Consider the following 144,179-nt stretch of genomic DNA (forward strand, 5'->3'; position numbering starts at 1 on the left):
TAAGCCGCGAACTCCGGCTCTGAGGGTCGCGTGTTCAATCCCAGTGCTAAGAATAGTTTTTTTTTCTTAAATCCCAGTGCTAGGAATAGTTTTATTTTCTTCAATCCCAGTGCTAGGCACTCTTTTTTTTCTTTTCTTTTTTTTTTTCTATCCCAAACCTTAACCCTTAACCGTTATGAATGAATGCCTAAACGTAACTTTCGAAAATTGATGTTTATGGACAAAAGTCGGATTCTGCAGTGAGTCTTTGAGAGCTTGTTGAACACAGAGACACATACAGTACATACGTGCACACACACAAATGTGCACGCACACTCAAACACACACCATATTCCTAAATGCATTCCGGCATACTCTCCGTAAGGATTAAATTCTAATGATTGGTTTCTATTTCATTTCACACTTTCTAAATATACACATTTTGTCAAGGGTGGTTGCCGTGCTGCCATAGCAACCTCCTCCTTGCAGATATAGCTATTTTAAAAACCCTATTAGCACTGTCTTAGGTCTCACTAACAGTTAGGACTATTCTCACTGTATTATCATCTCAATTACAGTATAATTTCTCTCCTGTATAATTTTTCTCCTGTCATCATTTCAACATAAGGGTCATTTCAGTTTATGAGCTGATATACAGTAGATGTACAACAAGCTCTCACAATCTCACTGCAGATTCCAATGTTTATCCATAAACATCACATTTTCAAGGTTAAGTTTAGGCATTAATTCCGAATGTTAAAGTGGAACTGACAGCATTTTAGCAAAATGAAATCGTATTAAAATCTGTTCATATACTCCCCCAGGAAGAAAATGACGCTTTTAAAAACGTTTTCTGACAAGCGAGCATTCTTTGAATGTTTGGGAATTACGTATACTAATTCTATAGCAATATAGAGTGGGAAAGTGGCCATGCATTTGTACAATTAATAGACACTGTAGTAAATAAAACCTAATAAAAACATCTGTCTAATCCAGGACAGGAGTATGCACAGATTGGTGCACCATAGCCAATCAGAGCTACAGTAGGCCTTTCTGCAAACAAGCCATATCCCACACAGGCCTGTCATCATTCACTTTGAACTGAACTGTGTGTTTACAGGCGGTTGAAACAGCGCGACTTTAGATCATTAGAACGCATCTGCCAAAAGCCACAAAATACACCTGAATGAATTTCTGCAAATACTGTATGTAAACACCACGGAAAAGGTAGGCTCTCTCTCCCCCAGTTATGTACATCAACAACAACAAGATCAACAACTAATGCTAGTGTGGGGATCTATTTTCTCATAATTGGATCTGTATGTGATGAATAGCTTAGAAGGAATGCATTAATGATAAGCATAGGTTTGTACTATACTGATATAAATTGTTTCACATAACAGGCTGTGATTCATGTAAGGAACATTAGGGGGTAGGACAGATAAGACTTGTATTTCTTACAGATACGAACACTGCCTCTTTGTTGTCTGTGAACCGTTGTCTGTGAACCGTCCTTGAACTAGGTACTCACAGTACAGTGGAATGGTGTCTTTTGGGTGCTAACTCCACAGGTTGTTATGATAAAAACGTATGCCTGGCAACAGTGTGCAACAAGTGGAGCGCCAAGGGTCTGGGACCAGCCGGTGCGCCAACGGATAGGTTGGGCAAGTCTAAACCACGCCCAACCTCTACCCTGATAGGCCCAGCAGAGAGCGGGAACTAAAACTGTCAGGGTATTTACGGAAGGATTTGTGATGAGGAAGTCAGTTCTCTGTCTGCCCTGCGTGGTATTTCAGTGAGCCCGTATACGAACCAACATACTTATCATACATACATTTTGCATATAATAAATTTAGCTTGGATTGAATATCTCTTGATTATGTTTTCTCTTATTCCAATACCAGATTTGAATTACGCAATTTCTAACACTAGCCAGAGCAAGATGAGCTAAAATATAAGAAGGAACATTAGATAAACCCTCTCAAATGTTTTCAGCTAGTTCACCCTCAAAATTGCACTGATAAATCATGGGGAATTGTTGCCTACTCGTCCTTCTGCAGCTTGCCTGCCAATGCATGTTTGTTCCAACCAAGCACCCAAGCTAACTGGCTAACGTTGGCTAGCTTGCAAGCTAGCTACTTCCAGACACAAGTGAGAAAACACCTCACTCTGACCATTTTACTCGCCCTAGCAGAGCTGGTTAGCTAGGCTGTGTGCATGTTATCTAGAGTGCTCGTGACTAACTATTGCTTTTTTTTGCATACGTTTACTGACACCGGTCATATTCAGCGGGTGTTGCACACTCTCAGGCGAGAGTGCTCTGAAATCGGAGTAGATAGCCAGAGTGAATTTGCGAACGCAAGAGATATGCTAACTGAATAACATTCGTTCAAGTTCTTGCTAGGTAAGCAAATGACACCTGCATCTCTAGCTGTGTATAGCCACCGAAAAACGATTTGAGGGGAAATAGTCAGTCACTCACCCACTCCTCCAATGACATGACATCCTCCTAGCAGCTAGCTAGCTAACGTTTGGTTTTTAGCTTGTTACACAAATAGATACGCTAGCCTATTAGCCACGTTATGACTGACTTGTGATCATTGTCCTTTCTAGTTTGATTGTATTGACATTCCCAGCCTTAGTTGCATTCATCCGTTTTTGTCCAAAATATTGAGTCATTGAAACTGAAACAGTGCATCCCGAATAGAGGCAGCAAACAATGTACCAGGCCAGCTGTGATTTACAACCTGATAGCAATATTTTTTGGACTACCAAGAAATGTATTGGTGAATTATATTAATCATGCTTTGAACTGCCTCAATCTATTCTGCCAACAATGCCTTAGTGTACGTGATGGAATGTTGAGTCAAATATAACCTATTTTTAAAACCTCTTATGAAGTTGGTTTTGTAGCATAAACTGGGAATTTGACATTTTTTTTTACTGATATTATGATTGTCTGTTCGTTTTATATCTGCAAAGTAGTTAAAACGCTGTCAGTTCCACTTTAAGGGTTAGGGTTTGGTAAGAGTTGAAACAAAACAATTAAAACTAGTGCCTAGCACTGGGATTGAAAACTCAACCCTCAGAGCCAAAGCTTGCGTCTTACGCCCAATGGATAGCAAACCCCAAGCCTACTTGATAGTAATAGCGCTCACCGTTGCCCCTAGTGGCCAGTTTTGAAGTCATCTCCCGACGTCCTGCTTACCTGGACGGATGTCGAATTTCGCAGTGGATCTTGAGTGACCTGGTAGAAATGTAAAGACATGGAGAGTTGAGACATACAGAGATTGACAGGACCTGCCATCTTCTGTTGCTCTCTATCTCTGCCCCCACCCCTTGCCTCAACCCCCCCTCCCTACTCTGTCTCTCTGTCTATTTCTCTGTTTCTCTCTCTCTATCTCTCGCTCCCTCTCTCTCTCTGCTGGTATGTGGGCTCTCAGTTCTTGTGACTACCATGGTTGGTGTCTGGTTGACATTCAGGCAGGCCTGTCACCCGGCATCACTGTCCCACAGCGTGCACAGCAAGGCCAAGGAGGCGAGGGGACAGAGGCACAGTGGGCCAGTCTGCTCCAGTCTGCTCCATGTCTCTAGGACTCTCATCTCTTTAATGTAGTGAGCAGCAACAAATATGTGGTGGCTGGGCTCTTCAAACAGGCACAAGTACAAACAGACCTGTGCAAGAAACAAAGTGACTGCATGTTGTGAAACTAGTATTTTGTGTCATTCACCGGCCCTCTGTCTCTGGACATAAAGAGTGTGTGTGTGTGTGTGTGTGTGTGTGTGTGTGTGTGTGTGTGTGTGTGTGTGTGTGTGTGTGTGTGTGTGTGTGTGTGTGTGTGTGTGTGACTGTGTGACTGTGTGTGTATGAAGCAGCTATTCGGCTACAATCTGAGCCTCTTAGTGTGTGCTACCCTGAAGTGCATCATATTAATAGAAAGGTACTGTATATTTACCGGACACTACCCTATGTTTATCCCCTACAGTACTTTACTCTCAATATTAGGAAGGTGTTCCTAATGTTTGGTATACTCAGTGTATGTTGTTGATGTAATGTAGCTTTCACAGTAGGCCTAATGATGCTGTGTACTGTAACTGTGCTGCCTGTTGGTTAATAGCTGGTGAACCAGAGAGGGGAGAGGGAGTACATGCTCACGCTGTGCAGGAGAATGTCTGACATGATAGTATGAGAGAATGTGTTGACATTAAACCTAAGGAAGGAGCTATTCTATTACATCAACATCATATGGTTCCTTTGTGGTAGTACTGGCAGTAACCTAGTCTTTGTTGTTGTAGTAACATTATAGTCATTCAGTGGTGGACTCAGACTACAAATGCTGTTGTTTACAACTAGTCATAAAATAAGGATGCACTAACATACCCTCCCCCTCCTCGTTATATTAGCTCAATCTCACAAACATACTGCATTTACCAAATCAAATATAAAAAAAGATATATATATATATATCTAACCAAATGGATAGAGGAAGGCTGTTCCTTTGAAATGGAAATGTAGTGTTTTGATTTTGGTGTGTCAAGCATGTTTACAGTGGGGGAAAAAAGTATTTAGTCAGCCACCAATTGTGCAAGTTCTCCCACTTAAAAAGATGAGAGAGGCCTGTAATTTTCATCATAGGTACACGTAAACTATGACAGACAAAATGAGAAAAAAATTATCCAGAAAATCACATTGTAGGATTTGTAATGAATTTATTTGCAAATTATGGTGGAAAATAAGTATTTGGTCAATAACAAAAGTTTCTCAATACTTTGTTATATACCCTTTGTTGGCAATGACACAGGTCAAACGTTTTCTGTAAGTCTTCACAAGGTTTTCACACACTATTGTTGGTATTTTGGCCCATTCCTCCATGCAGATCTCCTCTAGAGCAGTGATGTTTTGGGGCTGTCGCTGGGCAACACAGACTTTCAACTCCCTCCAAAGATTTTCTATGGGGTTGAGATCTGGAGACTGGCTAGGCCACTCCAGGACCTTGAAATGCTTCTTACGAAGCCACTCCTTCGTTGCCCGGGCGGTGTGTTTGGGATCATTGTCATGCTGAAAGACCCAGCCACGTTTCATCTTCAATGCCCTTGCTGATGGAAGGAGGTTTTCACTCAAAATCTCACGATACATGGCCCCATTCATTCTTTCCTTTACACGGATCAGTCGTCCTGGTCCCTTTGCAGAAAAACAGCCCCAAAGCATGATGTTTCCACCCCATGCTTCACAGTAGGTATGGTGTTCTTTGGATGCAACTCAGCATTCTTTGTCCTCCAAACACGACGAGTTGAGTTTTTACCAAAAAGTTCTATTTTGGTTTCATCTGACCATATGACATTCTCCCAATCCTCTTCTGGATCATCCAAATGCACTCTAGCAAACTTCAGACGGGCCTGGACATGTACTGGCTTAAGCAGGGGGACACGTCTGGCACTGCAGGATTTGAGTCCCTGGCGGCGTAGTGTGTTACTGATGGTAGGCTTTGTTACTTTGGTCCCAGCTCTCTGCAGGTCATTCACTAGGACCCCCGTGTGGTTCTGGGATTTTTGCTCACCGTTCTTGTGATCCTTTTGACCCCACGGGTGAGATCTTGCGTGGAGCCCTAGATCGAGGGAGATTATCAGTGGTCTTGTATGTCTTCCATTTCCTAATAATTGCTCCCACAGTTGATTTCTTCAAACCAAGCTGCTTACCTATTGCAGATTCAGTCTTCCCAGCCTGGTGCAGGTCTACAATTTTGTTTCTGGTGTCCTTTGACAGCTCTTTGGTATTGGCCATAGTGGAGTTTGGAGTGTGACTGTTTGAGGTTGTGGACAGGTGTCTTTTATACTGATAACAAGTTCAAATAGGTGCCATTAATACAGGTAACGAGTGGAGGACAGAGGAGCCTCTTAAAGAAGAAGTTACAGGTCTGTGAGAGCCAGAAATCTTGCTTGTTTGTAGGTGACCAAATACTTATTTTCCACCATAATTTGCAAATAAATTCATAAAAAATCCTACAATGTGTTTTTCTGGATTTTTTTTCTCAATTTGTCTGTCATAGTTGACGTGTACCTATGATGAAAATTACAGGCCTCTCTCATCTTTTTAAGTGGGAGAACTTGCACAATTGGTGGCTGACTAAATACTTTTCCCCCCCACTGTATATGGTGAGAGGCATTCCCGTCAGCTACTTCAAATCAAATAAAAGCATTTTGCCAACAGCCTGGCTTGGTTCAAACTGAGGAAGCAAGTTTTATGGGGGAGGGGGAGTTTAGATAGAATACTGAAACCCATCTCTCTCTGTCACTCACACCGGTAGATGAAGTGGGAGTCAGTAGAGGCCTAAAATAGCTCTGCTGTTGTGTTATCTCTATGGGAAAATACACTCCTGCTAGATATGTGTTGCTCAGAGCATGCTCCAAACATGTAGGACTGATCTATTACTAGAACCAAGATACAGGAGAGTATTTGTACAGTATCTGTTAAAGGGGTATAGTAAACATGGATGGTCATAGTGTGACAAAAAAGTAATTCCGGCCTGACCAAACTCACAACCCTCCCCAGCATAACACAAAGTCCGAAAGTACCGTCAATACCACTACCCCAAAAAGATTTAGGGCGACCTGTATTTGGGGCGACCAAGGTCCCATGAAGGCAGTAATGATGCAATAAGTCATCCGCAACAATTGATCACTTCACTGTATTAGTAGTGGTTGTATTCTAAAGCACTAGTTCTGTTACTGTGTTGAGAAAAGACCCCTGGCTGTATGTGTTCATTGATTGATATTTCTAGGTGAGAGTGTTTAGGTGTTTAAGGGCTGTGTGTGATTGAGAAGAGGCTGGATTGCACAAGCACACATCCCTATACAGGTCTCTGATTTCTTTATTTGGGTAGAGGTGTGCTGCCAACTGTGTTTGGCAGGTGCTGAGAGAGAGAGAGTACATGAGTGCCTGCATACTTGTGTGTGTGTGCGTGCACACGTTTGTGTTGACATTGAAGTAAATCCCCGGTGCTCCTTGTTGACCTTCAGAGGTTTTTTTATTTGGAGCGAGGGGAGGATACAGGTTAACTGACTGTGAAAACTCATCTCCTTACGACGAGTGAGGGAGATGAGAGGAGAGAGAAAAGGAGAGGAACAGAAAGACCGAGAGGGATAAAGACAATGAGAGAATCTGTATTCTGTATGATACAAGAGAGGTGAGGTAGAGCTTTTGAGAGGGGGAGAGTTTGCATGAGAGAGCAACACAGTTTGCATAAGAGGATTGGAGTGTGTGTGTGAGTGCACACGTGTGTGTGTATGTGTGTGTGTGCACCTACGTATGTATGTTTTTAAGAGAGAGTGAGCTGTTTGTATGACTCAGCCCTGGGGTAAACAGCTCATGTTTCTCCTCCTCTGCGGGTAGGCAGCAGCAGAGACTGACCTGACCATTTATCAGCCCTGAGGCGGGACCTGGGCCAACCTACACACCAGCAGGACTTAAAAATCTGTGTTTACAAACACTAAACCAGCACCTGATTGGTTTGATTAGGTGGCAATAGACAGATCACCATGGTAATGCATGGCACGCTCTTATCAAGGCTGTGTGAGAGCTTGCCTCTTCTATTTAGCTCAGTGCGGAGGAGTGTCAGCAGTCAGCACAGAGCTTATAGGCTGAATTGTGTGTGTGTGTGTGTGTGTGTGTGTGCGCGTGTGTCCATCAGTACCATGCTGAGGCTAAACACTCATCCTTCATTCTGAGTCACTACTCCACCCCCAAATGCCCTTTGAGTTTGAGTAAACCAACAGCTCACCCACACTGTAAAGGGGTTGCCGTGAATTTGACAGTAATTTACAGGCAGCTCAGTGGCGAGTAAAATTCTGTATTCTTACAGTACACCTAGTGTAATCTTGATACAGTATCAAAGCAAGTACTGTGTAATGATACACAGTACAATATTGTAAGACTGACTGTATTATACTGTAAAAAATGTAATGCTACATTTTATTTGTCACCTGCTTGGTAAACAACAGTGTAGACTAACAGTGAAATGCTTACTTATGGGTCCTTTTCCAACAATGCAGAGTTAAAGTTCAAAATTGAAATAGTGACACAAGGAATAAATACACAATGAATAACGAATAAGAATAACGAGTAAAAATAACATGGCTATATACAGGGCGTACCGGTACCGAGTCCATGTGCAGGGATACGAGTTAATTGAGGTAGCTATGTACATATAGGTAGGGGTAAAGTGACTAGGCAATAGGAAAGATAATAGACAGTAGCAGCAGCATATGTGGTGAGAGTGAAAGTGTGTGTGTGTGTGGCGTCAGTATGCATGTGTGTGTGTGTGTTATGTGTGAGGGCGTATGTAGTGTGAGTGTGAGTGTGTATGTGTGTATGTGTGTGTTGGGGTATGAGTAGTGTCCAGTGTGTGAGCATAGAGTCATTGCAAGAGTATTAGTGCAAAAAAGGGTCAATGCAGGTAGTCCGGGTAGCCATTTGATTAGCTATTTAGCAGTCTTGTTTAGCAGTCTAATGGCTTGGGGGTAGAAGCTGATCAGGGTCCTGTTGACTTGGTGCACTGGTACCGCTTGCCATGCGGTAGCACAGAGAACAGGATGGATGAATGAATGAAATTCATTGAGGGGAGGGGTTTGTATTTCACAGTATTTTACTGTAATTACAAGTGTTTGGTGCAAGCAGGTTGGCTGTTTGGTAAAGTGTTTACACATTACAGCATATTAATGAATATTTGGTGTTTTATATCCCTTGCACTTCTGGCAGCGAAGTCAAAACAGACCAAATGACATGCCAAAATGCTCAACCATTTAAGTTTTAAGACTTGCTGCCACTCCAATCTGTCCCCTATATATTTTAATTTGATGGGGCAGTATAACCACATAGGTCAGGAGTTAAATTGGTACAGCATTCTCACTCACGGATGCAACAATATAGCCACTTACAAGGCACACCTCAAAATATGTTAATGAGCCAGATACAACAATACCATGCACCCACTAGTGGTCAAAAGGTTTTTAGTGATCCAAAGATACGGTACGGTACTGTATTCTGTGGGGTGAAATAATAGTACCATTTGAAATACAGCAATTATTTCCTCGCACACAACAGTTTCCCACAATGCACCATCATTTACAGTATGAGGCAGTAAAACAAGTATTTTACTGTTGATAATACCCCAAATTAAAGTTTTACGTTTCATTGCTCGACTCTGTAAACAAGCGTGTATTGGATACAGGCTCCTGTTTCCTGGCGACCATGCTCTCGGGTATCCTCTACTTCTGGTATCAGAAAGTAGTAATGAAGCCACCCAAATGTGCTCTCTCTCCATAGATACAGAGCACACACACAGTCAGAATACATGCATAAACATGCTTTCATTCCACATCCGATGCTTTCATTCCATGTCACCGGCCTCCGCCCAGTACCCTGCCCTGAACATTAGTCACTGTTACTAGCCGGCTACCACCCAGTACTCAACTCTGCACCTTTTCAATCATGTTTACATACTGTTTTACCTACTTCATATGTACAGTGGGGAGAACAAGTGTTTGATACACTGCCGATTTTGCAGGTTTTCCTACTTACAAAGCATGTAGAGGTCTGTAATTTTTTTCATAGGTACACTTCAACTGTGAGAGACGGAATCTAAAACAAAAATCCAGAAAATCACATTGTATGATTTTTAAGTAATTAATTTGCATTTTATTGCATGACATAAGTATTTGATCACCTACCAACCAGTAAGAATTCCGGCTCTCACAGACCTGTTAGTTTTTCTTTAAGAAGCCCTCCTGTTCTCCACCCATTACCTTTATTAACTGTACCTGTTTGAACTCGTTACCTGTATAAAAGACACCTGTCCACACACTCAATCAAACAGACTCCAATCTCTCCACAATGGCCAAGACCAGAGAGCTGTGTAAGGACATCAGGGATAAAATTGTACCTGCACAAGGCTGGGATGGGCTACAGGACAATAGGCAAGCAGCTTGGTGAGAAGACAACAACTGTTGGCGCAATTATTAGAAAATGGAAGAAGTTCAAGATGACGGTCAATCACCCTCGGTCTGGGGCTCCATGCAAGATCTCACAAAATATGTGTACGTGACCAATACAATTTGATTTGATTAATCCCTTTGATCCCAACTGCGTAATCATTGCATTAGCACCTAGATCAACAATATGGAAACACATAGAATACTGAGAGCTTCTGAGAATAGCATTCATCCACAAAGTGAATATAGTAGTTGAGTGGTGTGCCCACCCACTGCTAATATGCTACAGTTGCTGTTGATCTGGTGTTTGGTGCACCACTGGTTTATGAGTCATCTATCTTGTCAATCTGGTTCCTCTTTCTCCTTTATTGTCTGTATTTCCTGGTGTGACCTGGTGTCTACATGATGTTGATAATTTTCATGACAGTGTATTGGGTAAGTTACTCCCCTGCATTTCCTCACTCATGATATTCCTGACTGTGTAATAAGCGTCTCTGATTCACCTGTGTTTTCTCCTACATGTCCTACCAAAACAAAAACTCCTTTGAGCGTATGTGACCGTGACGCTATGTTCCTGGGGTAGATAGTATCTGTTTCTTATTATTGCCTAACTGACAGAGTAACAGCAGGCAGGACTGTACCTGTATACTGTGTGTCACTCATGATGATATACACTGAGTATACCAAACAGGAACTCCTTCCTAATATTGAGTTGCACCCAGTGCTTGACTTGGGCAGGAGCTCACCGGAGCTGAGTACCGGCACCTCAAATGTTCTACTGCTTGAGCTCCTGTTCCTCTTATAGAATGTTAGCTCAAAAGTATTGTGAAGCTCCTGCACCTAAATATAAACATGGACTCTACAAGGTGTCGAAAGCGTTCCACAGGGATGCTGGCCCATGTTGATGCTTCCCACAGTCGTGTCAAGTTGGCTGGATGTCCTTTGGGTGGTGGACCATTCTTGATACACACGGGAATCTGATGAGCGTGAAAAACCCAACAGCTTTGCAGTTCTTGACACAAACCAGTGCGCCTGGCACCTACTACCATACACCGTTCCAAGGCACTTAAATCTTCTGTCTTGCCCATTCACCTTCTGAATGGCACACATACAACCCATGTCTCAATTTTCTCAAGGCTTAAAAATCCTTATTTAACCTTACTCCTCCCCTTCATCTACACTGATTGGAGTGGATTTAACAAGTGACATCGGTAAGGGATCATAGCTTTCACCTGGATTCACCTGGTCAGTCTATGTCATGGAAAGAGCAGGTGTTCTTAATGTTTTGTACACTCAATGTATGTATGTTGTCTATTAAGGACTATGTGTTTGTAGACATGTTGCCAAACGCACCGTCCCACAGGTTCTATTGTGCACTGAGATCACCTCTATATTCTAATCAGACGTTACTTCTTTGTACTGGTAATATACATGATTTGCACGTGTTTGTTCATGCATGTTAAGGTGTGTTTCTATGTGTGTTTGGGGATACGAGGTGTGTGTCATGGTGATGGGGACACTGCTGAGGAATAATGTATGCGTTACACCTGTGTTTGTACAGAGGGTGACACCCACATAATCAAGTCCAGAGAGAGAGAGAGAGAGAGAGAGAGAGAGAGAGAGAGAGAGAGAGAGAGAGAGAGAGAGAGAGAGAGAGAAAGAGAAAGCGAGAGAGAGAGAAAGAGAAAGCGAGAGAGAGAGAGAGAAAGAGAAAGATAGACAGAGAGAGAGAGAGCGAGAGAGAAACAGAAAGACAGAATGAGACAGACAGAGAGCGAGAGACAGAGAGAGAGAGACAGAGAGAGAGAACAAGTGTGAACTATATAATCTGTTTGATAAAGCTCCTGGAAAATGTATTCTGCCTGGTGTCTAATAATATCACTGACAGACAGTGCACACACCTGTCTCTGTTCATGATACTGTGATGATGAGGGACAAAGAGTAGGTGCAATATCTGCCATTTGCTGCTATGATAGCAATTAGTTTGTGTCAATGAGTCCATGTGTTAAAGTACTGTATATGCGTACAGTGTACATCAGTGGCGGTCAGTACCGTTTATGATGAGGGAGGACGATTTAATTTTCATGAGCATGGCCTTATTTCTATTACAGCATGTTGGATGACTGTCATTCATATTCCATTCACCCAGTACAATGTAACATTGATAGGTTTAGGCTACTACATGATCCTCAAATTTTCCATATACTCATGAGGTTGCTACAACCTAGCCTATGAATGAAAGTTTACAACTGACAGACAGTGACACATGGACAGACAGTGACACATTCAATACCGCTTTGCACACTCTTGCCTGCATCTAGCTTATCTAGGGTGTAATCATTAGTTCAACAGTTGCAAAAAAAGTGTTTCTATTGGACAAATTCAGGTATTTCTATCCCCGTTTTGTTTTCTTCCGTTTAAGAAACCTTTTTCAACAGAATCGGCAGAATGAATACAGCCCTGATCACGAATAAACACAGTTCACTTCCATAGTAGCCACTTTGTATTCCTTCTCGCCTCAATTTACTCTACTCCTCTCACCTTTTCCCTTCGTTTGTGGACTTCAATGAACAACACATCAGCTGTATGTGACCAGGTGAAAAAACCTTTCCACGCCAAACCATCTCATAACCGCTACACACAGCCTACATCGTTGTCCCCATATTAGCTAAAGTAACATCCTAGTCAACATAGCTAATAGAACTAATGTGTTAGTAAACCCACTACAATCATGCAGTAACGTTAGTGTATAGTCAGTAAGCAGTTATACCGGCGGTCCCCGGTGGCAATAAATTAATAAACCCAAAAGCTTACCTTGACTTGGAAGAGTTCCAGTGCTGTGTTGGATAGTCATAGCCAGCTAGCTAACATAGCATCCCTCTGTTTGAGCCAGATGTTTGAGTAACTAAACTAGCCAGGTGCATTTGCTAGCTAAGTAAGTGAGAAAAAAAAATATGAATCTCTCTCTCTCTCTCGCTTCTCCGTCATTTCTGAATAAATTAATTTGTTGAAAACTGTTCAACTATTGTCTTTCTCTCTCTTTGAGTCAACTACTCACCACATTTTATTCACTGCAGTGCTAGCTAGCTGTAGCTTATATCAACATGTCAGTTCGTGCTGCAAGACCTCTGATAGGTTGGAGGACGTCCTCCGGAAGTTGTTATAATTACTGTGTAAGTCTATAGAAGGGGGTGAGAACAAGAGCCTCCTAGGCTTTGTATTGAAGTCAATGTACCAAGAGGAGGACGGAAGCTAGCTGTCCTCTGGCTACACCATGGTGCTACCCTACAGAGTGCTGTTGAGGCTACTGTAGACCTTAATTGCAAAACAGTGTGTTTTAATCAATCATTTGGTGACATTAATATATTTAGTATAGTTTAATCTAAAAAGGATAACTTCTTTTAATGTTTCACTATTTTTCTTTTTATTAAATTCACTGAGGAGGATGGTCCTCCCCTTCCTCCTCTGAGGAGCCTCCACTGAGCCAGGCCCAGGTGACAACAGCTTTATAGGGGCTATGCTCCACTGCAGGTGGAAGAGAACAGACACGCATAAACACGCACATGCACACACTCACTCACACACACGCGCACGCACAGGTGCACACACGCACACAAACACACTCACACTCACACTCACACTCAGTTACTCACACACATACACATCCAGAATCATCTTGTATCCTGTAATTATGTCTCTCATTCTTGGCATACAAGTGGAAATGAAAAATGAATGACGTGTTTGTGTGTGTGTGTGTGTGTGTGTAATTGTGTGTGTGTAATTGTGTATGTGAGGAGAAAGGGATAAATACAGAAAGGGAGAGCGATTGAGAGATATAGGAGAAAGGAAGAGATGGGGAAGAGAGAGAAAGGGTAGAAAGATTGATAGCAGATCTAAAAGAAGTGATGCTCAGACAGTCATATATTAATATTTTGCATTAAGAGCCTCTCTAATGGATAATTGATCTACAGGAAAATGTAGCGATTTGAGCTCCTGGCGGGCTAATGCAATGTTAAATCAAGCTGTGTGGGTGTCAGTGTAAGAGTGTGTACATATCTGTGTGTGTTAGCAGGTGTGTGTGTAAGTGTTCGGCTGTACATGCTTGTAGGGTAATTCAATGTTAAATCAAGTTGCTACCCCGCAGACAGTGTGTGTGTGTGTGTGTGTGTGTGTGTGTGTGTGTGTGTGTGTGTGTGTGTGTGTGTGTGTGTGTGTGTGTGTGTGTGTGTGTCTAGACGTGTTTAACCAGAAGTCCCCACAAGAATAGTAAACCAAGAAAATGTTGACCAACTGGGGACATTTTGTTGGTCCCCACAAGGTAAAATGCTATTTCTAGGGGGTTTAGGGTTAAGGTTAGAATTAGTGTTAGGGTTAGAATTAGGGTTAGGGTTAGGGTTAGGAGTCAGGGTTAGGTTTAGGGTTAGGGTTAAGGTTAGGTTTTTGGGTTAAGGTTAGGGTACGGGTTAGGTTTGGGGTTAGGGGTTAGGGGTTAGGGAAAATAGGATTTTGAATGGGACTGAATTGTATGTCCCCACAAGGTTAGCTGCGCAAGACTGTGTGCGTGCGTGTGCGCACCTGAGAGCGTGCATGCAACAGGAGGCTACAGAACATTCTGCCTCTTACCTATAGTGTGAGAACATCTTGACTATGACAGGCTGTATCTGACGGAAAGGGAAAATTACATCCTTGACTTGACCAGCTTTAGCTGCATTTAATCACAGGTTATCATCTGAAGCAGCATATAATCACCCAGCCCTGTGTAGAGGAGGGTGGCATGGGAAACATAATGTTCTGTTGTTCCGTTGTTCCATTGTCCAAATGAAGATGGCAGCCTGGCTGTAGGTGACCCTCGATGTCGGTCGGCAGTAGGGATCGTGCTCCTTCTGGTATCTGAGGCTCCATGAATTGTCATAGCCTTTCACTCACTCCCACACCAAGCTCATTAGAAAACCAGGCCTTGTTAAATTTCCCCTTCTGAGTGTCATGCCTTTCTCTATATCTATGGCTAAATTAGCAGTGAGGATATAGGAATAGATGGTGTAAATTATGAAGTTCATGTAAATGTCATTGTAGATATGCTCAGATTAGATCCTATAACTGTCATGCCTTTGTCTATTTGTCTATGGCAGATTAGCCGTGAAGGTATGAGAATATATAGTGTAATCTATGTAATGCAGTTAATGTAATTATACGTAGATACAGTGGGGAAAAAAGTATTTAGTCAGCCACCAATTGTGCAAGTTCTCCCACTTAAAAAGATGAGAGAGGCCTGTAATTTTTTATCATAGGTACACGTCAATTATGACAGACAAAATGAGAAAGAAAAATCCAGAAAATCACATTGTAGGATTTTTAATGAAGTTATTTGCAAATTATGGTGGAAAATAAGTATTTGGTCAATAACAAAAGTTTCTCAATACTTTGTTATATACCCTTTGTTGGCAATGACACAGGTCAAACGTTTTCTGTAAGTCTTCACAAGGTTTTCACACACTGTTGCTGGTATTTTGGCCCATTCCTCCATGCAGATCTCCTCTAGAGCAGTTATGTTTTGGGGCTGTCGCTGGGCAACACAAACTTTCAACTCCCTCCAAAGATTTTCTATGGGGTTGAGATCTGGAGACTGGCTAGGCCACTCCAGGACCTTGAAATGCTTCTTACGAAGCCACTCCTTCGTTGCCCGGGCGGTGTGATTGGGATCATTGTCATGCTGAAAGACCCAGCCACGTTTCATCTTCAATGCCCTTGCTGATGGAAGGAGATTTTCACTCAAAATCTCACAATACATGGCCCCATTCATTCTTTCCTTTACACGGATCAGTCGTCCTGGTCCCTTTGCAGAAAAACAGCCCCAAAGCATGATGTTTCCACCCCCATGCTTCACAGTAGGTATGGTGTTCGTTGGATGCAACTCAGCATTCTTTGTCCTCCAAACACGACGAGTTGAGTTTTTACCAAAAAGTTATATTTTGGTTTCATCTGACCATATGACATTTTACCAATCCTCTTCTGGATCATCCAAATGCACTCTGGTAAACTTCAGACGGGCCTGGACATGTACTGGCTTAAGCAGGGGGACACGCCTGCACTGCAGGATTTGAGTCCCTGGCGGCGTAGTGTGTTACTGATGGTAGGCTTTGTTACTTTGGTCCCAGCTCACTGCAGGTCATTCACTAGGTCCCCCCGTGTGGTTCTGGGATTTTTGCTCACCGTTCTTGTGATCATTTCGACCCCACGGGGTGAGATCTTGTGTGGAGCCTCAGATCGAGGGAGATTATCAGTGGTCTTGTATGTCTTCCATTTCCTAATAATTGCTCCCACAGTTGATTTCTTCAAACCAAGCTGCTTACCTATTGCAGATTCAGTCTTCCCAGCCTGGTGCAGGTCTACAATTTTGTTTCTGGTGTCCTTTGACAGCTCTTTGGTCTTGGCCATAATGGAGTTTGGAGTGTGACTGTTTGAGGTTGTGGACAGGTGTCATTTATACTGATAACAAGTTCAAACAGGTGCCATTAATACAGGTAACGAGTGGAGGACAGAGGAGCCTCTTAAAGAAGAAGTTACAGGTCTGTGAGAGCCAGAAATCTTGCTTGTTTGTAGGTGACCACATACTTATTTTCCACCATAATTTGCAAATAAATTCATAAAAAATCCTACAATGTAATTTTCTGGAATTTTTTTCCTCAATTTGTCTGTCATAGTTGACGTGTACCTATGATGAAAATTACAGGCCTCTCTCATCTTTTTAAGTGGGAGAACTTGCACAATTGGTGGCTGACTAAATACTTTTTTTCCCCACTGTATGTGTAGATTAGATCATATCATCAAATCATAATAGACAATAATTTAGCATGTACAGTGAATGGGAAGGACTGATGTACACTGCTCAAAAAAATAAAGGGAAAACTAAAATAACACATCCTAGATCTGAATGAATGAAATAATCTTATTAAATACTTTTTTCGTTACATAGTTGAATGTGCTGACAACAAAATCACACAAAAATTATCAATGGAAATCAAATGTATCAACCCATGGAGGTCCGGATTTGGAGTCACCCTCAAAATTAAAGTGGAAAACCACACTACAGGCTGATCCAACTTTGATGTAATGTCCTTAAAACAAGTCAAAATGAGGCTCAGTAGTGTGTGTGGCCTCCACGTGCCTGTATGACCCCCCTACAACGCCTGGGCATGCTCCTGATGAGGTGGCGGATAGTCTCCTGAGGGATCTCCTCCCAGACCTGGACTAAAGCATCCGCCAACTCCTGGACAGTCTGTGGTGCAACGTGGCGTTGGTGGATGGAGCGAGACATGATGTCCCAGATGTGCTCAATTGGATTCAGGTCTGGGGAACGGGCGGGCCAGTCCATAGCATCAATGCCTTCCTCTTGCAGGAACTGCTGACACACTCCAGCCACATGAGGTCTAGCATCGTCTTGCATTAGGAGGAACCCAGGGCCAACCGCACCAGCATATGGTCTCACAAGGGGTCTGAGGATCTCATCTCGGTACCTAATGGCAGTCAGGCTACCTCTGGCGAGCACATGGAGGGCTGTGCGGCCCCCAAAGAAATGCCACCCCACACCATGACTGACCCACCGCCAAACCGGTCATGCTGGAGGATGTTGCAGGCAGCAGAACGTTCTCCACGGCGTCTCCAGACTCTGTCACGTCTGTCACATGTGCTCAATGTGAACCTGCTTTCATCTGTGAAGAGCACAGGGCGCCAGTGGCGAATTTGCCAATCTTGGTGTTCTCTGGCAAATGCCAAACGTCCTGCACGGTGTTGGGCTGTAAGCACAACCCCCACCTGTGGACGTCGGGCCCTCATACCACCCTCATGGAGTCTGTTTCTGACCGTTTGAGCAGACACGTGCACATTTGTGGCCTGCTGGAGGTCATTTTGCAGGGCTCTGGCAGTACTCCTCCTGCTCCTCCTTGCACAAAGGCGGAGGTAGCAGTCCTGCTGCTGGGTTGTTTCCCTCCATGGCCTCCTCCACGTCTCCTGATGTACTGGCCTGTCTCCTGGTAGCGCCTCCATGCTCTGGACACTACGCTGACAGACACAGCAAACCTTCTTGCCACAGCTCGCATTGATGTGCCATCCTGGATGAGCTGCACTACCTGAGCCACTTGTGTGGGTTGTAGACTCCGTCTCATGCTACCACTAGAGTGAAAGCACCGCCAGCATTCAAAAGTGACCAAAACATCAGCCAGGAAGCATAGGAACTGAGAAGTGGTCTGTGATCACCACCTGCAAAACCAGTCCTTTATTGGGGGTGTCTTGCTAATTGCCTATAATTTCCACATGTTGTCTATTCCATTTGCACAACAGCATGTGAAATGTATTGTCAATCAGTGTTGCTTCCTAAGTGGACAGTTTGATTTCACAGAAGTGTGATTGACTTGGAGTTACATTGTGTTGTTTAAGTGTTCCCTTTATTTTTTTGAGCAGTGTATATTACAGCCCCTCCCCTCACAGCCTCGCTGGAGCTCATGCTTAATTCATAGAGGAACTCCCAGCTACAACACAACTTTAGTTCAACAATGAAATATTAAGCTCTTTTTCTATTCTGTCTTCATCTATTTTTCTCTCTCTTCCCTTCTCCCCCTTTCTCTCTATCGCTGTGACATTTATTGAATTCACTCTCTATCTCTCACTCTCTTCGTCTGAATGAAGTATCTTACTGTGCTTGTGTTGTTTTGTATGTTTGTGTGGGACTAGGGTATGGTGATGCCACAGAGGACAGAGTGCTCAGGGCTGTGAGTAATGGGTTTTTCTTTAACCATGTGTATGGTGAGTGGACAGACTAGTGATCTGGCTCTCTGAGCAGCCCATGTCCAGTCAGACCACTGACAATGCAGAAGTATTCACAACGCCTCTGAGGCTCAGACAATCGGATGACAGTATTCATGGTGAGATGACAGACCTATGCTCAGGTATGGGGTGTGTGTGAATGTTCCAGTGGCGTTAAAGACTTGTAAGGGTGAAAATTAGTTATTGTCTTTGTGTGTGAGGTTGGAGAGGGACAGGATGTGTGTGTGCGTCACAGGCGGCTGGTGGCACCTTAGTTGGGGAGGACGGGCTCATAGAATGGCTGCAATGGAATAAATGGAATGGTATCAAACACATGGTTTCCATGTGTTTGATACCACTCCATTCACTTCATTCCAGCCATTATTATGAGCCATCCTCCCCTCAGCAGCCTCCTGTGGTGTGCATGTGCGCTTTCGTTTGTGTGTGTGTGTGTGTGTGTGTGTGTGTGTGTGTGTGTGTGTGTGTGTGTGTGTGTGTGTGTGTGTGTGTGTGTGTGTGTGTGTGTGAAGACACTACTTTCACACATCCTGCTCTGTAACACTAGCAAACTCCTGTGAAGCCCGAGAGAGACGCACCAAAAGAAAACAAATGAATAATTGATTTACTTCTGGATGCACTGTGAAAATATGTGAACGTCAGAAGAAATATGTGAACAAATCTCTCTCCCTAAAGTGATACCAGCGCAGTGTTTCTCCCTAACTAACCTTGTTCATGATCGCCATGAGGATTCAATTCAAGTTCATTAAAAGATCAAAACAGCAAAACAATGTAGTCTAAATTGGAATTACTAATGACTGGACTCATGCTATTACTGTAATAATTGCTATTGAACTAATCTAAAGGAATATAGTCTATTCTGAATACTCATCATCAGTCATACCAGGGCTGGATGACATATTATGGGATGAGACCAGCAGGGAATCTAGCAGTTCCTCTGTTTCCATGGAGACTGCTATTTCTCTGATCAGAGTACCTCATTTCAGGACACCTATACCTGTCAACGCTGGTCTCACCTTTAACGACACAGGTCACAAACTCTGATGACACGTCAAAGACATACTCTGTCTCTAAATTGCAAGTCTGTGTAGTTTTGATGCTAGATAGAAGCACATACTGGACACAGAGGATAACAACCAGTCAAATTATATTTATAGAGACCATTATTTATGAGATAGGATGTGTAAATTTTTGCATCATAGGTGCTTTGTATGCACCTAGGCCTACATGTACACAGCAAATTGGCCAGTGTTGATTTTTCAGTGTTGCATTTCTAGTGTTGATTGAGGAGTTAAATTCCCTCTGTAAGAGTGGAATTAACACTCAGTGGTGTAAAATAACTCCCAGTGTTGGTGTTAATAACCAGAGTTATTGTTTTACACTGTGGAGCGTGAAAACAGTCCCATCAAAACCACGGTCACCATTATCATATTTCCCAGCATGCTCTACTGGAGGTTGTTTTTTTAGGATTGTTTTTCATATCTGTGTTTTGATTGATTGATTGATTCATGTTATGCTACACAAAGATAAATAACACATTTTTCTAAACTAATCCAATCAGGTAGTTAGATGTATTGCACCCATTAGTGAAATGGTTGTTCCAGTTTAAATGGTTTAGGTAGTCTCCTTTATCAATTTCCATTAACCTGAAAGTCATTCTGAATGTGGGTTGAGGGTGTTGGATGTCCTTATTCTGTTGGATGTCCTAACTCTGTCTTGATTCCAATAGGAATTACACATCACTTTGCAAGCCAGCCCAATGTGACTTGTATGCCTGATGTGGCCTGTAAACCAGGAGTTTCTTAACACTATTGAGTTATGATAAAACTAGGCCATCAAAGTAAGGCCTTATGATATACAGTGCCTTCAGAAAGTAGTCATACCCATTGACTTATTCCACATTTTGTTGTGTTACAGCCTGATTTTGTCACCCATCTACACACAATACCCCATAATGACAAAGTGGAAACATGTTTTTAGAAATGTTTGCAAATGTATTGCAAATGAAATCAGAAATATCTCATTTACATACACTACCGGTCAAGAGTTTTAGAACACCTACTCATTCAAGGGTTTTTCTATATTTTTACTATTTTCTACAGTGTAGAATAATAATAACAAAACTATGAAATAACACATATGGAATCATGTAGTAACCAAAAAAGTGTTAAATAAATGAAAATATATTTCATATTTGAGATTCTTCAAATAGCCACCCTTTGCATTGATGACAGCTTTGCACTCTCTTGGCATTCTCTCAACCAACTTCACCTGGAATGCTTTTCCAAGAGTCTTGAAGGAGTTCTCACATATGCTGAGCACTTGTTGGCTGCATTTCCTTCACTCTGCAGTCCGACTCATCCCAAACCATCTCAATTTGGTTGAGGTCGGGGAATTGTGGAGGCCAGGTCATCTGATGCAGCACTCCGTCACTCTCCTTCTTGGTCAAATAGCCCTTACACAGCCTGGAGGTGTGTTGTGTCATTGTCCTGTTGAAAAACAAATCATAGTCCCACTAAGCCTAAACCAGATGGGATGGCATATCGCTGCAGAATGCTGTGGTAACCATGCTGGTTAAGTATGCCTTGAATTCTAAATAAATCACAGACAGTGTCACCAGCAAAACACCCCCACACCATAACACCTCCTCCTCCATGCTTTACGGTGGGAAATATACATGCGGATATCATCCGTTCACCCACACCGCGTCTCACAAAGACACGGCAGTTGGAACCAAAAATATCAAATTTGGACTCCAGACCAAAGGACAAATTTCCACCGGTCTAATGTCCATTGCTCGTGTTTCTTGGCCCAAGCAGGTCTCTTCTTCTTATTGGTGTCCTTTAGTAGTGATTTCTTTGCAGTAATTCGACCATAAAGGCCTGGTTCACACAATCTCCTCTGAACAGTTGATGTTGAGATGTGTCTGTTACTTGAACTCTGTGAAGCATTTATTTGGGCTGCAATTTCTGAGGCTGGTAACTCTAATGAACTTATCCTCTGCAGCAGAGGTTACTCTGGTCTTCCATTCCTGTGGCGGTCCTCATGAGAGCCAGTTTCATCATAGCGCTTGATGGTTTTTGTGACTGCACTTGAATAAACTTTCTACGTTTTTGAAATGTTCCATATTGACTGACCTTCATGTCTTAAGGTAATGATGGACTGTCATTTCTCTTTGCTTATTTTAGCTGTTCTTGCCATAATATGGACTATCTTCTGTATACCCCCCCACCTTGTCACAACACGACTGATTGGCTGAACCGCATTAAGAAGGAATGAAGTTCCACAAATTAACTTTTAAGAAGGCACACCTGTTAATTGAAATGCATTCCAGGTGACTAAGTCATGAAGCTGGTTGAGAGAATGCCAAGAGTGTGCCATATGTGTTATTTCATAGTTTGATGTCGTCACTATTATTCTACAAAGTAGAAAATAGTAAAAATGAAGAAAAACACAAGTTTTATTTTACTAGGCAAGTCAGTTAAGAACAAATTCTTATTTACAATGACGGCCTACACTGGCCAAACCCGTACGACGTTGGGCCAATTGTGCGCTGCCCTATGGGACTCCAAATCACGGCCGGTTGTGATACAGCCTGGAATCGAACCAGGGAGTCTGTAGTGATGCCTCAAGCACTGAGATGCAGTGCCTTAGACCGCTGCGCCACTCGGGAGTATTCACATCTTTGAGTCAATACTTTGTAGAAGCACCTTTGGCAGCGATTATAGTTGTGAGTCTTTCTGGGTAAGTCTTTAAGAGCTTTCCACACCTGAATTGTGCAACACTTGCCCATTATTATTTTCTAAATTCTTCAAGCTCTGTCAAATTGGTTATTGACAACCATTTTCAGGTCTTGCCATAGCTTTTCAAGTAGATTTAAGTTAAAACTGTAACTCAGCCACTCAGGAACATTCACTGTCTTCATGGTAAGCAACTCCAGTGTAGATTTGGCCTTGTGTTTTAGGTTATTGTCCTGCTGAAAGGTGAATTCATCTCCCAATGTCTGGTGGAAAGCAGAATGAACCAGGTTTTCCTCTATGATTTTGCCTGTGCTTAGCTTCATTCTGTTTCTTTTTTATCCCGAAAAACTCCCCAGTCCTTAACGATTACAAGCATACGCATAACATGATGCAGCCACCACTATGCTTGAAAATATGGAGAGTGGTACTCAGTAATGTTTTGTATTGGATTTGTCCAAAACTTAACACTTTGTATTCAGGACAAAAAGTTAATTTCTTTGCCACATTTTTTGCAGTATTACTTTAGTGCCTTGTTGCAAACTTGTCCTATAGTTGCCCTTCTTTGCAAGCCATTGGAAAACCTCCCTGTCGTCCAAAAATGCAAATGTAATCAATTTTACATTCAGGCTGTAACACAACAAAATGTGGAAAATGTCAAGGGGTGTAAATACTTTCTGAAGGCATGACAATGTATTTTGTCATATAATTTTATTTTAATGATAACATTTGCCTAAGAACTCACTTGGTGAAAGCCACTGGCGTTTTAAAGGAAAGAATTAAACAACAAATACTCTCATGGGTGGTAACTCTACAATTCACTCAAAAAGAAAAGGCACCCTGGGAAAAATTGCATACTGGCCCCCTGTGGGAACTGAACCACAACCATGGCGTTGCAAGCGCCATGCTCTGCCACCTAAGCTACACGGGACCTTGTGTGATTTTTCACCTCACAGTAGTGAGTGCTTGTTTTAGAAATATTTAGGGGGAAGACATTATAAGGACTTGGCCCTATGGCAGGAGTAGCCTACATTCCATCACATCACTATCTAATCTGTGACTGAATTACTATGGCTCTGCAGCCATCCACTAAAGCCTTTGTTTTTTCCTGTTAAAACACAGAGATTACTACTCAAAGCTGTCTATCTTTTACATTTACACCACAACTTATGTTTTTACATTGGAGAGTTTTCAATACAGATATTCAGCTGTATTTTCATCATTGTTTATTTATAGCGTTTATTTATGGTCCTCTGTAGCTCAATTGGTAGAGCATGGTGCTTGTAACACCAGGGTAGTGGGTTCAATCCCGGGACCACCCATACGTAAAAATGTATGCACACATGACTGTAAGTCGCTTTGGACAAAAGCATCTGCTAAATGGCATATTATATTATAATAGTGTAAACACAGCCAAACAGTGCTCAGGTATACCATGCCAAACCAAAATATTTGGGCAGCCCTCTTGATTTCAAGTTAGCTCTAGCTGAAGTGCTGAATCCCATATATGTTATAAACTGCTTATAGGAATCATAAGGCTTTGTGTTTATTCTCAGCTCATAGGATTAATCTATGGCCCTGTATATTTTGGAGATATATGGAGAGAGAAATTGAAAAGCAAAAACACATGCTATTAAATCAATGTCAAGACTATTATTATTGGTATCATATAATTCAAGACCTAATATTTCAGTCAATAAAAACGGGCATGTAATATCCCATGCCCATAACAAGTTTATGCTCTATCCGATTTACTGCATATGAATACGTTTGGAAATTGTAAAAAAATAATCGATTTAGCCACGCCTTTTGACCAATTGGAGTGGGACTTCAAGTCGGTGTCAGTCCTTATTGGGTGAATTGTAGAAAGTAGCCCGTCCACGGGGCGTGGTTTCTGCTGGGGGTGGGGTTGTGTGGCATGCAAATTAGTCTTTCAAATGGCAGGGAATACAAAATTACAGCGCTCAAAGGGTATTCTTCCAACAAGGAAATGACATACAAGTAATAAACCTAGTGAATATTCAAAAAATACTTTCCTTTCAATTGAACTTGCAGAAGAAGGACTTGACTCTCGAAGCCGTTGAAGAACAGCAACTGATCCTTTTTACGAAGTTATTGATCAGAAACACATCTGAAATGTAAGGTTATTCTCGCGGGTGTGGATTTATCAGTAGATTTGTGTGCCCGAACAATGCTTTGTGTAGGCTATGAACAACACTCAATTCTGATCAAAGGGAATTGACGTTTCTGATACTTTTATAAGCAAATAATATAATAAGTAGGCTACTGTGGTTCATTTGCGGTGGACTCGATCCATTGACGAATTCGCTCCGAAGTCCATCCTATGGTACGCTAATATTGTATTGTTCTCTGCGGCTAGAGCGCCCGCCCATCGACTCCGAGTGTTTTTTTGTTGTTGTAGCGGAGCAGTGAAAGGAGATTGATTTTACGGGACCAGCGTGCGTTTGGATAGCGCTATCTCCCCGGAGGAAGAGGACGCTCCCGGAAATTAAGTATTTTATTTACTTTCTCAGCAGAAGGACTTAACAGATTTATTTTACGTATTGATTCGGACATCTTGGTGTCGGCAAAATTCTAAATAACAAAGCAAGACATCCACACACAACGCTGGACTTTTCCTGCTGAGGTGGTTTGTCATTCTACAGCGAAGCGCCTCCGCACAATCTCCGTCCGATGAGAAGGAAAGGAAGAATGGGCAGGGTCGCCTAGGCGTATTTTATGGGTGCATATCGTCATTGATAATAGGATAGATAGCTGAAGGTGATACAGAGAGAAACGACACCCGAGTCTACCAAGCCCCGCATCTCTGAGCAGGATACGGGAGATAGGTGAGGGTATCCCAGAGGCAGTGAGCGACATTCCGCTATAGCGGAGGGGATCTCAGTCTCAAGCCAGTACGGCAGGTTCGATCCCCGGGGGGCACCAGACCTGCCCGTCCGTCGCCCGCACAGGTGGTCGGCTATAGATCCCCTAATTTCAGCCACAAAACAGACTGAAGTTTTGCATCTCCAGACGGATTATAGGAACGGTGTCTGCGGGGAGAGAGAGACGGAAGACAATGGGCATCCGCACGCTCCTTATTGCGTGTGCCCTGCTTGGTAAGTCACGCCTGTACCCCATTACTTACATTGGACACATAGTCATCTTTTTCTTTATTTTCTATTTAATTACATGAGAGAAAAAATAAGAAACCCGCATGTTATTCAATTCTTACCATGCACCTGCAAAAAGATAGCTCTGATGTGCAAGTGCCTTTTGAATTTTGTCTATTTAATTAAAAAGAACAGTTCGTCGCCAGACTTCCACACCTGAGTCATAGCACACCTGCATGCCAACACATCTGCATGACGACACACCTGAATGATAAATCCAGACACTGAGTGTGTGTGTGCCAGTGCCACGTCAGTAGGAGTCACTGGTCAAGGGATGGGGCATTGTCTTAGTCACTACCAATGATGTATATAAATCCATCACTACTCACTTACAGATGCCTTTGGACAGCTGTGTCTGCGTGTTTATCTGTTGTGTTTCACAGCTCTATTATAGCTGTGAACGAGTTATTGTTTTTCTATCATTGTGTGTGTGTGGTGAACTAGGTTAATGTGATATTTGGATGTAAGTCTCAGATTAACCACCGCAGACTCAAGCCCATCTTTCTCTGGATGAGTTGGATAACAGCAACCACATCCCCTTATTAGTGCCTGTAATCAATACACACACAGAGACACCTTACATTTTTCACTTTATATAACACCTTGGGACACTCCGCTATTCTCTCTCTGTCATGCACATTACATACACTTTCACTGACACATTAAGTATAACCTACACAGTACACACTGTGTCCCTGTAGCTCAGTTGATAGAGCATGGCACTTGCAACGCCAGGGTTGTGGGTTTGTTTCCCACGGGGGGGCCAGTATGAAAATGTATGCACTCACTAACTGTAAGTCGCTCTGGATAAGAGCGTCTGCTAAATGACGTAAATGTACACACATACACATACACACAGTGTCCTGTCCCAAACAAACACCAGATGGCTGCTCTGTTCCTGGACGGGAGGCATGTTATTGCTGCCGGGGGGTGAGTGTGGTGAGAATGGACCCCTGCCAATGGGTTAGAGGATTAACAGTATTCTTGTTAGTTCACTTACCGTTTCAGCTGGTCAACTTAATGTATGAGATATCGATTGATTGATCAATTTGAATAATTTTACATTTCCCAAGGTGAAATTCAGGTGTAGAATGAAGACACACACAATACATCATAGAAATGCTATGGTTTTCCATGAGATGGACAGCAGAAAAACAGAGTACAATATGTTGACTGTCTAATTTTCTACTTTTCAGAAAGCTCTTACACATGGACAACGGTGTGTAAACTGTACTGTATAAATGATGTGTTTATTACCCTGTAGTCATGACCGAGGCAGAGAAAGAGAGCCCTGAATCCCCGAGCCGTTCTGGCTTATATAACTAATAGAAAGTGTAATGTGATGTTCAGCAGGAGGCTGGCTGGTTAAACAGTAATGGAGAGATGCTTCAGTTGGCTATACTGGCTCAGCTGACTGCAAAATAGTTAGTATAGGCTCTCTATGCCTGTCTGCTGCCACAGCCTCTGTATACCCTGATCTCAGGCCAGTTTCACCGTCTAGTTCAAGTCCACCAGTTGAGTCTCATGGAAACCAATAGTTATGACGTAGTCTAACATGCAAATGTAGTCTAGCTGACTCGTCCCTGCCAATCCATTATCATAATTTATGTCAGTTATTAATTTTACTGGCATTGAATTCACTCAACTTTGTCAATATTCTTTAGCCCAGTCTAAATGAGGTTTCCTTCTGACTCTCCAATGCCACCCACAGAATGACAGCTGTGTGTCACACACACACACACACACACACTTTTAGCATGAGAGGAATCTCACGTCTTGGTCAAGGAAGGGTCAGCGTTGTTTAAACATTGCTGTGAGTTTGAGTGGATCCATCGTGTCTTTGTGAATGTTACTGTGATGCTAACACTACATTAATGGTGGTGTATGACATGCTTTAGGTTCCTAACATATCTTCCAGCTGTTTGGCCAACAGATGACCTGGGTCTGTGTGCGAGTGCCTATGTATACATACAGAGCAAGCATGTCTAGACAGTGCTCATAATGCAATCACTCACCCTGTCTCTGGCAGTACATCTGTGTGCATTCTACAGAGACCTGGCTGGGATGTGTGTTTCTCCTGTGTGTGTGTTTTTTAGGATGTTTCTGTTTGTAAAGGTCTTTGACTTTGCTTTTATGTTTTATTTTGCTAATATGTGACTAGTTTCAGGAAACTAGTCGTATGTCACACGTCACTACTTCACAGGAGAGGCATTTAAAACGTAAACATACTTTTTTTTAAATCAAAATGCATTTTTTGGCACAAATGCCTTCTGGAACGTGTGAATGTTCATGTGCTTTAATAACAAACTTGTGTGCCATCTGTAAATACTAATAAAATGGTTAAATTACAAGCCTAGTTGGTTTAGCCACAGAAAAATACAGGAACTTTCCCGCTAGCCATGATTGGCTGAGATAACGGATGGGCAGGACATGCTGAGAGATGAGTTCGGATTGGACTGCCATGTGTAGATAATCCTTTCTACTGCGGCTTTTTTGAAAGATATCATGAAGAACTGCAAAAGTGTTGCTACTGCTCTCCACTTTCTGGAGGACAATCGTGCCATGCTGACTCTCTCTGACTCTGAAAATGAATCAGACGATGAGGAAATCCCTGATTTAGGTCAGAAAATGTTCATTGAACCAGACATTGTAGAGTCTTCTGATGACCGTGATGGGGAAGATATGGTGATCAACCGTGTTCTTGTCACAGAAGAAGTGGACCGAGTTTTGAAATCAGTGGAATGCCCGGTGGAAGCAGAGTATGATAGCCAAGGAGAAAATTCTGGCGTTTGATTGCAAATATGTGGTAGGAGTCGAAAAGAGAACACAGAAGGCTGTTGTATAAAACACCTCTCTCCGGATTACATCTTCAAACTAAGGGCAACCATGGCAGAAAGGGAGAAGCGTTCATCCATGTATATGGGTAAGAGTCTAGCTAGCTACATTTTCAGATATTCTACGTTTCTAATTTTGTCAGAAAGTCGTTATTGCAAGTTAAAGTGTACTATTAGCTAGCTAGCTAACTTTAGTTGGCTCACTAGCTAACGATGCGTGTTTGATCTGTGTAGTAATATTATTAATATCTCAGAAATCCATTTGCATTGATAGTTATAGCCTAATGTTAGCTAGCAAGCTAACATTGAACCTAGTTGGTTATCTTTAGCTACCTGCAGATTCATGCATGGTGGCTAGCTATGACAATCAGTTTGTATTGCTATTAGTATGGGTTGGGATTATTGCCACGTTCAAATCAACTGGGAACTCGAAACTGCGAACTCTGAAATCTCCGACTTCCGACATCAGTGCGTTCAAGACAACTGAGAAAAATATTTTTGAACAGTCATCCAATTTGGAATTCAAACTCGGGAACTCGGGCCTCTTTCTAGAGCCCCGACTTTCCGACCTGAAGATCACTAACATCATGATTTGACCTCGTATTTTTCCAAGCTCCCAGTTGTCTTGAAAGCACCATTAGGTTAATTGTTTAGCTAGCTTCATGTCTAAACAAAAGACTCCACTTCACCAGATGATTACTTGACCCATCAAGTTAGCCAGGTGTGTCTGGGGGTGATTACGGTCATCTACTGTATTTCATGAATGTGTACATTTCTAGACAATAGTGAACCATTCACTTAGCTAGATGTGGCTTGCGGGTTGGTTATAGCATTTCTTTCACATGACCCCTCAATTTAGACAAGTGTGTCTGGGTAAGAATCATCTAATAATTATAAAATATTTATCTGGAAACTTTTTGATATTGCTACTATGCAGATATGCAAGCTCTGAGTCTATACTTTATCCAATGTAAAAAACACTATTTCAAATTTTGCTACACAGGCTCGAGCTGGTAGGTCACATATTTTGAGGCTTTTCTGTGTGTTTGTTCAGAGTTCTGAAAGTGTGTGTTTGTAGTGTACCCATAACATCATGGTGCTTCATCACATTGTTTCCCTCTATCTGGAGGCTTATTTACCTGACAACAGCAAGACAACTGCAAACTTCAGTCACTCAACTCCTCATTAATATTCAGAGATACGTGTCATTGATAGGTCATTGTCCGCTTCGGGCTGAGAGAGAGCACAACTTTGTGATTGGTCAAGTTATCAGTAGACCGGAAAGATAAAATAAGTCTGGACATCAGACCCAGACCTGCCGTAGTAAGTATTTGAGTAGTTTGTTTCCTTTGCTGATAAGTCTTTAGAGAACAGTGTGTGCACACGCTGCCAGAGCAGGAGTTACAGTTGCCCTCAGGGCTAGAGTGGACCCTGTAATGCTGAGTTAACAGTAAGGTAGGGAAATTCACACCCAACTGTCACTGCTGCTAACTACCGCCCCAACACACGCTCCTCACAGACTGGAGAGTTTTAACAGTTCATTTTACCAAAGCACTGCGATCTGCTGTTATACTCAGTAAAAACCTTGTGCTGCTCTCTCCACATAGTTTAGGATACATTATCTGGACATTAAAGACAAGTTGGAAAATGGCCTGCTGTTTTATTTTTAACCTCCTTCCTGCTTAAATGAATCAGAAGCCTGTCTGCAGCATCTGGTTTGTGTCTAAATGGAGTAACTCTGTAGTGTCTGCTTTGTTTCTTTCTGTAGTGATGAACTCTGTATAGCAGCACCTCCTGTTGGAGGCCATGACCTCTGACCTCAGAGCTGATCACCAGAGTTCCAACAGCTGTTGATGATTTTACAGTTGTGATTGCAGGCCTAAATAATTTACAGTAACCATTTTTTAGTGGGTTTTTCTGTGTGTGTGTGTGTGTATGTCTGAGGTACCTTCTCTCAGATAAGATATAAGGCAGTTTAACTGGTCTGTTGGGTTTGGGTGGTTAGCTCCATGACATCCCACCCCCCTCTTCACTTTAAATACCACCATAACCTACCATCCACTTTGAATACCTCCCTTCTCCCCTCCCTGGTTTAGAAAGGTGAGTAGGATAAGGGTGTCCCCCTAGACACTGGTCAAATATCAGTTTTGCCTAATGGGTAGGGTTAGAATTTATAGGGGGTAAGCTGATGTTAGATATGTGCCTAGGGGTAACTTCTACTCAGAGCTCTTAGATAACAGTGTAGCCCAGATTCCACTCCTCCAGATCCACCCACAATGCTTGGGTTTACATACCGAGACTCCTCACTGGATTCTCCGCCCAAACACAGCCTCAGTGGGATGCACATGAGACAGCAGCGTTACTATGGAGACAGCTCCCCTGCTGCACAGCACATCCACAGACTCTGTGACACACACACACACACTTACATAATAATGCACACCACCCCACACACCACCTTATAGTGTCACCCCTCCCTCTTACACACACACGCACAAACCCCCATGGCTGTTTTTAGATTGAAAACAAAAGGTGAATAGGATACAGTCAGCATGGGACTGAGCTAAGATAACCCACAGGGACATTGGAGGCATCTGATCTGATCTGATTCTCAAATCAAATCCCTGGAACTCAAGAGGAAAACACTGTGTGTGTTTGTGAGAGAGACTGTCTTTGTGTACGAGCTTGTGAGTGTGTGTGTGGCTTTGCTTCACTCAGCATCCTGAATGCCAAATTGACTGACAATGGTAGAGAAGTCTGTTTGAAGAGTCTAATGATTAGTTAATTAGTTTCCTTTCCAATCTGTGGCTTAATACACAAACCTAGGGAGCGATGGAGAGCAAGCTGTCAATCTCTAACACACACACTGCCAGATCTACAGCTGTCATACAGAGCTATTAACATGTGGGTTTGGATAATTATAGAAGATTGAAAGTTGGATTTATAGTGTTACATCAACTTTAGCAGCTGTCTGGAGTTTGTACTTACATGTGTGTGTGTGTTCCTGGCTTGCAAATCTGTGCAGATGTGTGTGTCTCATTTAAAGGATAGGTGTTTGTAAAACCTTAAACTGTTTTTGTTGATGATGATGTTCTGTATGTGTGTTTGTGAATGTATGGGGATATTTCTAAGTCCATCTCTTTGTCATGCTGTTGTGTTGTGGTGTTGGTTGGTCTGATAGGGTTTAGGGCCCTGGGGGGGAGGGAGGGCTTTTGGACAGGGAAGCAGGTGGCTATATGGAGTTAATGGACTGGGGGAAGGGGGACACTTCAGATGGGACAGGACAGTGGGCAGAGTACGGTGTGTGTGTGGGAGAGAGAGAGACTGTGAGACACCATCTGTGTGCTACAGTAGTTTTATTATATGGATGAGTGAGTTGGTCACAAACACTAAATTTTTAACCATGTCCATTATGGACAGAGGCGAGAGAGGAGATGGGCGACTTAAGCCTTCCCCGCCATCAACCTCAATTATTAATTCATTATGGGTCGGGATGGGTAGGGACACACACTCACAGAGTGGTAGCTACCCCCTGGTGTTCTCGGCCTGGTCTCAGCAGCTGTGATGGGCAGGCACACAGGTGGGGTCATGCGTATGGTGGCTCAGTAGGGCCAGGAATTAGAGCTAGTTGACATGAAGAGACCACGACCATACATGAAACTGCACTGACACGAGAGGAGACTCCCCAGAGTGTAAGAATGAGGCAGCTCTGCATCTGCGTGTGTATGTGACTGACTGACTGACTGAGCAGTGCTTGATGTTCTTTGTACAGTCGTGGTCAAAAGTTTGAGAATGACACAAATACTAATTTTCACAAAGTCTGCTGCCTCAGTTTTGATGATGGCAATTTGTATATACTCCAGAATGTCATGAAGAGTGATCCGATGAATTGCAAAGTCCCTCTTTGCCATGAAAATGAACTTAATACCCCAAAAACATTTCCACTGCATTTCAGCCCTGCCACAAAAGGACCAGCTGCCATCATGTCAGTGATTCTCTCGTTAACACAGGTGAGAGTGTTGACGAGGACAAGGCTGGAGATCACTCTGTCATGCTGATTGAGTTAGAAAAACAGACTGGAAGCTTTTAAAAGGAGGGTGGTGCTTGAAATCATTGTTCTTCCTTTGTTAACCATGGTTACCTGCAAGGAAACACGTGCCATCATCATTGCTTTGCACAAAAAGGGCTTCACAGGCAAGGATATTGCTGCTAGTAAGATTGCACCTAAATCAACCATTTATCGGATCATCAAGAACTTCAAGGAGAGAGGTTCCATTTTTGTGAAGAAGGTGTCAGGGCGCCCAATAAAGTCCAGCAAGTGCCAGGACCGTCTCCTAAAGTTCATTCAGCTGCGGGATCGGGGCACCACCAGTGCAGAGCTTGCTCTGGAATGGCAGCAGGCAGATGTGAGTGCATCTGCACGCACAGTGAGGTGAAGACTTTTGGAGGATGGCCTGGTGTCAAGAAGGGCAGCAAAGAAGCCACTTCTCTCCAGGAAAAACATCAGGGACAGACTGATATTCTGCAAAAGGTACAGGGATTGGACTGCTGAGGACTGGGGTAAAGTCATTTTCTCTGATGAATCCCCTATCCGATTGTTTGAGGCATCCGGAAAACACCTTGTCCGGAGAAGACAAGGTGAGCGCTACCATCAGTCCTGTGTCATGCCAACAGTAAAGCATCCTGAGACCATTTATGTGTGGGGTTGTTCTCAGCTAATGGAGTGGGCTCACTCACAATTTTGCCTAAGAACACAGCCATGAATAAAGAATGGTACCAACACATCCTCCGAGAGCAACTTCTCCCAACCATCCAAGAACAGTTTGGTGACGACCAATGCCTTTTCCAGCATGATGGAGCACCTTGCCATAAGGCAAAAGTGATAACTAAGTGGCTCGGGGAACAAAACATCAACATTTTGGGTCCATTGCCAGGAAACTCCCCAGACCTTAATCCCATTGAGAACTTGTGGTCGATCCTCAAGAGGCAGGTGGACAAACAAAAACCCACAAATTCTGACAAACTCCAAGTATTGATTATGCAAGAATGGGCTGCCATCAGTCAGGATGTGGCCCAGAAGTTAATTGACAGCATGCCAGGGCGGATTGCAGAGGTCTTGAAAAGAAGGGTCAACACTGCAAATATTGACTCTTTGCATAAACTTAATGGAATGCTTGTAATTATACTTCAGTATACCATAGTAACATCTGACAAAAATATCTCATAACACTGAAGCAGCGAACTTTGTGAAGACCAATACTTGTGTCATTCTCAAAACCTTTGACCACGACTGTAGACTCAGGCTGCGGTCTCTGTTCTTGCTCAGAGGTTGGACCTCAGCCACAACACAACTGCTTAACAAAACTCACCTTCTGAGCCTCTCTCCCTCCCTCTCTCCCTTTCTTTCTCTTGCCCCCCTCTCTCTATACCCTTCTGTCTTCCCCCCTTTCCCTCTCTGTGCCCCATGTTGAGATGAGGTGATAGCAGACATGATGGTCTGGTCTCTCTCTCCCTCAGCCTGGCCTTGTTGGTGGCTGCAGGGCTCATTTTGACCTGAGAGAAGCAGGGCAGGACTGAGGATTGCTTAAGGGACGGAAATTACTGCGCTGAAACACAAAGGCCTTTTTCCCCTCAGTCTCTTTCCAGCCATTTCTCTTTCTGCCTTTATATTTCTCCTTCTTTCGCTCTTTCTTTCCTCTTTCTCCTTTTCCCTCTCTCTCCTCCCCTCCTCTCCATCCATTTCCTGTCTGCTCCCCCCTTCCCCTCCCCCTTCTCCATTAGCCCAGGAACAGGCTGTAATGGTTAGTGGTGAGGGCTGGTGGTCAGTCATCACAGTGCTCTGCCGGCTTGTCTTTAACTGCTGTGTGATGGTGGGTAAATTACACAGAGGCTGTGCTGCTGGACTACTCTGCTGTGGGCCTTAAGTGCTTTGAAGCTGCCTGTAAAAACATCCTCTCAGTCCAACACTGACTGTCTACTGACTGGGCTGATGAAGGCTGAGGGCAGGGATGGAGTCTGTTGAATTGTGATTGTTTGGCCTCATAAACGCACAGAATGCCCATGTACAGTTTTGCCATAACTAAAGCTTATGTCTCTCTTCCCAATCTTTGAAAACAGATGTCAGTTAGGCTAGGATAGTGTTTTGATAGGGGTAAAGTGGTATGAAAAAAAAGGGTACCGTTTTTTAATACAGGTGCATTTATATACATTTTGGCCAAAGCTGTTAGCTGTCTGTCACACATGGGACAGTTTCTTTGGCAAGTAGGGAACATTCCCTGGCAGGCAGACATTAGTGCCAGACCCTGATAGACATTATTATTACCATCTGATGGATAGTAAATTATTTCACATTTGAGTCATTCAGCAGACGCTCTTATCTAGAGCGACTTACAGTAGTGAGCGCATACAGTTTCATACTGGTCCCCTGTGGGAATCGAACCCACAACCCTGGCATGCTCTACCAACTGAGCCACACAGGACCAGTTCAGTTATGAGTCATATAAAGGCTAAAGATGAGATCTCTCCCTTACTCTCACTCCTCTACTGTACTGTATGTAGTGTCTGTCTGTCTGTTATACTGGCTCTGAGAGAGAGGTCTGTCTGTCTACATTACAGCTTCTCACAGAAAACCGCTGGTGAAAGGATCCCATCCAATTTATAATAAAATAGATGTAATGTAAGAGCAGCCTTAATATGGACCCAGGCCCATATGAATGTAATATGAAGAGAAATAGGCCTTACGTCTGCAGGCCTCTGAAATGAATTGATGGCTAACATGGTCCATTTCTTTCAAATGAAAAGTATAGTTTTCTCTCTCCTTTCCCTTTTTATCTTTCTCTCCCCCTATTTCCTTCACTCTCTCTCTCTCTCTTTCTGTGGTAATGGGTGTTAATAAAGGGGCATGATGTTGAGGGGTTCCATAGGGAGAGAGAGAGGCAGATTGATTTTGGAGAAAGTTTAACTCGAGTCTAGAGCGGGAAATCACACACACACACACACACACACACACACACACACACACACACACACACACACACACACACACACACACACACACAGTGAAGTATACTCATTGTGTTTCAGTGTGCCTCGTCATTAGCACCGGTTTTTCACGCTCAACAGTTTCCCATGTGTATCAAAAATGGTCCACCACCCAAAGGACATCCAGCCAACTTGTCACAAATGTGGGAAGCATTGGGGTCAACATGCTATCAACACCTTTTAGAGTCCTTCCCCCGACGAATTCTGGCTGTACCTAATGTTTGGTATACTCATTGTAGGTCTACAATTGGTCTTTCTCAAAAAATGAACACTCACTCAAGTAATCGAATACTAATACAGATATTCTATTCCCATGCCTAAGTCTTCGTTCTTTCTTTCGTTCTTTCTTTCTTTCGTTCTTTCTTTATTTCGTTCTTTCTTTATTTCGTTCTTTCGTTCGTTCTTTCTAAAAGTTGTGTGTTTGGTGGAGGAGTTGAGAGAGGACTGGGATTGTGTCCTCCTCTACTCTGTAGTATGGCCCATATGGAGGAGCCAGCTGTGTGTGTGTGACAGAAATAGATCCACCTGGGCGTTGGACCAGCCAGGCAGCGTAGGCATGTATAGTGATCAGCCCTTACCATCCTGGGTATAATGAGGGAGAGGTAACAGGACCGTCTTATGTCTCCCCTGATGCCAGCAGGATGACAAAAGATGGATGGCTTCAAATGTGTCACCTTAGCAGGTGTGTGTAATTATCCTGTGAGGGTTGGAGTAAGCTGGTGGTGTGTGAGTGCCAACAGTACAGTGCTGTGAGATGATGCTGTTTTCACTGTGGATAAGACACCAGCCACAAATGATTGGATTAGTGTTTCCCCCCCCCACTTAGCATAATCCTGTTTACAGCTTCCTCTTATGTGTGTATGTGTGTGTGCATAAGTTGTTGTTCATGCCAAAAGCTTCCAAGTCCATTCCTCTATGACCGGCGCTGAACAGCAGTTTAATATTTTTAGTGACATTGACTGACATTGACTGCCTGCCTTTGCCTGACCCGAAGGGCTGAGGTGGCGACGATGTTACAGTGAGAGACAGACAGTGGGCTGTCAAAGTGGTAGAGAAAGAGCTATATAGGGCTTGTAGATGAACGCTACCAGTTCTAGGGTCAGGGAGTGATAAAGACAGTGCAGCCAGAGGTGAAGAGGCAGCCAGATGGCAGGTGTAGAGGGATTAGGTTGTAGGGTTAGAGTGATCAGTTAGAGGTCTGGAGGGTTTGGTATGTTATTGTCAGCCTCTCAAAACAGCCTGCAGAGTGCCGGGCTGCTTTGAAGTCTCACAGAGCCTCTTAAATCCTGCCTGAAAAGATGCAGAGAACCACGAGGCACAGAGGAGAGACAGGAATTTACTCAGAGAGAGAGAGAGAGGGGAGGGGGGGGGGGGCTGGTTGTATGAGGAGAGGGGGAGAGTGATGAGAGAGAGAGACGGGAGAAGGAGAGAGAGCCTGACAGAAAGAAACAGAGAGAATGAGGGGTGGGGGAGATGAACAATGGTTTCGGTGCTCATACAATATGAGCAGTACCAGCCTAATCATGATGTGGTGAGTAATGTATTGTTGGCAGTAATACTGGACCAGGGCAGCAGTAACATGAGCATCAGGGAATACAGCATCATGACTCTGAGCTCTATGTGGTCAGACTCAATGGCGCCCTGGTCACTAATGGTCTGGTATTATGTTAATATCTTCTCTTACTGACCAGACAACACAGCCACGGAGAGTAGAAGAGAGAGCACAGAAAGAGAGAGGAAGGGAACTGATAAATGTAGGACGATGACAACAACCTCCCAATATCAAACCAGTGAGGTATTCCACACATTAAATATCACACATTTAGTGCAGATAAAAACATCAGTATTTTGGCAAGATTCCTATTTCCTGGAGCTCTTCTCTTCTCTTCTCCATCCCCCTGAGACGTTTTAGTGTGTTTAACTCTTCTGCCTGTGAGTTCATGGCCAGATCTATCTTATTGTGGTCCATTGGAGAATTGAAGCCTTGGAGTGATTCATTTTTAGATTTTTTTTTCTTCTGAAAGGCTGTTCTTATTGAATTGAAATCCCTTTCAACTGAGGCGGCCAAAAACAAATCAGAGATTTGTAACGCTTTTATGAGCTCATGAGAAAAATATGCCTCAAAATGCAAAAAAAGACAAAGGACCACAAAACAAAACCAAGAAGGATGGAAATAATATGAGGAAAAACAGAAGCTTACTCACACACTGTAACACATACATACACACACACAAATAAATGTGCTCCGTTTTCTCTCATTTTGCCGACTCGCTGAGCACAGTTTGCATGGGTTTGTTTATTTTTCAACTAGATAATATTTTACGCACGCATGAGACAGCCAATAGGGAGGTCAGAGACCTGGCAGTGTGGTGCCTGGACAATAACCTCTCCCTCAAAGGAGCTGATCGTGGACTACAGGAAAAGGCGGGCCGAACAGGCCCCCATTAACATCGACGGGGCTGTTGTGGAGCGGGTCGAGAGTTTCAAGTTCGTTGGTGTCCACATCACCAACAAACTATCATGGTCCAAACACACCAAGACAGTCGTGAAGAGGGCACGACAACACCTTTTCCCCCCCAGGAGACTGAAAATATTTGGCATGGGTCCCCAGATCCTCAAAAAGTTATACAGCTGCACCATCGAGAGCATCCTGGCCTGTTTCATCACCGCCTGGTATGGCAACTGCTCGGCATCTGACCGTAAGGCGCTACAGAGGGTAGTGCGTACGGCCCAGTGCATCACTGGTACCTCCTGTATATAGCCTCATAATTGTTATTTTATTGTGTTATTTTATTGTGTTACTTTAGTTTATTTAGTAAATATTTTTTTAAACTCTATTTCTTGAACTGCATTGTTGGTTAAGGGCTTGTAAGTAAGCATTTCACGGTAAGGTTGTATATGGCGCATGTGACAAATAAAATTTGATTTGATTTTGACACGCGCACACACACACACAGTCAGTCATAACAGTAAATGAAAAATGGGGAATGGGAGAGAAAGTTACTGCGAGAGAGTGGAAGGGTGAACGAGGAAGAGAGGATGTTGGAAGTTTAAAAAGCTGATCTGTTGAAATATTAACATACTTTATTGTGCCTACAGACACACAGCCTCTCAGAGACCCTCATCCACTCTCTGTGAAAGACACACACACACTCACACGTATACACACATGTACACACACACACACATATACAGTGGGGAGAACAAGTATTTGATACACTGCCGATTTTGCAGGTTTTCCTACTTACAAAGCATGTAGAGGTCTGTAATTTTTATCATAGGTACACTTCAACTGTGAGAGACGGAATCTAAAACAAAAATCCAGAAAATCACATTGTATGATTTTTAAGTAATACATTTGCATTTTATTGCATGACATAAGTATTTGATACATCAGAAAAGCAGAACTTAATATTTGGTACAGAAACCTTTGTTTGCAATTGCAGAGATCATATATTTCCTGTAGGACTTGACCAGGTTTGCACACACTGCAGCAGGGATTTTGGCCCACTCCTCCATACAGACCTTCTCCAGATCCTTCAGGTTTCGGGGTTGTCGCCGGACTTTCAGCTCCCTCCAAAGATTTTCTATTGGGTTCATGTCTGGAGACTGGCTAGGCCACTCCAGGACCTTGAGATGCTTCTTACGGAGCCACTCCTTAGTTGCCCTGGCTGTGTGTTTCGGGTCGTTGTCATGCTGGAAGACCCAGCCACGACCCATCTTCAATGCTCTTACTGAGGGAAGGAGGTTGTTGGCCAAGATCTCGCGATACATGGCCCCATCCATACGGTGCAGTCGTCCTGTCCCCTTTGCAGAAAAGCATCCCCAAAGAATGATGTTTCCACCTCCATGCTTCACGGTTGGGATGGTGTTCTTGGGGTTGTACTCATCCTTCTTCTTCCTCCAAACACGGCGAGTGGAGTATAGACCAAAAAGCTCTATTTTTGTCTCATCAGACCACATGACCTTCTCCCATTCCTCCTCTGGATCATCCAGATGGACATTGGCAAACTTCAAACGGGCCTGGACATGCCCTGGCTTGAGCAGGGGGACCTTGCGTGCGCTGCAGGATTTTAATCCATGACTGCGTAGTGTGTTACTATTGGTTTTCTTTGAGACTGTGGTCCCAGCTCTCTTCAGGTCATTGACCAGGTCCTGCCGTGTAGTTCTGGGCTGATCCCTCACCTTCCTCATGATCATTGATGCCCCACGAGGTGAGATCTTGCATGGAGCCCCAGACCGAGGGTGATTGACCGTCATCTTGAACTTCTTCCATTTTCTAATAATTGCGCCAACAGTTGTTGCCTTCTCACCAAGCTGCTTGCCTATTGTCCTGTAGCCCATCCCAGTCTTGTGCAGGTCTACAATTTTATCCCTGATGTCCTTACACAGCTCTCTGGTCTTGGCCATTGTGGAGAGGTTGGAGTCTGTTTGATTGAGTGTGTGGACAGGTGTCTTTTATACAGGTAACGAGTTCAAACAGGTGCAGTTAATACAGGTAATGAGTGGAGAACAGGAGGGCTTCTTAAAGAAAAACTAACCGGTCTGTGAGAGCCGGAATTCTTACTGGTTGGTAGGTGATCAAATACTTATGTCATGCAATAAAATGCAAATTAATTACTTAAAAATCTATTTTTGTTTTAGATTCCGTCTCTCACAGTTGTACCTATGATAAAAATTACAGACCTCTACATGCTTCGTAAGTAGGAAAACCTGCAAAATCGGCAGTGTATCAAACACTTGTTCTCCCCACTGTATGTATGTATGTATGTATGTGTGTATATATATATACATATATATATATATATATATATACATACACACACACACACACACACACACACACACACACACAGCTGTGTTCCGCAGTTGGTCATGTAGACAGGAATCAGTTTCTAGTCCCCTTCTGTTTGGGATTGGTGTATGCCTGCATATGTTTCTGTGTATTGTCTGCTCTTCTTTCAATTGTATGGTTTTACTGTGATCTCCCTCAGCTGAAACTGACCACAGATGTCCTCCACCAAGAACTAAAATAACAACCTTGTATTACACAGCATGACCTTGTCCCTCGTGTGTGTGTGTGCATGTGCGTGTGTGTGTGTGTGGTGTGCATGACCTCCTCAGGTTCATGGCTACTGGTCACAGTGTTTTTACAGCCTGACACTGACCTCATATTTCATAATTCCCCACTGTCTCGCTCTCTGTAGTGTGTGTGTGTGTGTGTGTGTGTGTGTGTGTGTGTGTGTGTGTGTGTGTGTGTGTGTGTGTGTGTGTGTGTGTGTGTGTGTGTGTGTGTGTGTGTGTGTGTGTGTGGCACTACAGGGCTGTTTCTTCGGGGCACTGAGTGGACATGTCATGTTGATTCTGTTACTCTTGGGAGAGTGCTGGAGCTAAAGCTCACAGGATGCTAAATGTTTTAACATCAGTTTTGTAACCAATGTTCTTTGCGTCTCTCCTTCTTCCCCCTTTTCTCTCTCTCCCCTCCTCCCTACCTCTCTCCCCTCCTCCCAACCTCTTTACCCCGGCAGGCGTGAGCGTGGCCCAGAGGGTAGTGACCGTTCAGAGCGGACCGCTGGTACGGACGGAGGGCAGTCACGTGACCATCTGGTGCAACGTGACCGGCTACAAGGAGGGTGTGGAGCAGGACTTTGAGTGGTCCATGTACCTGACCTCGGTGCCCGACCGCGAGATCCGCATCGTGAGCACGGCCCAGACCAACTATGCTTACGCGGTGTATGCCCAGAGGGTCAACAGTAAGGAGATCTGGGTAGAGAGGCTGACCAGGGACTCAGCCCTGCTCCACATCACCAAGGTCCAGGCCAGAGACCAGGGGCTGTTTGAGTGTTACACCCCCAACACAGACGGACAGTACCTCGGCTCCTACAGTGCCCGCACCAACCTCACTGGTGAGTCCATGTTACAACACCGGACACCAAGGCTGTGTGCCAAATGGCACCCTTTTCCCTGTATAGTGTACCACTTTTAACCAGGGTCCACATGGGGCATGAACACTAGCTGTTAGGATGTCTACAGAGGATACAGTGGTCTCCAACCCTGGTCTTTGAAAGCTACATGGTGTGGATGTTTTTGTTCTAGCCAAGCACCAACACATCTTATTCAACTAATCAATGTCTTGATTAGAAGACTGTATTGTTGAACAGAAGCCTGCGCACCCTGTGGCTCTCCAGGACCAGGGTAGATGCGTACATACAGGGTAGATGAGGGTAGATCCGTACATACAGGGTAGATGAGGGTAGATCCGTACATAGAGGGTAGATGCGTACATACAGGGTAGATTGAGGGTAGATCCGTACATTGAGGGTAGATCCGTACATACAGGGTAGATGAGGGTAGATGTGTATTTACAGGGTAGATGAGGGTGGATGCGTACATACAGGGTAGACGAGGGAAGATGCGTACATTGCTCAGGTGCAGTTAACACAAGGTGTACACTGTGAGAAGTTATTGCTTTGGCAATGGGGTCATATGGGAGGATAGGCCTAGTCATTGAGAATGTATGTGACCGGAACAGAGAGACGGAAGGAAGTGTTCAGTGTCACACAGAGTGCCACCTGTCTTGGGTCAGGTTAAGTCGTGCCCCATCCTTCTCTCACCCCTCACCCCATCCCCCTCTCTTCCCCCGTGTCTGTCTGTCACCAGCATCTGTTCCTCTGTGACACACACACACACACACAGAAATCCACTCAAACATTCCCAGAGTTCTCAAGGCACAGCTGGTATGGTTGGGAATTCCACTCCCAGGTCAGAATCTGGTTCCTGTCATGTCTTCATCTCTGAGGCTGGTGACCTTGCTCTGAGAGAAAGGTCAGAGGTCACGCCAAGTGCTCATGGGAGGAACCTACAGTGGGGAAAAAAAGTATTTAGTCAGCCACCAATTGTGCAAGTTCTCCCACTTAAAAAGATGAGAGAGGCCTGTAATTTTCATCATAGGTACACGTCAACTATGACAGACAAAATGAGAAAATAAATTCCAGAAAATCACATTGTAGGATTTTTAATGAATTTATTGGCATATGATGGTGGAAAATAAGTATTTGGTCAATAACAAAAGTTTCTCAATACTTTGTTATATACCCTTTGTTGGCAATGACACAGGTCAAACGTTTTCTGTAAGTCTTCACAAGGTTTTCACACACTGTTGCTGGTATTTTGGCCCATTCCTCCATGCAGATCTCCTCTAGAGCAGTGATGTTTTGGGGCTGTCGCTGGGCAACACAGACTTTCAACTCCCTCCAAAGATTTTCTATGGGGTTGAGATCTGGAGACTGGCTAGGCCACTCCAGGACCTTGAAATGCTTCTTACGAAGCCACTCCTTCGTTGCCCGGGCGGTGTGTTTGGGATCATTGTCATGCTGAAAGACCCAGCCACGTTTCATCTTCAATGCCCTTGCTGATGGAAGGAGGGTTTCACTCAAAATCTCACGATACATGGCCCCATTCATTCTTTCCTTTACACGGATCAGTCGTCCTGGTCCCTTTGCAGAAAAACAGCCCCAAAGCATGATGTTTCCAACCCCATGCTTCACAGTATCCAAAGAACACAGGTATGGTGTTCTTTGGATGCAACTCAGCATTCTTTGTCCTCCAAACATGACGAGTTGAGTTTTTACCAAAAAGTTATATTTTGGTTTCATCTGACCATATGACATTCTCCCAATCCTCTTCTGGATCATCCAAATGCACTTCAGACGGGCCTGGACATGTACTGGCTTAAGCAGGGGGACACGTCTCGCACTGCAGGATTTGAGTCCCTGGCGGCGTAGTGTGTTACTGATGGTAGGCTTTGTTACTTTGGTCCCAGCTCTCTGCAGGTCATTCACTAGGTCCCCCCCGTGTGGTTCTGGGATTTTTGCTCACCGTTCTTGTGATCATTTTGACCCCACGGGGTGAGATCTTGCGTGGAGCCCCAGATCGAGGGAGATTATCAGTGGTCTTGTATGTCTTCCATTTCCTAATAATTGCTCCCACAGTTGATTTCTTCAAACCAAGCTGCTTACCTATTGCAGATTCAGTCTTCCCAGCCTGGTGCAGGTCTACAATTTTGTTTCTGGTGTCCTTTGACAGCTCTTTGGTCTTGGCCATTGTGGAGTTTGGAGTGTGACTGTTTGAGGTTGTGGACAGGTGTCTTTTATACTGATAACAAGTTCAAACAGGTGCCATTAATACAGGTAACGAGTGGAGGACAGAGGAGCCTCTTAAAGAAGAAGTAACAGGTCTGTGAGAGCCAGAAATCTTGCTTGTTTGTAGGTGACCAAATACTTATTTTCCACCATAATTTGCAAATAAATTCATTAAAAATCCTACAATGGGATTTTCTGGAATTTTTTTTCTCAATTTGTCTGTCATAGTTGACGTGTACCTATGATGAAAATTACAGGCCTCTCTCATCTTTTTAAGTGGGAGAACTTGCACAATTGGTGGCTGACTAAATACTTTTTTTCCCCACTGTATGTTAACCTACAGTATGTTAATAGTAGGGCAATGTTTATCGGCGTACATTTTATATATATATATATATATATATATATATATATACACACACTACCGGTCAACATTTTTAGAACACCTACTCATTCAAGGGTTTTTCTTTATTTTTACTATTTTCTACAGTGTAGAATAATAGTGAAGACTTCAAAACTATGAAATAACATATGGAATCATGTAGTAACCAAAAAAGTGTTAAACAAATCAAAATATATTTTATATTTGAGATTCTTCAAATAGCCATCCTTTGCCTTGATGACAGCTTAGTACACTCTTGGCATTCTCTCAACCAGCTTCACCTGGAATGCTTTCCCAACAGTCTTGAAGGAGTTCCCACATATGCTGAGCACTTGTTGGCTGCTTTTCCTTCACTCTGCGGTCCGACTCATCCCAAACCATCTCAATTGGTTGAGGTCGGGGGATATATATACAGCTGAAGTCTGAAGTTTACATACACTTTAGCCAAATACATTTAAACTCAGTTTTTCACAATTCCTGACATTTAATCCTAGTAAAAATTCCCTGTCTTAGGTCAGTTAGGATCACCACTTTATTTTAAGAATGTGAAATGTCAGAATAATAGTAGAGAGAATTATCTATTTCAGCTTTTATTTCTTTCATCACATTCCCAGTGGGTCAGAAGTTTATATACACTCAATTAGTATTTGGTAGCATTGCCTTTAAATTGTTTAACTTGGGTCAAACGTTTCGGGTAGCCTTCCACAAGCTTCCCACAATAAGTTGGGTGAATTTTGGCCCATTCCTCCTGACAGAGCTGGTGTAACTGAGTCAGGTTTGTAGGCCTCCTTGCACGCACACGCTTTTTCAGTTCTGCCCACACATTTCCTAAAGGATTGAGGTCAGGGCTTTGTGATGGCCACTCCAATACCTTGACTTTGTTGTCCTTTAGCCATTTTGCCACAACTTTGGAAGTATGCTTGGGGTCATTGTCCATTTGGAAGACCCATTTGCGACCAAGCTTTAATTTCCTGACTAATGTCTTGAGATGTTGCTTCAATATATCCACATAATTTTCCTTCCTCATGATGCCATCTATTTTGTGAAGCGCACCAGTCCCTCCTGCAGTAAAGCACCCCCACAGCATGATGCTGCCACCCCCGTGCTTCACGGTTGGGATGGTGTTCTTCGGCTTGCAAGCTTCCCCCTTTTTCCTCCAAACATAACGATTGTCATTATGGCCAAACGGTTCTATTTTTGTTTCATCAGACCAGAGGACATTTCTCCAAAAAGTATAATCTTTGTCCCCATGTGCAGTTGCAAACCGTAGTCTGGCTTTTTTATGTCGGTTTTGGCGCAGTGGCTTCTTCCTTGCTGAGCGGCCTTTCAGGTTATGTCGAGATAGGACTCATTTTACTGTGCACGATTCGCACCAAAGTACGTTAATCTCTAGGAGACAGAACGCGTCTCCTTCCTGATCGGTATGACGGCTGCGTGGTCCCATGGTGTTTATACTTCCGTACTATTGTTTGTACAGATGAATGTGGTACCTTCAGGCGTTTGGAAATTGCTCCCATCAGACTTGTGGAGGTCTACAATGTTTCTTCTGAGGACTTGGCTGATTTCTTTAGATTTTCCCATGATGTCAAGCAAAGAGGCACTGAGTTTGAAGGTAGGCCTTGAAATACATCCACAGGTACACCTCCAATTGACTCAAATGATGTCAATTAGCCTATCAGAAGCTTCTAAAGCCATGACATCATTTTCTGGAATTATCCAAGCTGTAAAGGCACAGTCAACTTAGTGTATGTAAACTTCTGACCCACTTGAATTGTGATACAGTGAATTAAAAGTGAAATAATCTGTCTGTAAACAATTGTTGGAAAAATTACTTGTGTCCTAACCGACTTGCCAAAACTATAGTTTGTTAACAAGAAATTTGTGGAGTGGTTTAGAGTACTCCTGAGTGGCGCAGTGGTCTTAAGGCACTGCATCGCAGTGCTAACTGTGCCACTAGAGATCCTGGTTCGAATCCAGGCTCTGTCGCCGCCGGCCGCGACCGGGAGACTCATGGGCGGCGCACAATTGGCCCAGCGTCGTCCAGGGTAGGGGAGGGAATGGCCGGCAGGGATGTAGCTCAGTTGATAGAGCATGGCGTTTGCAACGCCAGGGTTGTGGGTTCGATTCCCACGGGGGGCCAGTATAAAAAAAAAATGTATTCACTAACTGTAAGTCGCTCTGGATAAGAGCGTCTGCTAAATGACTAAAATGTAAATGTAAATGTAAATGGTTGAAAAACGAGTTTTAATGACTCCAACCTAAGTGTATGTAAACTTTCTACTTCAACTGTATATATATATATAAATATATATATATATATGGGGGATTGGAAATGATGCCGACTAATACATTAATAGAAGCCACAATCTAGTTGCAATAGTAAAGCTGATCCACCCCCTAAAAAACTTAAATAAAAAATTAAATTATGCCCAATATTACCGGAGCTGTGTTCTTTCTGTTGTGGATTCGTGCACATATGGCGGGCCGTTTTTAAACTACTCGCCGCTATTTTTTGGTTTGATAATAAACAACATTGTTTAGCTAGTCATGTTACCTAGCTAGCTAGCTAACAACCATATAACTTGACCACTGACTAGGCTATGCATACATTTGGATGGAACTGGAAGAACTGAAATGAATAGGCTACTTAAAGAGATGGTTCAAATGTAGACTGCATATGCAAGAGTGGGGTTTGTGTGTGTGTGTGTGTGTGTGTGTGTGTGTGTGTGTGTGTATGTGCGTGTGTGTGTGAGAGAGGATGTGTGTGAGAGCGGGAGTAAGTGAGAGAGGGTGTGGGAGGGAGGGAGAATGTGTAGGCCTATGTTTGTAAAGTTATCTGAACAGTACAGATAGTTACAGTTTTTTCATAACATTGTTGGACAAGTTTTAAAAGCTATTTGTTCTATGGTCACACGCATTTAAAATGCCTGAAGCTTTAACAGTACCTAAAAGTGTGTGTGTGTGAAAGAGAGAGTGTGTGTGCTGTGCACAAATGTTATACTTCAAGAACATTGATAAGAGGGAGTAGGCCTACTGAAACATTGGGAGCATTACAGTGATTGTATGTGTTGTTTATGGTGAAAAAGCTATTAAAACATTCTGATGTAGATCATTTTGTGTTTCCTCCCTTACAATCAAAGCATAGTATGCCTGAAACTCAATGCAATGCCTTTTAAATTGAAAAATCTTTCTTTAGGGCCAAATTTGAGCAAATTATAAAATTGCGATTAATCACGATTAACTAATGCCATTAACTCGATAAATGATTTGAATAGTTTGACAGCCCTAGTTATTAGTCATACAGTATGGCAGTGCGAGAGTTGATAGATTGACCAGTGAAGTGTTGTCAGTGTGCCGTTCTAGTTTTTAGTTTGTCACTCTGTTAGTGTGGTGTAATAGACAGACTTGTATTTAATCAGGATTTCAATCATTTCTGAGGGAAAGAGATATGTTTGGTGGGGCCGGGGCACAAAGGCCCCTGTAGTATCTGTAGTATCTATAGTATATTGTTGGCCTTATAACAGAATGCACGCTATGTTTTGAATGTGGGGCAAGGCTCAGGCGTAAAGCACTGCAAAATGGTGTTGCTGATGGCATACTGTATTTATAGACTATTTGTGTATGTGTGTCTAGGTGTTGAGGGACTGTGTTATATGAGCCCATCTCTGTCTCTAACCTCTTAACCCAGTTCCCCACGGTCAGGGGGACGTTACAGGGGTCTTCTCTGCTCTCTCTGTCTCTAACCTCTTCACCCAGTTCCCCACGGTCAGGGGGACGTTACAGGGGTCTTCTCTGCTCTCTCTGTCTCTAACCTCTTCACCCAGTTCCCCACGGTCAGGGGGACGTTACAGGGGTCTTCTCTGCTCTCTCTGTCTCTAACCTCTTAACCCAGTCGCCCACGGTCAGGGGGACATTACAGGGGTCTTCTCTGCTCTCTCTGTCTCTAACCTCCATCCCCTCATCCACCTCTCTCAGCAGCTGAGAGAGGTGGACCCTGTCCTTCCCCCACTCCCTCCTCCTCCTTCAATTTCTCACACACGCCTTAATTCTCTCTCTCTCTCTCTCTCTCTCAATTCAATTTCAATTCAATTCAATTTAAGGGCTTTATTGGCATGGGAAACGTGTGTTGACATTGCCAAAGCAAGTGAAGTAGATAGTAAACAAAAGTGAAATAAACAATAAATATTAACAGTAAACATTACACTCAGAAGTTTCAAAAGAATAAAGACATTTCAAATGTCATATTATGTATATATACAGTGTTGTAACAATGTGCAAATAGTTAAAGTACAAATGGGAAAATAAATAAACATAAATATGGGTTGTATTTACAATGGTGTTTGTTCTTCACTGGTTGCCCTTTTCTTGTGGCAACAGGTCACAAATCTTGCAGCTGTGATGGCACACTGTGGTTTTTCACCCAGTAGATAAGGGAGTTTATCAAAATTGGGTTTGTTTTCAAATTCTTTGTGGATCGCTGTAATCTGAGGGAAATATGTGTCTCTAATATGGTCATACATTTGGCAGGAGGTTAGGAAGTGCAGCTCAGTTTCCACCTCATTTTGTGGGCAGTGTGCACATAGCCTGTCTTCTCTTGAGAGCCAGGTCTGCCTACGGCGGCCTTTCTCAATAGCAAGGCTATGCTCACTGAGTCTGTACATAGTCAAAACTTTCCTTAAGTTTGGGTCAGTCACAGTGGTCAGGTATTCTGCCACTGTGTACTCTCTGTTTAGGGCCAAATAGCATTCTAGTTTGCTCTGTTTTTTTGTTTGTTCTTTCCAATGTGTCAAGTAATTCTCTTTTTGTTTTCTCATGATTTGGTTGGGTCTAGTTGTGTTGTTGTTGTTGTCCTGGGGCTGTGTGGGGTCTGTTTGTGTTTGTGAACCGAGCCCCAGGACAAGCTTACTTAGGGGACTCTTCTCCAAGTTCATCTCTCTGTAGGTGATGGCTTTGTTATGGAAGGTTTGGGAATCGCTTCCTTTTAAGTGGTTATAGAATTTAACGGCTCTTTTCTGGATTTTGATAATTAGCGGGTATTGGCCTAATTCTGCTCTGCATGCATTATTTGGTGTTTTACGTTGTACACGGAGGATGTTTTTGCAGAATTCTGCATGCAGAGTCTCAATTTGGTGTTTGTCCCATTTTGTGAATTCTTGGTTGGTGAGCGGACCCCAGACCTCAGAACCATAAAGGGCAATGGATTCTATAACTGATTCAAGTATTTTTAGCCGGATCCTAATTGGTATGTCAAATTTTATGTTCCTTTTGATGGCATAGAAGGCCCTTCTTGCCTTGTCTCTCAGATCGTTCACAGCTTTGTGGAAGTTACCTGTGGTGCTGATGTTTAGGCCGAGGTATGTATAGTTTTTTGTGTGCTCTAGGGCAACGGTGTCTAGATGGAATTTGTATTTGTGGTCCTGGCAACTGGACCTTTTTTGGAACACCATTATTTTTGTCTTACTGAGATTTACTGTCAGGGCCCAGCTCTGACAGAATCTGTGCAGAAGATCTAGGTGCTGCTGTAGGCCCTCCTTGGTTGGTGACAGAAGCACCAGATCATCAGCAAACAGAAGACATTTGACTTCAGATTCTAGTAGGGTGAGGCCGGGTGCTGCAGACTGTTCTAGTGCCCTCGCCAATTCGTTGATATGTTGAAGAGGGTGGGGCTTACACTGCATCCCTGTCTCACCCCACGGCCCTGTGGAAAGAAATGTGTGTGTTTTTTGCCAATTTTAACCGCACACTTGTTGTTTGTGTACATGGATTTTATAATGTCGTATGTTTTTCCCCCAACCCCACTTTCCATCAATTTGTATAGCAGGCCCTCATGCCAAATTGAGTCAAAAGCTTTTTTGAAATCAACAAAGCATGAGAAGACTTTGCCTTTGTTTTGGTTTGTTTGTTTGTCAATTAGGGTGTGCAGGGTGAATACGTGGTCTGTCGTACGGTAATTTGGTAAAAAGCCAATTTGACATTTGCTCAGTACATTGTTTTCACTGAGGAAATGAACTAGTCTGCTGTTAATGATAATGCAGAGGATTTTCCCAAGGTTGCTGTTGACGCATATCCCACGGTAGTTATTGGGGTCAAATTTGTCTCCACTTTTGTGGATTGGGGTGATCAGTCCTTGGTTCCAAATATTGGGGAAGATGCCAGAGCTAAGGATGATGTTAAAGAGTTTAAGTATAGCTAATTGAAATATGTGGTCTGTATATTTTATCATTTCATTGAGGATACCATCAACACCACAGGACTCTCTCTCTCTCTCTCTCTCTCTCTCTCTCTCTCTCTCTCTCTCTCTCTCTCTCTCTCTCTCTCTCTCTCTCTCTCTCTCTCTCTCTCTCTCTCTCTCTTTCTCTCTCTCTCTCTCTTCAATTTAAGGGCTTTATTGGCATGGGAAACGTATGTTAACATTGCCAAAGCTAGTGAAGTAGATAGGAAACAAAAGTGAAATAAACAATCAATATTAACAGTAAACATTAGTTCTAAAAGAATAAAGACATTTCTAAATGTCATATTATGTATATATACAATGTGCAAATAGTTAAAGTACAAATGGGAAAATAAATAAACATAAATATGGGATGTATTTATAATGGTGTTTGTTCTTCACAGGTTGCCCTTTTCTTGTGGCAACAGGTCACAAATCTTGCTGCTGTGATGGCACACTGTGGTTTTTTACCCAGTAGATAAGGGAGTTTATCAAAATTGGGTTTGTTTTCTCTCTGTAATCTGAGGGAAATATGTGTCTCTAATATGGTCATACATTTGGCAGGAGGTCTCTCTCTCTCTCTCTCTCTCTTGCTCTCTCTGTGTGTGTATATCAGCTCTCTATTTTGGATCAAAGGATGTTCTTGTCGCAAAGCAGGAAGTGTGTATCTCACCAGTGATGTCACAGCACAGGAGGGAAGCTGGCTATCTAATCAGAGAAGAGGAGGAAGTAGTGTGAGATGGGGAGAGAGAGAGAGGGAGAGGGGTTGAGTGAGAGTGGATTAGTGGGGGATGGAAATAGATAGGAGGAGAAACTGGGAGTAATCAGTGTGCTGAGTAACAGACGGTGACACACAGGGATCAATCTCCCCTCTGTCAATGGGTTCTGTGAGAGTGATTTTATAGATTTGGAACAGTATACCCTCTCTGTCCCCCGGGGAAGGTTTTCAGTAGCACACCTGGCTTTGTTCCTGCCTGCCCGATACTGTCTCATCGTTGTTTGTGAGAGTGAGGTGTGTTTATTGTGTGTGGCAGTAGAATATGACTCCTGGGCCGTGTGTATGGCTGATTGTTCAGAAAGATGATACCACCACACTGTGTATCTGTCACCCCTTTTATAATGAGACAACAGTCTACAAGTGTCTGGCTGACGTGGGCCAACTGGAAAAACTGCCGCCCTATTACAAAACAACTCCTAAAAGCACTAACAAGCTCTTGAAAATCAATCTTAAAAATAATAATAACTTTGCAGACCATTTTTGAGTGTGGACTGTACAATATATTGCGTGGTATCTACAGTATGTCCTTTTTGGTTGTACAAAGCAACTAAAGACTTCCCACTCACAAGGCCTGGAGAGAGTGATGTTTTCTGATTGATCAGTGTTGTAACACGGATGCCTTGCCTGGTTAAAGGTGAAAGGCTAACATCACCATGTGTAACTGTTTGTACAGAAGTAGTTCCAGGTCAGGGGTCAACCGCAGTCTGTTTTCACCCACATGATGACCCACAGGAGCCATGGTTCCAAGACGGGGGGATCCCTGGAGACAGGCTTAGCATCCTACCCACCAGCCTGTGTGTGTTCCATGCACCAGTGCGTGTCTCCTAAGCATTAACTTGTGAGATAAAATTACAACAGCATGAAATGGTCTTACTGTGTGTGTGTTCCCATGCATGTCCTACGCACCAGCTTGTGTTTGAGTGTGTCCAAGGCACCAGCTTGTATGAGAACAGGGACCAACAGCAGACTGCAATTCTCTTACTCAGCCATGTGGCTCAAAAACACAGTCAGGTCCAAGACCATTTAGTAACTCTGTGGCAAAAATACAGTACATCAAGTGCTCTTTAAAGTAGAGCATTGTTAGTCACTATCACTGCAGAGTATGACGGCGCTACTTCGCTCCATGACAGCTTCCATACTGCTGGACACGTGTATCATATTCTCTCACACTCATGTCTGTTTTATCTTATCAAGCTATTGGCTTAAGGGGCTAGTTATAGTACAGAGTGTGACTGATGGAGAGAAAGAGAAACAGAGTGTGTGACTGAGAAATTATGAGCCGTTTCTCCTGACTCCAGTCTGGTTGGTTAAGTCTCCCCGGGCACTACCCACAATGCAGCTATTTCTCTCACTCTCTTTTTAGAAGAGAATCAGCATTTAGCAAACGCACTTCTCCTGAGCGACTTACAGGAGCAATTAGGGTTAAGTGATTTTACACCTAGTCTGCTTCGAACCAGCGACCATTTCGGCTACTATTCCAACGCTCTTAACCGCTAGGCTACCTGCCACACTGAGGTAGGTAGACAATTTGTCTGTCATTCCACCAATGATGGATTCACCCTGCAACACTATGGTATATGCTGCACTGATAGTAGCACTCATCTAACCCCACTCCCCTCTTTCTTTTCCTCTCTCTCTCCCTCTCTACTTCACTCTCTCTCCACCTGTCCTCTCCCCTCTTCGTCTTTGGCTGTCTAAGAAGCAGGTCTATGGTTTTGTCAATAGAAGTCTTGCCTCTCCAGCCCTGTCAGATTGAAGGAGGAGAAGGAGGAGGGGGGTGATTGAGGGAGGAAAAGGAGGGATTGAGAGGAGTACTAGATGGAAGAATGGAGAGAAATGGAGGAACAAGGTAGATTTACCAAGGGATGGCGTGATGGAAAGAGATGACGATAGGGATAACGTCTTGGGCTGATGAAGAGATAGAGAGGGAGAGTTACTGGAGGTGAGAGGATGGGAGAGGAAGGCTGTATCAGTCTGCTGTCTGTTGGTATTGATTGGGAGTGCTAGGCTGTGTGACTGGAACACTTTATCTCACACAGACTCACAGTGGCATTAGCTCTCTTTCCTTGTCCTCTCTCTCGCTCTCTCTGACCTCACCATCTCATTTTCTCCATGTCATTTACAATCGCTCTTCTCTCTTTCCCATTTGGCTCTGAGGGAATGAGTGTGTGTGCTCTCTGAGCTGGTGAATAGGCACGGGTCCAAACGGAATGAGAGATTTTATCACTCCGTCTACTCTGCCATTTCCCTGCCAATGTCATATCCTCCAAGTGACAGGGGTTCCTGCTCAATGACATTACTGCCACTCTGACCGCGCACACACACACACACACACTCCGCCCTGGCACTGTCCTGTCAGTCTGAACAAATGTTCTGGTGGTAATTGACTCTGTGAGAGGCGCATCTGAAGTGGCCCAGTGGAAATGGGAACAGCACCGCAAAACATTACAGAACGCCTCTTACGGAACACAACCCCACAGTACACACAGAGGCACAATAGAACCACAGAATAGAACATAGAGCACCAGGAATATAACACTGCAAAGCAGAGTGGAACAAGATGGTAGATGGAAAAGGAAGAGAGGAGAGGAAGTAAACAGGACACAGTGTGACAGGGAGGGCATAGGGGCCATCTCAATACTCTGAACAGGACACAGTGTAGGGGCCATCTCAATAAATGCAGAAAATTGCCAATCAAAATAAACATTCTACCACAGTGACCATGTTACTTTTGGGAAGCATGTTTGATTCTGAGTTTGGACATATAAAGTTTGTATGGGAACTACTTCTCAGTTGTTCCGAGTTCACGTCACTCGCACTAAAGAGGGAGGCTCGCTCGGCTGGTGCTAGCACATGCACAGATCAAATACACAGCTGGAACGCCCTTTAAGGTGTTTACATGTCCTAATAATTCGAGAGATTGCTCAGAAACCAGGTGTTTTAATCGTTGTATGCTTACTTCGATGTTTTTTTTTGTTTTTTTTGTGATCCAATTTACATTTTAGTCATTTAGCAGACGCTCTTATCCAGAGCGACTTACAATTAGTGAGTGCATACATTTTTCATACTGGCCCCCTGTGACTTACTCCGATTTAAAATGAGCAGGTGTTTACATGACTATTGTATAATCTGCCTACTGCCATAATCAGTTTATAATCGATTTACTACTGTGCATGTAAACGTACTCAACGTGACAGGAATATCATAGGGGCCATCTCAATACTCTGAATAGGACACTGTGATAGGGTGGGCATAGAGGCCATCTCAATACTCTGAAGTGGCTGCCTGCCCTCATCTCCCACCTCTCCTCCCTCATTTGCACTTATGCAATGGCATGAAGTATTTGTTGGAGTCACTATCTCAAGGCTGAAGCTCTTTGTCATTCACCGTACACACAAACATCTACACACGCTGGCAATCTTGGCTATTACCCATACAATAATATAACATATTTCAGCACGCAGGAGAGTGCGGTCTTTAGCTTAGCGTCCACGCTAACGAGCTAGGCTAATGAGAGAGAGTTTAACGTGTTAGCGTTATGAGGGTGTTAACAGGGAACGTGTGTGTGTGTGTGTGTAAATGGGGAATGGGCCAAAAAAGCGCCACTTGCTCCTCCATTTTGATTTGATTAGCTTAGCTAAGCGCTAACCCTCAGGGGTGCTCTGCCTCTTCTCTGTGTGAGATTAATGAAACGTAGTGGCTAGGCTACATGAATGTCACGTTCTTTCATCGACGGGTCAGACCAAGGCGCAGCGTGATAAGCGTACATGTTTATTAAATATTAAACACAACAACAAACGAAACGTGACGTCCAAGGCAGCACAACACAACATACCTTAACTGGAACAAGATCCCACAACCCACTAGTGCCAATAGGCTGCCTAAGTATGGTCCCCAATCAGAGACAACGAGTGACAGCTGCCTCTGATTGGGAACCACACCGGCCAACATAGATCTAGATCTAAACCTAGAAAATACAACATAGAACATACCACACAGAAAATACACACAAATACGAGTCCCCAGAGTCAGGGCGTGACAATGAATATGAATGCTACAAGAATATGTATATTAATAGGAGAATGCTAATGCTACAAATGTATGCATGTTAGTAAGCTGGTTCTCATAAAACAGGCTGAAGACAAATGTGAGGATAAAGCCAGTATTGGAGCCCGGGACGTGTGTGTGTGCACTCACGTCCTCTGTAGCTCAACTGGTAGAGCACGGCGCTTGTAACGCCAAGGTAGTGGGTTCGATCCCCGGGACCACCCATACACAAAAATGTATGCACGCATGACTGTAAGTCGCTTTGGATAAAAGCGTCTGCTAAATGGCATATTATTATTATTGTTATTATTATTATTATTATTATTATTATTATAAGTCTTATCTCAACAGAAAATAAACTCAAGGTGCTTGTAGGTCTACTTTTTCACAGGAACTGCTGATAACACTGCTCTGTCTACCGCAAACGTGCACACAAACACATGCGCAACCGTGCTTTATTGTACGTAACATAATAAAAAAATCCCCATCAAAATCCGTCAATTAAAGCTAGAGATACAGTATCTGTTTTTTTGCATGGGCTGCGTCGGCCTTCTGCGGTGGAAGGTGGCCGAGCTACAGTGGTGTTTGTCATATCACAAGAAAATCAGTCTTCTCACAATAACGTCTGTAGCATCCGAACGGTTTGGCCTATAAATCATATGACCACTCTATGTTAAGATGAGACTCTCACGAACACGACGGTGTTCTCCGTTTTGCTCTAGGACCCCCACAAGTGTCACAGGACTCGTCTGAAGTTGGTACCGCTGATGTGCCAACTTCTGTCTGTAGCGTCCGAACCGTTTGGGCTATGAACTGTATTCTCATGAACACAATGGTGTTGTCCATTTCGCTCTACGACCCCTACACGTGTCACGGGACACGTCTGAAGGTAACCAGTACCGGTTATAATTTTTTTATTGAAATATGGAGGTAGTTTTGTGCTAAATATGTGTCAATTTTTTCTCTTCTATTTTTCCTTTGCTTTCTTAGATCTCCTCTCTCTCTCTCTCTCTCTCTATTATATATATATATATATATATATATATATATATATATATATATATATATATATATAAGGAAATATGCTTCAAAACCTTAATCCTTCTGATTTATTTTTTGACTGTCTGTTTTGCCATTTATGAATGTGCTATTCAATGCATTTCTATGGGCTATAGTAGTAAAGGTCAAATTCTATATTTGATCAAATAATAAAAAATAAAACAATAAATCTAATAGCTAAATGATCCATTGTATGACCAACTTAAAACAATTATATATGTTATCTTAGTAGAACCCCCCCAAAGGCTTAGACCTTCAGAGGTTAAAGATTACTGCATGCATAACATGCATTAGGCTAATACAGTGGTGTAAGTGAGAGAAAGCATTATTAAACCAGTCAATCCTCCTGCTTGTTCGTTCTCTCTCTCTCTCTCTCTCTCTCTCTCTGCCTGTCTCTCTGTGTGTGGAGGTAGTGCTTGTATCAGTTTAAAGAGATTAACATCGTGCCCGCCTCGTTAGCATGCTAATCAGACCCTCATTATTTGGAATGAGAAATAGTGATTTAGTTAAAATGTCTACTGTAATAGGTTTCAGTGTGGGCTCTACAGCCCCAGGCTGTCTGTCTGAGCCACTGTGGAAGTGGAGGAAAACTAACTCCGCCTGCAGTCTGAACACACTACACTGTAACACAGTAACACACTACACAGTAACACACTACACACTACACTAACACACTACACAGTAACACACTACACACTACACAGTAACACACTACACTGTAACACAGTAACACACTACACAGTACACACTACACACTACACTAACACACTACACAGTAACACACTACACACTACACAGTAACACACTACACTGTAACACAGTAACACACTACACAGTAACACACTACACACTACACTAACACACTACACAGTAACACACTACACACTACACAGTAACACACTACACACTACACTAACACACTACACAGTAACACAGTAGCACACTACACAGTAACACACTACATACTACACAGTAACACACTACACAGTAACACACTACACACTACACAGTAACACACTACACTAACACACTACACAGTAACACAGTAGCACACTACACACTACACTAACACACTACACAGTAACACAGTAGCACACTACACAGTAACACACTACACACTACACAGTAACACACTACACACTACACTAACACACTACACAGTAACACAGTAGCAAGGCAATGTGAAGGCCTGATGGAGCCCTGGAGAGTAGGCTCTAAACATGTCTCTCTGTAACAAAGACTTCCACTCTGAAGATAACTACGTCCTCAACCCCCCCACACACACACACACACACACACACTCTCTTTCTCCCTCCGTCTTTCGCTCCAAACAGGCGGGTGCAGACATATGCTTCCACCTGTGCCCCTGTGCCAGGGTTGAGCTCTGCCATAGGGGACAGTGTGGGTGCTGGCTCTAGCTCTGCTGGACTGGTCCCTAGTGGTTCTACTCTACCCACTCTCACCCCAGACTTCACATGCATGTCTCTGGCCCTCATTCACAGTATTTCCCCACCCCACACTACCCTCCTGGGAAGCTCCAGATTGCACATCCCCGCCCCACACAGACACACACCAGGTTTAGCATATTCCAGCCCCTCCTACACACACCGGCATGCATTATCCCTTTCCTCACACACATGCACAGTCCACACACAACCCTCAGCCTCCCTATCCCCCTCCCCCATCAGCACCACACACACACTGGCCACCGGCCAGACACCACTCCCTGAATCCACCCCTGTCTCTGTCCTGGTCTCCATATAGTTGATGGCTGCATTGCTCTTTGTTGGTGCATGGGGGTTGCTCTGCACGTGCTTCTGGAGATTGGGTTATTTTCCAGTTATTCACAAAACGTACATACATACAATCCTCCAAAAGCAAGCAGCACCACCTGGAAGTGGCAATGAGACAAAGCATGCAGTGATCTAAACACACACACACCACACAGTAGTGGTGGTCAGATGGCTGAGGCTATAACTGGCGCTGTCCCTGGGGTTGTCTTGAATTGGTCACAGTACTTGACCATCTGGGGCTGGAGAGAGGGGGGGTGTGAAGCCCTGTAACAAAAACAGTAACTATGTTGCATACAGTATGAAAAAAATTTATGCACTCACTAACTGTAAGTCGCTCTGGATAAGAGCGTCTGCTAAATGACTAAAATGTAATGCATACAGTAGATGACTGCTTTTATTCTGGTTACATTGTGTTTGCACTGTTTGGGAATGTAACTATTCTTAGACAATATACAGCATGGTTAAGTACAGTAGAATGTTTACAGTTACAGTACACTAGTCAGTACAGTTAGAGGAGTGATGGAGGGAGTGAGACAAGGGGAGAGAGGGAGAAATGGGGGGAGAGGTGGAGAAACGGGGGCCAAGGGAGATGGACAGGAGGGAAATACTTAGGGTGAGAGTGAGTCATAGAAAGAGAAACAGAGGTAGAGAACAAGGGAATGAGATAGAAAGCGAGTGATAGCAGGAAACGGATATGTTCTCTTGTGTTTTAAAAGCAATGTGTGTATGTATTTGATGCTCCCAAGGATATTAATCATTGACAGCTTTGCCTGAACACTTCTCAAACGCTCTTCTTAGGAAGATTTGTCTTTCATACACCCACCTCTCTTTCCAAACTACCCCTCCTCTCACGCCTCTCTCTCTCTTTTTAATCTCTCTCTTTTCTCTTTCTTCCCTAAATCTCTCTCTCTCTCAAGCTCCTTTCCTGGCTGGGCTGCTAGGAGGATAGGAATCGTGTCAGAGAGAAAGTGAGAGTGTGTGTGTTTTTAAAATGTTCAACCTGCTTCCATGCTCTCGTGTGTGTGTGAGGTGTGTGTGAAGGGAGTGTGTGCATGTGTGTGCGTGTTTGCATGGGCGTGCGTGCGTGTGTGTGTGTGTGGTGTGTGTGTGTGTGTGTGTGTGTGTGTGTGTGTGTGTGTGTGTGTTAAATCCGTCCTCCTGTCTTTGTGTAAACAGCTCCACATGCTAAATCCTCTCTCCATGAATCAGCCTACTACCTCCACCTCACTATTCAGCTACTACAATAACAAAATCCACTGATTCGCTGGCACGCACACACACAGGCCTGCAGTTCGCTGTGTGTCCATTTGACTGCAGTGCTCCCTCCCTCTGTCTGTGTTGCAGTGAAGAGGGGAGGGGAATTGGTTAGTGGAGGGGTGAAGTGAGAGAGGGGTGACTCCTCTGTGTGTCAGAGAGCAGCTGTCCCCTCATGGCTCTCAGACTGGCATGTGTGTGTGTTGCTGTGTCGCTCTGTGTGTGTGGTTCTGTAGTTATTTTTGTGAGTGTGTGTTAGGTGTGTGTGGCACACAGATTTTCATCTTGGTTCCTCCATCTGCCTTCAGGTATAATGAGCAGTAATATTCATATACAGTTGAAGTCGGAAGTTTACATACACCTTAGCCAAATACATTTAAACTCTGGTTTGTAGGCCTCCTTGCTCGCACACGCTTTTTCAGTTCTGCCCACATATTTTCTATAGGATTGAGGTCAGGGCTTTGTGATGGCCACTCCAATACCTTGACTTTGTTGTTCTTCGGCTTGCAAGCCACCCCCTTTTTCCTCCAAACATAACGATGGTCATTATGGCCAAACAATTATATTTTAGTTTAATCAGACCAGAGGACATTTCGCAAAAAAGTACGATCTTTGTACCCATGTGCAGTTGCAAACCGTAGTCTGGCTTTTTTATGGCGGTTTTGGAGCAGTGGCTTCTTCCTTGCTGAGCGGCCTTTCAGATTATGTTGATATAGGACTCGTTTTTACTGTGGATATAGATACTTTTGTACCTGTTTCCTCCAGCATCTTCACAAGGTCCTTTGCTGTTGTTCTGGGATTGATTTGCACAATTCGCACCAAAGTACGTTCATCTCTAGGAGACAGAACGCGTCTCCTTCCTGAGCGGTATGACGGCTGCGTGGTCCCATGGTGTTTATACTTGCGTACTATTGTTTGTACAGATGAACGTAATACCTTCAGGCATTTGGAAATTGCTCCCAAGGATGAACCAGGTCTACAATTTTTTCTGAGGTCTTGGCTGATTTCTTTCGATTTTCCCATGATGTCAAGCAAAGAGGCACTGAGTTTGAAGGTAGGCCTTGAAATGCATCCACAGGTACACTTCCAATTGACTCAAATTATGTTAATTAGCCTATCAGAAGCTTCTAAAGCCATGACATCATTTTCTGGAATTTCCCGAGCTGTTTAAAGGCACAGTCAACTTAGTGTATGTAAACCTCTGTCACACTGGAATTGTGATACAGTGAATTATAAGTGAAATAAGCTGTCTGTAAAGAATTGTTGGAAAAATTACTTGTGTCATGCACAAAGTAGATGTCCTAACCGTGGTTGAAAAACGAGTTTTAATGACTCCAACCTAAGTGTATGTAAACTTCCGACTTCAACTGTACATACATACAGTAGCAGTCAAAAGTTTGGACACACCTACTCATTCAAGGGTTTTACTTTATTTTTTACTCTTTTCTACATTGTAGAATAATAGTGAAGACATCCTCTGTGGTCCTCTGTAGCTCAGATGGTAGAGCACGGCGCTTGTAACGCCAAGGTAGTGGGTTCGATCCCCGGGACCACCCATACACAAAACAAATGTATGCACGCATGACTGTAAGTCGCTTTGGATAAAAGCGTCTGCTAAATGGCATATTATTATTATTATTATTATTAAAACTATGAAATAACCCATATGGAATCATGTAGTAACCAAAAAAGTGTTAAACAAATCAAACAATATTTTAGATTTTAGATTATTCAAAGTAGCCACCATTTGCATTGATGACAGCTTTGCACACTCTTGGTATTTTCTCAACCAGCTTCATGAGGAATGATTTTCCAACAGTCTTGAAGGAGTTCCCACATATGCTGAGCACTTGTTGGCTGCTTTTCCTTCACTCTGTGGCCCAACTCATCCCAAACCATCTCAATTGGGTTGAGGTTGGGTGATTGTGGAGGCCAGATCATCTGATACCGCCCTCCATCACTCTCCTTGGTCAAATAGCCCTTACACAGCCTGGAGGTGTGTTTTGGGTCATTGTCTTGTTGAAAAACGAATTATAGTCCCACTAAGCGCAAACCAAATGGTTTGGAACCAAAAGTCTCAAATTTGGACTCATCAGACCAAAGGACAGATTTCCACCGGTCTAATGTCCATTGCTCATGTTTCTTGGCCCAAGCAAGTCTCTTCTTCTTATTGGTGTCCTTTAGTAGTGGTTTGTTTGCAGCAATTCGACCATAAAGACCTGATTCACGCAGTCTCCTCTGAACAGTTGATGTGGAGATGTGTCTGTTACTTGAACTCTGTGAAGCATTTATTTGGGCTGCAATCTGAGGTGCAGTTAACTCTAATGAACTTATCCTCTGCAGCAGAGGAAACTCTGGGTCTTCCTTTCCTGTGGCGATCCTCATGAGAGCCAGTTTCATCATAGCGCTTGATGGTTTTTGCGACTGCACTTGAAGAAACTTTCAAAGTTATTGACTGACCTTCATGTCTTAAAGTAATGATGGACTGTCGTTTTTCTTTGCTTATTTGAGCTTTTCTTGCCATAATATGGACTTGGTCTTTTACCAAATAGGGATATCTTCTGTATACCACCCCTACCTTGTCACAACACAACTGATTGGCTCAAACGCATTAAGAAGGAAAGAAATTCCACAAATTAACTTTTAAGAAGGCACACCTGTTAATTTCAATGTATTCCAGGTGACTACCTCATGAAGCTGGTTGTGAGAATGCCAAGAGTGTGCAAAGCTGTCATCAAGGCGAAGGGTGGCTACTTTGAAGAATCTCAAATATAAAATATATTTTGATTTGTGTAACACTTTTTTTTTGGTTACTACATGATTCCATATGTGTTATTTCATAGTTTTGATGTCTTCACTATTATTATACAATGTAGAAAATAGTAAAAATAAAGAAAAACCCTTGAATGAGTAGGTGTGTCCAAACTTTTGACTGGTACTGTACATACACACACACACACATCTGGATTCACCAGAGGTCTGTGATTGTATAACCTACATATGAAATCATCTATGTTCAGAGAGCGGTTAGCAGCTTGCATGTACAGCCCAGTCAGCAAGGTAGTGTGAGAGAACAGCTCACTATCAGTATCAGCCAGTCTGTGTGTTGTGTGATTGACAAGAGGATAGAGTGAGAAGGAGGAGAGTGATAAAAACAAAAATAGATAATTGGGTGCTGACAAACAGCTTAGCTAAAGAAAGAGAAAACCACGAGACTGTGAGAGTGTAGAGAGCGTGAAGAAGTAAATTGTTGTCACGATCATCATAAACAGCGGACCAAGGCGCAGCGTGATAAGCGTACATTCTTTATTATTTGTGTACACACAACGAACCAAAACAATAACAAACGATACGTGAAGTCCTAGGGTTAAACACAAACCTTACGGATCAAGATCCCACAAATGACAAGTGCAAAACAGGCTGCCTAAGTATGGTTCCCAATCAGAGACAACGAGCCACAGCTCTCTCTAATTGGGAACCACCCTGGCCAACATAGAAATAAACGATCTAGAAAGAAACACATAGAAAACCAAACATAGACACTACACACCCTGGCTCAACATTTAGGAGTCCCCAGAGCCAGGGCGTGACAATTGTGAGTAAAAAAGGCAGGGAATAGAAGAGTGGGAGTGTGAAAAAGAAGGAGAGTGAGAGGAAAGGATGATTCAGTGGCTCTTATTTAACAGTAGAGCCTCCACTTCATGTGGGCTGCAGTCACAGTGACACACACCACCTGTATATGGTTACGCCATTAGCTGGACGCGAGATGTCTGATGTTGAATAGCTCAAAACTATTTTCTGCAGACACACTTGAGTGTCTTGTCATCCCTTCTCCCCCTCCCTCCCTCCCCTCTGTCTCCTCTGTTCAAATTTGAGGTGGTTGGACACGGTGTGTTTTTATAGCACTGTGTGGGAGACTGAGAGATTGCTTGGGATATGTTCGTGAGAGTGTACACACGTACACAGACAATGTTTAATAGGCAGTATGGCTCATTGTCTGTATGTGTTGTATTATGAATATCCCCCCTGCTGTGGCCCTAGATCCAACTGTAGCTGTCCTCTTTCTCTCCTCTCCTCTCCTCTCTTCTCCTCTCCTCTCTTCGCCTCTCCTGCTGTTTCAGGTTGTTTCTCTTCACAGCTCTAGTGATGGGGGTTTCTTATTGTTCTAGGTGTGTTGTGTGTTAATATCTTTTTGCTCTCTAGTCTCCTGTGAGAGGTCTTTATATAACAGACTCTGTGTGAGAGAAAGTGTGTGTTTTTGCACTCAGAATATGTTCACTCAACATCTAAAGTGAGGCTCAAAATGTGTGTGTATGTTAGAGCATCGGGCCTAGCGGGAACACTCATTGTCCTCTTCCTCAATCATCCTCATCCTACTCCTCCCTCTTGCTAATCCTCAGAATGTATTCATCCCTCTCTCTGACTCACTACTAGCTCTAAGCCTTTGAGAGAGGAAGACAGAGGAAAAGAAATAGTACACATATGCCCATTCCTCTAATCATCACTGGATTCGTATGCATCTCCTGTACACACACACACACACACACACACACCCACCTTCTCCATTTTCCTCTGAGCAGCACTCTCTCTTTCTCACAGAGCAATTACTGCTAATTATCTTACCTCGTCCTCACCATTCTCTGCTTTCTCTTATAGTGTTATTATGTTCTATAATGTCTGTTTTCACTAGTCTGGCTAACACCTAACTCTCAAAGTCCTCCGTTGATTATGAAGTGGGCTGTGCTTTTACTGGTTGGCTCTCCTCTGTGTCTTTCGCACTCAAACACCCACAGCCACACACAGCCCCCTAGCTCCGCCCCCTTGTTTGGATTTTCAAATCCAAACAACGAGAGGTCTCAACCCCCGAAAAAATTAAATAAAGATTTGAGAGAACCAATCAAACCCAGTCGCACAATTTCTGAGCAAATATTGCATTAAAAAACGGCCTCCTTTCCAGACAAGTGTGGTCACAGTCACAGCTCTCCCTGCGCTGAGTCACGTGGGTCGTGACTATGTTTGCCCCTCTTCACATTTTTATTTCTATTGAGGGTAACTCAATGCTTGGATTATTACTAGTAGTTGTGTGTCAGTGGGCACTTCTAAGTGACTCAGCGCTGCCATTAGAATTTGTTCAGTGTAACTTTCATGGTTACATAAAGGTTAGATGTTAGTTAGGACAGGGTTTTGAAGTCTACATTGCAGATCAAACTGCACACGTTATCGTCTTTACCCCTCTTTCTCTGTCTCTTTTCCTTCCTCGTTTATCCGGCCATGCCATCCCTCTCTCAGATGTTGTGGGACTCTACATGAAATGCCGACCAGAGAGAAAGAGAGAGGGGGATGAGAGGGAGAGAAGGGGGGAGGGAGGGAAAGAGGGAGAGAGAGACCCACTGTTATTTAATAACTAAGGCAGAGTTATTCAACTGGCAGATCTGGCCTGTTTGTAAATGTTAGAATGGCCCTTTGATCAATTCTGAACATTAATAAAAAAAATCAGCAAAAAATATCTGACGTTTAGTGCGAAAAGGAGCCCTCGTTCAATATTCTACAATGGGAGAATCTGTTTTCCTGTTGTCCCGCCTATTAAATGCTGTCAATCAATATCACCCAACATACCAGTTACAGCCAATCAGAGCTGCTAACAGGGGTACAGTGTCTGTCTGCCAGCCTATCGGCTCTTTCACCGCAGATGAGATCACTACACTGGCCTGATACATCAGAGAATGCTTTGCACTTAACTCAGCGGTGAGTTAAAAAACACCATGGACTCAGTTATGATTATCATAAACTTTATCCGATCAACATCTAGCCTGCAACATCACTTGTTTCGTAGTCTGCTGAGCATCATGATCTACTTTTACATGATGATGTTCGGTGGCTAAGCAAGGTTAATAATGTCAAGAGAGCAGCCTACGTGAGGTTAGGGAGGAGATAGTTGCATTTCTTCACAATTGCTGCCACAAGAAAGCCACCACCTATCTAGCAACAATGCTTAATGAGGACTTCATATCAGATGTTTGTTTTTTAGTGACATCTTCAATCAATTGAATGGACTTCATTTAGGACTAAGGGGAGGGATAAAACCGTTATTGACATGACTGATTTTAGCCCAAACAAAACATTCAATTTCCCTACACTGTGCAACTATATTCAGTCATCATTAGTACAGATCACTCCCCGTGACGTCGAGTTTTTAGATAAACTGAAAGCTAACTTTGAAACAGGATTTGATGAGTTTAAGTCTCCACGGAGGTGGTGCAGTTTGTTATAGGGACCCATTCTCTACTGATGCGGGGGGACAGAGACTTCTCTGCAAAAGCTAGTCAACTGAGATATGCCATGCATAAAAGGTTTCTATGTGTAAAAAAAAACAGTAAAACAAGACAGAGAAAATGTGATAGTGATAAAGAAATAGAAAAAGAAATAGAAAATAGAACAGAATGTGATGCTGGTCAATTGAGATATGCCATGCATAAAAGGTTTCCTATGTGTAAATAAAAACAAAAGATGAAGCTATAACGGACAGGAAAGTAGAAATGACAGGAAAGTAGAAATTAATGTGATGCAGGTCAACTGTGTTATAAGTACAAATGTGTTCCATTATTTAAACAATTTGATGCACTGAATTAGGCTAATCTTAAAGCACTTAAAATGAACTTTTAGCAACATTTAATTATCAGATTATAATTGTGTTTGTGCATTGTTTTGTATACCGGCTTTAGGAAGAGTAATCCCATGTAGAAGGTATCTGGCCCCCGTAAGAATATACTTGAATAGCCCTGGCTGGGTTTCTACTAAGCTAACATATGGAATTGTTTTAAGATGGTCATACCAAGGATAATTTAGCTATTTGATTTTGAATTTTAGGACCCCTGTAAGTATAAAACAATTGTAATAAAAAAAATATTTGATCGAACATTGAATTTGGCCATAATGCTATTAGCCCATAGAAACGCATTGAATAACATCAAAGGATGTTAAGTTTCTGTCCTATATCTGAGGGAAATAAAAAAATTTGACCTATATTTAACCACTTTTTTGGGGGCACCAAGGTACTTCCATAGTGCATTCGGAAAGTATTCAGACCTTGACTTTTTCCACATTTTGTTACGTTACAGCCTTATTCTAACATTGATTAAATTGTTTTATTTGATCTCTCATCAATCTACACACAATAACCCATAATGACAAAGCAAAAACGTTAGCAAATGTTAGCAAATTATATAGAAAAATGAAATAACATTTACATAAGTATTCAGACCCTTTGTTCAGTATTTTGTTGAGGTACCTTTGGCAGTGATTACAGCCTCGAGTCTTCGTGGGTATGACGCTACAAGCTCCCATTTCTTATCTGCAGATCTTCTCAAGCTCTGTCAAGTTGGATGGGGAGCGTCGCTGCACAACTATTTTCAGGGCTCTCCAGAGATGTTTGATCGGGTTAAATTCCGGGCTCTGGCTGGGCCACTCAAGGACATTCAGAGACTTGTCCCGAAGCCACTCCTGCATTGTCTTAGCTGTGTGCTTAGGGTTGTTGTCCTGTTGGAAGGTGAACCATCGTCTCAGTCTGAGGTCCTGAGCGCTCTGGAGTAGGTTTTCATCAAGGATCTCTCTGTACTTGACGTGACGCTTGGCATTCAGGCCAAAGACTTCAATCTTGGTTTAATCAGACCAGATAATATTTTACTGAGGAGTGGCTTCCGTCTGGCCACTCTATAATAAAGGCCTCATTGGTGGAGTGCTGCAGAGATGGTTGTCCTTCTTCAAGGTTCTCCCATCTCCACAGAGGAACTCTGGAGGTCTGTCAGAGTGACCATCAGGTTCTTGGTCACCTCCCTGACCAAGGCCCATTTCCCCTGATTGCTCAGTTTGTCTGGGCGGCCAGCTCTAGGAAGAGTCTTGGTGGTTCCAAACTTCTTCCATTTAAGAATGATGGAGGCCTCTGTGTTCTTGGGGACCTTCAATGCTTCAATGGTACCCTTCCCCAGATCTGTGCCTCAACACAATCCTGTCTCGGAGCTCTACGGACAATTCATTCGACCTCATGGCTTGGTTTTTGCTCTGACATGCACTGTCAACTGTGGGACCTTATGTAGACAGGTGTGTGCCTTTCCAAATCATGTCCAATCAATAGAATGTATCACAGGTGGACTCCAATCAAGTTGTAGAAAAATCTGAAGGATGATCAATGGAAACCGGATGCACCTGAGCTCAATTTCGAGTCTCATAGCAAAGGGTCTGAATGCTTATGTAAATAAGGTATTTCTGTTTTTTATTTTAAACACATTTGCAAAAATTTCATTATGTGATATTTTGTGTAGATTGATGAAGTCTCTCCCAGATTTAGGCGAAGTCCACACTCCTGCAGTGTGTGTGCGGGCTTGCATGTGTGCTTCGCCTCATCCTTAATCCTGCTCAGATTGAGGTCAAGGGGCGATTGGGAGAATCTCAAGGAGATCACATCTATGTGTTTACCAACCGGGCTCTGACCCCACAACCCCAATGGGTCATGTCTGATTGGTTGAATGCATTCTAGACAGCATTTGATTGGCCTTGGGGGACAGTACAGTAGGTGGAGGTATTTTTTGTGTGTGTGTCAGGTCAACCCAGCTGTTTTGTGGACCTGTGTCAACCCAGGGATGTAGAGAAGAGAAGCATGTTTTTATTTTGCAGTTATCCAGAGTCTTTGGGTGGTTCAGGCGGGGGGCGGGGCGGGGGGGGACCAGGGGGACCAGGGGAAATATATATGGAAGTGGAGATGTTGTTATGGCAACTCCAGGCTGTTTTAGGGGGAACCTCAGTAGTGTAGAGTAGGTGGGTTGTTATGGCAACAGGAGGCTGTAGCGTAGGAGGGTTGTTGTGGAATGAGTAGGCTCTCCCTCTCCTTTTTTCTCTCTCTTTCTCCCTCTCTATCATGTGTTGGAAATCCCTCCCTCCCTCTATCTCTCCTGTTGATCGGGGTGGTATAGTGTGGTCTCTCAGTGTGAGAGGTGCTCTCTACTATGCTTTTCACACACCAAGTAAGGCCTCTGTCACGCCTCCGAACATTCTCTCCCTACGTAGCCTTCAGACATAATCTGAAATGCTCTATGTATCACAGGCAGCATCAGGAGACTTCCATACAGAGCCTCCCTCCTTCAGCCATCTCATGGAACATTTTCAAGCTACCCTATCAAGGAACAGCACCATGTGCCAGTTGGCTTACTCCAGTGCCAACACAGAATTTTATAAGACACAAACATGAATTCCCTCACATTTATTCTCCATCCATATATTTGAGGAAGACATCAAAAACATCCAAGGCAGAACACATTGGCGAGGAGTGGTACCGTGGCTAACCTGCTACTTGTTGACAATCAATTGATAGTACAGTTGTGGTCGCTAAGTGACAGACATTTGGTGGTCGTGTCGACATGGAGAAAACCACGTAGACACTTCAAGCAACTTTACCCTTAGTGACAGAGATTGCCTATAACACATTCAACCCTCGTCAACTCATGTCAACTCCAACCTATTTCAGTTGAATTCAAAGTAATTTCAGCTTAATACAACCCAAATCTGTATACTGACATGCCAAATATTCTATTCCATTTCCGGAGTGTACATGAGCACTATTTCAGTGGGGATTGAGGACAAATGTAATTATTCCCTATCGTTTTTCATCCCTCTCCTCTCATGTTGTTGTGTTATTCTCCCCGGTGCCTTGATAAACTGCAGGAACCCTCTTCTTCTATCTTGTCTCTGATCTCTCTGTCTTTGTTCCCTTGTTTCATTAATGGTGTCTGTCTCTCTGTTGTTCCTGCTCTATCTCTCAATCTGTCTCCTGTTCACGTGTGCGGGCACAAACACACACACACACACACACACACACACACACACACACACAGCTGGACGATATGGACAAATCCATATCGCGATAAATTGCCTGAATTGATGTGATAATGAAAAATGGAACATTAATGTGCACCGCAGTTTTTTGTAATTATTATATTTTAAACTACTACTGGTTTGATGATTGTAGCCAACAATTGTCCCATTAACAATCACCCATATTAGAAAACGTATTTCATTTCAAACTTCAAATTTCTGTAGTATAGGCTACATATTGTAATGAATGATATACAGTGCGTTCGGAAAGTATTCAGACCACTTGACTTTTTCCACGTTACAGCTTTATTCGAAAATTGAGTAAATATTATTTTTTTCTCATCAATCTACCCACAATACCTCATAATGACAAAGCGAAAACAGGTTTTTAGAATTGTTGCAAATTTATAAAAAACATATTACAAAAATACCTTATTTACAAAAGTATTCAGATCCTTTGGTATGAGACTCCAAATTGAGCTCATGTGTATCCTGTTTCCATTGATTATCCTTGAGATGTTTCTACAACTTGATTGGAGTCTACCTGTGGTAAATTCAATAGATTGGATATGATTTGGAAAGACACACACCTGTCTATATAAGGTCCCACAGTTGACAGTGCATATCAGAGAAAAAACCAAGCCATGAGGTCGAAGGAATTGTCCTTAGAGCTCCGAGACAGGATTGTGTCGAGGCACAGATCTGGGGAAGGGTACCAAAAACTTCTGCAGCATTGAAGGTCCCCTAGAACACAGTGGCCTCGATCATTCTTAAATGGAAGAAGTTTGGAACCACCAAGACTATTCCTAGAGCTGGCCGCCAGGCCAAACTGAGCAATTGGGGGAGAAGGGCCTTGGTCAGGGAGGTGACCAAGAACCTGATGGTCACTTTGACAGAGCTCCAGAGATCCTCTTTGGAGATGGGAGAACCTTCCTGAAGGACAAAAATCTCTGCAGCACTCCACTAATCAGGCCTTTATGGTAGAGTGGTCAGACGGAAGCCACTCCTCAGTAAAAGGCACATGACAGCCCACTTGGAGCTTGCCAAAAGGCACCTAAAGGACTCTCAGACCATGAGAAACAAGATTCTCTGGTCTGATGAAACCAAGATTGAACTCTTTGGCCTGAATGCCAAGCATCACGTCTGAAGGAAACCTTGCACCATCCCTACGGTGAAGCATGGTGGTGGCAGCATCATGCTGTGGGGATGTTTTTCAGTGGCAGGGACTGGGAGACTAGTCAGGATCGAGGGAAAGATGAATAGAGCGAAGTACAGAGAGCTCCTTGATGAAAATCTGCTCCAGAGTGCTCAGGACCTCAGACTGGGGCAAAAGTTCACCTTCCAACAGGACAACGACCCTAAGCACACAGCCAAGACAATGCAGGAATGGCTTCGGGACAAATCTCTGAATGTCCTTGAGTGGCCCAGCCAAAGCCAGGACTTGAACCCGATCAAACATCTCTGGAGAGACCTGAAAATAGCTGTGCAGCGACGCTCCACTCCAACCTGACAGAGCTTGAGAGGATCTGCAGAGAAGAATGGGAGAAACTCCCCTAATTCAGGTGTGCCAAGCTTCTAGCGTCATTCCCAAGAAGACTCGAGGCTGTAATCACTGCCAAAGGTTCTTCAACAAAGTACTGAGTAAAGGGTCTGAATACTTATGTAAATGTTATATTAAATAATTTTTTTATACAGTTGCAAACATTTCAAAAAAACAGTTTTTGCTTTGTCATTATGGGGTATTGTGTGTAGATTGATGAGAAAACAAACTATTTAATCAATTTTAGAATAAGGCTGTAACGTAACAAAATGTGGAAAAAGTCAAGGGGTCTGAAAACTTTCCGAATGCACTGTAAGCAAAATGTCTGCGATAAGTGATCGGTATGGTTGGTGTTGATAATTTTAGGTTTGTCATCCCAGTTCTACACACACACACACACACACACACACACACACACACACACACACACACACACACACACACACACACACACACACACACACACACACACACACACACATACACACATACACACACACACACACACACACACACACAGACAAACATACAAGCTGTTTTTAGCATCTATGCTCAGTCATACCAGGATAACTTCAGGATAGATGGATACCACCAGGCTTGAAACCAGCCCATGTGTCATCTCCACAATAACAATGCTTAAGTGTTTCAATAGCCGTGCATCTACAAAGCACTTCCATACCAGGTGCCTGCTGCACAATGCACTCCAATACCATGCATCTTGACAAGGCCCTTGAATAGCCAAGCATATAAACCAGAGCTTTAACATACCGCACTGTATTACTGGAAAGCCTACACCCAGTCCCTACATTATACCATCCCACATTCATTTGTCCAGGCCAGCTAAAAGGATGACTGCTGCTTCTGCACATTGTGTGCTACACACTAATGTATTTACACCCTAGGGCAGAGTGTTTGTGTGTGTGTGTGTGTCTCAATCATTAGATCTAAAGCACATCACAGCCCCTGACCGGTTAGATGAGCCATTTCCTACTGAGATAATAGGACCCAAACAAGATATTAATCCAACTGACAGACATTTAGGCAGGATGTATCTTCACACACACCCTCTGGCTGCTGCTGGGACATTTCATCGTCTTCCATCCCATAATAATCCTGCTGCCTGCCGAGCCCTCTCCCCAGACAGCGTAACCAGGGTTTATTTCTGGAGATGTATAGAGTGTTTAACCAGTCCTCCCTCCCAAACCTGTCATGTCGCTCTCTTCTCTCCCGCTTTCCCTCTCTTTCTCTCTGTTCTTAACCGGCCGGGTTTGACTCTTTATGTTGTCAGTTATAGATAGTAGCTAATGCTGAAATGTGTTCTCATTCCAAATACATTGTCTGTATATTTAGAGTGTGTGATCTGGTAGACCTACAGGGAAAAGCTCCATCTGAGGCTTCACAAGGTTAGGGCGGTCACTGTGTGTTTGTGTGTGTGTTTCTGTGTGTGTTTGTGCGTGTGTGTGTTTGTGTTTGTGTAGAGAGACAGTTATACGTTTCAAGTTTTATTAGTCGGATGTACAGGATACACATGGTATACACCATCCAACAAAATGCTTACTTGCAGGTTCCTTCTGGACAATGCAACAACAATAAGAAATAATACAAGATAAGAATACGAACATAAAGTAAATGGCTCAGTAGAATGGAATAAAGATTTTAGCATAAATATAATACAGAAAGGCACAATTTATAGTACAATATTTACATGTGTTTTGGGGAAGGGGGAATCGGGGGGCAAGTGTCTAAATTGTGCAGTATTTAGCAATAATAATAAGTCTGGTAGCAGCAATTGTGGTGAGTTTGTGTGTGTCTGTGTGGGTGTGTACGTGAGTGAGTGCATGTGTGCTGAAGTGCGAAGAGTCAAGGCAGGTGGTCAGTCCAGTTCAAATGTTCAGTAGTCTGATGGCTTGTAGATAGAAACTGTCTCTGAGCCTGTTGGTATCAGACCTCATGCGCCGATACGTCTGCCTGATGGTAAGGCAGTGAACAGCTTGTGTGTGGGGTCCATGAGGGAGGGAGGGCTAGGGAGGGGGAGGGAGGGAGAGCGAGAGAGGGAGGGAGAGCGAGAGAGGGAGGGAGAGCGAGAGAGGGAGGGAGGGAGGGAGGGAGGGAGGGAGGGAGGGAGGGAGGGAGGGAGAGAGGGGTTCTGTATGTGTGAGAGGGTTATGCTATACGCTAGGGGAAGGTGTCAGCGCATAGGGCTGATGTAATAGAAATATAACAACAACAATGTCATATAGCAAATGCTTTAATCTAAAGCCACTTAAAGTTGACATATGTAAATATAGTATATGTGGGAATGAAAGCCACAACTTTGATCCATGTGCTAACCAAACAATGTGCTCCAACTCTAATCCATCATATGCCACTGAACCACTGACGTGACACTGAACCACTGACGGGACACTGAACCACTGACGGAACACTGAACCACTGACGGAACACTGAACCTCTGACGGAACACTGAACCACTGACGGGACACTGAACCACTGACGTGACACTCAGTTCTCTTCTTCTTTCTCTCCTCCTGCAGTCATCCCCGACTCCCTCACCGTCACCGCGCCGCCACAGACCCTCTCCCAGGTGGAGGGTGACACGCTCCAGCTCAGCTGTGAGGTTTCCCGGGCGACGGAGCAGCACACACACCTGTCTGTGGGTTGGTACCTGCGTTCCCCTGAAGACGCTTCCGCCCCACCCCTGGAGATCCTCACCCTGTCCCGGGACTTTGTCCTCCGTGCCGGCGGGCCTTACAAACAGAGGATGACCTCAGGAGACCTGAGGCTGGATAAGACCAGCGCTACATCCTACAGGCTGACCATCCACCGGCTGCAGCCTGCTGACCAGGGTCTGCTCTACTGCCAGGCTGCAGAGTGGATCCAGGACCCCGACCACAGCTGGTTCGCTATGACCCGCAAGCAGGCCGACAAGACCCAGCTACGTATACAGCCCACTGGTGAGTAGGGGGAGATGGGAGTGGAGATGTGTGTGTGTGTGTGTGTGTGTGTGTGTGTGTAAGGTTGTGACTCGTCACACACACACATACTCTCCGAGGGCTGATCAGTATCTCTCACTAAGCTCATTAGAGCACTAAGTAGGGCTTACCAAACCTCTACAGACTGCCCTTATCAGTGTATACGTGCATCATGCATGTGTTGACTGGCATACAGGAAACACAAAGCTGGACTGTTACAAGGGTCAGAGATCGCACAGGGTCAGAAATCAGGAAGTACACACACCCTGACAATAATGGAGTGTTTCATGCTGACGTGATAGTAGTACGTCATCTCATTAGGCTTCCTGTGACCTTGAAGTCAGAGGCGAAATGTCATTTATATTCCTCACTGTTCCCCCTCTGTATCCTACAGTGAAACACTCCCTTTGTGTCTGGGCTAGTCTACTGTATATGAGACATACTGCTCTGTTTGTGACGAGAGTTAAATCTCTCAGCCATCCACAGTTATACTGGGGAAATTCCCCCAGAGATCAGAGGGAGTGAGAGAGGAGGAGAAAAGCGGAGAGAGAGAGAGAGGAGGGGGGCAGGCGAGAGAGCGAGACAGAGCAAAGAGATTCTGCTTCTTATGATATTATAATTAGCTGTCGACCTCTAACCCAGCAGACAGGGCACAAGAACAGAGTCTGAGCTACACACGCACTGTACGATCCTTGTGAGGACTTCTGGTCCCCACAAGGATAGGAAAATCCCCCAAAACACACACACACACATTAAATACAGGGCCAATGTACAGTACAATACTGTCTTTCTCCAGATCCAGGAACACTATACCAGTAGATAATGCAAAATTTTTTTTTTTTTTTTAAGAATGACAGTGGAATTATTAATTGATTGTTAATGGCGCCACAGATCGTGATCAGAGGATGTTCGATAGGAAGATTATGTCTCTCAGAAGAGCAATAAGTCAGCCAGGAGAGGCACATAGAGCTCTGCTTCTTACACCCACTCTCTTCTCTCTCTTTTCTCTCTTCTGTCTCTCTCTTTTATAATCTATAATGGATGGGAGTATTGTAGCGTGACAAACGGAGTAGAGCAGGGCGTTTGTGTGCATGTATGTGTCTACTGATTATGTGTGTGTGTGTACACCTGCTTGTGTGTGTGTGAGGCTCTTTCATTAGGCTGTGTGTATTGAAGGGAGAGAGAGAGGACCCTGAGACAGCCCCATCACTGGCTAATCACACATAGACAGAGAGGAGAGAGGCTAGACAAGGACAGAATCCTAATGGACCTCTTCTTCGCTTTCCATCTCTCTCTCTCCCTTACTTTATCGTTCTCTCCCTTTCTTGTCATATCTCTCCCTCTACACATCTCTCTCTAAACCGCTCTCTCTTTTTGATGTTTTTTCACTCTCTTCTTGTTCTCTGCTCTCTCTTCTTGCCTTTTTCTGTTTTCATACCCTCTCTTTCTCCCTTTAACGTTTCATCCCACACCTCTCTCCCTTGCGCCCTTTTATCTTTTCCCAACTCTCTCGCTTTCTAACTCCCGCTTTTAAAATATCTCTCTACCTGTTTTCTGCAGTTTCCTACTCTCTCGCTGCATCTGATTTGGCTATGTTTCTTTTCACGTTTAATTGATTACAAAAGTTGACAGGTGCATGTCTCCACTTTCAGTTCCTCTCTTCCTCCGTGTCTCTCACCTCTCAGTATTGCTCGGGCACAGTTCAGGGTAGTATTCATTAAGACACATCATAGCAAAAAGTTTCAAAACGTTGTGCAATGGAAAACGTAAACAAGCATTTCCTATTGGACAAGTTGAGATGGTACCTCCCCATTTTCATCCGTTTGCTTCAGTTTGGTGTGCCTAGTGAATACGACCCAGTTTCCCATGGCCATGTTTGTTGTTGAACTCTAAGTTGAGGCAGTGTCCTTGTAAAGCAGGTCACAGCTCCATGAATTTAGATCCAGACAGGAATACAGTCAGCCCAGCTCTGATGTCACAATGCAATATCCTGCCGCTTCATTGGTCAATGAGGGACAGACCGTCACTGGTCTTTGTTCTGGGATCTGCTTTCCGCTCTGTTAGTGATGACCTGTGTGTGTCTGTCTGTCTGTGTGTGTGTGTGAGTGTGCTTGTATCTTTCCAGTTAGTGCCAGACTGTTAGCTATTAGGCTCATTGTTATTTTAGAGACTGTGTGTGTGTGTGTACATGTAAACATTCATCCCCCTCCCCTCTTCAAATGGCAGGCTTTGAACTTTTCCACGACTGTGTTTTCTCAGGAAGTCTGTTTAAAGTCTTTATAATTACAGCCAGTGGCTAGCACCTCACTGATTGAGCCAGGCAGAGTGGAGAGGAGCAGAGAAGGAGAGGGATGCAGACAGCATACCGCTGCTCGTCATGTTGAAATTAATACTGTCAATAAAACGCTGGTGCCACCGTGTGCAGAGTCCATCTGTAATTGGGAGCCTGGTCAAAGAGGTGTAGGCAGCAAAGGCTGCGCTGACAATGTTTGCTCGGGCTCCTCTCCTCTCTCTTCTGTCAGGAAGAGCGAAGGAGATGAGCGAAGGAGATGAGCGAAGGAGACGAGCAGAGCGGCGAGGCTTTTTTCGTCTGCTGTAGAGAATCTTAATTAGCTGTGTTTTTGTGTTGGAGGTGAAACCAAGGGGAGAGGAGGAGGCTGAAGGTGCTGTGCTTTACTGTGGGCATAGCTGACTCCTCCCTCTCTTTCTCTTTCTGATCCTCCTTCTCTCGCTGTCTCCGCCCCCAATGTGACAAGCAGTAGACATTAAAGAATAGGATGTGTTAGTGTGATGCATTTTAATTTAATGTGCTCGTATTTAAAGCAGGTCTCTATCCCGAGCAGCTAGTCAAGCTGTCATGCATTATATGAGGATAAGGGAACATGTGATATGCAACAGCTAAATCAGAGTTGATGACTTCTTCCCTCTCTCTGTCCTTCTGTCTTTGGGAGAGACTGGCAGAGCTGAAACCATACTGATGGTAAATGTTAAAAATGCCAATTTTCTCTTATCCCTCTCCCCTTTCCTCCCCCCAGATCAGGAAGTCAGCATCCAGGGGGAAATGAACATCCTCTTGATTAGGGACTGGAGTGTGAAGATGTGAAGGAGGAGGAGCTAAATTCTGCCTCAACTCTGCTTTCTAACTCATTCTCTCTCTCTCTCTCTCTCTCTCTCTCTCTCTCTCTCTCTCTCTCTCTCTCTCTCTCTCTCTCTCTCTCTCTCTCTCTCTCTCTCGCTCTCGCTCTCGCTCTCGCTCTCTCTCTCCCCCCCTCTCCCCCAGATCGGGACTTCTCTATCCAGGTGAGCACGGAGCGGCGGTCCTTCACGGCGGGCGAGCCGCTGGAGCTGCGCTGCACCATCGATGCCCAGAGCGTGCCCGAGCGCTTCTTCTCGGTGTCGTGGGTGTTCAGCAGCTCGTCGGTTGCTGTGATAGGGCCCAGCGCTGTGCCCGTCCTGGGACCCGACTACGTGGCGCGCGAGGCAGCCGGTCACATGACTGTGCGCAAGGAGAGCCCTGCCGTGCACCTGCTGAAGTTGCAGCGCCTCCGACCAGAGGATGCTGGGAAATACATCTGTAGAGTCATGGAGAGGGAGAAGACACCCACCGGGGACTTTATAGACCGGAGCAAGAGATCACGCAACGTCCAGATCACTGTGCAGCCCATCAGTGAGTATCAACACGGCACGCTATTGGCTCCTGTGTTAGTAAAAGGCCACTCATTGGCCCCTTGTTCAGTTAAACCAGGGATTCCCAAACTTTTTCACTCGGGGCCCCCCTTCCAGCATTGGTGAACATCCCACGTCCACCCTGCGTGCGCGCCAAATCTATTTCTATGGGCACAAGCAGTGTTCATGTCACAAACTGTTCACACCCCTCTTGTTGGTGGAGAGAATTTTGCAGGTTTAAAGCTTATTTCCTGCAATTCTACACATTTTGTCATGGGGTACAAAGAACATTTTGCAGTTTTAAAACTAATTGTCTTGCAATTCTATACATTTTACCATGTCTAATGTGTATTCATGTGATATTTTTGTGATCTAAAAATTACAACAATATCTAAGGGCTAAAAAACGGGAAAAAAATGTTTTGGCTGACATGGGCTAGTTGATCTGGACATTTCTGACAAGTTATAAATAGCTCTCTAAGGTATGCAATGACTAACATGACAAGAGGAACTGATGATGCACTACCTAATTTCGAATTTACACCTAGCATTCTACTATTACAAACGTTCAAGAGTAAGTTTAAAGCTGCGCCCCCGCACCCCCATGCCGACCATGGGGGACGCGCCCCACAGTTTGGGAACCACTGAGTTAAACAACATCTGATTGGCCCTTTGATAGTAGTATGCTTTTCTAATGATATACATTATGTATTCTCCCAGAGCGGAGGTCAGATACATCTCTTCCAGAGAACAGTAGAGCCTCTATTGTGGACCGTGAGTCTCACTGAGAATAAAGCCACTCTTTATTCCACCATTATTTTCTATAGGGCTGGGAATTGCCTGGGACCTCACGATATGATACTATCATGATACTTGGGTGCCGATACGATATGTATTGTGATTCTCGCGATTCGATACTGCGATATTATTGCTATTATCACTATTTAAAAAGAAGATGGAGAACAAGCTATAAAAGGAAAAATACTGGAGTTTGGGTGCAGGTACAGCTGACTAGCGCTAGATAACACTACCTAGCAATTCAAATATTATTCGTACTTGGAGTCAAAGTATCAATATAATATAGTCCAAAATAATATTGTGATATGTAACTGTATCGACTTTTCCCCCGTCACTCATTTTCTGTCTGAGTGGATTGCTAAATATTGGTAATGCAGTATTATGGTCCTTCACATTTCCTCAGCTCAGGGCTCCGTGCGAGTGCTGCTAGTTTGGATAATGGAGAGAGCTGGAGAGGAGGATGCAGGAGGCTGAGCTAACAGCCGTGAAATGAGAGTGTGAAGAAGGAGAGAGGGAGAGAATGGGGCCTAGCTCTCCAGGGCCCACTAATGGATCCCTGGGCTAAATTAATGTGTTCTGCTGGAGCTGAGTGACTAGAGGCATGCTGGAACACTGGGAGGCGATATGAAGCCTAATCTAGCTAATACAACCCTTCCAAAACCTTCAGTGCCCAATGTTCTCATCCTCTCTCTTTCTCTTTCTATCCTGATGTATCCTCTCTGTCTTCTAGTTTAGTGGCTCCCCTTCGGTCTGCAACTCTATAGCCCCTCTACAGCACCCTCCTCTCTATCCCTCACTCTCTCTTTCTAAGGGCTGGTGTTGAATGCTAAAGTCAGCTGTTACCAGCATTAAAACACAATAACAACCCACCCCATCTCACCCTAAATATGCCATCATCCACCACCTGCACCCAACCATCCTGACCTTACCCAAACACCCCCCACTTCACCCCACTCCCGAACAAACTGTCCCAAAACAAAGCCCCCCTGGCCCCCACATGGCCCCAGTAATCCCCAGGGATTCTCCCTAATGGAACCTTTTGTTTCCCTAACAAATAGGTTTAATGTTCTATAAAAGCATTTTATGGAGTTTCTTTTGCAGTTTAATAACCATGGTTACAGCAGGGAGGGAGGTCTTAATGGAGAGTGGAGCAGGTAGAGGGGTAGAAGGGTAAGGGTATGGGGTCAGGGTGACTCCCCTGTATGGGATCAGGGTAACTCCCCCCGTATGGGGTCAGGGTAACCCCCCCAACCCACCCACCTCTTTTACCACCCCTTGTATCTGGACCCATTAGCAGCGGTGATGGGGGGAGTATGGGTTAGAGAAGGTTGAGAGCAGGAGGGTGGGCAGAGGGAAGAGAGAGATGTAAACAGTGCTGACAAATCAGTCCTGATGAATGAGTTTACCTTGGGCAGGGGGAGGGGTCTTGACGCGCTGCTATGAATTACAAACACACAGAGAAAGGGAAAGCGGGAGCGAGAGACGGGCAGTAGAGAGGAAGACACACAGAGAGAGAGAAAAGGAAGGGACTGAGAGAGAGAGAGGAGTGAAGAGAAAGAAGGATAGAAACACACAGAGAAGAGATGGATATATACAGTGGGGGAAAAAAGTATTTAGTCAGCCACCAATTGTGCAAGTTCTCCCACTTAAAAAGATGAGAGAGGCCTGTAATTTTCATCATAGGTACACGTCAACTATGACAGACAAAATGAGGAAAAAAAATCCAGAAAATCACATTGTAGGATTTTTTATGAATTTATTTGCAAATTATGGTGGAAAATAAGTATTTGGTCAATAACAAAAGTTTCTCAATACTTTGTTATATACCCTTTGTTGGCAATGACACAGGTCAAACGTTTTCTGTAAGTCTTCACAAGGTTTTCACACACTGTTGCTGGTATTTTGGCCCATTCCTCCATGCAGATCTCCTCTAGAGCAGTGATGTTTTGGGGCTGTCGCTGGGCAACACGGACTTTCAACTCCCTCCAAAGATTTTCTATGGGGTTGAGATCTGGAGACTCCAGGACCTTGAAATGCTTCTTACGAAGCCACTCCTTCGTTGCCCGGGCGGTGTGTTTGGGATCATTGTCATGCTGAAAGACCCAGCCACGTTTCATCTTCAATGCCCTTGCTGATGGAAGGAGGTTTTCACTCAAAATCTCACGATACATGGCCCCATTCATTCTTTCCTTTACACGGATCAGTCGTCCTGGTCCCTTTGCAGAAAAACAGCCCCAAAGTATAATGTTTTCACTCCCATGCTTCACAGTAGGTATGGTGTTCTTTGGATGCAACTCAGCATTCTTTGTCCTCCAAACACGACGAGTTGAGTTTTTACCAAAAAGTTATATTTTGGTTTCATCTGACCATATGACATCCTCCCAATCCTCTTCTGGATGCACTCTAGCAAACTTCAGACGGGCCTGGACATGTACTGGCTTAAGCAGGGGGACACGTCTATCACTGCAGGATTTGAGTCCCTGGCGGCGTAGTGTGTTACTGATGGTAGGCTTTGTTACTTTGGTCCCAGCTCTCTGCAGGTCATTCACTAGGTCCCCCCCGTGTGGTTCTGGGATTTTTGCTCACCGTTCTTGTGATCATTTTGACCCCCACGGAGTGAGATCTTGCGTGAAGCCCCCAGATCGAGGGAGATTATCAGTGGTCTTGTATGTCTTCCATTTCCTAATAATTGCTCCCACAGTTGATTTCTTCAAACCAAGCTGCTTACCTATTGCAGATTCAGTCTTCCCAGCCTGGTGCAGGTCTACAATTTTGTTTCTGGTGTCCTTTGACAGCTCTTTGGTCTTGGCCATAGTGGAGTTTGGAGTGTGACTGTTTGAGGTTGTGGACAGGTGTCTTTTATACTGATAACAAGTTCAAACAGGTGCCATTAATACAGGTAACGAGTGGAGGACAGAGGAGCCTCTTAAAGAAGAAGTTACAGGTCTGTGAGAGCCAGAAATCTTGCTTGTTTGTAGGTGACCAAATACTTATTTTCCACCATAATTTGCAAATAAATTCATTAAAAATCCTACAATGTGATTTTCTGGATTTTTTTCCCTCCATTTGTCTGTCATAGTTGACGTGTACCTATGATGAAAATTACAGGCCTCTCTCATCTTTTTAAGTGGGAGAACTTGCACAATTGGTGGCTGACTAAATACTTTTTTTCCCCACTGTAAATAGAGAGAGAACTGAGAGAGGAGAAAGAGAAAAACAGGCAGGTTTGAAGAGGAGAGAAGCTGCCCTCTGCCTGCCTAACCATGTGTGATGTTCATACACATCTACATTGACACTAAGAGCTGAGAGACAGAGAGAACGTATCATGTATTTAACACAGGGAAAAGCTGGGGTGAAATTGAAAGATGGAGAAAAAGAGACAGGGATGGAGGCCTTCCATTTGTTCATGTAAGTGTGAAAGGCTGCTTCATTCTGTATTCACCCAGGGCTGGGGCTTGTTAGGAGGAGTGGTTAGCTCCCAGGAAGGCTGCTTCATTCTGTATTCACCCAGGGCTGGGGCTTGTTAGGAGGAGTGGTTAGCTCCCAGGAAGGCTGCTTCATTCTGTATTCACCCAGGGCTGGGGCTTGTTAGGAGGAGTGGTTAGCTCCCAGGAAGGCTGCTTCATTCTGTATTCACCCAGGGCTGGGGCTTGTTAGGAGGAGTGGTTAGCTCCCAGGAAGGCTGCTTAATTTTGTATTCACCCAGGGCTGGGGCTTGTTAGGAGGAGTGGTTAGCTCCCAGGAAGGCTGCTTCATTCTGTATTCACCCAGGGCTGGGGCTTGTTAGGAGGAGTGGTTAGCTCCAAGGATGGCTGCTTCATTCTGTATTCACCCAGGGCTGGGGCTTGTTAGGAGGAGTGGTTAGCTCCCAGGAAGGCTGCTTCATACTGTATTCACCCAGGGCTGGGGCTTGTTAGGAGGAGTGGTTAGCTCCAAGGATGGCTGCTTCATTCTGTTTTCACCCAGGGCTGGGGCTTGTTAGGAGGAGTGGTTAGCTCCCAGGAAGGCTGCTTCATTCTGTATTCACCCAGGACTGGGGCTTGTTAGGAGGGGTGGTTAGCTCCCAGGAAGAATGCTTCATTCTGTTTTCACCCAGGTCTGGGGCTTGTTAGTAGGAGTGGTTAGCTCCCAGGAAGGCTGCTTCATTCTGTATTCACCCAGGGCTGGGGCTTGTTAGGAGGAGTGGTTAGCTCCCAGGAAGGCTGCTTCATACTGTATTCACCCAGGGCTGGGGCTTGTTAGGAGGAGTGGTTAGCTCCAAGGATGGCTGCTTCATTCTGTTTTCACCCAGGGCTGGGGCTTGTTAGGAGGAGTGGTTAGCTCCCAGGAAGGCTGCTTCATTCTGTATTCACCCAGGACTGGGGCTTGTTAGGAGGGGTGGTTAGCTCCCAGGAAGAATGCTTCATTCTGTTTTCACCCAGGTCTGGGGCTTGTTAGTAGGAGTGGTTAGCTCCCAGGAAGGCTGCTTCATTCTGTATTCTCCCTGGCCTGGGGCTTGTTAAGAGGGGTGGTTAGCTCCCAGTCAACCCCTCATACTCTGACGGCAGAGAGAACGAGATGGAGGGAACAAGGGAGAGAGAGAGAAAGAGAGCGGGAAATAAAGGGGGTGTTGGGGCCGGGCAGCACTCTGCCAGGCTCTGCAGTGTGTGAAAGGCGCTGAAGTGGTGCGAGAAGGAAAGAGAGGGTCTGTTTTAAAGCACAGGGGATGGGCAGCTGAAGACTTTTATCCTTCAGCACTTTCTTCTGAGGAGGAATTTCTCAGATGCTGAGCCGTGTGGTTTCAGGCCCAGCTCCTAAGCCTTGGGTGGACCGGGGTAACGCCGTTACATTAGGTGGCAGAAGTCCACCCCCACGCATCAGTCCACTGGGGTCTTTGTGTGTCTGACAGTTACTCTCTCTCTTTCTCTCAGGTGCCCCTAGGCCAGAGTCGAGTGATCATCTCCACAGACACACAGGCTGCTGTGACATAAATACAGTACATGCATAGGCTAGTCAGTAGTATATTCCAGTCACTGGTAGACACGATACTGCCCGTGGTTCTTTTTGTCCTATATGAATTTTTCAACATGTGAAGCCTGGTTCTAGTATTTGATTATTTTAATTTAAAGCCCTGTCAAAATGTCATATTGGAGAGGTTTTGGTCAATTTTGACTTATTTTGTATTTGTTCTCTCTCACTCCGTCTCCCTCTCCCTCTACCACATCCCTCCCTCTCTATACTCTCCCTCTCTGAACTATCTCTCTCTCCCCACTCCTCTCTCCCTCCACCAGAGAGTAACATCACAGTGTCTTTGTCCAGTAACTTGTCAGAGGTCCAGGAGGGGGACGTGGTTCAGCTGACCTGCTCCATCCACTCCACCACGGGTCCTCTCTCTGTGGCCTGGCAGTGGAGTGAGAAGCAGGGCTCCACCCCTCCCCAGGACCTGGTCTCCGTAGACCGCGACGGGACCATCCGACCAGGCCCTGGGTACCGTGAGCGCTCCAGCTACGGGGAGATCCGGGTAGAGAGGGTACGAGAGGACATCTATACCCTGTCCCTATACAACGCCCTGCCTGGGGATGAGGGGCTGTACCGGTGCACGGCCACAGAGTGGGTGGAAGCCGGGACAGAGCCGGAGCAGAGCTGGGAGAAGATAGGAGAGAAATCAGCCACCAAGGCCATCACTGTTAAGACCGTGGGTGAGTGTGTGTAGCAGGGACTCATGACTCAGGAAGACATACATACATACATACATACATACATACATACATACATACATACATACACACACACGGGACCCTGACACACACACAGAGTATATAAAGGGAAAGGGGGATACCTAGTCAGTTGTACAACTGAATGGATTCAACTGAAATGTGTCTTCCACATTTAACCCAACCCCTCTGAATCAGAGAGGTGCGGGGGGCTGGCTTAATCAACATCCACGTCATCGGCGCCCAGGGAACAGGGGGTTAACTGCCTTTCTCGGGCAGAACGACAGATTTTAACCTTGTCAGCTCACACACACATACAGTATACCCACACACACACACATCAAGGTCATCTCTGTCACGACAAGTTGTAAACTTATGCAACAGGAGAACACACACATGTCTCCCGAGTGGCACAGTGGTCTAAGGCACTGCATAGCTGTGCCACTAGAGATCCTGGTTCGAATCCAGGCTCTGTCGTAGCCGGCCGCAACCGGGAGACCAATGGGGCGGCGCACAATTGGCCCAGCGTCGTCCAGGGTAGGGGAGGGAATGGCCGGCAGGGAGGTAGCTCAGTTGTTAGAGCATGGCGTTTGCAACGCCAGAGTTGTGGGTTCGATTCCCACGGGGGGCCAGTATAAAAAATATATATAAAAAAAATGTATGCACTAACTGTAAGTCGCTCTGGATAAGAGTGTCTGCTAAATGACGTAAATGTAAAATATACACACATCAAGAGCATCGCTGTGAAGACATTTCTTGAGCACCAAAATGCACATACACACACACACACATGTCCAGTCCTTCCATGTGTAGACAGGTGGTAAGCGTGTGCAGGGGGATGTCAGGAACACAAAGAGAGCAGTCATTTTCATACCTGTTGTAAGAGATTGTGATGAATAGCTCACTGAGAGGCTGGTGTGGGCTGGAAAATAAAGCATGCTTTATTCATGCAGTGCCAAGGGGTATGTGCCACTACAACACACACACACACACACACACCATTCTGACTTCAGATGTAGTTTTTATATTTCATGATATTATAGACACAACACACACAATCTTGACTTGAGACAAACACTCACACTACTTGCGTACACGCAGATTATCTAGAATTATTAAAATGGAAATGTGTTTAGCAGTGGGCAGGCTTTCCTCTGTCAGTGAGTTAAGCTGAACATCCCTGGTACAGGCTGACTGAGAGAGGCACTGGTGCGGCGCACTGACTGAGGCGTTGGGGAACCAAGGGCTCAGTGCACAGTCGCGCGCACACACACCACACACACACACACACACACACACACACACAGCAAGAGAAGGGATTAGTCCCTGCAGCAGAATATCGTGGTGCTGTGGAGGGAGAGAAAATATGTCAGCTTTTTAATTGGACATTTGTTGTGTTTTAGCAACAACTGATCAATTACAGGTAACTGCCAAAATAAAGGAAACACCAACATAAAGTGTCTTAATAGGGCATTGGGCCACCACTAGCCGCCAGAACAGCTTCAATGTGCCTTGTCATAGATTCTACAAGTGTCTGGAACTCTATTGGACGGATGCAACACCATTCTTCCACAATAAATTCCATAATTTGGTGTTTTGTTGATGGTGGTGGAAAACACCGTATCAGGTGCCGCTCCAGAATCTCCCATAAGTGTTCATTTGGGTTGAGATCTGGTGACTGAGACACACACACCCTATGCTCCTTTGAGACCCTTCTTTTAAAGTCACATATCTCTTCTTCTATAGCCGTGGTAACCAAATTAATGGGCAACTGGGCATTTTTATACATGACCCTAAGCATGATGGGATGTTAATTACTTAATATGCTCAAGAACCACACATGTGGAAGCACCTGCTTTCAGTATACTTTGTATCCCTCATTTACTCAAGTGTTTCCATTATTTTGGCAGTTACCTGTATGTAGATTATGTAGATGCTTGTTTTTTTATTGTTCTTACACGTTTTTATTTTATTTGTGTGTACAGTATGTGTGTCAGTTTCCCTGTGTGTGTCTGTATCATGTGTTTGTGCGCGCGTGCTTGTGTCTTCAAGATGTGTAGCATCTGCTTGCCTCAGTCTCTACTGAAGTCTCCTCTGTAGAGCAGTGACAGTCGGCCAAGGTATAAATAGGCCCGCACTCTTTTCCTCTGTTCCTCCTCTCCTCTATTCTCTCTCTTCTCCTTTAATCTGTTCCTCCTTCTGTTCTTCCATTCCCCTTTTTCACAATGCGTCTTTTTCCAAGTTGGCTGTCTGTCCTGTGGGGATTAGTGTCCTCAGGGGTTTGACAGAGAGGTGATGCGTTGCCATGGTGAAGGTGTTCATTTGGTAGTCAGGGGATCCTGGTAGCTGATTGGCTGAAGAGCCCCCAGGAGTGATTTGGTTGGCAGGTCTGTGATGATGACAAGCCCAGGCTCTTAGACCTAACACATACACACACATTAGCAAACACACACGCATGCGCACATGCACACATATGATAGGCATATACTTACAGTCGACTCACGGCGATGTATACATAGGAAAGGGCATATTAAGGTAATATAATAGGAAAGGAATGATCAGTTTGAACTTGTCTCTCCCGTCACAGAGGCAGACAGACCGACAGTGAGGGATGGAAGAAGACAGAGAGAGGGAGGGAAGGGCTGAATGAGAGATGGAGGGAGAGCGAGAGGAGAGTTATTGTCTAATGTAGAATTATGGGCTGCGGCTGCTGTCCCAGCAGTAGCCAACAGTCTGGACATAAAACCATTGATTACACACCCTGAAGGACACTATGGACAACTCACTGCCAGGGGAGAGGGATGAGGAGAGGAGGGAGGGAGCAAGGGAGGAGGGAGAGATGACAAGTGAATAATGGAGAAATCTGCACAATCTGAGTTCATCACGAAGGAGGTCTTTCTCTCACGCTCACCGCTTCTCTCTCAATTCAATTCAATGTCAATTTAAGGGGCTTTATTGGCATGGGAAACATATGTTTACATTGCCAAAGCAAGTGAAATAGATAATAAAAAAAAAGTGAAATAACAATAAAAAAATTACAGTAAACATTACACTCACACTGTCTCTCTCTCTCTGAAATACATGTATGTGAGGGCAGTAAGATACTGAAATGGGTTGATATCAGTAAGAATTACAGACTAGAATGGAGGATATTACAGAGGGATATCTGATAGAACTGTGGAGTGAAGTATACTGTACCAGGGAATCTCTCCCTCCTCCTCTTTCTCAACTCTCTAAGTGGTGTAGTGTAGGTCTATGTTGGCCCTATTATCTGGACCAGGGTGACTGTTGTTATCTTAATGAGGAAGGTTTGGATTGGCTAGAGAAAGAAGCAGATCGAACATCAGCTCTTAGAGCAAATCTCTCCCTGGAGCCTTCTCTGGTGGTGCATCACCATTAGTTTTGAGCTCTGCTCTGACACACAGTTACAAACACACTCAAACGCATACACACACACACTGCAATGAGACACACATACATTCACTCTCTCTCACACACACACTGTCTGTGGCCGCCGGGTAGTCATGATAAATCGATCTGTGCTCCGTTAGCCCAGGGCACCCTGGGTAAATGTTGTGGGTGCTAATCTCAGCAGGAGAGTCCTCCCCCATCCAACCACCTGTGACCTTTAACCCTATTAGTGTTACACGGTATACTGACACTTCACTACTTTTTCGATACTAGAACATGTTCCTGCTCCAGCTCCACTTACTCATGGCTAGCTCTAGCCTGTCCTGAGGAACCACTGCACTCACTGGGAGTCTGGGCTGCATCACCACTTCTGCTGCACAGAAGTTAGCAAGATGATCTTTGCTCGAGTCTCGAACTGACTGTGTGTGTGAATGATGTCATGGGGCTTAAAGAGACTGCGCACACTGTTATAAAATAAGAGATTGCGATCTTCTATGCAAATGTTGTTGATCAGTACAATAAAATAAGTCCCAAATGGAAGGGAAACAGATTGTTTTTCATGCAAGCAGTGTGTCCTATTGAATATGCATTCACCTGTATTGTGAATAGGCCTAGGCTACATGTTGATTTACCCAGTTTATCAATAGGTTAGAGATTTACCATTCAAATAAATTATTACCCATCTTACTATATAACAACAATGGTAAACAACTAAGTCAAATTGATTACATAATTGATTCATTAATGCATACATTCATCAACAACAAAACAGTTCAAATGTAATGATATTGAACTCAAAACTTCTGTCTGGATCAAGTGCCATTCTGTGACTTCATGATACTAAACCTGGTATCGTTATCGAAGTCGAAATTCTGGTATCGTGACAACACTAAACCTTATACATTACATAATCTACAGACACACAGTATACAACCTCTCTATACGGTTGTGTTTCAGAGGACAGTGAATGGATTCTAACGGCTAACTTGTTGATCAAAGGCAAGTTATTCAACTCTCACTGAATGCCACTTGGTCTTGCAATCCCTACTCCTTCCCTCCCCCTTTGTCTGTGTATTACAGCAGAGGGTTGGTCCCATCACAGTCCGTCACCACCATGGCCTCTGTCATGCTGCCTGGCCTGCCACACGGCTTACCTCTCCAATCCTTTCACATACTACATCAAGTGCCTAAGGAATAGCAGCTAGGAAATAGGAGTTAGGGAATAGGAGTTAGGGAATAGGAGTTAGGGAATAGGAGTTAGGGAATAGGTATAGGAACGAGGGTATAGGAGCTAGGGAATAGGAGAGGGAATAGGAGCTAGGGAATAGGAGTTAGGGAATAGGAGTTAGGGAATAGGAACTAGTAATCCAATTTAGGGAATAGGAACTAGGGGTCGGTTTGGAATTTAGCCTTACTCTCCAACATTAACACATAATTTCCTCTCTTCCTGTTTTCCCAGAATCCTCCTTCGTGGTGTCGGCGTCGTCGCGGACGCCTAGCGTGACCTTTGGTGACTCGTTTGATCTCCAGTGCCTGGTCAAGCCCCGCCATAACCCTCGTGTGCCCGCCTCCGTCACCTGGCGCTTCATGCCCACCGGCTCAGGCTCTGCCGGGGAGGGTGGTGAGGGTGGCACGGCGGGCGAGTTCCGAGACCTGGTGACGTTTACCCGTGAGGGCACGCTGCAGTGGGGCGAGCAACTGCTGGGCCAGGGTACCCGCACCACCGTGGACCGTTCCCATGCCAACACCAACTTCAGGTTGTCTGTGACGCGTGCCGGGCGTAGGGAGGCGGGGACATATCAGTGTTCTGCCCTCCTTTGGAGGAGGAACTACGACAACACCTGGAGCAAAGTGGCCAACAGGACATCTAACCTGCTAGGGATCAGCGTGTTACAGCCAGGTAGGGGCCACCCACACACACACACACACACACACACACACACACACACACACCTTGAGCCCTGTAGCCAACCAACCACACTTCTGGACATTAATTAACACACAAAACAGAGACACACACACAGAATGACTGCGGTAGGCCTGAGGTCAGGGAATGTTTAGAGGTGAACATATGCTGCACAGGTTTTCTCCTCCCTGTCCTCCTGTCCTCCTGTGTTCTGTGAGAGCCCTGTACAGTCTGAGGAGTGAGTCCTGTATTAGCATTGTGTATTCTGCCCATTAGGTCTGTGGTGCCATGGACCTATAGGTATTAGAGTCTCTCTCTCTCTGCTCTAATTGCTCTCTCTCTCTCTCTCTCTCTGCTCTAATTGCTTTTGCTCTCTTGTTTATGGACTAATTGTGTGTGTGTGTGTGTGTGTGTGTGTGTGTGTGTGTGTGTGTGTGTGTGTGTGTGTGTGTGTGTGTGTGTGTGTGTGTGTGTGTGTGTGTGTGTGTGTGGCAGCACTGGGCAAGGCGGAACCTCCTAATGGAGCAGTGTAGTAACGATGGATCGTTAATGTCCCCACTAGAGATAGTGATCAGAGAGAGGAAAACAATGGGTGAGAGAGAGAGAATAGTAAGAGATATGTCCTTGAACTGTTTCGCTCATCAACAATTCACTAACTACACCCCATGCACTGTTGCAATAATAGGCTTTTATTCGCTCACACACACACTGTATACCTTTCCTTTAGGATCCCTCATAGTCTAGTATGATTTCCCTCCAGGTATCAGGGGTCTGGGTTGTGGTGTGGGTCTGGCTGGCCTAGGGTCTGGAGATGGCTGAATAGGCCAATCCATGACCTGACGATCTTGTCGCAGTGGGGGCAGCTTGCTGTTACACACACACACACACACACACACACTGAACAACCCGCTGATGACATTGAGGCAGAGTTTGTGTTTGTGTGTAGAGGAGGTTAATGTCAGTGCTTGTGTTCCTGGGTTCCCAGGCTGTTTATGTGTTCTCTCTGTGAGGAGACTGAATTACATTACTGCCACTCTGGCCTTGAGCTGAGGAGTGTTTGTGTTTGTGCAATGTGCACTACCTCATTAAAGTGTGTGTGTGGGCTTGCCCTGTGTTGCTCTCTGTTTTCCTTCACCATCTACGCACACACACACACACACACAAACACACACACACACAGGAAGCTCCTGCTTAATGGGAATGGCTTTAGGAAAGCATTGGAGGAAAACCCCTCTCCAATTCAATAGTTCCTGGCCTCTCGAAACACAGACACCCTTTCACCCTGCAGCAGAGTACTGCGGTACAGCAGTGTAGGTAGGGCTGTGGTGTTTCTTTTATCCTGCCTGTGAGGCCAATAGTGGGAGGATCAGCCTGGGGTTATACCACTTTACTATCATTGAGACTGGCTGTGGGGGGTTATACCACTTTACTATCACTGAGACTGGCTGTGGGGGGTTATACCACTTTACTATCACTGAGACTGGCTGTGGGGGGTTATACCACTTTACTATCACTGAGACTGGCTGTGGGGGGTTATACCACTTTACTATCACTGAGACTGGCTGTGGGGGGTTATACCACTTTACTATCACTGAGACTGGCTGTGGGGGTTATACCACTTTACTATCACTGAGACTGGCTGTGGGGGTTATACCACTTTACTTTACTGGTGGCTGTGGTTATACCACTTTACTATCACTGAGACTGGCTGTGGGGGTTATACCACTTTACTATCACTGAGATTGGCTGTGGGGGTTATACCACTTTACTATCACTGAGACTGGCTGTGGGGGGTTATACCACTTTACTATCACTGAGACTGGCTGTGGGGGGTTAAACCACTTTACTATCACTGAGACTGGCTATGGGGGGTTATACCACTTTACTATCACTGAGACTGGCTGTGGGGGGTTATACCACTTTACTATAACTGAGACTGGCTGTGGGGGGTTATACCACTTTACTATAACTGGGGGGGCTGCTATGGCACTATACTGGTGTGTACAACCCAGCAGGGAGATGAGCTCAGTTACTGCTGATCAATAAGACAGTCAGACATTAGAATATAGTCAACTCTACAGGGTTTCTCTCTCTGTCCCACTCCCTCTCTCTCATACACACACACACCAACCTCAAAGCATGTGCGCACACACACACACAAACAAACACAAACATGTCTGTGCTCTGCAGCAGCACAGGGACAGACAGTGTTCTGACCTTAGCCACTCAAACTGAACACAGTCTCACCAGACCCTTCAGGAGCCATTTGGCAATCGATTTATCATCCTGAACGCTTGTTTAGTTTCCCTGATGTGCACTTTACTCTCTTTACCCCTAGTGAAGAGGACCAACGACACGAACGCACACATTTTGGAGTAGAATTGAGAAAATCTTTCACGCTCTTCTCTGGCTCCGCACTGTCTCCATGACAATGTGATCAGTTACCTTGGCAAAGCTGTCAGTTACTGTGACAATGTGATCGGTTACATTGGCAATGGCATGAGTTACCATGACGAAGTGATCAGTTATGGTGGCTATATGATAAGTCCATGTATAGGCTCTGGCTCACGGGAGTGTTTGATTGGCTGTGAGGTGGACTAATCCAGCTCCCCCATTGGCTTCTCCATACTTTCTTTCTGTTGTTTTAGTCAAATCCTGTTTTCCTCCTCAACTAGTCCTGACACACACAAACACACACACACACACGCACGCGCGTCACAGGGCTCCATTTAGAGCCGTGATTCTTCTGTCAGAATGTAGGCCGTCTCTTCTGTTTCCCCTAGTTGTTTTCCTAAATGTTAACCACGCTTTGCTAAATGAGAATGTGCACACAAGGGGCGCTTTTGGATGCACAAAACATTTTAGGCAACAGGGGTCTTGATCCAGGAGGTGATTTGAATTTCTCTGCTGTAACCAATAAGCTTAATCTTGACATCGAGCCACTTAGCTAGCAAGTTAGCAAACCAAATGCATAGCTGGAGCCCTGAGCTGGATATAATTTATTTGACATATCTTAGATTTCTTATAGTTATACTTAACTTATAGTTCTTTTTTTAAACAGTATTGAAAAATACCGTTGGTATTTCAAAATACCCCGGTATAAACGGTATATCACCCAAGCCTGCTGACTGCATAATGCTACTCATATGCATACTCTGCATACATGCAGTTTGCAGCTCCCTGTCTGCGATGGGACAGCATCTCTGACTGCACTGGGCCTCTGCTGAGCTGAGGATGACATGTGAAGAGCTAGAAAGGACTAGAGAGATGGAACGTGTGAGGCCCCAGTCTCGGCTCCAGCGCTAGCCCTGGCCCAGCATAACCCCAACACCAGAGCAGCACCAGACCCAGCATAACCCCAGACCCAGCATAACCCCAGCAGCAGACCCAGCATAACCCCAGCAGCAGCCCCAGCCCCTCTGGTAGGTGTGTTCTGGTCTTCTTCTCCAGGAACATAAAGAGCTTTTGGAAGGATACATATTATATTCCTCCTGATTACATTTTCTCTTTGTCTCTCTGTAAAATGTAATAAGAGCAAACACATGTTAAGTCCTGCACATCACCAGGGAAGCTTCAGACTCAGCACTACACAATCTAATACCAGCTACTCATAACTCTCCCCCCACACACACACACACACACACCTTCTTATTATGCTGATTCTCCGTAATGGAGCCAGAGCTCAGATTAATGATGGTTTGGGGAATTTAATACATTTTCTCATCAGTGTGTGTGTGTGTGTGCGCGTCCACATAGTTTGAGGAATGTGATATTAACGTTCTCTGGTTCTAGGCTGTGCTGGAATAAAAAGGGAGATGATGGTGTCCTACTTCCTGGAGAGAGAGAGAGATCTGTGGTGTCCACACCTACACTCTAGTCTACATACAGTACATTTTCATCATTTAGCAGACACTCTTATCCAGAGCGACTTACAGGAGAAATTAGGGTTAAGTGCCTTGCTCAAGGCCACATCGACAAATGTTTCACCTACTCGACTCAGGGAGTCGAACCAGCGACCTTTCGGTTACTGGTCCAACGCTCTTAACCACTAGGCTACCTGCCGCCTCCAGTACAGTATTCTGATCAGTATGCTGATTATTACTGGAACTAGCCCACATAGGCTGAGTCCAAAATGGCACCCTATTCCCTATATAGTGCACTGCTTTTGACCAGAGCCCTGCTCAAACCATAGTCAAAAGTAGGGCACTCTATAGGGAATTGGGTGCCATTTGGGAAGCAGATATACAGTATGGAATGAAGAGCTGGTCTTTGTAGCTGATACAGTATACATAGGATGAAATGTACATCATACCTGGGTCAGTAAAGGGTGTCCCCCTGCTATTTCTATCTTCTTCCACCCCCCCCCTTCTCTGTCTCTCTCTCTCCTCTCTCTGTCCTCCTTTCCCCACACCCCTTCACTATCCGCCCAACCCCTCCTGGTGGTGTCTTGGTGCCTAGTGCTAGTGAAGTGTCTTCAGTGTTAATGGGGCTTGGCAGTAACAGCTCTCTTCATGCCACCCAGCCCTCCTCGCCCTTCCCCTCCTCCCCTGACCCTGTTATTGATAGCGTTACCATCACCACGGTGACGGGAGGTTCCCGCTTATCTGTGGATTAGGGAGGAGTCGTCCACCCAACTCTCCAGAGTCACACGCCACAGGGCTCAGAGTTTATCACAACCACCCTGACATAGCCTTCTTCCTTTTTATCTTGTCTTCTCTCTTTCTTGCTCTTTCTCTCTGTCTCACGTTATCTCTACCTCCCTCTTTCTCTCTCTTCTTTCCTTCTCCTTACTCTTCCTCTTCTTCTACTACCTGCAGTGACGGTTCCTCTCTCTCTCTCTCTCTCTCTCTCTCTCTCTCTCTCTCTCTCAATTCAATTCAATTTAAGTGCTTTATTGGCATGGGAAACATATGTTAACATTGTCAAAACAAGTGAAGTAGATCATAAACAAAAGTGAAATAATAATAATAAAAATTAACAGTAAACATTACACTCAGAAGTTCCAAAAGAATAAAGACATTTCAAATGTCATATTATGTGTATAAATACAGTGTTGTAACAATGTGCAAATAGTTAAAGTACAAATGGGAAAATAAATAAACATAAATATGGGTTGTATTTACAATGGTGTTTGTTCTTCACTGGTTGCTCTTTTCTTGTGGCAACAGGTCACAAACTTGCTGCTGTGATGGCACACTGTGGTATTTCACCCAGTAGCTATGGGAGTTTATCAAAATTGGGTTTGTTTTCAAATTCTTTGTGGACCTGTGTAATCTGAGGGAAATATGTGTCTCTAATATGGTCATACATTTGGCAGGAGGTTAGGAAGTGCAGTTCAGTTTCCACCTCATTTTGTGGGCAGTGTGCACATAGCCTGTCTTCTCTTGAGAGCCAGGTCTGCCTACGGCGGCCTTTCTCAATAGCAAGGCTATGCTCACTGAGTCTGTACATAGTCAAAACTTTCCTTAAGTTTGGGTCAGTCACAGTGGTCAGGTATTCTGCCACTGTGTACTCTCTGTTTAGGGCCAAATAGCATTCTAGTTTGCTCTGTTTTTTTGTTTGTTCTTTCCAATGTGTCAAGTAATTCTCTTTTTGTTTTCTCATGATTTGGTTAGGTCTAATTGTGTTGTTGTTGTTGTTGTTGTCCTGGGGCTCTGTGGGGTCTGTTTGTGTTTGTGAACAGAGCCCCAGGACCAGCTTACTTAGGGGACTCTTCTCCAAGTTCATCTCTCTGTAGGTGATGGCTTTGTTATGGAAGGTTTGGGAATCGCTTCCTTTTAAGTGGTTATAGAACTTAACGGCTCTTTTCTGGATTTTGATAATTAGCGGGTATTGGCCTAATTCTGCTCTGCATGCATTATTTGGTGTTTTACGTTGTACACGGAGGATGTTTTTGCAGAATTCTGCATGCAGAGTCTCAATTTGGTGTTTTGTGAATTCTTGGTTGGTGGCGGACCCCAGACCTCACAACCATAAAGGGCAATGGGTTCTATACAGTGCCTTGCAAAAGTATTCATCCCCCTTGGCGGTTTTCCTATTTTGTTGCATTACAACCTGTAATTTAAATGGATTTTTATTTGGATTTCATGTAATGGACATACACAAAATAGTCCAAATTGGTGAAGTGAAATGAAAAAAATAACTTGTTTCAAAATATTCCAAAAAATAAATAATGGAAAAGTGGTGCGTGCATATGTATTCACCCCCTTTGCTATGAAGCCCCTAAATAAGATCTGGTGCAACCAATTACCTTCAGAAGTCACATAATTAGTTAGATTGCACACATGTGGACTTTATTTAAGTGTCACATGATCTCAGTATATATACACCTGTTCTGAAAGGCCCCAGAGTCTGCAGCACCACTAAGCAAAGGGCACCACCAAGCAAGCGGCACCACGAAGACCAAGGAGCTCTCCAAACAGGTCAGGGACAAAGTTTTGGAGAAGTACAGACCAGGGTTGGGTTATAAAAAAATATCTGAAACTTTGAACATCTCACGGACCACCATTAAATCCATTATTAAAAAATTGAAAGAATATGGCACCACAACAAACCTGCCAAGAGAGGGCCGCCACCAAAACTCATGGACCAGGCAAGGAGGGCATTAATCAGAGAGGCAACAAAGAGACCAAAGATAACCCTGAAGGAGATGCAAAGCTCCACAGCGGAGATTGGAGTATCTGTCCATAGGACCACTTTAAGCCGTACACGCCACAGAGCTGGGCTTTACGGAAGAGTGGCCAGAAAAAGCCATTGCTTAAAGAAAAAAATAAGAAAACACGTTTGGTGTTCACCAGAAGGCATGTGGGAGACTCCCCAAACATATGGAAGAAGGTACTCTGGTCAGATGAGACTAAAACTGAACTTTTTGGACATCAAGGAAAATGTCTGGCGCAAGCCCAACACCTGTCAGCACCCCGAGAACCATCCCCACAGTGAAGCATGGTGGTGGCAGCATCTTGCTGTGGGATGTTTTTCATTGGCAGAGACTGTGAAACTGGTCAGAATGGAAGGAATGATGGATGGCGCTAAATACAGGGAAATTCTTGAGGGAAACCTGTTTCAGTCTTCCAGAGATTTGAGACCGGGACGGAGGTTCACCTTCCAGCAGGACAATGAACCTAAGCATACTGCTAAAGCAACACTCAAGTGGTTTAAGGGGAAACATTTAAATGTCTTGGAATGGCCTAGTCAAAGCCCAGACCTCAATCTAATTGAGAATCTGTGGTATGACTTAAAGATTGCTGTACACCAGCGGAACCCATCCAACTTGAAGGAGCTGGAGCTGTTTTGCCTTGAAGAATGGGCAAAAATCCCAGTGGCTAAATGTGCCAAGCTTATAGAGACATACCCCAAGAGACTTGCAGCTGTAATTGCTGCAAAAGGTGGCTCTACAAAGTATTGTCTTTGGGGGGGGGGGTGAATAGTTTTGCACGCTCAAGTTTTCAGTTTTTTGGTCTTATTTCTTGTTTGTTTCACAAGAAAAAATATTTTGCATCTTCAAAGTGGTAGGCATGTTGTGTAAATCAAATGATACAAACCCCCCCAAAATCAATTTTAATTCCAGGTTGTAAGGCAACAGAATAGGAAAAATGCCAAGGGGGGTGAATACTTCATAAAACCACTGTATTCTGCCACTGTGTACTCTGTTTAGGGCCAAATAGCATTCTAGTTTGCTCTGGGTTTTTTTTGTTAATTCTTTCCAATGTGTCAAGTAATTCTCTTTTTGTTTTCTCATGGTTGGGTCTAAATGTGTTGTGCTGGGGCTCTGTGGGGTCTGTTTGTGTTTGTGAACAGAGCCCCAGGACCAGCTTGCTTAGGGGATTCTTCTCCATGTTCATCTCTCTGTAGGTGATGGCTTTGTTATGGAAGGTTTGGGAATCACTTCCTTTTAAGGGGTTATAGAATTTAATTGCTCTTTTCTGGATTTTTGATCAGTAGCAGGTATCGGCCTAATTCTGCTCTGTATGCATTATTTGGTGTTTTTCGTTGTACACTGAGGATATTTTTGCAGAATTCTGCATGCAGTCTCAATTTGGTGTTTGTCCCATTTTGTGAATTCTTGGTTGGTGAGCGGACCCCAGACCTCACAACCATAAAGGGCAATGGGTTCTATAACTGATTCAAGTATTTTTAGCCAGATCCTACTTGGTATGTCGAATTTTATGTTCCTTTTGATGGCATAGAAGGCCCTTCTTGCCTTGTCTCTCAGATCGTTCACAGCTTTGTGGAAGTTACCTGTGGCGCTGATGTTTAGGCCGAGGTATGTATAGCAACGGTGTCTAGATGGAATTTATATTTGTGGTCCTGGCAACTGGACCTTTTTTGGAACACCATTATTTTTGTCTTACTGAGATTTGCTGTCAGGGCCCAGGTCTGACAGAATCTGTGCAGACGATCTAGGTGCGGCTGTATTTGTATTTGTGTTCATTATGGATCCCCATCCTGGGGTCCAGCAAAATTAAGGCAGTTCATACAATTTTAAAAACATTACAATACATTCACAGATTTCACAACACATTGTGTGCCCTAAGGGCCCTACTCCACCACTACCACATATCTACAGTACAAAACTCCATGTGTACGTGTGTGTATAGTGCGTATGTTATCGTGTGTGTGTATGCATGTGTCTGCGCCTATGTTTGTGTTGCTTCACCGTCCCCGTTGTTCCATAAGGTTTTTTATCTGTTTTTTAAATCTAATTTTACTACTTGCATCAGTTACTTGATGTGGAATAGAGACCTCTGGTGGCATGTCTTGTGGGGTATGCATGGGTGACCGAGCTGTGCACCAGTAGCTCAAACAGACAGCTCGGTGCACCCAACATGTCAACACCTCTCCTAAACACAAGTAATGATGAAGTCAATCTCTCCTCGACTTTGAGCCAGGAAAGATCGACATGCATATTATTAATAATAGCTCTCTGTGTACATCCAAGGGCCAGCTGTGCTGCGCTATTCTGAGCCAATTGCAATTTTTTGTGGCACCTGACCACACGACTGAACAGTAGTCCAGGTGTGACAAAACTAGGGCCTGTAGGACCTGCCTTGTTGATAGTGCTGTTAAGATGGTAGAGCAGCGCTTTTATTATGGACATACTTCTCCCCATTTTTAGCTACTGTTGTATCAATATGTTTTGACCATGACAGTTTACAATACAGGGTTACTCCAAGCAGTTTAGTCACCTCAACTTGCTCAATTTCCACATTATTTATTACAAGATTTAGTTGGGGTTTAGGGTTTAGTGAATGATTTGTCCCAAATACAATGCTTTTTAGTTTTAGAAATATTTAGGACTAACTTATTCCTTGCCACCCACTCTGAAACTAACTGCAACTCTTTGTTAAGCGTTGCAGTCATTTCAGTCGCTGTAGTAGCTGACATGTATAGTGTTGAGTCATCCGCATGCATAGACACTCTGGCTTTACTCAAAGCCAGTGGCATGTCATTAGTAAAGATTGAAAAAAGTAATGGGCCTAGACAGCTGCCCTGGGGAATTCCTGATTCAACCTGGATTATGTTGGAGAGGCTTCCATTAAAGAACACCCTCTGTGTTCTGTTAGACAGGTAACTCTGTATCCACAATATAGCAGGTGGAGTAAAGCCATAACACATACATTTTTCCAGCAGCAGACTATGATTGATAATGTCTAAAGCCGCACTGAAGTCTAACAAAACAGCCCCCACAATCTTTTTATCATCAATTTCTCTCAGCCAATCATCAGTCATTTGTGTAAGTGCTGTGCTTGTTGAATGTCCTTCTCTATAAGCATGCTGAAAGTTTGTTGTCAATTTGTTTACTGTAAAATAGCATTGTATCTGGTCAAACACCATTCTTTCCAATAGTTTACTAAGGGTTGGTAACAGGCTAATTGGTCGGCTATTTGAGCCAGTAAAGGGGGCTTTACTATTTGTAGGTAGCGGAATGACTTTTTCCTCCCTCCAAGCCTGGGGCACACACATTCTAGTAGGCTTAAATTGAAAATATGGCAAATGGGAGTGGCAATATCCTCCACTATTATCCTCAGTAATTTTCCATCCAAGTTGTCAGACCCCGGTGGCTTGTCATTGTTGATAGACAACAATACTTTTTTCACCTCTTCCACACTCACTTTACAGAATTCAAAATTACAATGCTTATCTTTCATAATTTGGTCAGATATACTTGGATGTGTAGTGTCAGCAATTGTTGCTGGCATGTCATGCCTAAGTTTGCTAATCTTGCCAATGAAAAAATCATTAAAGTAGTTGGCAATATCAGTTGGTTTTGTGATGAATGAGCCATCTGATTCAATGAATGATGGAGCTGAGTTTGCCTTTTTTCATTCTTTGTCATTTATCTTTGTTTCATAGTGTAGTTTCTTCTTATTTTTATTCAGTTTAGTCACATGATTTCTCAATTTGCAATATGTTTGCCAATCGGTTGTGCAGCCAGACTTATTTGCCATTCCTTTTGCCTCATCCCTCTCAACCTTACAAGTTTTAAATTCCTCATCAATCCACGGGGATTTAACCGTTTTTACAGTCATTTTCTTAATGGGTGCATGCTTATTAGTAACTGGAATAAGCAATTTCATAAATGTGTCACCACGGACCAACATATATTCTTATCAACAACATAGGAATCACTACCAAACTTCTTGTATGACCTCTTATACACAATATTAGACCCAGCCTTTGGAACTTTGGTTTTCCTAAATATGGCTACTATATTGTGATCACTACATCCAATGGATTTGGATACTGCTTTCAAACAAACCTCTGCAGCATTAGTAAAAATATTATCAATACATTTTGATGATTTCATTCCTGCACTGTAACTACCCTAGTAGGTTGACTGATAACCTGAACCAGGTTGCAGGCACTGGTTACAGTTTGAAGCTTTCTCTTGAGTGGGCATCCTGACGAAAGCCAGTCAATATTTAAGTCACCCAGAAAGTATACCATACATTATCAAGCATTTCACACATGTTATCCAGATACTGACTGTTAGCACTTGGTGGTCTATAGTAGCTTCCCATCAGAATAGGCTTTAGGTGAGGCAGATGAACCTGTAGACATATTACTTCAACAGTATTTAACATGAGATGCTCTCTAATCGTCACAGGAATGTGGTTCTGAATATAAACATCAACACCTCCGCCATTGGCATTACTATCTTTTCTGTAAATGTTATAACCTTGTATTGCTACCACTGTACCATCAAAGGTATTATCTAAGTGAGTTTCAGAGATAGTCAGAATATGAATGTCATCTATTACTAGCAAATTATTGATTTCATGAACCTTGTTTCTTAATCTACATATGTTAACGTGGGCTATTTTGAGCACTTTTCTTCTGGTATGCTTACTTGTTTGTATTGCTTTACTGGGAAGCTTAGCAGCAGTAGATGTGGTCATGTTCTTTATGTTAGTGCAGGGTGAGCTTCACACAGTGGACTTCCTCCTCGGGCACACCGGCTCAGTGCTAACAGTATAAATCTGGTTCTTAGGCACATGATTACTGCATACAATAGCTGTAGGATCAGCAGAGGCATTAAGGCCAGTTAGAGGGACATACATTAGGCTACTTATATTGTGTCCCTGGTGTAATGTACATTTGCAGAAGCATTTTGACAACTCTGCATCACAATGGTAGGGATTAGCTGAGCTGGGCTTGGGTCATTGCTAAGTCATTGTCTCAACGCTGTAGGCCCTCCTTGGTTGGTGACAGAAGCACCAGATCATCAGCAAACAGTAGACATTTGACTTCAGATTCTAGAAGGGTGAGGCCGGGTACTGCAGACTGTTCTAGTGCCCTCGCCAATTCGTTGATATATATGTTGGGGTGGGGCATAAACTGCATCCTATCTCACCCCATGGCCCTGTGGAAAGAAATGTGTGTTTTTTGCCAATTTTAACCGCACACTTGTTGTTTGTGGACATGGATTTTACAATGTTTTTCCCCCAACACCACTTTCCATCAATTTGTATAGCAGACCCTCATGCAAAATTGAGTCAAAAGCTTTTTTGAAATCAACAAAGCATGAGAAGACTTTGCCTTTTGTTTTGGTTTGTTTGTTTGTCAATTAGGGTGTGCAGGGTGAATACGTGGTCTGTCGTATGGTAATTTGATAAAAAGCCAATTTGACATTTGCTCAGTGCATTGTTTTCACTGAGGAAATGAACTAGTCTGCTGTTAATGATAATGCAGAGGATTGTCCCAAGGTTGCTGTTGATGCATATCCCACGGTAGTTATTGGGGTCAAATTTGTCTCCACCTTTGTGGATTGGGGTGATCAGTCCTTTCTTTCTCTCTCTCTCTCTCTCTCTCTCTCTCTCTCTCTCTCTCTCTCTCTCTCTCTCTCTCTCTCTCTCTCTCTCTCTCTCTCTCTCTCTCTCTCTCTCTCTCTCTCTCTCTCTCTCTCTCTCTCTCTCTCTCTCTCCTGCACCCATCTTGTCTTCCTATTCGCCCTCTGTTCATTTTCTCTCCCTCTCCTCTCATGTCTCTCCAGATGTTACTGTGCTGTTTTTACAGTGGTGGTGTGACATGGCTGATGGGGTTGTTATTGTTGTGACTGGGATATGAAGTCTTATCATGTTTGAGCTGTGCTGTGTACAGTACAGTTTTGATCTAACCCCCAAGGTTGCCCCAGGCACTGCTGTGTGTTCTGCTGTCTGATTGGATATCTGCACTCCAAGACCCCCTTTCTATTCCACACACACAGAGACACACACACACACACACACACACAGAAACACACACACATTTACACACACAGTAGGTGATGAAATTAAGAGCCTTTGTGCTGGTTGTGCAGTCTGTGTCTTCCTCGCAGACTGCACAACCAGTCCACCACACACACTCCTACTGCTCGGGACATACAAGGACACACACACACACACTTCCCCCCCTACTACACTACACTACTCTCCACACAATCTCTTGTGTCCTCTCTCTCTGTCTCATTCATCTCCAGGCCAGAGACTGGTCTGCAGCCAGCAGTCAGCACTGGCTTCCCTCAACAATATCTACGACCACATTCCAGCGCTGGTTTAATGGACATAAAGTGTTTTATGTTTACTGGCAGAGACCCACTTTCTCCTCACACACATGTGCACACACACATGCTTGCAGGCACACACACACGCACGGACCCACACACACATCGCACGGACCCACACACCCAGGCCTGTCTGGTATGGCTTTATTCACTCCCATTTCCCTGCCTGCTTCTGGGGGGTCATTAATCACTACCTAGAGTTCCCCTGCCCTGACCCCCCTCACCTCTCTCCCTCTCTCCTCTCCTTCCCTTTCCCTCTCTCCCTCTTTCCTTCCCTCTCTCCCTCCCTCGCCTCCCCCTTTCCCGCTAGGCCAGGGAGATCAGTCTCTGAGACAGCGAGAAGGAGACAGAAGAGAAAGGCAGCTGTGTGTGTGTGTGTGTGTGTGTGTGTGTGTGTGTGTGTGTGTGTGTGTGTGTGTGTGTGTGTGTGTGTGTGTGTGTGTGTGTGTGTGTGTGTGTGTGTGTGTGTGTGAGGCTGCCATTGGGCGTGTGCAGATCCCCATAATTACCCCAATCTTAATGACATTGCGGCGGGAATGTGAGATGATGATGATGGGGGGGTAGTCTCCTTTCGACACAAAAGGATCAGAGATACATCGGCATCATTAGCATAGAAATTAGGCTCCCCATTATAGCAGAAGAAGAGAGGAACAGCCGCTCCTCAGCCAGAGTAGAGTACCATCCCTGATCCCTCCCCAAAGGGAACCCGCTCCGACCTCTCCCCAGAGACAGGGCTCGGGCCAGGGGGAGCAGCAAGGAGGAGTGGCCCAGCTGGATTGAGCCGTCCTCTGGGATCAGAGTGTGTCTGAGCCGTTGGCCTTGTACATCCCTTCGGGGCTCGGCTAGGCTAATGCTGACAGCGGAGCAGGCCGGGTTTAAGACGTTAAGCCTCCCTGAGTTGAAACCCAAGAGACCCCCCTCTGGTCCCAAATCCTCCCAGGAGAATTCTCTTTTCTTTTAGCTCCCCCACATCCTCCATCTCCCATGATCTCTCATGCCTCATCTCTTTGGTGCTCCTCCTCTCACTCCTGTATCTTCAACCTGCTCTGTTCTCTCTCCTCTTTTTAGTTTCATTCATCTACCTTCTCCATTCATCCTCTAATCCCCCAATCCCCCATGTCCTCTCTCTCTATTTTCTCTCTGACCAAGTTCTTCCCCACTGCCTCAATGACACCTCTGAGGACTTTTAGGCCTAAAATACTGAAACATATTTCACCAAAAGGCCTGTGTAGGTGGAGAGACGATTGCGGGCCCTTAGGCTGAGTGGGGTCTAATCACATTGTCTGTGGCCCAAATTGCACCCAATTCCCTATATAATAGTGCAGTATCTTGACCAGGGCCCATAGGGTTCTGGTCAAAAGTAGTGCACCATATAGGTAATTGGGTGACATTTGGGACGCATCCAATATCCCCGCCGTCAAGCCTTTTCAGATGAATGATCATAAAGCACAGAAAACACTCTATTTAAGATTGAGCACCAAAATATGAACCAGAGACCCACAACACCCTCCTGTCTGAGTTATTAATTGGAGCCTCATTAATATGCATGAGCCTGTAGGTGAGCCTGCTGAATATTCATGTCCTGGCAGGTGATGAGACTGGCTGTGATAGACACTGTTTGAGATGGCTGTCTGGATGAATTCTAGAAGGTTTCTTTGTTCATCATACTATTGAATACTGTACATCCCTATGGTCGGGCTGTTTTGCACGGGTCTGTGAAATGTAGTTGATAGCGTTTCATTGAGTTCAGGCAGACAGACAGATGGGCGGTGTTCTGATTAGACTGGTAGAGAGTGATGGTAAGAGGTTGGAGAGATACTATAGAGCACAGCCTTAACAGTGCACTTTCCTCCCCACCTCCTGGACCGTAAAATACCTCCCCAATAAGTTTTCATCTGTTCCCGCACTTGGCTCTGCAAATAAAGAACCGCTTAACGGCGTTGTGGCATATAGCTATGAGGAGAGCGAAGACGGAACGTGTGCATGTGTCGGGCATGAAGCTTGTTTTCCTGCCTGCGTTCTTGACGTGAATGGGGCTGTGTTTGTGGCCATTGTGTGCTTTACGCCACTGGTAAATAAGGGGCTTTATCTGGGCTCTGCAGCACACTCCGCAATTAACGCCTTCTGACGACAAATTGGACACACTCAGGGAGCGGGAAGAAGGGGGGTGGGTTTCGATGAGCTTCTTAGAGAACGTAAAAGTGTGTGCTCTAACGATGCCACGTGCTCTGCACACTGCTAACACACTCCAACCGCCACACATACACACAGAATCATGTTTAACAAAGAGAAAACACTCGCTCTGTTTTAGGAGAATGAGGGATGTAGGTCATTTAATCATGCCTGGCGATGGCAGTGCAGGGATCTCTGGCATTGTTTAATTTGGTATGTTCCCTCACTGGGAGACCCAGCAGGACTGTCTCAGGTATTCTAGCCACACCCTCAGTAGCATTTACTTCAAGGTTAACTTCTAAAATGATCATCTCCTCATCTAACATCTAGTATCTGATTAACTCCCAATTCCCAGAATAGGCCCCTTTCACTGACCAGAGTACAGAGGCCTCGGAGGGACAGAAATCATACACAGGATCACAGCAGCACTCACTATCTCTTGTACTGGTGAGAGATTACACAGAGCTGAGAGGGAGAGTAGAACAAATCTCAGAACCTGTTGCACACACACACACACATTTTAAATACTTTATTTGAATCCACATATTACATTACACACACAAAGGCATAGGGCCTGGGTTTGAGTGACACACCAGCTAATGCAGAACAGAGATGACAAGTGTTTCCATCTTACTTTGGGTTGGCACCCCGAGACTCATTAAAGAAACACACTCACGCAGAACATGCAAACACACAAAACATAGACATTAACAGACTCGCTAAAACACACACACACACACACACACACACACAGAATCCAGCCGTAAACGGAACTGGCAATACCCATTCAGGATGTATGGCCTTGTAACAGATGTGTGATTGAACAAGCCTCTACATGTGCATGCTCTTTTCCCAAAGCATCAACACACACACACACACACACACATACACACACACAGAAAAAGCGAGAGATCCCCGCACAAACACTGAGTGTATAAAACATTAGGAACACCGGCTCTTTCCTTGACATAGACTGACCAGGTAAAAGCTATAATTCTTTATTGATGTCACTTCAACCAGTGTAGATGAAGGGGAGGAGACAAGTTAAAGAAGGATTTGAGACAATTGAGACATGGATTGTGTATGTGTGCCATTCAGAGGGTGAATGGGCAAGACAAAAGATTTCAGTGCCTTTGAAAGGGGTATGGTAGTAGGTGCTAGGCGCACCGGTTTGAGTGTGTCAAGAACTGCAACGCTGCTGGGTTTTTAATGCACAACAGTATTCCGTGTGTATCAAGGTCCACCAACCAAAGGACATCCAGCCAACTTGACACAACTGTGGGAAGCATTGGAGTCAACATGGGCCAGCATCCCTGTGGAACGCTTTCGACACCTTGTAGAGTCCATGCCCCGACAAATTGAGGCTGTTCTGAGGGCAAAAGGGAGGGGTGCAACTCAATACTAGGAAGATGTTCCTAATGTTTTGTACACTCAGTGTACAGTATGCACGTCATATTCCCAGTCCATGTACTCTACATCCTCATCCCCACAGCCCAGTTCTTTGCCTCTGTTCCTGTTGAAGACAACCTCGTTTTAAATGCCATTGGACACATGCACATGTTTGTGTGACTAGTACTGGTGCGTAGTCTCTCCCCCTCTCTCTCTGCAGTGTGAAAAGGTTTTCACTGGTCTTGTTTTGAAGCCACTGGACCTGTTTCAGCGCTCATAATGACTTAATGCCTTTATAATGGGTTATAATGCACCATAATGGGCTTGAATTGCTGGTAATTGGTCAGGGTTTGAAGTTGAACAGGCCCTTCTGTAAGCTTATAACCCCCCCACTCTCCTCTCTTTTCCGAATGGATTCTAACTTCAAATGGGGAAAAACAGTGAGGCGCGTTGTCCTGTGCCAATCCAATCCAGCACGGTTCCACTCCAGGAGATTCCGAGGTAATTCTCTCCCGGAGAATGATTGCCAGGATTCCGGAGGGTTCGTCTGTAATTCCGGCTGGAGTGATTGTCGGGGTTCGGAGCCTTCAGAGCGGGTCTCTCTACAGTGTGTAGCCAGCCAAAGATTACACATTTCGGAACTCACTCAAGAGGCCATTGTGGAGAGGAAAGAGGGCTGTGAAAATGCATCTTAGAGCATGGCCAAATGCTAGCTCTCTCTCACACACACACACACACACACACACACATGCTCTGACCATCCGAGCGCATTCACCAATCTGTGAGTAAGGGTGAAATTCTCTAGGCAGATGGTTGTGACTCCAGGCAGTCAGTCCTATCAAGGCTCAGCACAGGCAATCGGGAGAACTCTGTATTTGTATGTGTGTGTGTGCTACTCACAAGCCTCTGCCTGTGTTAAAGTGGTGGATTTGTCCTATTTCATGCCCTGGTGTTCAAGTGAGGCTGGTGAATTAAATCTGTTTTATTTTACATTGATGATAATGTACCTTTTCATGTGTGACCTAGTTAATGTTTTAGTTGATCAGTTAAGGGATGTGTGTGTTTGTGTGTACACACGTTTTGTTTTCTCTCAACTGTGACACAGCGGGGGGTGAGGCGCCAGTCGGTCACACTTGATGTACCTGTAGCTAATCCAATCTCAAACCTGATGTCCCTGTAACCAATTCAGTCACAGCGCCCTGAGCCCCATCCCGACGCTACCTCCCTGACATCATATTCTAGCACTGCCTCCCTCCATATCTCAATCTCTTCCTTCCTCTAACTCCCACAGGCCTCTTACGCCTCCTTTCCTCATCTCTCCATCTCTTTTTCTCTTGCTCCCACAGATCAGATTCCTTCATCTCTCCCTATCTCTATCTTTGCCTCTCTCGCTTTTAAACTGAGTCTTGCGTACCCCTCCTCCCTTCATCCCGTCCCTTCCATCTCTCCCTCCACTCCTCCGCCCACACACTAATATCCTCTCCTTTTCAGCAGGAAATGAAGACAGCCTCAACAAGTCTGTCACAAACAGAAATTACATTGTGTACCTGTCACCAGCATTCACTTGTTTCTATAAACACTGAAATAACTCTCCCTCCCACCACTACCTTCCTACCCTCCCTTTCTTCCCCTCTCTCACTACTTCCCTCTCCTCCCTCTCCTCCACAGTGAGTAAACTGCGGGTGCAGAACACCAACCAGTCCCTGTTCTACCTGGAGGACAGTCGCGTGCGTGTCAACTGCTCCGTGGCGTCCCAGACCAGCCAAGACTCCCAGCATGCCGTGCTCTGGTATGTGCGCCGCGCGGTGGGTGCCGAGGCCGATGAACTGCTGCTGAGGATCGAGCGCTCGGGTGCGTTTGAATACGGCGCGTATGCGGACGAGGAGAGGTTGAGGCGACGGGTGCAGGCTGAGAGGCTGTCGCCACGGCTCTACGCGCTGACACTGAACAGGGCGGAGAGCAGCGACTCTGGGACGTACTACTGCCTGGTGGAGGAGTGGCTCACAGACCCAGATGGAGTCTGGTACAGACTGGCACGGGACTCCTCAGGCTTCACACAGGTCCTAGTCAGACAACCAGGTGAGGAGGGAACAAGGGGAGGGATATAGGGATGGATGGGATGAAGCCTGGTACAAACTGGCACGGGGCTCCTCACTCAGCCTTTACACACAGAAATCTTCCTAAGAGAAATAGCAAGAGCCCAGTCTCTTTCTCTCGATCGCTCTCTCTCTCTCTCTCTCTCTCTCTCTCTCTCTCTCTCTCTCTCTCTCTCTCTCTCTCTCTCTCTCTCTCTCTCTCTCTCTCTCTCTCTCTCTCTCTCTCTCTCTCTCTCTCTCTCTCACACCTTCCCTCTCTCTCTCTCTCTCTCTCTCTCTCTCTCACCTTCCCATTTACACCAGAGATCTGTATATAATGATGAGATGCTCATTTCTCCATGCTAACAATGGGAGTTGTCCCAAAAGTGGGAAGGCAGGCGACAAGCTTAGGTCCAAAATAAGCCCATAGAAACATATTGGCCTTAATTTGGACAGATTTTGGCGAGAGTGAAACCTCTCGCTTCGCCTCTTCCTCTCCGTTTACACACACACCCCAAGATCACTTCTTCCTCTCTGACAAGCGGTTTCAACTCTCTATTTGCATTTGAGGTTTGGTACAACAGAATCGGTCATATGGACACCAAAACACATTGAAACATTATTTTACTGTAATAGAGGAGACGTTAATCTTTCTAATGATACCCTTTTTATGTCTCAACTCCTCAAATTGTGCGCAAAGCAGACACTACTAAAACAGGAGTATCAATGAACATTCATTCTGGAAAATTAATACTCAGTTTGTTGCGTGCCTGCATTGCGGTACCACATACTGCTAGCAGCATTTTATCCAAAGACTGTTATACTAGCTGTCTAGTCTGTGTTTTATAAATGTGCAATAAGCATAAAACACAATTAAATAAGGAATTGGCAACTCGTTCTCATTCTGAAAAATAAGGTAGGCCACTTGATTTCAACACCTGAAAAAAGTGGATAGGCTAGCAGTTGGAGACGGACAGAAGGGTGTGTTCAACTGTTCTGCCTTGTTAGCTAGAAAATAGATCCAAGTTGGCTAAACTTGAAATATAAAGATTAGCTGGCTACTTACTAGCATGTGGGCTTGTGCTTGAGAGATTGTTTATGAGACCTGTGTTAATGTTCTATAATGTCTGCTACAAGAAGTTAGTCATTATTAGTGAATGTGCATTATGCATGGTTCTGGTTAAAGGGGCATTTTCATAGACATACTTGAAAGCCAGATCAGTGGTTATTGCAAAAAAGCACGTTAAACTACACTGAACAAAAATATAAAACGCAATATGTAAAGTGTTGGTCCCATGTTTCATGAGTTGAAATAAAATAATTGTCCATACGCACAACAAGCTTATTTCTCTAAAGTTTTGTGCACACATTTGTTTACACCCCTGTTGGTGAGCATTTCTCCTTTAGCAAGATGATCCATCCACCTGCCAGGTGTGGCATATCAAGAAGCTGATTAAACAGCATGATCATTACCACAGGTGCACCTTGTTTCTGGGGACAATAAAAGGCCACTCTTAAATGTGCAGTTTTGTCACAGATGTACCACAGATGTCTCAAGTTTTGAGGGAGTGTGCAATTGGCATGCTGACTGCAGGAATGTCCACCTGAGCTGTTGCCAGAGAATTGAATGTTAATTTCTCTACCAAAAGCCGCCTCCAACGTCGTTTTAGAGAATTTGGCAGTACGTTCAACCGGCCTCACAATCGCAGACCACATGTATGGCGCCATGTGGGCGAGCGGTTTGCTGATGTCAACGTTGTGAACAGAATGCCCCATGGTGGCGGTGGGGTTATGGTATGGGCAGGCATAAGCTACGGACAACGAACACAATTGCCTTTTATCGATGGCAATTTGAATGCACAGAGATAACGTGACGAGATCCTGAGGCCCTTTGTCGTGCCATTCATCCGCCGCCATCACCTCATGTTTCAGCAGGATAATGCACAGCCCCATCTGTACATAATTCCTGGAATCTGAAAATGTCCCAGTTCTTCCATGGCCTGCACCAATTGAGCATGTTTGAGATGCTCTGGATCGACGTGTACGACCTCGTGTTCCAGTTCCCGCCAATATCCAGCAACTTCGCACAGCCATTGAAGAGTGAGACACCATTCCACAGGCCACAATCAACAGCCTGATCAACTCTATGAGAAGGAGATGTGTCGTGCTGCATGAGGTAAATGGTGATAATACCAGATACTGACTGGTTGTTTGATCCACGTCCCTTCCTATTTTTTAAGGTATCTGTGACCAACAGATTCATATCTGTATTTCCAGTCATGTGAAATCCATAGATCAGGGCCTAATGAATTTATTTCAATTGACTGATTTCCTTATATGAGCTGTAACTCAGTAAAATCTTTGAAATTGTTGCATGTTGCATGTATATTTTTGTTCAGTATATTTTGATCAAAGAAGTACATTATTAGTGGGTCTTATGGTTGTGGAAGGCTTATATTTATTTTTATTTCACACGCCCTCAATTCATTACATTATTGCTGACTGTTTGAAATGAAGTGTATTTGACCTTCAATTGTACAACAAAGCTTATTTTGAGAAAACATTTTTTTAATGTAGATGTATATCGTGAATCTAGAAACAAAAAAATTTAGATATGATTTTTAGGCCATATCGCCCGGCCCTAGCCCCTCCCACTGTCTACATCCCTTTGTCCCACCAATCACCTCCCCTCCAACCAGCTACCCCTCTATTACCCTCCTCACCCCCCTATGCGGAAGGTGACTGTTTACAGACAAACATGGCTACCCCCTCCCCCTAACATCTCTGAAAGCAATCTGTTGTGCCAGGGGTCCTGTGAGTAGGGCATTATAAATGCAGGGTGAAATGTGCGGGTGTCCGTGGCATCTGCCCAACTGCAACATGAAGATCAGACAGAAGGGCTGGAGTTGGTCAGGGAGCAACAGCGCTCATTTGTAATGAGCGCTGTTCCCCCAATTACATGAATGCTGAAAAACACACTCACGCTGTGAAACACATACATTGCAGAAACATATCCGTTTGTCTCCTTCAATTCCACGCCCTTGTGCTTGTGTGTATTCATGATTATGTGTGTATATCAGTGAATCACTTAGTTTTTTCTTTGAGTGTCTCACCTCTGTTTCCTTCAGGATCCCAAGGCTCACTAGGGTATTGGGTTATTATCAAACACCATATCAGGGAGTGCTCATTCCATATATAGTTATATATGTACAACTATATAAATATATAATGATGGGCGGCAAACTTCCAGGCCTGATTTCCCAGGTGGCTGTTGGGAGGGTCTCATTAAGGTGCTAAAGAATGCAGTCACCCAGGAAGTCAAACAGAAATGGTTCAGAGGAAAGATGAGATGAGATGCCAGTTCTCCCCTTGTCTGTCATCTTCCCCTCTCCTCTCTCTGCGCTCTCCTTTTTAACAAGAAGAAACATTACAGACAGCCTGATCTAGCAGAGTCTTTTTAAGTTCAGTTCTTTTTACCTGCTCTAACTGGGTCAGTGTACAGGCCCAGTAGGAGTGTAGCCATCCCACACAGACACTCTCCCGCGGGGCTAGTAGCCTCTAAGAGGGAGGGAGGCCCGGGCCTGGAGAAGCTGGTGGGGCTAGTTACCCTGTTAGCCACATTTTTGAGGATTTGGGGTTTTGGCATTTAAGGGTAGTTGGGCACGTAAAACTGACGAGAGAGTTTATGATTGTGTTTTTGATTATGTGTGTTGAGGTTTTGAAGTATATCATGATTTGAAGCACATCGGTATCTGCCAGTGTAAAGTTTTCTGTTTCAAGGAATGACAATTATTCAGCTGTTCTAGCCCCAATAATGAGCTTAAAATTTTAATTTTCCTCTCTCTCTCTCTCTCTCTCTCTCTCTCTCTCTCTCTCTCTCTCTCTCTCTCTCTCTCTCTCTCTCTCTCTCTCTCTCTCTCTCTCTCTCTCTCTCTCTCTCTCTCTCTCTCTCTCTCTCTCTCTCTCTCTCTCTCTCTCTCTCTCTCTCTCTCTGCCTCTCTCTCTCTCTCTCTCTCTCTCTCTGCCTCTCTCTCTGCCTGCAGAGGTGCGGTTGCAGGTGGAGGAGTCTGTGTCTAACATCACTGTGTCCCAGTCCGGTTCCATCCGGTTGGGCTGCAGCATCCCTTCCCAGTCCTCCCGAGACTCCCGCTTCTCAGTGTCCTGGTACGTGGAGCGCTCCTTCACGCGCTCCCTGGAGGAGGAAGATGAGGAAGAGGCAGACAGATTGTGTGTGTTCTCCATTGGACACGATGCCGTATTCGGGAACGGGAACTGTAGCCCCACTGAGGAGGCGGGGCCTAACTCACGTCTGCAGTTTGAGAGGACAACCTCTGACCTCTACAGCCTGACCATCCAGGGGGCACAGCCCACTGACGCAGGGCACTACTACTGTCACGTGGAGGAGTGGCTGCTCAACCCCCGCAATGCCTGGTATCGCCTGGCGACCAACAACTCTGGTGTCACCATCGTCAACGTGATCCAGCAGGGTAAATCAATCAATCAATCTAACATTTATTTTTAATAGTGCTTTTTTAAATAAAACAGATGGTGCCACATGGTGAATGACAATGGCCTGGGGCTACAAAAATAACATTTCAGCTGCACTGCGTTTTTTTCCAACCGTGGCCTACCAACTTCTCCCATTTGTATCATTATCATTCTACAGATGGCATATGAGATCATTGGCTCGTGCTGATCTTACTGATGATTCTGGTCTTTGAGTTAGTACTGACACAATCACATCTACGACTATTGGCTGCTATAAGTAGCATGCCAAAGAAACATCAAACTACACCATAATGGAATGCTCTCCATTGATGTCATCTTTTCATCCGTATGGCACTCTCATCCAATTTTCTATTTTCTCTCTCTTATCTCCCCCCATCTTTCTCTCTCCCTCCCCACAGTCTCTACCCTGCAGTCGGTGGTGTGCTCCAATGACTCTCTCTTCTACTTTATCTTCTTCTACCCGTTCCCCATCTTCGGCATCCTCCTCATCGCCGTGCTCCTGGTGCGCTATAAGAGCCGCAGCCACAGCAAGTCCCAGGAGGGCAAGAACGGCGCCCCCTTACTGTGGATCAAAGAACCCCACCTCAGCTACTCGCCCACCTGCCTGGACCCCCCCGTCCTCAGCCTGCACCCTGGCTCAGTGGAGTAAGGGAGCAACCCATAGCTCTCTACCACCCCGTACTCATCGCGGACCCAACCAATACCACGCCAGGGAGGGTCTACTCTGGACCTCCACCTGACCAATCACTGCTGTGTCCAAGCTGTCAATCAATCTGTTCGTCCATGTATAACCCCGCCCCCCATGGTTGCCCCGGCTGTACCGGCTGCCTGTCTGTGAGATACTCTGCAGCAGCCCTGTCGTGTGTGTCTGTGTGTGTGGAAAAGTGTGTTTGAGCCAAATGTGCAGCCGTGTGTGTGTTTGGAAGTGTGATTGGATGTATCTCTCGCTCTCATTTTTTTCCTTTCCCTCTTTCTCACTCTCATCTTCTCTTCTTCCAGTGAAAAACATAGCTAGAGGTTGTTGTTTTTTGTTACCTTCGTCTGTTTTTCAAAAGACGTGCAGATCAGTCTGCTAGAATGAAACAATTTGGGAACAAGAAAATTATTATTCAAGGAGCCTATATGGGCATACTGTTCTGTAATGAACTGAACTGAGGATGTAGTGAGGAGGATGAAAAGGAATCTCTCTGTGCTCGTTTGACTTAGCACTGAACTCAGATCAGTCCCTGCCTGGCCTTATACCTTGGTTACCATAGAGAGGGCCCTTTTCCCACTGACTCCAGAGCTGTGGACTGGACTGCCACAGAAACACTGAAACACAAAGACAATCCCTGTGGCTTAGAAGAGATCTGTGTGTGCGTGACAATGTGAAAGTGTGTGTGTTCACCCACCTGTCTCCTCAGTGTGTTTGCCTTGGCAGACAGAGACAGACCTGGCGAGCCCATCGAACATTGCTAGACACTAGGCATCAGTGTGAATGCACACCTCCTCTTCTCCTCCTCTCCAAACAGAGAACGAGGGAAGGAGGGAGGGAAAGAGAGCAAGAGCGAGAAGGAAGGATAAATGAACTCTATCCTGCTGAGGGCATATTTTTGACATGAGGGATATTTCAGTGCCAAGAACTTGTTCCAGGCTGTCCTCTGCAACAAATATTTGAAGTTTAAAGGGCGAGCAAAGCCGATTGGCTCCGAGGCACTCTGTAAATATGGCTGCCGACCCCATGCTGGGGGATTATAGGCCTTGTAGGCAGAAAGGGCGATTTTTACGCTTATGTTAAACCCGTTGAGTAGTTTCTGCATAAATGTATTGACACAGTGGGATTTATTGACTGAAATGAAATTCTCTGCCATTTCAAACGTTGTCTGCTATTAATACCACATGCCGTCTTTAATAGACATGAATTAATGAATACAAGCTGTGCAGCTCTTAGAGAATCCTGTAGAGGGGAGCTGAGCCACAAGACATATCATCGCTAGAGGTGTGTGTAGAGGTTAAGTACTTGTATATTAAAACACACACACACAAAAGCATACCCCAAAACAGTAAATTAACAATACCAACACACCATGGGAATGAATATCAAGTCTGCTATTTTATTAGGATTTTTTTGTACCTTCATTTATATATTTTTGTTATTTTATACTGTTTTGCATAGTTCATGTACATTTTCTTTTTTAAATTCTACTTGCGTTGCCAGGCAACCGCACCACACAGACACAACGTCATGATAACCCTGTGCTGTGTGTCCATAGTAACAGGCACCGAAATGTCGTAGATATAGAAATGCTAGATTAATTTGTTCTGCGCGGTCAGTGGCATCACATTGAAGATTTTCATGTTTTGGCCAGTGTGGAAACACTGTATTAACTAAATGCTCTATACCTGTATTGGAAACCCAGCAGCTTCACTATAGGATGTACAGTAGATTAACAGCGAGAGTCACAAAATGGATCCACTTGAAGCTTTTGCTCGTCTTGTTTATTTATTGAAATGTACCGTGGCACCTAGTTAGGATGTATGAGCTCCATAGAAATGCATTAGACTGCCATAGACGACTGGACTGAAGCCAGCCTCCCGTGGACTGTGGCTGTTTCCCCCTGACCTACAGTACATACGGCAGAAGGGTTGGGAATCCGTCACATTCCCAAAGTATGGAACGGCCGGGAGAGGAACTGTGACATTCCTGTTCCGTAAAATTACCCTTTCACTGCCAGACAGACTGCTGAAAGCTCTCGTCATACTCTTCTCAATCGTGTCAAAATGTATATTGCATGACAATATTGCAGGAAGCGTTTTGATGTTTTGTAACCTTTTAACTCTTTAGCGTCGTGTTTGTGTGACCGAGCAATGCCAAGGCCTTCACTTCCTGTGCCAAGTGTCAGACGGATCCATAGAATAGGAAGTCACTTTGAACATAAGATTTTTGGGAGAGGGAGAAGAATACATCACACTTTCCTCTTTTTGGTTGTTTTTATTATTTTCCATCTGCCATTCATATCCTGAGAGAGCAGAAGGCCTCATCACCTGCATTGGTTGACAGCTATAGAACGATGCTTTCAAAGTGTGTATGTGTAGGTGTTTAGCTGTAGCACCAGGCTATGTTAGCTAGTTAGGTCAGCAGTGCGTTATTTCCTTATTGTTCGCTCTAGGCTAGATCTATGCATCACTGAGTTAGATGTGTTGTTTTTAGCCAGTTGAAAGGGCAGTTCAAGCCAACTGTGCATAACCCTGGCCTGAACCCAAGACCCTAAGATAAGATCTGGTCCAACATCTGACCAATCAGAGGTGGACCCTCATTTTTAAACTTCAACACCTTTTCATTGGTTTTGCCACAATTCAGTCATAAGGAAATCAGCCAATCTCTGAATAGCGTGCAGGATCTCTGAATCTAAACCAGGAAGTGGAGGGTGTGGCGTTGGTGTGTGATGTCACAGTGCCACAGTGCGTGATTTGGAGCTGTGTCGTACTCTGAACTCTGAATGGTGTTTTTGTAGTAATCAACATTCCTAGACAAAATCCTAAATGCTCTCCAAGCGTTCCGACAGTGTTGTAGCTGCGTTACGAGGGCTGCATGCAGTGGCTGTGTGCTGGCTCCAGATTTAGCTGTAAAATAACTTTGTGGTGATGTGTTCAGTTCAGCCAGTGCTGCTTTTTTCCAGTGATGTTATTTTTTTAAATGTATGATAAATGATAGTGCACTGAAATGAAAAGGAAGGCCATAGCTTTTTTTAAACGCTTATTGTGTTTTTCGTGTATATGACATGTTTTTGTTGATTTTTATTCTGATATATATTCTATTGAATAGTAACCACTGCTATCATTCAAAAGGCACTTTGCTATTCTGTCAGTTTATTGCAATAAAAACATATTCAGTGCAACCTTAGGTATTGCCATTCCTCCTGACCCTTCTACATGTTTCCTTCTATGAACCTCTAGATATAAGCGCCTGAGCAATGGAGCAAATGGAACAGCTGCACCCCCACTTTCAAAATAGGGGTACAAACACATGTTTTTGCACCCCCACTTTTTTTACCAGAAAATCATCATGAATCATTTGGTAATTTGTCATTTTCAATGATTAGGAATGTTTTGAGATAGTCTGTATTAAAACCGATCCATTTTATATATTAATTAACAGATTGCATTTTGCACCACCTCCCCCCGTCGCCTCAAGATTAATGGTTTTGACCACTTTAAAGTTTTGCTTTGCTCCGGCGTGCCACTGTGTTGGTTCAGTGCAGTTAGAAAGCACTAGGTGCACTACTGGTGTTTAAAATTTAAAAGGCACCTTTTCAAAATGTGTGGTTTTAAGAACCAAAACGCAATTACATTATGTATGCAGTGCTTTTCTTTGTTTCTATTCATCAAATTTGGCGATTATTTTAGAATTTTGTTTGGTATGAAGTAGCCTTTAGGAAAGAAAAGGTTGTACAGTGGCTGTACAGTAACATGCTAAACATGACATCAGGGTTCAATGTCGCTTCATTGCTCTGTATGGGTTTTGACTGACAGCTGTGCTGAACTTGAGCCCTGCCCGCGACAAGATGTTGCCCCCATCCCTCCCACTAACTGGGCAACTTTAGCAAATGTGTTGTTGTCCGAGTGAAGGAAATGCTGTAAATTAAGAGGACTCAATGTATTTTGAAAGACATTGAGGATTATAATAAATACCGCTTTAATGTCAGACAAGCAAACCAAACACCCGTGAGTCCAAATGTACATGAATGAATGATTTAATTAATGATTTTCGTGTCAAATCGCCAGTTGGCAACCCATCCCTTACGGGATTAATTGACACATAAACAAACATTAGAATGATTCACAGGGATAATTCAGTGTTCATTCTTCCGGTGTTCTGTGCAGTCCGCACCGCATAAAGGCTGCAATTCACATTTCCATATCATAAACCTCGTGATATACGGTGCCAACGTTTATGATCACTTTTTGATGTACAGTTACAAGATGACATGGCATTATACGCAGGGTTGTCCTGAACAGAATGAGTCTATGTTTGTTGTATTGTGAAGAACATTTGCCGCGAACCACGCATCTGAATGCATTCATGACTAGGGCTGTGGCGGTCACAAAATTTCGTCAGCCGGTGATTGTCAAGCAAATAACTGTCGGTCTCACGGTAATTGACCGTTAATTAACAAACATATTTAGCATCTCCTGGCTTCCATAGCCTACAAGCCACTGCTGCAGACCTTAGGAACATCTACATTTTTAAAAGTCTAATAAATCCATGTAATATAGACTACACCTTCCCAATAAATCCAGTATTTATTTTAGACAAGTCTAAAGAAACATGATATGAAGAAATTGTAGTTTATTTCAGAAGAACAGAATAGCATACTCTGAATTGTCCTTATGTTAGGTCCTAATCTGGCTATGCCAAATGACTGTGGGCTACACTAGTTCATTTAGCAGGCATTCTTTTATAGTATGAAGAATACAATTGAACAAAGCTGAATAAAATAGAAAGGATATTTTCTCCAAACGATTTGAGGGAGTGCGCACATGCGGCTATTCTGTGTTGAGTGTTTAACAAAGAAATAGGTACTCCTATATACTTAATTTAGAGAGTTATTAATATAACTTTAGTTGTTCTACAAACGTTGGGCTATATGTTTTGATTTTTAATACATTGTAAGGATGCATGATGCGACTCTGATGATTTGAAAAAATTCGCTTGAAACGCATGAGCTCTGATTTTTTTTTGCGCAGGCTGTACAGACTTCATCAGTCTCTCATTCACAATTTGACAAGCTAATGCTTCGAATTTCCCGGCGGAATCCCCTTTGTGTGGCCGTAATGCACCCTAAAAAAATCCATGACTTTTGCGGCCATTGTGCCCTTGGCCCGGAGTGCTGCCTGCTCCAAAGCACCTCTCACTCACATGGCTCTCCATCACGTGATCGGGTCTTTCTCACAGGCTACAAGTGAAGACAGACACATCGGGGACACAACTGCACGTGTCCTTATCCAATTCCGAGTTGCATATTGAAGATATTGGAAGAAGTGTCCACATTTACTTTTCGTCAGCCAACAAGATGAGTAGGCCTAACAAACAGCAAAAGCACTAGCCTATGTCAATCTACTATCCCCCATAGTACAAAAGCTGACCTATTCTATTCTGTGCGAGAAATACATATTCCAAACATAGTCTGGGACAGTTATGGTATGCGATAGATCCCAAAACAATACAACGACTAGCATTTTTTTTGAAAAGTGTTTTTATGCAATGTGGCTGACGCAACAGATCAGAACGTTTAACTTAAAATGTAGATACAGTGGGGGAAAAAAGTATTTAGTCAGCCACCAATTGTGCAAGTTCTCCCACTTAAAAAGATGAGAGAGGCCTGTAATTTTCATCATAGGTACACGTCAACTATGTAGGATTTTTTATGAATTTATTTGCAAATTATGGTGGAAAATAAGTATTTGGTCAATAACAAAAGTTTCTCAATACTTTGTTATATACCCTTTGTTGGCAATGACACAGGTCAAACGTTTTCTGTAAGTCTTCACAAGGTTTTCACACACTGTTGCTGGTATTTTGGCCCATTCCTCCATGCAGATCGCCTCTAGAGCAGTGATGTTTTGGGGCTGTCGCTGGGCAACACGGACTTTCAACTCCCTCCAAAGATTTTCTATGGGGTTGAGATCTGGAGACTGGCTAGGCCACTCCAGGACCTTGAAATGCTTCTTACGAAGCCACTCCTTCGTTGCCCGGGCGGTGTGTTTGGGATCATTGTCATGCTGAAAGACCCAGCCACGTTTCATCTTCAATGCCCTTGCTGATGGAAGGAGGTTTTCACTCAAAATCTCACGATACATGGCCCCATTCATTCTTTCCTTTACACGGATCAGTCGTCCTGGTCCCTTTGCAGAAAAACAGCCCCAAAGCATGATGTTTCCACCCCCATGCTTCACAGTAGGTATGGTGTTATTTGGATGCAACTCAGCATTCTTTGTCCTCCAAACACGACGAGTTGAGTTTTTACCAAAAAGTTCTTTTTTGGTTTCATCTGACCATATGACATTCTACCAATCCTCTTCTGGATCATCCAAATGCACTCTAGCAAACTTCAGACGGTCCTGGACATGTACTGGCTTAAGCAGGGGGACACGTCTGGCACTGCAGGATTTGAGTCCCTGGCGGCGTAGTGTGTTACTGATGGTAGGCTTTGTTACTTTGGTCCCAGCTCTCTGCAGGTCATTCACTAGGTCCCCCCATGTGGTTCTGGGATTTTTGCTCACCGTTCTTGTGATCATTTTGACCCCACGGGGTGAGATCTTGCGTGGAGCCCCAGATCGAGGGAGATTATCAGTGGTCTTGTATGTCTTCCATTTCCTGATAATTGCTCCCACAGTTGATTTCTTCAAACCAAGCTGCTTAGCTATTGCAGATTCAGTCTTCCCAGCCTGGTGCAGGTCTACAATTTAGTTTCTGGTGTCCTTTGACAGCTCTTTTGTCTTGGCCATAGTGGAGTTTGGAGTGTGACTGTTTGAGGTTGTGGACAGGTGTCTTTTATACTGATAACAAGTTCAAACAGGTGCCATTAATACAGGTAACGAGTGGAGGACAGAGGAGCCTCTTAAAGAAGAAGTTACAGGTCTGTGAGAGCCAGACATCTTGCTTGTTTGTAGGTGACCAAATACTTATTTTCCACCATAATTTGCAAATAAATTCATTAAAAATCCTACAATGTGATTATCTGGATATTTTTTTCTCAATTTGTCTGTCATAGTTGACGTGTACCTATGATGAAAATTACAGGCCTCTCTCATCTTTTTAAGTTGGAGAACTTGCACAATTGGTGGCTAACTAAATACTTTTTTCCCCACTGTAAACTATTAGGCTATTTCTTCACATTATAAGCGCAGCAATGCGCACACGGCAGTAGGCAATATGCGCAAATGTTCTATTAGTGAGAAAACACCATTATAAAAAGTGACTGCAAATGTGATTATGCATGCAATGCTTTTATTATAAAGTTGCATTTTATGTTGAAAATTACCCAAACTTGAAACTCAAGCGCTGCTTATGTATGCCAGTTAGGCTCTACACCCCTTGTAAAGCGGATTAATGTGCTTAATTCTAAGAAGTTAGTTGGCCACTTTAGTTGTGATGATACAATCCTTAATCAAAACATATAGGCTACATGAGGTGTGCGACTATGATTCGAAAAAGTCGCAAATAAAAGGCATTGTTTCTGGCCTTACGCTGGGCATCATTCACAAGTGATAGGCTAATATTGTCAGACTATTCTTGATTTAATCTTGTCTTTACATATACTCAATAATTTACAGTACCATTCAAGGATTTTTCTTTATTTTTACTATTTTCTACATTGTAGAAATAACACATATGGAATCATGTAGTAACCCCAATTAAGTGTTAAACAAAATCAGATTCTTCAAAGTAGCCACCCTTTGCCTTGATGACAGCTTTGCACACTATTGGCATGCTCTCAACCAGCTTCATGAGGAATGCTTTTCAAACAGTCTTGAAGGAGTTCCCACATATGTTGAGCACTTGTTGGCTGCTTTTCCTTCACTCTGCGGTCCAACATCCCAAACCATCTCAATTGGGTTGAGGTCGAGTGATTGTGGAGGCCAGGTCATCTGATGCAGCACTCCATCACTGTCCTTCTTGGTCAAATAGCCCTTACACAGCCTGGAGGTGTGTTTTGGGTCATTGTCCTGTTGAAAAACAAATGATACTCCTACTAAGCACAAACCAGATGGGATGGCATATCGCTGCAGAATGCTGTGGTAGCCATGCTGGTTAAGTGTGCCTTGAATTGTAAATAAATCACAGACAGTGTCACCAGCAAAGCACCATCACACCTCCTCCTCCATGCTTCACGGTGGGAACCACACATGCGGAGATCATCCGTTCGCCTACTCTTCGTCTAACAAAGACACGGCGGTTGGAACCAAAAATCTCAAATTTGGACTCATCAGACCAAAGGACAGATTTCCACCGGTCTAATGTCCATTGCTTGTGTTTATTTGCACAAGCAAGTCTCTTCTTATTATTGGTGTCCTTTAGTAGTAGTTTCTTTGCAGCAAATTGACCTTGAAGGCCTGATTCACGCAGTCTCTTCTGAACAGTTAATGTTTAGATGTGTATGTTACTTGAACTCTGTGAAGCATATATTTGGGCCGCAATCTGAGGTGCAGTAAACTCTATTGAACTTATCCTCTGCACCAGAGGTAACTCTGGGTCTTCCTTTCCTGTGGTGGTCCTCATGAGAGACAGTTTCATCATAGCGCTTGATGGTTTTTGCGACTGCACTTGAAGAAACTTTAAAAGTTCTTAATTTTCCAGATTGACTGACCTTCATGTCTTAAAGTAATGATGGACTGTCGTTTCTCATTTATTATTTGAGCTGTTCTTGTCATAATATGGACTTGGTCTTTTACAAAATAGGGCTATCTTCTTTTTAACTTTTAAGAAGGCACACCTGTTAATTGAAATGTATTCCAAGTGACTACCTCATAAAGCTGGTTGAGAGAATGCCAAGTGTGTGTAAAGCTGTCAAGGCAAAGGGGTGGCTACTTTGAAGAATCTCAAATATAAAATATATTTTGATTTGTTGAACACTTTTTTGGTTACTTCATGATTCCATATGTGTTATTGCATAGTTTTGATGTCTTCACTATTATTCTACAATCTAGAAAATAGTTTAAAAAAAAAAAAGAAAAACCCTGGAATGAGTAGGTGTGTCCAAACATTTGACTGGTTACTGTATGTGTGAAATTTGTTTTGATTTAGAACGGACCATTATCATGCACCTGTCTCGAAACAGATGCAGGGGGAATAATACATGTCATCTATGTACTTAAATAGCGAATTGAGGACGCTTTTCCCATGGTTCATTTTCATGCCAGCCAGGTAGGCTATACTCCTGTTGTAAAGAGAAGCAATCTGCTTAATATTAGGAAAGTTGAGAAATAAATATAGTAGGCCTAGCCTATAGAAAGCTGATGGGATCCTCCTCTTTTTAGTAGAGGCCATCACTCTGTTTTCTCGTGCAATTGCATAGCCTATAGAAATGTTGCACAACATGAGCTCATATGAAGTGTTTGATTAGATTTCCGATTACATTAGCATTGATGTCAGAGTGATTTAGATTAGTTAGCAAGTTTGGTAGGCTACTATTGACCATCATCAGCATCAGAGCTTGGAGAAGCCTAATTACTGTTACTGGTCAAGTGGAATTTGACTGCCTTCATGACTTGACCGCTGGTGTGGCGGTAATACGGTCACCGCAACAGCCCTACTCATGACTCCATTCTATGCACACCAAAATTACGATCTGCCTCTCTGAATTGCCTTGTGAAACCCTAACACTGTAAGATCATATTTTATAATTTAGCTAGTCATGTTGGCAATATAACAAGCTTTGAAATGATGCCCACCTGACCCAGATTGTTTTTGGATTGCATAAACAACAACAGTAATTGTGTGATGCCGGGGATGCAGGGCTGTGTTCAAAACAACTACAAATGTGCTTGCTCTAGTTCTTCAACGGCACAGCTAGGAGAGCTCAAAAAAGCAGCTTATAGTTGAAGACTCTTCTTTGAGTCATAAAACTGCATTGCAATTACTTGGGGACTGTGCACACTTTGGAGAGGTGTGGCCACTTGAGCCGTGTTCACATTGGCAGTTTGAAGTGACTCAAATCCTATTTATTTGCATATCCGATTTGAATCTGTTCTTTTTCCTGCAGTGCAGTCTGAACCGCTAAAAAGCACATGGAATCTGATATTTCAAGCCACATTTCAAATCCCCTTCGTAGGTGGTTTGAAGTGAGATACAAATCTGATTCCTGGCCATGGTCAAATCTGATTTATTTGCCCTCAAGTGGTTTTTAGACTGTTATTTGGCATATCTTGTTGCTTGCTAGCTACTCTGTTTACAGTTTGACAAGAACATGTGGTAGCTAACTAGCTTGTTAATGGTTTACAAAACACATTTGTGAATGTGCTAGAAAGCTAAACAGCTAGCTACCTCGCTAGCTAGTTGACTGCTGTGGCTAGCCAAAAAGAACTTGTTTTGAAAGTTGGATCATCTTATCATTTTACATTTTACATTTACATTTTAGTCATTTAGCAGACGCTCTTATCCAGAGCGACTTACAGTTAGTGAGTGCATACATTATTTTTGTTTGAGTATTTTTTTTTAATATATACCCCCCCTTGGGAATCGAACCCACAACCCTGGCGTTGCAAACACCATGCTCTACCAACTGAGCTACATCCCTGCCGGCCATTCCCTCCCCTACCCTGGACGACGCTGGGCCAATTGTGCGCCGCCCCATAGGTCTCCCGGTCGCGGCCGGCTACGACAGAGCCTGGATGTTTGGAGGAAAAAGGGGGGCCGCTTGCAAGCCGAAGAACACCATCCCAACCGTGAAGCACGGGGATGGCAGCATCCTGCTGTGGGGGTTCTTTGCTGCAGGAGGGACTGGTGCACTTCACAAAATAGATGGCATCATGAGGAAGGAAAATTATGTGGATATATTGAAGCAACCTCTCAAGACATCAGTCAGGAAGTTAAAGCTTGGTCGCAAATGGACAATGACATTTACATTACAGTCGCTCTTATCCAGAGCGACTTACAGTTAGTGAATACATATTTTTTTTATACTGGCCCCCCGTGGGAATCGAACCCACAACCCTGGCGTTGCAAACACCATGCTCTATCAACTGAGCTACATCCCTGCCGGCCATTCCCTCCCCTACCCTGGACCAATTGTGCGCCGCCCATGAGTCTCCCGGTCGCGGCCGGCGGCGACAGAGCCTGGATTCGAACCAGGATCTCTAGTGGCACAGTTAGCACTGCGATGCAGTGCCTTAGACCACTGCGCCACTCAGGAGTACTATGACCCCAAGCATACTTCCAAAGTTGTGGCAGAATGGCTTAAGGACAACAAAGTCAAGGTATTGGAGTGGCCATCACAAAGCTCTGACCTCAATACTATAGAAAATATGTGGGCAGAACTGAAAAAGCGTGTGCGAGCAAGGAGGCCTACAAACCTGACTCAGTTACACCAGCTCTGTCAGGAGGAATGGGCCAAAATTCACCCAACTTATTGTGGGAAGCTTGTGGAAGGCTACCCGAAAGGTTTGACCCAAGTTAAACAATTTAATGGCAATGCTCCCAAATACTAATTGAGTGTATGTAAACTTCTGACACACTGGGAATGTAATGAAAGAAAAAAAAGCTGAAATAAATCACTCTCTACTATTATTCTGACATTTCACATTCTTAAAATAAAGTGGTGAGCCTAACTGACCTAAGACAGGGAATTTGTACTAGGATTAGATGTCAGGAATTGTGAAAAACTGAGTTTAAATGTATTTGGTTAAGGTGTATGTAAACTTCCGACTTCAACTGTAGATAATGCATGTCAGTATGACACAGTTCTGTAGACAGCCTGGGGAAGGTGAATAATGGGCATGCACAAGACTGTATGGCAAGAAAGACCCATGGAAAGGTTAGAAAGGCATGACTGCAGTTATATTACAGACGTAGTTTTGGACAGTAACATCAAGGGACAAAGAAAAGTAAGAACAGGCAACTGCTCACAATTTCCTCTAAATGAATGGGAACTTTAAAAAAGTGTTCTTACCCTATGATTTTGAACATTCAAAGCAACTGGGAAATGTCCATGGCAGGCATTGTCACCTTAGCTTGCTACATAACGTCTGAGTGATCGGAAGCACCACCACCAATCAGCCTACACCACTGCACACACATCCGCCGTTACTATGACAACTAGCATAACCTTGTCAGCAAATGACTGCTGTCTGAAAACACACAAATCCGATTGGGTCACTTGTAACTTGCTGTTTGGACAGTCAGTAGTCCAAACGGATTTGAAAAACAAAACTAATTTGAGCATTAAGGCCTGCAGTGTGAACAAGGCTTTGGAGATACCAGTATGACCTCTCACTCAAACCTTTGTCATTTTTTTGTCTTATGTTGCCCTTACCCCTAATTGTTCCAATAATATTCTTATGTAACAATGTATCCAGAGTATTTTCAGATTTTGTTAAATGCGGCAAAAAGTACAGTAAATGTAAAATGCACATAAAATCACCAGTATAATGTTTGGATTCCGTCTTGTATCAGGTGAACTTATTCAAATCAAACTAAAATGAAATCAAATTGTATTCCGCCTTGTATCAGGTGAACTGTTGTCCTCACCTTTAGTCTAATAATTTTCCCATAATCTCTTAATTGTTCCCTTTTAATTGCTACCATTGTGATGCATATGCTTTCCTTATTTCTTCAGTAAGAAACAGTTCAATTTAGCGCTATCCATATAGACCAATTTCCACGAGTGTAAAGGATTAATAATACATTTGCAATATTATGACCAAATTTAAATGCAAAACTCCGGTTTGCATTTTCAAGTTGACAGTTCTTGTTCAATGCCTTACCAGATAACACTGCCATATTGAGAAAGAAAATTGTTTAAAAATAAGTCAAAGTTCACATTGTACTACATTATTGTGATCAAATTATTTGTGGCAAAAATCTGAAAACTTAATGTGCAATTTAACAATGCTTTTTTCCTAACCTACCAAGTACAAAATTACAATTCTTATTGGGTAAAACAATATTATTCCTCCCATTTCCTCATTGCCATGCTTTATCCTGGCCACATTCTTAAGTTTGGCCTGTCAATCGATCACTGTGGGTGGGATTGTCAGGGGAGAAGCAGGATATTTGTGAGAGTCACAGATTTGGTAGGGTTTCAGACCTGTCAATCGATACCTAAGAAAAATAGTTGTGTTCTGTTCATAAATATGGATTCCCCACCCCCTGCCAAGCTTTTGCACCCCCACTTTCAGACAGTCAGGCACCCATGCCTCAGACTATTTATTTAGTACAAAGGAATTCTCTTTTCAAGCTACTACATGTTCCTTCCATTGCACTGTTACTTTCTTCAGCTCTGTAGTGAAGGTTAATACCCATGACGCAGGGGCACTGAGTGATTGTAGGATGTTGCCCTTGTCACCCTGTGGCAAAATGTGAGAGTCCGTTTCTGCCTTTCCAGCCATATGGCCAGGGCATCAAAATAGCATCATGTGTGTGTCAGCCTGTCACAGGGATAAATGGTACTCACAGGTCTCCCTTTGGCTAACCAGCCTCTTTCTGACAGCCTCAGCAAATCACATCACCCCCTTCATAACTCATCCTGACACACACAGTATGTCCACTGTTGCTCAGACTACACCATTAATAAACCCTTAACATTCCAAACACACACTCAAACTTTCCCATTTCCACACACACACGACCAGTGGGGGTCAGACCAAATCCAATCACCCTCTCCATAACTCAGTGACAGAGGAAAAATGGCATTTAATGCAGCAGAAATTATATTCCTATGTGTCAACGTGATGCATGCAGAGTTAGTGGATCATATCGTTGGCTCAGTGGTACCCGGGTCCCCCTGTAGGACTGGCTCTATGAGAAACTCTCTCTGTGTCATTGATAGCGGCATCACTGATGACATTGTTGATGCTGTTGTCAATGTGCTCTGTCACAACTCTGGAGGACACAAATAAATAATGCTCATTAGAGGACGTTTCTTTGTCTTTCTTCTCGACTTCCCTCTGTTCACTCTGACTCACTCACTCATTCCCTCACACTCATTATCTCTCTCCCCCCCCAAACACACACACACTTAAGACATGGCAAGGGCGTTTTTCAATAAAAGTAAATAATCAAATAGGCAAATACATTCTCACAGAGGACATAGACACCAGAGGGCAAACATGGGCAGACAGCACTTGACAATCCAGAGCAGAGAAGCAGCAGGCAGGCTAGTAGATTATGATTTATGACCAGTGAGAGAGAGGAGCAGAATACAGAAGGAGAGACAGGACATCTCTCCAGGTTACAGGGGCAGCATTCAGAATAGGCCCTGAAGCGTTCATAAATATGATAAAATATGTACAAGAACGTTAACAGGAATTTACAGGAATGAATGTCCCATAGGCGACTACATCAGGTATTAGTGGAGTCATCATAATGTGACCATTGATCATGCCTGGAGCTTTTGTGTTTAACATCCACAGTGCCTGAGGTTGTATTGACTTTACATAAGACATGGTGAGATATTCTCCCTTGTCAGATTGCATTGCACAGTGTTCTGTTACATGTCTACTCTTCTAATGCACTGTTCTGACTCCCCTAATACACTGTTAAAGGTGTGTGGGTCTGCTTGTGCGTGTATGTGTGACATGCGTGAGAGAGTGTTCCCACAGTAAGTGCTCTAACCCAGTGGCGGCTGGCCGATAGAGGGCGCTAGGGCGCCGCCCCCTTAAATAAAATTATTTAAAAAAATAAAATAAAAAATAAATAAAAATAATAATAATAATAATAAAAACATCAGTATGTCAATATTTGTGTGTTTGAAATATGGAATGCACACAGTAATATGTGTAAGATATGATAGAAAATCATATTCGCAACCTTTCCTCTGCCTGTCAAACGCCTCGTCAGCTCTGGGCGATACAGAAAGTGCCCCGAGGAGGCGGGTCTACGTAGCAGTTAAGCCAATTGCTAATTTAAGATATGAATGTATGACATAAAATGTAGCTAATCAGCAATTTTAATTCAAATCCAAGGAGGGCGATTATTTTAGCGCCCCCAAGCTCGCCCCTGATAAAATAAGGACCGGGCTCCAGTGGCGCCATTTTACTAGACGACAATGGCGAGCGCAAACGTTACTCCTCCAAGACCCAACCCTAACTCGGTGAAATCTCTCCTCCAAGATCCGTTTGAGAGGAGAACTTTGTCAGAGAAAGTTCGGGTGAAAGAGCTGGGCCCAGATCAACCTGACCTCTCAATCAGACAGCAGGCTAGCGAGAAAGGGAAGCAGTATAGCGCGGCTTCTCCCGTAGCTGGTACACCAGGAAGGCTTGGCTAGCTGGGTGCACTGATGCTAATGCTTTATTTTGCTTTCCGTGCTTGCTTTTTAAAAACGACGGGTCAGATTCAGCATGGACAGGTACCGGAGTGAGGGATATGAAGCACCTGTCAGAGAAGGTAAAGAAACATGAGAACACCAGGGCACACATGGACAACTCTGTAAAGCTAGCTGTATTAGGAAGGGTGAACATTGCTACGCAGCTGGATGACGGCCACAGGATTGCGGTGAGGAAACACAATGAGGAGGTGGATAAAAACAGGCACATTCTATCCAAAATTATCGATTGTGTGAAGTTCTGTGGGGCTTTTGAGTTGGCCTTGCGTGGGCACGAGGAGACTGACTCCTCGGACAACCCCGGCATTTTCCGGGGCTTAGTGGATTTTGTTGCCTCCTCGACAGTGTGCTGGAGGAGCACCTGAAGACAGCTACCGTTTTTAAGGGCACGTCAAAGACGATACAGAAACGAGCTGTTGGACTGTATGCTGTCAGTGCTTAAGGATTACATCCTGGAGGAAGTAAAGAGTGCTGATTTTATCGCCATTCAAGCTGACGAGACGACTGACGTTTCCACCCACTGCCAGTTGGTGCTTGTGATACGCTACATCGATGCTAAAAGTAACGTCCAAGAGCGTTTTTCGAGTTCATTTTGATCGAGAACGCAACCGCCTCGACACCATCGCTACAGCGCTGCTGGAGAGGCTCAGCACCATACTCTCACATGGACAAAAGGCCAAACTTATTGCCCAGGCTTACGACGGAGCAAGTGTGATGAGGGGGAGCCACCGCGCGAGTGCAGCGTAAAATAGTGGATGTGTACGAAAATGCGCACTACGTCCACTGCTATGCACATCAGCTGAACCTCATCATGCAGCAGGCTACTTCACGCATCCCCAGGATCGGCACTTTCTTTCCGACCTTGCAGGATTTTCTGCTTTCTTCTCCAGGTCTCCCAAGCGAACCACCGTGCTTGACGAAGTGGTTGCGCATAGACTCCCAGAGCCTCTACAACACGGTGGAACTTCCACAGTCGCGCTGTAAACACTGTGTACGAGTACAGGGATGACCTCCTAACGTGTTTCCAGACCATCAGAGACTCTGGGAACTTTGATGCCCCGACTGTCAGAGAGAGCGGGGGGCTTTGTGAGGATGCTCGAAGACGAGGCTTTCTGTTTTTTCCTGGCACTGTTCCACAAGATCATGCCAAATGTGGACATGCTTTTCAGCCAGCTGCAGAAGAGGAACATCGACCCTGTCTTCATTAAAGCACTTGTCCAGAGGTTCACAGACAGCATGCTAACAATCAGGTAAATAACTATATTTACTATTGGCTGATAAAGATGTTGTTAGAAAGATGAATAGTTCACTTACAACAGTTTAAAAGCCTAAATGTGTCTGGTCATCAAAGTGAGTGATTATCATAGAGCCGTCACAATTATATTTGTTTTAGTATTTTAAAAGGAAAGAGAAGACACAATCAGACGTTGATAATAATGCAGGAAAGTACTACACAGTTTGTAATAATTATTCAGGTGTCCACCAGGTCAATTTCTAGAAGAGGCCTAGTTGTTATTGAAGATTAACTTTATTGCTAAGTGCACAGCAGAACAAAATGATGTTGCATCCCTCTCACAAATGTAATAGAAAAAGGCTTTAAAACGTAATAACATCAGTTAATTATGTACATCACAGGTTAAAAGCAGTTACTAGACATAGTTTGTGTGTATATACACACTATCTGTCTGTCTGTCTGTCTATATATATATATATATATAAAAAGTCACTGGTTGTGTGTTGAGGGGGAATTACAGTGAGTTAAGAAGTCTGATTGCAAGTTATCAAATTAAACTTTATTTTTGGACCCAGGGCCTCAATTCCCTCTTTGTGTGGGGACAGCGCATCTGACGAGCAGCAACAGCCCATCAAGCGACGGAGGATGCTGGGACCAGGAGAACAACAGAGGTTGGCTATAGAGGTAAGTTGTGATGTAATTGTCAGTGTTTCCCCCTAGAACTTTTTTTCAGGCCTGGTAGTATGTAGCCAAAACCCTGAACAATCAGCACCTTGGTAATCATATACTTGAGTTGGACATAGGCATGTGTCAGTCAGGATCACTTGCATCAAAATAGCTTAATTGCAAATTAAAGCTGATGATGTATCTTTTACAGGTATGTGATACCATCCTGAGTCATGCCAAAGAGAGGTTCTCCTTCACCCAGCACCTCATCAGCGCAACACTATTGCACGGAGAGTTGTTCCCACAACACAGTGTGAAGTTCCCCGATACAGCGCTTGAAACAACCGTGGAGGCGTACCCCATGTTGAACAAGGCCAAGCTCAAAACCGAACTGTCCCTCATCTATGAGAACAGTGAGTTCAAGGCTTGTAGTGGTGCAGTGCCCCTGTACCAGTTCTTCATGGAGAACAACCTTCAGAGCACTTTCACAGAGACTGCCAGCCTCCTCAAGATCCTCATCACCACACCCATGACAACTGCTGAGTCAGAAAGGTGCTTCTCTACACTGAAAAGGATCAAGACCTTCCTGAGAAACAGCATGACACAGGATCGCCTGAACGCTCTGGCCATGCTCTCCATGGAGAAGAAACTTGTCAGGGACATTCCTGACTTTAATCAAAGGGTCATTGAGAGGTTTGCCACTCAGAAGGACAGACGGGCAAAATTCCTGTACAAATAAGATGACAGACACACACACAGAGCAGCTCTGGCCGCATGTTTCTTTGTATATAGTTGACCTTAGCATAAAAATCCAGTTATATATGGTACTCTAGAAAGTCTTAATAGTGTCTTTGCTAATATTACTGTATATATGTTGTTTTGTATCAATTAATTGTTGCAGTTCTGGAGCACATTAACAATTAGTCACATTTAGTATGATCATAAAATACTGTATGCTATTCTTCCAGTCAAAGGTTTGAGTTCATCCACTTGATATCCATTTCTATATTATACATCCTTTTATACAGTGTAAGATTTCCTATAAACTTTATAATAATTTCATGTTATTGTCCACTTTCCACTCTGTTCTGACAGCATGCCTGTTGCGTTGCCTGTTTACTACCAATGGTGAAAAGTTCACTTTAAATGCAAATGAAAGGCTTGGGTTTGTGTAATATGTTTTTGTGTAAGAATGCCTCAACTTTTTAATATTGGCATTAAATAATTACTGAATGTTTCACTGAGCACTGCTGTCCTGCAGTTTGTGTTAAAATATATCGCGATGGTTACAGGAAAAAAAAAGTATGGCACAGCCCCACCGAGAATATTTTTCACCAGCCGCCACTGCTCTAACCCATGTCCTAATACACTGTTCAGGTTGTGTGTGCTGAGGCTTGGAGACTGAGTTAAATCTATTGATTTATCCGCTGTATCAGTTGTTCTCCTGAGTGTAGCTCTGTGTAAATTCTCTCTGCCAGGAGGCTGGGGATCAATAGCTGACAAAGACTATTTACTGTGAAGAGGAGCGAGTGACGTGACCGGCGTAATGGCGAACAAACTAAACACCCACACGCTTCCTGATGTGAGCTCTTCTCTCACAGCTCTGCGCGTGGCGAAAACAGCAATGCTGCGATCTCATCCATTATGAATTAGAAAACATGAACACACACTCGCAGAGATAGCAGTAAGTCTTGGCCCATATATAATAGATAAACACTAAAATCCTGTGTACTTCTGTTGGCTCTCTGCCTGTGATGGGGTCGTTGGGGTCGTTACTAAGGCAGCTCCCCCGTGACAACAACACAGTCCATTCATTCAACACTGCAGTCCCTTTTATTGTCTATGAGAAAACGTCAATGGCTCCGGGTAGAAGTTGCCCTTTGACACGCACAGATCTAGGATAAGCTTACCCTCCATAAATGCTATCCTTACCTGTTAGTGGGGGGATGTGAAACTGACAGATCAGTGCCTATGGAGAACGTAATGTTACTCCACATTTATGCCTTGAATAGCTCTGATTAACGTCTCACCAAGTCAAGGCCATTGCCAAGCAGCTACTTCAGCACTACCTCTATTCAAGCACTGTTACTGCACTATCATGGAACTATGGAAAATGATCCTGACACAAATTATGGGCTCATCATATCATTGCTACAGTGTGCCTACCCTGTAGGCCTCTCCTAAAACAACTGAAAACAGAGGGGAACTATGGAGCAACCATGACAGACAGGCACCCCGTGTCACTGCACCTCCCTCCCTCCCTCTGTGAATCACAATAAACCTCCACGGCTATCTGTGAATCCATACACATTCCACTCCGCCCCGGGGAAAAGCAAAGAGATCTTTTGTAATGTTATTCTAAGCAATTCAAGTTTTTTATTTGTATTATCATTCATTAGACCAGCGTTTCCCAAACTTGGTCCTCGGGACCCCAAGGGGTGCACGTTTTGGTTTTTGCCCTAACACTACACAGCTGATTCAAAGTTTGATGATTAGTTTATTATTTGAATTCGCTGTGTAGGGCTACGGCAAAAGATCTAAACACACCCCTTGGGGACCCGAGGACCGAGTTTGGGAAACCCTGAATCAGACAGAGCTAGCACACACAATCAGAGAAGAGGACTTTATGCATTATGTAAAGGCTGTGACAACAGTGAGCTAATCAGCCCCACGCTTCCTGTCTCCTGTGGGATCGTGAGTAATTATGAATGAGCTGGAACATGCAATGTGACAAGTGAGGTAATGTGCTTTTAGTGCTGAGGACGACGGAGAGGACAGGAGTGCAGAGACATCGCTGCATGCCACCAGAGAGAGAGAGAGAGTAGGAAAGGAGAAGAAAGCGAGAGGGAGAATAAAAAGGGGAGATGAAAGTGGGATGTAATATAGAAATGCATTGAGAGCCACACCATGTTCTCTTACAGTAACGTTCATTATACACTAGCCTATCTTTGGACGGATAGATTTGAATAATCCATTCAATGTGACTGCATGATGAATGAGAAATGTTACATCTCTAGTCTACATATCAATACGTTTTGATTTACATAATCATGGAGATGAATAAGTCTTATTAACATTGGAATTCAAACCCTTGGATGTCACATTTCTTCCCAGTCAAAGCCCAGTAGATGGTGTTTCTGAGAAGAGCTGGGTTCTGGTTAATCTTCCAGTGGTAGAGTGTGTTCCAATTACTGATGTAAGCGCTGACTACTAAACCCTGCAAAGTAGGGGCCCTCTGCAGGGACCTGGGGTTGTGTCCTCTGTGTACTGCTCTGTACCAGCCTTCACACCAGAGACAGCAACACAGCCAGACTCAGACTGCAGATCTCTGAAGACCGGATCCAAAACGCCACATGATGGCTGCCAGCATGACTCATGTTTGGTGTGTGTTACTGGGGTTATAATTACCTCCTGAGAGTGTGTGTGTACACTGCAATCAAAGTTATCTCCTGTAAGTGCCTGCGGACATAGTGAAACATGTACAGTATGCATCTCACCCTCACACACGTGATACAGTGTAGAGGAGGAGAGGACATGAAAAGGAAGCTCCAACCAACGCTACATAATCTCACTCTCTTTTACACTTTCTTTCTCAGTAAATCGCAGCATCTGGATATGGTTGCTCTGGCACTGGTGTCATAACTTTTCCATTCCCTTGAGTAGCATTGGATGTGTGTACAGTACGCCTATGTGTAAGTCTGAGTTGTTGTAAGTGGGCCTATGTGCAAGCATGTGCGTTTGGTTAAACCTTGTGACATATCACATGTTCCTGCTTCTGTCAAGAGTTTCCTCCTTGAATCTATGATTCCCTTGTTAAATGGGGAAGTTATAGTGTGTCGACGGACTTCTCTATTTTCATCTCTTAAAGATGACATGCTTTATATCTAACAGAAATGTCCAGTATGTCTTATACATACATGTAGAGAGGAGTGTACAAGAATGACTCACAGCATTCCCCCACAGATAGTGGATCATGCCTTGGAATGATGGTGCAGTCTTTGAGACATGGCAGAGACCCAGCTGTAAGAAAACCTTGTCAGGATCTATTAAGAGAGCAATAGACATGTCCCTACATCCCAAATCCACACAGATCTCAAAAGCGACCAGGGTATTAGAGTTTCCCATAAACAGCTTTGCCAACAGATCTGGAGTCAGTCTCCTATGAACCTCTGTGTTGTGCGATATGTGACACTGAAACGGGAATACAGATTTCTGACATTAATATTGAAAGAGAATGCGAATTATCTTCCAGACATTTGTTGCATTATTGAGAAAGAGCGGCTTGCAGCTAAAAGTATGTAATGTGTGATTCTCATTGACAAGAGGTTTGTTCCAGCGGGCGTAGAGATATGAAATGTAGAGATGTCCCCTATCTCAGACAAAATGGCCACCTGAGCTAGAAGGGCTTTGAACACTTCAATAAACACAGGTAACCGGAGGGGTGGAAACACCTGACATTCTTCTGGCATTATTTACTGGAGAAAATCTTGTCACATAGTTAAATAGTGTTAAATACAAACATGGTTCCTATTAGTGCAAGGAGAGGTTGCTGTTGTTTTTAATGCTACTATTAGTTTTGATGAAATAAATCCCTGTGCATTAAAAGACAGGTATTAACTTTATATCCCATATTAAATTCAGATATAACTGCTAGATCACTAATACTCTCCTATGCCACATATGGTAGTCATTCACAAATAATTCAATATTATCAATAAGTAATTAGTCATGAGTCTAAACAAGACAATACAGAAACCAGGGATAAAAAATAAAAATAAAAGAATGACAGTCCCGGGCATACAAACCTTTCGGGATGAATAGTTTGAGCAAGCTTGCCCTCTAGAGTCTGAGTAGTGAACTACTTTTCAAACAAACCGCAGAGCAAGAAGAGGCGAGGAATTCTCTGTATCATGTGACAGGGGAGATTGTAACAGGCATTTTAAAAACAGGGCAGTGACAAAATACTAGGCTGTCCAAAATAACTGTGTTCAAAATATGACATCTTGTTCTACCGTCCTGTACCTCTTTGAACACACAAAAAAAAACATTTTATACTTACATTTACATTTTAGTCATTTAGCAGACGCTCTTATCCAGAGCGACTTACAGTTAGTGAGTGCATACATAATTTTTTGTATTTTTCATACTGGCCCCCCGTGGGAATCAAACCCACAACCCTGGCGTTGCAAACGTCATGCTCTACCAACTGAGCTACATCCCTGCCGGCCATTCCCTCCCCTACCCTGGACGACGCTGGGCCAATTGTGCGCCGCCCCATGGGTCTCCCGGTCGCGGCCGGCTACGACAAGAGCCTTGATTCAAACCAGGATCTCTAGTGGCACAGCTAGCACTGCGATGCACTGCCTTAGACCACTGCGCCACTCGGGAGGTTACTTAAAATTGTTTTCAACATAACAGTATTCCAAATATATTCAGGAATGTTTAGAATTATTGTTTGAAGTCAACATAACCACTGTTCCACTCACAGGCCTAAGCTGGTAGGTGGGTAAACTGTTTGGGGTTGAGTAGTAATCTTGGCTGAGTGTGGAGCTTTGAGGTGACTGGGGTTGGTTCTGATGTTCTGGGGTATTCAGGGTAAGGGGCGCAGCCTCACTGGATCAACCTGTGACATCGGCACACCCCTTCTTCACCCATCCTACCTCTCCCTGACCACCAGAGAAACATCCTTTGACTGTCCTTCTTTAGGGTGTAGTAGCATGTTGCTATGGCGGTCTGGTGGGAGGCATTACTGTAGTGATCTCCAGGCAGGGGTTGGCGTGTCAGCGGTCCAGCGAGCGTTTCTGGATGGCCTCCGAGACGGCGGTGCGCAGCATTGCGATGACAGAGCGAGGGTCGTCACTGCTTACCACAGCACTGCCCGACACAATCATGTTAGCGCCTGCCTACCAGAGACACACAAAAAGAGAAACACACACACATAGTCAACCCACATGGTCTGACACAAGCAGAGACAACACAGTTAAACACTAGGGCCCAAGGAGGCATGGTATGGGGAGGCATGTACTCACCTCAGCACACTTATGGATGGTAGAAGGACCCACTCCTCCGTCCACCTCAATGTCCAGAGAGGGAAACTGACTCCTCAGCCAGCTCACCTGGACACACACAGAAACAGACATGTTAATGACATGTCCCAAATATGCCACACACGGATATACATGCTCAAGACTGATGAAAAAAAATCCACTGGGGCTGATTCGATTGACCCCTTCCTGCTGTAGCTTTCTGCCCCCTTCTTGCGGAATCATTGACATATTTTTTACTTGACGATTGGGGCTATCCCCAAGTTCTGGAAGGTCTCCTAAGTTAAGCTCTTTCTTAACTTCAAAATCTATTCTAAAATGTGCATCAGTTTGGCTTCAGACCAGGGCATAGCACCATCTCGGCAGCATCACTGGTTTTAAATTATGTGGTAAATTGTTTGGATAGGAAGAAACACTGTGCTGCTCTATTCATTGACACTGTCAACTACTCTTTACTAATTCTATGGTTGTCTGAAATTGGCCTGGATCAAGCATCATGTTTAAAAACTACTTGACAGACGACACAATGTGTATATTTTCCTTGATATTACGAAAGGTGTCCCACAAGGGTCGATTTTAGGTCCTGTACTTTTTATTTGACCAGTCTTTTTCCAGAGCTGCAATCTGCCTTTGCTGCTTTGCAGAAAACCTTTGTTGAACTGAAAATTGTACTTAATGCAGGTAAAACCAAGTACATCATTTTCTAATTCACTTAAAAATGTATCTGATGATTTATACATATTGGATGGTGCCCACATTGATCGTGTCCCCGCGTATAAATACCTGGGCATCTGATTTGACAAAAAGTTGTTTTAAAAAGCATATGGCTGAGTTAGTTAGGAAGTTGAGAATGAAAATGGGCTTCTTCTTTAGAAAGAGATCATGCCTCTCCCTTGACAGCAGAAAGCAGATCATTCAGTCAACTTTCCTGCCAGTGCTAGATTACGGTGACACCATTTATATGAAAGCAGCTGCCACTACACTGAAACCATTAGATGCAGTTTACCACAGCGCACTTCGCTTTATTACGGGCGGCAGGTTCCATATATTTCATTGCATCCTATATCAGAAAGTAGGCTGGCCCTCTCAAGTCTCGTAGATCGATCAAATCAAATTTGATTTGCCACATGCGTCGAATTCAACAGGTCGTAGACCTTACAGTGAAATGCTTACTTACAAGCCCTTAACCAACAATGCAGTAAAAAAAAAAGAGAAAAAAAAGTGTTAAGTAAAAAAATTGATAAGTTAAAAATAAAAATAGCAAATAATTCAAGAGCAGCAGTAAAATAAAATAACAGTAGGGAGGCTATTACAGAGGGTACCGGTACAGAGTCAATGTGCGGGGGCACTAGTTAGTCGAGGTAATATGTACATGTGGGTAGTGTTAAAGTGACTATGCATAGATAATAAACAGAGTAGCAGCAGCGTCAAAGAGGGGGTGGGGTGTGGGGGGCAATGCAAATAGTCCGGGTAGCCATGATTAGCTGTTCAGGAGTCTTATGGCTTGGGGGTAGAAGCTGTTAAGAAGCCTTTTGGACCTAGACTTGGCGCACCGTTACCGCTTGCCGTGCGGTAGCAGAGAGAACAGTCTATGACTAGGGTGGCTGGAGTCTGACAATTTTTAGGGCCTTCCTCTGACACCGCCTGGTATAGAGGTCCTGGATGGCAGGAAGCTTGGCCCCAGTGATGTACTGGGCCGTACGCACTACCCTCTGTAGTGCCTTGCGGTCGGATGCCGAGCAGTTGCCATACCAGGCGGTGATGCAACCAGTCAGGATGCTCTCGATGGTGCAGCTGTATAACTTTTTGAGGATCTGAGGACCCATGCCAAATATTTTCAGTCTCCTGAGGGGGAATAGGCTTTGTCGTGCCCTCTTCACGACTGTCTTGGTGTGTTTGGACCATGATAGTTTGTTGGTGATGTGGACATCAAGGAACTTCAAGCTCTCAATCTGTTCCACTACAGCCCCGTCGATGAAAATGGGGGCATGCTCAGTCCTCTTTTTTCCCCCTGTAGTCCACAATCATCTCCTTTGAGTTAGTTACACTGCTCTCGTTTTGTTTATGAAGCCCTCTTGCACAAACTTCAACTGTACCTTACTTCATTGTTAAACTACAGACTTACAAGTCACCAGACCCAAATAAACATTTATGTCATTTAGCAGAGGCTCTTATCCAGAGCGACTTACAGTTAGTGAGTGCATACATTTTTCATACTGACCCCTGTGGGAATCGAACCCACAACCCTGGCGTTGCAAGCGCCATGCTCTACCAACTGAGCTACACAGGGATGGCCAACTCTAGAGGTCCCATTGATCACTACAGAATTAAGTAAATCAGCACTCCGTTTTTTTGCGCACCGTGTATGGAATGATCTGCAGAGCTCTCTGCACCTTGATCCGCTGTTACCGTTAGGGCAGTTCAAGTTGTTAATGGAGGACCTCCTTGTTGAGGAATGGGATTGCTTTTTATTATGTTGTAAATGTTGTGGATTTTGTATAATTTGTGTACATGCAGGGTTCCCTTGCAAAAGAGGCCTTGGTCTCAATGGGATTTTTTATTAATAATTTTAAAAAATAGATATAGTGTATGTGGAGGAAATAAACAATAAACCACACAAATCCACACACATGAAACAGTGAGAATCAAACAGACACCTTCAGACTCCAGAAACCCCTTCGGACTACATCACTAACTTGCAACAAGCAGATATATTTCTGAAATGTCTCATTCATACTCAGATGACACAATGTCAACTGATCACATTGTAACAAACCTCTGCATTCAAGTGACCTTGTGTATAAATCAGATTACAGATAAGGACAAATAAGCTTTTTCATGCTGCTTATCAGAGACGTGCTTTCTCAGATAAGCAAAATAACACAGACACATATCATCTTCTCCTTTCCCCCTTCTGATAACCAGGTGGCGAATCGCATCTCTGCATGTCTGGCAGACATATCAGTGTGGATGTCGAATCACCACCTCAAGCTGAACCTCGGCAAGACGGAGCTGCTCTTCCTCCCGGGGAAGGACTGCCCGCTGCCATGATCTCGCCATCACGGTTGACAACTCCGTTGTGTCCTCCTCCCAGAGTGCAAAGAACCTTGGCGTGACCCTGGACAACACCCTGTCGTTCTCCGCTAACATCAAAGCGGTGACCCGATCCTGTAGGTTCATGCTCTACAACATACGCAGAGTACGACCCTACCTTACACAGGAAGCTGCACAGGTCCTAATCCAGGCACTTGTCATCTCCCGTCTGGATTACTGCAACTCGCTGTTGGCTGGGCTCCCTGCCTGTGCCATTAAACCCCTACAACTCATCCAGAACGCTGCAGCCCATCTGGTGTTCAACCTTCCCATGTTCTCTCACGTCACCCCGCTCCTCCGCACACTCCACTGGCTTCCAGTTGAAGCTCGCATCTGCTACAAGACCATGGTGCTTGCCTATGGAGCTGTGAGGGGAACGGCACCTCCGTACCTTCAGGCTCTGATCAGTCCCAACACCCAAACGAGGGCATTGCGTTCTTCCACCTCTGGCCTGCTGGTCCCCCTACCTCTGCAGAAGCACAGTTCCCGCTCAGCCCAGTCAAAACTGTTCGCTGCTCTGGCACCCCAATGGTGGAACAAGCTCCCTCACGACGCCAGGACAGCGGAGTCACTGACAACCTTCCGGAGACACTTGAAACCCTACCTCTTTAAGGAATACCTGGAATAGTATAAAAGTAATCCTTCTACCCCCCCACCCCACCCCACAAAAAAATAAAATAATAATAAAAATTAAATACACAAAATACTAATTACTTTTACGAAAAAACAATTAGAATAACAAACTAAATGTACATAAAAACATTTTAAATTAAATATACATTATTATATATATTATTATTATTATATTATTATATTATAACAAGTATTTGATACACTGCTGATTTTGCAGGTTTTCCTACTTACAAAGCATGTAGAGGTATGTAATTGTTATCATAGGTACACATCAACTGTGAGAGACGGAATCTAAAACAAAAATCCAGAAAATCACATTGTATGATTTTTAAGTAATTAATTTGCATTTTATTGCATGACATAAGTATTTGATACATCAGAAAAGCAGAACTTAATATTTGGTACAGAAACCTTTGTTTGCAATTACAGAGATCATACGTTTCCTCTAGGTCTTGACCATGTTTGCACACACTGCAGCAGGGATTTTGGCCCACTCCTCCATACAGACCTTCTCCAGATCCTTCAGGTTTCGGGGCTGTCGCTGGGCAATACGGACTTTCAGCTCCCTCCAAAGATTTTCTATTGGGTTCAGGTCTGGAGACTGGCTAGGCCACTCCAGGAACTTGAGATGCTTCTTACGGAGCCACTCCTTAGTTGCCCTGGCTGTGTGTTTCCGGTCGTTGTCATGCTGGAAGACCCAGCCACGACCCATCTTCAATGCTCTTACTGAGGGAAGGAGGTTGTTGGCCAAGATCTCGCGATACATGGCCCCATCCATCCTCCCCTCAATACGGTGCAGTCGTCCTGTCCCCTTTGCAGAAAAGCATCCCCAAAGAATGATGTTTCCACCTCCATGCTTCACGGTTGGGATGGTGTTCTTGGGGTTGTACTCATCCTTCTTCTTCCTCCAAACACGGCGAGTGGAGTTTAGACCAAAAAGCTCTATTTTTGTCTCATCAGACCACATGACCTTCTCCCATTCCTCCTCTGGATCATCCGTATGGTCATTGGCAAACTTCAGACGGGCCTGGACATGCACTGGCTTGAGCAGGGGGACCTTGCGTGCGCTACAGGATTTTAATCCATGACGGCGTAGTGTGTTACTAATGGTTTTCTTTGAGACTGTGGTCCCAGCTCTCTTCAGGTCATTGACCAGGTCCTGCCGTGTAGTTCTGGGCTGATCCCTCACCTTCCTCATGATCATTGATGCCCCACGAGGTGAGATCTTGCATGGCGCCCCAGACCGAGGGTGATTGACCGTCATCTTGAACTTCTTCCATTTTCTAATAATTGCGCCAACAGTTGTTGCCTTCTCACCAAGCTGCTTGCCTATTGTCTGTAGCCCATCCCAGCCTTGTGCAGGTCTACAATTTTATCCCTGATGTCCTTACACAGCTCTCTGGTCTTGGCCATTGTGGAGAGGTTGGAGTCGGTTTGATTGAGTGTGTGGACAGGTGTCTTTTATACAGGTAACGAGTTCAAACAGGTGCAGTTAATACAGGTAATGAGTGGAGAACAGGAGGGCTTCTTAAAGAAAAACGAACAGGTCTGTGAGAGACGGAATTCTTACTGGTTGGTAGGTGATCAAATACTTATGTCATGCAATAAAATGCAAATTAAATACTTTAAAAATCATACAATGTGATTTTCTGGATTTTTGTTTTAGATTCCGTCTCTCACAGTTGAAGTGTACCTATGATAAAAATTACAGACCTCTACATGCTTTGTAAGTAGGAAAACCTGCAAAATCGGCAGTGTATCAAATACTTGTTCTCCCCACTGTATGTATGTATGTATATATATATATATATATATATATAAAACAAATGAAAATTGAGAATATACGCTAGAAATAAAATAAAAAATATGAAAAGAATAACAAAAAATAATAAACAAATTAACAATAAAATGAATGAGAAAAACACAAAAATTATATATAAAATAAATAAAAAAAAGTGGTAAAGTGGTTGTCCCACTGGCTATCATAAGGTGAATGCACCAATTTGTAAGTCGCTCTGGATAAGAGTGTCTGCTAAATGACATAAATGTAATACAACCTTGGGCATCATGTCCTCCATGAACTTCTGGCCTCCGAAGCCAGGCTCCACAGTCATGACCAAAGCCATGTTGATCTGTCCAGCCCACGGGGCCAACTCCTCTACTGTAGTCCCAGGCTTTATGGCCAGGCCCACCTATAAGACACACACACAATTCTGTTTTACTATCCTTGTGTGGATCAAACAATTGATTCCCATTCAAAATTATTTTCCCTAACCCTTAACAGATCCCTAACCCCAAACCCTAATTGTAACCCTAAACCTAAAAAAGCCTTTTTCCTTGTGGGGACCGGCAAAATGTCCCCACTTGTCCGAATGTTCCTTGTTTTATTATCCTTGTGAGGACTTCTGGTCCTCACAAGGATAGTAAAGCCAAAAACAAACACACACGGGTGAAGACACATAGTAAAACTGGTAGAAGACACATAGTTGTGAACTTTCTCTGTGTGTAAATTACGCTTTGCGTCCATTCTCTCTGACCATTAATTTCTCTCCCTCTCTGACCTCCCATATCTGGACCTCACCTCTCGTCTCCCTCTATAGTCAACACTGCTTCTCTGTCTCACCTTCATGCCGCTCTCTCTGATCTCCTTGATGAGGTTTCCAGCATTGGTGGTGGCCTCTAGGTGGAATGTGTACTGATTGGCTCCTGCTGCTGCCATGGGTTTCACCCACTGCTCTGGCCTTGATACCATCATGTGCATGTCTGGAAGAAAACACACACACTTTTGAGATGGCTGCTATGTTAAGTTGAACAATCCATGATACTATGTAGACCTAAGTAGCATGGGGGCACCAGCGTTTGTGATAATGGCAACTGAGGTCAGCACATTCAGCTAGAATCAATAGGGACTCCTCAATGTTTTGTTGTCCTACAACAAGGCGATAGCGTAACCATATCAGGGTGTGCGACTGTGTTACTCACCAAAGAAAGGGCCCGGCCCCACACAGTTCCTCAGGCACTCCACCATGGGATGACCGAACGTGATGTTGGGTACAAAATGACTTCAGGGTAACAACATACAATCATTAGCCTCGTGATTTATTCTAATCCAGTCACTTTGGTGCTGATGCAAGGCAGGCAGTAAGATAAGTTAAAATGCAAATCAATGCTGAATAAACCTTAAGCTGACAAAATATAAGTAGATCAAGTAAAATTGAGGATGTTGTGCAACCTGGACTGACTTTGCAATCTGCCATGTTGACATAACGATTTATCCTATTTTAGCTTGACTTCTATCAAGATTACTAGGTAGCTAGTCAACAACAGCAGTGACTAGCTAGCTAACGTTTGCTAAAATATGCATGCATTCAGTGTTACAGCTAGCTAGCTAGCTAGCTAGCTAGCTAAACTGCCTGACTTATGATTGCTAAAGAAGCCAAGGACTGAGGCTATACTAGCTAGGACTAGCGGAAATCAATGCACTCCCTAGCTAGCGTTGTAGCCTATGAATCATCTGATGTGGCTTTGCTCACCCGTCCATAATGTCGAGGTGCAGGAAGTCAGCCCCGCACTCCATCATTCGGACACATTCAGTGCCCAGGCAGGCCAGGTCACTGCTGAGGATGGACGGGCCTATCTTTGCGCTGTAAGACATGTTGGTGCTATCTGCTCTGCTCTCACCTGGCTGTGCTAAATATTAGTTCATGAAGTACCCCAACGTGCTAGTTTGCTACTTCCGCGTTCAACACCGCTTTCAAAATAAAAGTACAAAAGCATCGAACATTGCTGTTCCAAATATTGCCACTGGATGGCGCACGAGTCATAGGGAAGTTAACGATCAAATCAGTGTTTACATATTTTTCCATGGTGAAAGATTCATTAATATTGCCCACACAGCTCATATATTTTCCTAGTTGGCTGTAAGAGTTAGTAGGTGTTTGACTGAAGTTGAAAGGGAGAGATGAGCTGTGTTGGTTGGCCCCATTCCCGAGAATGTGGGGGACCGTCTCAGCAGTGTGTGCTAGAGCTGTCCCCTGAGATAGGAGGCAGAGCCAGACATGGTCACATAAAGGACTGTGGGAGAGACCAATACCACCTCTATAGGCTACTGCCTCTCTCTCTCTCTCTCTCTCTCTCTCTCTCTCTCTCTCTCTCTCTCTCTCTCTCTCTCTCTCTCTTTTTCTCTCACACACACACACACATGCATGCACGCACACA

The 144,179-nt window shown here is 44.1% G+C and overlaps 2 protein-coding genes across 3 annotated transcripts; one reads left to right on the top strand and one right to left on the bottom strand.

Annotated features, from left to right (window-relative positions):
* The first annotated feature begins 24,469 nt into the window (after nucleotides 1–24,469).
* Nucleotides 24,470–116,172, top strand: LOC121571662 (immunoglobulin superfamily member 3). The gene is made up of 9 exons (XM_041883255.2): nucleotides 24,470–25,639; nucleotides 41,097–41,474; nucleotides 73,172–73,591; nucleotides 76,890–77,276; nucleotides 83,343–83,750; nucleotides 88,636–89,076; nucleotides 107,354–107,764; nucleotides 111,804–112,247; nucleotides 112,668–116,172. The coding sequence occupies exons 1-9, from the start codon at nucleotides 25,600–25,602 to the stop codon at nucleotides 112,916–112,918; spliced, it is 3,180 nt and encodes a 1,059-aa protein (XP_041739189.1). The 5' UTR covers nucleotides 24,470–25,599; the 3' UTR covers nucleotides 112,919–116,172.
* Nucleotides 116,173–135,508: 19,336 nt separating this feature from the next.
* LOC121571661 (ribulose-phosphate 3-epimerase) lies at nucleotides 135,509–143,713 on the bottom strand. Of its 2 annotated transcripts, none has more exons than XM_041883253.2 (6): nucleotides 143,495–143,712; nucleotides 142,944–143,023; nucleotides 142,585–142,724; nucleotides 142,019–142,153; nucleotides 136,221–136,307; nucleotides 135,509–136,094 (listed from the first exon to the last, which is right to left on the bottom strand). In XM_041883253.2, the coding sequence occupies exons 1-6, from the start codon at nucleotides 143,614–143,616 to the stop codon at nucleotides 135,972–135,974; spliced, it is 687 nt and encodes a 228-aa protein (XP_041739187.2). In that variant the 5' UTR covers nucleotides 143,617–143,712; the 3' UTR covers nucleotides 135,509–135,971. The 2 variants fall into 2 exon arrangements, with proteins under 2 accessions (XP_041739187.2, XP_041739188.2); XM_041883254.2 differs by having other exon boundaries at nucleotides 135,982–136,090; nucleotides 143,495–143,713.
* Between the last annotated feature and the right edge of the window lie 466 nt (nucleotides 143,714–144,179).

Source organism: Coregonus clupeaformis, chromosome 40 (assembly GCF_020615455.1).
Source record: "Coregonus clupeaformis isolate EN_2021a chromosome 40, ASM2061545v1, whole genome shotgun sequence".
NCBI lineage: Eukaryota > Metazoa > Chordata > Actinopteri > Salmoniformes > Salmonidae > Coregonus > Coregonus clupeaformis.

Excerpts from the sequence above, each read along its gene's own strand:
- LOC121571662 (XM_041883255.2), top strand. The coding sequence starts at position 25,600 with ATGGGCATCCGCACGCTCCTTATTGCGTGTGCCCTGCTTG. Across the intron at positions 41,475-73,171 it reads TGCCCGCACCAACCTCACTG|TCATCCCCGACTCCCTCACC; the intron begins GTGAGTCCATGT and ends CTCCTCCTGCAG. Across the intron at positions 112,248-112,667 it reads CGTCAACGTGATCCAGCAGG|TCTCTACCCTGCAGTCGGTG; the intron begins GTAAATCAATCA and ends CCCTCCCCACAG.
- LOC121571661 (XM_041883253.2), bottom strand. The coding sequence starts at position 143,616 with ATGTCTTACAGCGCAAAGATAGGCCCGTCCATCCTCAGCAGTGACCTG. Across the intron at positions 136,308-142,018 it reads TGGAGGACATGATGCCCAAG|GTGAGCTGGCTGAGGAGTCA; the intron begins GTTGTATTACAT and ends GTGTGTGTCCAG. Across the intron at positions 136,095-136,220 it reads CCATCCATAAGTGTGCTGAG|GCAGGCGCTAACATGATTGT; the intron begins GTGAGTACATGC and ends TGTCTCTGGTAG.